Source organism: Panicum virgatum, chromosome 7K (genome assembly GCF_016808335.1).
Source record: "Panicum virgatum strain AP13 chromosome 7K, P.virgatum_v5, whole genome shotgun sequence".
NCBI classification, from domain to species: Eukaryota; Viridiplantae; Streptophyta; class Magnoliopsida; order Poales; family Poaceae; genus Panicum; species Panicum virgatum.
Window position 1 is genome coordinate 18,437,782 of NC_053142.1, and position 133,396 is coordinate 18,571,177.

Consider the following 133,396-nt stretch of genomic DNA (forward strand, 5'->3'; position numbering starts at 1 on the left):
AAAGAGAAAAAAAACTGGATCATACAAAACCAATTTGCACTCACCAGGCGGTCCGGTGAGAAGACAAACTCAGACAGCAACGGTGCACGCCCTGCAGCCAATGCACTCACCGCACGGTCTAGTGAGTACTCACCGGACGGTCCGGTGAGAAGGAATACGCTGCACACAGGGGGGAGTGCACAACTCAACGGACGGTCCGGTGAAGGTTCACAGGATGGTCCGGTGAGAAGAAGGGTTATCACTCCCAGACCAAAAATCACACAGAAAAGGCGGAGAAAAACTCCACTCACCGGACGGTCCGGTGAGTAGAAAAAGCCTGGACAAAACCCCGAAAATCCATCTTTTCAACCCCAAATCGAATCAACCCAAGTTCAATCAACTTCAAATTTTGCACAAAGGCTATGGATAGATTCACGGAGTTGTTCCAACAAGATCTATTGAAAAAGATCAAAGCAACTCCTCGAATTTGATTTTGAAGTGAAGAAATAGGGTTTGTGGGTGTAAGAGGAAGAACTTCGAATCCAGAGGGATTGAGATGAGTTCAAGGCATGGATTTGGTCCAGAAGTCAACCTCAACACTTAAATTAAGTTCTCCATGCAAAGAACCAAAGGATTGTCCAAGGGAAACCAAAATCCGAGATAAAACGTGGACAAGAGCCTCAAAAACGTGAAGAACAAGAAGGGAGGGACAGAAATATGCACAAATCACTTGATGAACTCACCATGGGATCCACGATGAATGATTAGATTGATCAAAAAAAGATCCTATACATGGTCTAGGTCATCCACACTCATCCTCCCACTTAGATGTGGCTAGATTACAAGATTAAGGTTGAGTTAAGCCCTAATCTAGCCTAAAACATGAAGCCTTTGACCTAAAGCCTATGTGAGCAAGAGAGAAATGGCCAAAGACTTGGGGAGGGCTGCTACCCTCACCCCCTTCTTATTGTCGAAGTCACCCCGGCGAAAGACTACAATACCCCTACATGACTTAAACTTAACTAGAAGGCCCGTAGGGGCAAAACCGGAAAGATACACGGACGGTCCGATGACCTGAAGCTTCCAAAGAGGTAGCGTAGATGCTATGTCTTCCTCAGATGGTCTCCACGTGTCCCGGAAGCATCCAGAATGCGGTTTTGTGAAAACTGGCAAAACTGGCCGTGGGAGCGGTTTTGGAGGGAACCACCAAGCCTCTCCGTGCGGTGATTCCGGCTCACCCGCCAAGCCTGATAACGCCACGTGTCCGACCTCCCACCAAGGCTCCTCCTCGACTCTGCCGACATCGACGCATCCCAGCCGTTGATTTTTCTAGAGATACCAACAAACTCCACGCCGTCCTGCCTTGGCGCCAGGGGTGGATCGCAACGCGGCCCAGCAGTGGCCCAAGAATCTGGGCCGCCCTTCTTCACCGCATGGTCGCCCGGCCTGGCCTCCAACGCCACCGCAAGGTCACCCGCCTCCGCGTGGTCGTCGAGCTCCCTACCACCACAACGCCACCGCGTGGTACATCGGCACGCGCCATGCTCTTATCCAAACCAACTCGCTGCCACCGCACCATATGTGTACCTGCAAACCACAGACCAAGAACCAGTGCAATATCCATAGAGTCACGACTACACTCCTGTTAGTCCACTCCACGTGTTGGCAATCACTCATCACATAGGGGAGCAGGCCTCCACTGCCTCTCAAAAACACCCGCCCAAATGGTATGTATGATCCTGGATATGGAAAATGAGAATTGCCTCAGCATGTTTTCTCTCATGTATGCTTGGTGGGAGGCACGTAATAAGGCAAATGCGGGTGAACAATGTTTGTCAGCCGAAGAGATTGCCCATAGAGCAACCGTGATGGGAGTCGAAGTGTCAAGTCCAAAACAACAAGGAGCAAAAAAGAATAATAGTCAGAAAAGAGAATGGTGTCAGCCTCCATGTGATAATTAATAATCAATTGTGATGGTGCTTATCTCCAACAGAGGGAAAAGGTGGTTGGCATTTTGTGCTAAAGAACCATGATGGCGAACTGTTCTTGCAGGTACAGGGAGCATACATGATGTTTCTGATGCTTTATGTGCTGAGGCCTATGCCTGCTTGGCGGCACTTGATGCAGCGAGGATGCACGGCATATCTCGAGTGGTGCTAGAATCAGACTCAATGTCTCTTGTGTCTGGCCTACAAACAGGGGCGTTGGATGGAGCGGCAAGTGGTGCCATCTTTCAAAGTATTAGAGATCTTATTGATGCCTTTTTCTTTGATTTTGAGCTATGTCATGTTCCTAGGAAGTGTAATGGGTGTGCACACATGTTAGCTAAGGATGGCCTCAAAAGGGACCCGGATCACCCAATGGTGTGGAGTGACCCCATCCCAGAATTTGTAATCAATTATGTGTGTGATGATCTTCTTGATCAGAGCAATATATAAATCTGGGAAGCGTGTTTTATTCAAAAAAAAAAAGAAATTATGTTCCAAACTATTCTTGAGCAATTGTACAGAGCGATTTCCAAAAGACCTGCTTATTCAACTCCTAGTATCGGATCCCAAAGGCTATAGGTTTATGTGCATGTGGGCTCTCATGATGGAGAAGTCTACAATTGCGGCTCAATAGCGAGAAGAAGAAAAATCTAAACTCTTATAGGCTTCTAATTTAGAGATTACTAACCTAAGGGCTTCTACCATATAATAGTCTATTTTTTCATGTATGGTTCTCAAAAGAGATTGGTCCAATATACCGAATGAAAATCTCCATATATCCATATCAACTAGCAATATATGACTAATTAATTATGCCCACATGTCCACTAGTGGGCTTTAAGGTAAACCCATTAGATAACATGCTAACGTGACCTTAGATAGTCGTGTGGTGAGGGTGTAGGGAGTATTTCTGACTTACTCCCTTCGTTCCAAATAGTAGATCGTTCTAGCCTTCTTTTTTCCGTCCACATTCATATACATGTTGATGAATCTAGACACGTATTTGAACCACATCCATAGAATAGTGCATGTATCTATTCAAATGCTAGAACGACTTACAAACTGGAATGGAGGGAGTAGTGGTGAAATAGTAGCTGTGTGAGGCTGAGAAGCAACATTTAGCTTTAAATATGGTTGGTGCAAGTACTATGTGGGCACCCTAGAAACTATTAAATAATTTTTTTTCATGGTACAATATGGACATGTGTGAGATGTATTATGAAGATGGTCGCCAAAATGATGAAAAACCAGGGGAGCATATGTAATCAATAAGGCTGGGAGCAATTGGATTTCTCGCGACAGTGGTGGAACACAAAGCGTGGGCGCCAATGGAGTTTGATGGCAAGAAAGGTTGAAAGGGTAGAAATTGCTACCTAATGATGTGATTATGCTTAGGAACCATGGAAAGGGTCACGGGAGAATTGATGGTGTCCAAGGAGGCGAGGAGGACTAGTAAGGACGTCTACGTCATGTTGGAGGTCTAGTCCAACTAGACTTCAAGTCCACCTCGGCATCCAGGAGCAGCGTGCACTAAATTCATCGCCCAGGATGCATATGGACTATGTTTTCGATGTTGTACATATCCACTGAAATAAATTGATAACACATATAACTACAATAAAATGCTACAACTAAAAATAATTATCACATGTATATACTAAATTAAGTGATAACTGCTTCTAAAAACCAATTGCTAAGTTATGGAGAAAAATAACTAACCTTTTTTGAAAAAAAAAACAAAAATTCGTCTCCCCTCCCCTCACTCAGCTGCCATGAACAGTGAGTTCAAGGCAGCTTGGAGGGGGGAGGGGTTGGGGTATTTATAGGCATGGCTCAAAGGCACTGGTTGGTGCTCAACAACCAGTGCCAAACAATAGGCATAGGCACAGGTTCAAGTTACGAACCGGTGCTTTTGTTGTGGGCACGTGGCGGCACCGGGTCATGGCAAAACCCGGTGCCATTGTCCGCCCTTTAGGCACTGGTTGGTGCCACCAACCGGTACCTATTCCTCCTTGTTCTTTTGGTACCAGTCGGTGGCACTAACCGGTGCCTATACTGGGGTTTTGGTACCGGGTAATGCTTTAACCCGGTACCAAACCCCTTACCTTTGATCGCCGCTGGCCAAACGTACCAGTTATTTTTGCAACCGGTACGCATCAGTACTGGTTGCAAAAACAACTGGTACCTTTGGCTAGGACCTTTGGCCTATTTTCTAGTAGTGATAGTTCCTCATAATGTATAAGGTGAATGCACTTGTTCGATTTACATTAATCTTTTTGTTTCTTTTCATTTCATGAATATAGTAAAATCATTCGCCAACTTATTTTCTGTATTTTGGTACCATTTTCGACCGTTTCCTAATGTTTTTGTCCCTAGTTGCATCAGTGGAAGAACAAGCTCCTTTCGAATAGGTATCACATTTTCAGACAAATCCCTGGTAATGAAAATATCCATGCCCAACATAGAAAATGATTAATAAAGACTTGAATGATTGGCTCAGGATAACCGAAAATGTTACTTACTCGTAACTGGAGGCTTGGTGTATTTGAACAAAATATGTTATGTGGTGCCATGTTTCGTATCTATTCATCCATATGTTTTGGCATTTATTTATTTATTTATTACTAACTACAGACACTACATAGACAGACGATTACAAACACAAATATACTTTCCCCTATTAATGCACGCAGCATACCCTTCGCCTCTAATTACCTCTTAGAGGTTGAGCCACACTGAGCCAACAAATCTTGTGATTTATGAAATTAAGGCATGTATGTCGTTGTGAAAGTACACGTCGCTTAACATCAAAAGAATGACACAGTGTAAATTCACTCCCACCGAGAGTCGAACGAACCCAAAATTAATCTAAGGTGCTACTAAGGTTGTCACACTCACTAGACTACATACCCTGTCACATGCTTTTGGTCCTTATGAACGCCATGAGAATACATTGATTCACTTCACTACTTCACCATGCTTGAACTATGCCTTTGTTTATCACGCAAATTTTGAACACTAGGTAACCCAGCTTTGCATGTCCTTTATATATATGAAGCATACGGAAATACTCCTCAGCTCCAAATTAGTATCTGTCGGTCACTGTCATATATTAGAAGCGATTCTTTGCTTTGTTCTAGTACCCAAGGTACTCTTTTCTTTTTCTTTTCCCCCTTTTTCTTTTTCTTTTTTTTCCCTTTCCCTTTCGCAGCTTTGGTGATGTCGGATTGTATATAATAAGGCTGCTGCGACGGACAATTAACATGCTCCATGCCTACCTAGCCTGTTGTGTCATTTTATATATCTGACCTGTGTTTGCAACGCCTTGCATCATCACTGGTTAATGGTTTGACAGCGTAAAGGGGTCGAATCATCACTTGTCGTCCATACTACCGGCCCTATTCAGCAGCCAGGTATATATCATGGGTATCCTTATTTCTTATGTTATTTCGTTCGTGGCTAGTAGGTTAATTACAAAATTAAGATCAAGCAATAAATCTGTACATAGCATAACATGAGTCAGATTTTATCTGTTCACCGAAAAATATAAATTGAGCCCGGAGATCCTAGAAAACAGGCTATGGGAACCGGTTGGAAAAGGCCTTAGGCACCGGTTTTCCAACCGGTTCCCGCCAACCGAGACCAATGGCCTCGTCTTAAGACACCGGGTTTTTCAACCGGTGCCTTATGCTTCCATTGATACCGGTTGGAAAGACCAACCGGTACCAAAGGGGCTGACACCTTGATACCGGTTGGTCTTTCCAACCAGTACCAATGACCTTTTCCTTTTTTTCCCAAATCCAGTTTTGTTTGTTATATTTATTACTATTTATTCTTTTATAATTGCTAAACGCACTCAAGCTCTACAGTACTATACGTTCATTAGTCGTTCGTGTTCATTTTCATAGAATATTTGAAACTAACTAAAAGTGTAATGCGAGCATATAATTAAACTAATTAGATGAACTAATATATTTACAAATTTACAAACATCAAGACATAACATTTAAAAATATTTACAAATGTACAAGTCATGTTTGGAGTCCAACTACTGGTCCCCTCAGGAGGTCGATGGAAGTCCTCTATGGATGTGACCGTCATGGCAGAACTCGCCTCTAGGATCCAAGATCTCGTTCATAATGAATCCGGCGAGCTGCTCGCACACGGCGTTGATCCGATCAGTAGAGTAACATTCATCCCCCATTTGAGACATCTATCATTTAGGAAAAAAAGGATTAACATCATGTGCGTTAGTACAATTATGAAAATGTACTAGTGAACAGTTTGGACATACTCTCGTGTCTTCATCAGTAGCCTTCCCGCATGGAGTCATGATGTGCAAGTAGTCGCATACGTAGTACCCGCACCAATGAGTTCCTTGTTGTTGTCTCGCACACTTAAGGAGAAACAAATAAATTACTCAATTTAGAATAATTTAGAATTATATACTTAACTAGACAAATCTTTATGAATCAACATAAGGGATAATCCATGTTAACGTTCAGTTCGGGCCTCTATTGACCTTGTCCTTTGTTAATTTTAACAAATTTTTTCCAAACCCTGCGCTCAAAGTTAAGTTTGATATTCAGGAATTGTTATTAACAGAAAAAAGATTTGATTGTGCAAACTGAACTTACCTGTTCAAGGGGTCTAGGATATGTTGGATTGCGGACTTTGGATTTCTCATTGAGTCAAAGACTATTAGATTGCCGGTCTCTACGGAAAGTATGAGTAAAATCCAATGATAACTGCAGATATAGATAGGATATATACATACATGCATTAGACGACTTAGTATTTATTTAGTAATATAACAGAGGATTGAGTCGACCAAGGCTTACCCAAAGTTGTATGGTATGAATATGTAGGATTTGTAATTTTGCCTAGTCAACGAACCAAGCACTTTTTGGTTGACTAGCAAAGGAGACATGAAGCCCATCTGATGGTGCCATTCATGTTTTCGGCTTCTTTGGGTCTCCTATCTAAACGATACAATAGAAATTTTATAATGCACACATATAATTATGTTCTTGTTAATAAAAAGTATTAATGTAGAGGTAAGTGATACTTACAAAACCCAAATGGTGATGATAGAGGCGTCGAGGGCTTGTCGATGGTAAATGTGATATAAATTTTCGAAGTACACCCAGAAGTCATCCTCCCCGCGGAAGAAATCATGGTCACGATAGTTGACTCCAAATATTTTCCCTTCATCATTCGACATTCGCAGGTACCATCTATGCAAATTGAACATCTGCGTGCCTAGACTTTTCTCCTCTTCCTCAGTGACAAAAGGTTTTCCATGCTGGAATGGAGTAAGAACGGGAGCGATAGGGATTTCCACCTCCACTTGCCCCGTTGCCTCCTCTAGTGGTAATCCAGTTTCAGAAAGAAATATCGCGGCCTGTAAGCCCGCCTGGAGTTGTACGTACGTCGGGTGTAGGAGTGGCAACCCTGGCACCGGATGGACTCGAGTTCTTTTTGTTGTGTGCCAAGCTGAGGAATGGTCTTGCCACATTTTTTTCTTCAGATTTTTCATCTTGTGTGCCTTTGTCAGAGTACGATCATAGTCCGAGGGTAAGCTTTTCGGTTTTGGTGGGTTGTCTAGGTTTGCGAGAAGCTTTTTCCCTAGTTCTAGAGGTACCTTTTCCCTCGACGGGGGGACTTTAGGCTTCAATTGTTCTTTTATATATCGAGCAGTCTCCTCTTCCAACTCCTCAGCGGTTTTCTCGTAGGTTAATTTTCTTTCGACCATTTTCTGCTTCTTCTTTGAGGGTCCAGCCGTTGGGAGGGATGCTGTCTTTTTCTTTCCTTTTTCTGGGGCAGGAGGAGTTGGAGTACTCGTGGCCCTTTGCGCCGGCGGAGACGGTGGTGAAGGAGGTGGTTGTGGGGACGGCGATGAGGGAGGCCGCGGAGACGGGCGATCGGTCTGCACAGGAGCCATTGTGCTTGCAGTAAGTTTGATGTCGGCCTTGCGCCATAGAACGACCCCGTGCAGTGCATCTCCTAATGTCTTCTCTTCATCCCCTCCAACGAAGTCGAGCTCAAGATCCTCATTGTTTCCAACTATCTGCTCGACTGTGACGGAGGTGCAGCCAGGGGGTATCGGCCTTCAATGAATTATAGTAGAAGGATTCAGGGGCAGGGTTGACCCATATGTGACATGAATGGATATATTTCTTGCTCGCACATGAAGCTCGCACGGTGTCGGCATGGTGACATCATCCACTGGATACCTCTGGTTATCTACCGCTGTTGGCTCAATCTGGGGTTGCTGTTCCGCTTGTATATCGGGCGCCGCCGTGGATGCACAGCTGTTGCGTCGCTGAGAGGCCGGGCTTATAACAACATCCGGGTGCGACCCAGCAGTGCCCCTTTGGCTCAGAGCTAGCTGCACTGCCTCATTAACCCCTAACGTCCATCTGAGATTCCAAGGACGCAACCTTCCTGTTCATCTCTTCTCGTATGGCACGAACTTTCTCTTCCTGTTCGGCTTTGCTCTTTCGGTGAGTCCTGTAAGAGGAATCTCTGGCCCAAGCAACTTTCCATGGGACCACGCCGATGCCGCGGGCTCGTCCAGGGTGTTCCGGATTCTTTAATGCCCTTGTCAGCTCATCATTCTCCCTTTGAGGCTGGAATGTTCCTTGTTGGGTCTCATCTATTGCAGCGACTAGATCGCGGGACACTTCTTGCATATGCTCGGGCACGACCAAACTTCCATCCAACTGGTTTAGTGTCATGCTATTAGCAAATAACCACCACTTGGATCTATTCGGCCAATCCCAAGTCGTCGGCCTGATACCTCTATCCATAAGGTCTTGCTCCATCTTCTGCTATTTTTTATCTGACTTCTTGTACCCGGCAGCCCCAAGGTGATGGATGTACTTCTTATTTGCTGCATTCACCTTGGCCTGTTTGGATTTTTCTTGGGCTTCCTCTGATAGTTTGTATTGTTTGAACTCCTCCCAGTATGGTTTAACCTGAGAAAGATCGTCCCAGTTCGGCTCCTTATCCTTCTTGATGTAATTGATGTACAACTTCTTCTTGAAAGTTGCAAAGGCAAGGGCCATCTTTTTCAAGGCACATTTCATAACAAGTTCTTGGTCAACTCCTTCAGGAAGAGTGAACATATCCTTGAGTTCTGCCCATAGCATTTCCTTCTAATGTGCAGGCATGGCGTGTTGCTGTTCTTCGGGTTTGCTCGTTTTCCATAGTCTTGTGGTGATCGGAATTCTTGCCCGAACAATAACCCCACATTGGTTGACAAAATTTGTGCTAGCAGCCTCTGGAGCACTTGGACAGCCCTCTACATCCACTTTTGTGACGACCTGTCTTCCCTCCATTTTCTTGGTTGGCCGGCGTCTCCCTTTTGACTGGCTCAACGAAGTCGATGCGGAGGTCGACTAAATTACAGAAAAGATATGTTAATCGCAAAACTAATCTACTGAAGTCACCATGCATATAGTTTTAAGATTCGTACTGGAACATGCTGCTGTTGATTGGGCGGCGGTGCAAAGTCATCATCTTCATCATCGGCATCTCCAGACATATTCAGGAACAAATCAGTTGTCCGAGCATCTTCTTCAGCGTTTGGCTGGGTGGTGTTGGTCCTCGTATCTTCATTTATTGCATCCAACATGTATTGCTTGGCGACCTCGTCATCACCGAAGGGGTCCATCCTTAACTGAAACCGTAAAAATGTGTTAGAGTATGTGTCCATCCTTAAATGAAGCAGGAGAATTCAATTCTTTGAACGAATATGCACGTTTGAGAGAGAGAGTGTGTGTGTATGTTAGAGGGACAGAGAAAGAGAGAGAGAGTTAGTGAGTGTGTGTGTGAGTCAGTGTGTGTGTGTTTGTGTGTTAGTGGGATAGAGAAAGAGAGAGAGAGAGTTAGTGTGTGTGTGAGTCAGTGTGTGAATGTGTGTGAGTCAGTGTGTGTGTGTCAAGGGTCGAGGGTCGATACTTTATATAAATGTGTTAGAGTGTGTTAGGGTGTGTTTGTGTGTGTGTTAGAGTGTGTGTGTGTGTGTCTATGTGTATGTGTGTGTTAGTGAGAGTGTGTGTGTTAGAGTGTATTAGACAGTGCGTGTGTGTATGTGTGTGTGTGTGTTAGTGGGAGTGTGTGTGTGTCATGGAACGGGGTCGAGGAACCGGGTCGAGGAACGGGGTTGAGGGTTGAGGGTCGAGGTCTAGGGTTGAGGGTCGAGAGACGGGCTTGAGAGTCGGGGTCGAGGGTCGAAGTCGAGAGTCGAGGGATAGCGAATGCGTGAGTGAGTTAGAGAGCGAATACGAACGGGTTCGAGCTCGAGAACTAATTTAAATCAATCTAAATTACAAATGCAATATATGTAATCAAGAATTGTACATAAAATTATTACTCGTCATCGTTACTCGTCATTAATTGTCGTCGTCATTACTTATTGTCGTCATCATTACTCGTCGTCGTCATTACATTATACAGTGAAATACATGTCGTCGTCTTCTAACCATTAAAAACATGATTAAATAAAATCTTTGAATGACACAATTATACACTACATAAGACATAATAATAGAAATAACTAAATTCTCTCTCTCTAAATTCTCTTCATTTCCTTCTATATATGAAACAACTAAATTCTAGATAATATCAAATAATGGCAAAAAACTAATGACTACATTCTCTCTAACTAAATTCTCTCCATTTCCTTCTCTAACTAAATTCTCTAACTAATGTATATAAATAAATTAACATGCGATATAAGTACATCTAAATTACACATGTAACGAAAAAATAATAAATTACACATATAAATACTATATACATATATAATACCAACTAAGTATACAGAAATTATTTAAATTCTATCTAGTATATACATATACATAACGAACTAATTATACTAATTATACATGAAAAAAATATAGATAAATTATATACTATCTAGTTATCACTAAACAATTAAATTTTAAACTAAATAAAACTATACTATCTAGTTGTCACAAAAACAATTAAATTTTAAACTAAATAAAACTAAACTATCTAGTAATAACTAAAACAAATAAATTTTAAAATAAATAAAACTAAACTATATACTTAACAATAAAACTAATTATTTTACCTAAATTATACTCAATTCTATACATTCTTTTTTATTATACTAAATTATTCACTACATAATTAAATAGTAGAAATAGAAATAGAAAACAGGAAAATTACACATTACATATAATAATTAATACAAAAATGAAAATGCAAGAGGCGGCAGCGGCGCCATTGTTGCTTACGTCGATGGGGAGGTCGGCGGCGCCACTGGTGGAGGGGGAGCAGCTCGGCGCGGCGCGGTGGAGGAGACGAGTCGGCGCGCGGCGTGTAAGAGGGCGCCGGCGTCGCAGTGGGGTGGCTGGCGTGCTGCAGGGTGAAGGGGCGCCGCGGTGGAGGAGGCGAGTCGGCGCGCGGCGTCGAGGAGGGCCGGCGATGGCGATCGAGGACGGCTCGACCACTGGAGAGGTCGAGGAGGTTGACGACGACGAGGTTGGCGCGTGGAGGTCGCCGGAGTCGACGTCCACGACGACCAGGTTGGTGCGGGCTAGTGCGCGTGGAGGAGGGCCACCGGCGCGGGCGGACGCCGCCGGTGGAACGCAGAGAAGAAGCGGCGGCGGCAGCGCATGACGAGGCGGCGGCGGCGGCACAATGATGCGGCGGTAGCGGCACGACGATGCGAGGGCGCGCGGCGGCGGTCGACTGGAGGAGGCGATGAGCAGTGGAGAATTGGGAGGAAGAAGCAGAGGAGACGGATTTATACCCCAGACCAATGGTACCGGGTAAAAAACACAACCGGTACCTATGTAATCCTTAGATACCGGTTGTTGACCCACCGGTACCCTTGGCAAGCCTAAGGTACCGGTTCTTGGCACACCCGGTGCCTTAGGCCCCAACGGGTGGGAAATGAAAATCACCTATGGTACCGGGTGGACTTCTGGAACCGGTATCTTAGGCCTTTTGAAGTTAACTTTTCTGTCTACTTTGACCAGATTTGAATGGAATTCTTCAGTATCCCAATGGTAACGCGATGTAATTTGGGCTCCGCGGCCACAGTTCGACTCATGCGCGATCTCCCACTTTTTTTTACCCAAATAGGCCGCTAAGGTATCCAACCGGTACCAATGGTTCTCTTTTCTTTTCGCCTTTCTTTTTCTCTTATAATTGCCTAAAAAATCATTTAGGTGCATAACTAATTATTTTAATTGCATAATAAATCATAATAAATCAAATAATTGCATAATAAATCATTTAAATCCACAATAATTTTAATTACTACATAATAAATCATTTAGGTGCATAACTAATTATTTTAATTGCATAATAAATCAAATAATTGCATAATAAATCATTTAAATGCACAATAAATCAATTCATTGCATAAGAAATCTGATAATGTTCACAGAAAATATTACAAGACATAATCATTCAACTAAGTAAATATTAACGATGGTTCGCTTTACAATCGTCCCTTCATTATGATCATGACGTGCGTACGGAGCCTCCTCTTCGGCTAAAAGAATACTTGTGTCAACCTCCACTGCGAACGGAGTCATATCTTCACCTTATTGTATTCTTCTTCATCTGTGACATCGTCGACTCCCACAATTTTCCTTTTTCCTGCCAGAACAATATGGCGCTTTGGCTCATCTCGATAACCAAGCTCTTTGAGGTCTACCGTTGTCATTCCGTACTCATCGATATCGACACCTTTTCTTGTGAGTTTAACCCATTGACAATGAAATAGAGGTATCTTCAACGGCCCATAGTCGAGTTCCCAGATCTCTTCAATGTAACCAAAATATGAGTTCGTTTGGCCACTAGAGTCGGTGGCATCTATACGGACACAACTATTTTGATTGGTGCTCTTGTTATCTTGGGCTCTTGTATAAAATGTGTAACCATTAATTTCATATCCTTGGTACATCAGTATTGAATTTGCCGGACCCCTGGCCAGCCAAGCTAGCTGCTCATGAATTTGATCGTTGGCCATGACTTCCTTCTGCAACCAAGTGGCGAATGTATTGTTATGATGTTTTGTAATCCATGTCTGAGACTTCAAAGAGTATATGCTTCACACAATTTGCATGTGCTCCTCCATGTATGGAGCCACCAAGACTGATTATTGCAGAACTGTGAGATGCGCTTTGCTCAACGTGGCATGATCTGTGGCATTTACTGATTTTCTTCCAAGCGTGCCCTTTCCAATCAGCCGCCCCTAATGACGTGATACTGGAATCCCAATTGGGCAGAGTTCTTCCACATAGTCAACACAAAACTCAATGACCTCCTCTGTGACATAACCCTTCGCAATGCTTCCTTCCGGACGAGCCCGATTACGAACGTATTTCTTTAGGACTGCAAAGTATCGTTCAAAAGGGAACATATTATGAAGGAAAACAGGATCGAGAATACCAATCTCTTTGACCAGGTGAACTAGAAGATGCGTCATAATATTGTAGAATGATGGAGAAAATATCATTTCAAAACTGACTAAACTTTGGACAACATCCTCTTGTAGCCTGCTTAAACTCGATGGATCGATTGCCTTTTGAGAAATTGTGTAGAGAAAGGTGCATAGCTTTATGATTGTTGCTCAAACATTAGCTAGTAGAATACCTCTAAGTGCAACTGGAATCAATTGCGTCATCAACACGTGACAGTCATGGGATGTTACGTGTGCGAATTTCTTCTCTTTCAAGTTCAGTAGCCTCTTTATATTCGAAGAGTAGTCTGATGGGACCTTGATACTGTTCAAATAGTCGAACATACTTTGCTTCTCTTCCTTACTAAGAGTGTAGCATGCAGGACCTAGATAATGACGTCCTTTATCCCTTTTTTCTGGATATAGTGTGGCCCGTTGTTTCATACATTGAAGATCTTGCCGCGCTTCCAATGTATCCTTTGGCTTATCGTAGACACCAAGGAAGCCTAGAAGGTTCACACAAAGATTTTTTGTTAGGTGCATCACATCAATTGCGTGGTGGACGTCTAAGACTTCCCAATAAGGTAACTCCCAAAAAATACTCTTCTTCTTCCACATAGGTGCACGTCCGTCATCACTCTGCACTGATCTACTGCCGGGTCCTTTTCCGAATACTATTTTTATATCCTTGACCATTTCAAACACTATTTTCCCACAACGGTGCCTAGGCTTGGTACGATGATCTGCCTTTCCATCGTAGTGAGCATGCCTCCTCCTTAATGGGTGCTTGATCGGAAGAAATCGACGATGACCCATATAGACGATCTTCCTACAGTGCTTGAGGTATGTGCTGTCGGTTTCTTCTAAACAATGGGTGCATGCCCTATAATCCTTATTGGATTGTCCGGAGAGGTTACTTAGTGCTGGCCAATCGTTGGTGGTTACGAAAAGCAATACACGAAGGTTAAAATGATCCTCTGCGTGCGCATCCCACATACGAACACCCTCCTCTTTCCACAACAATAGAAGATCCTCAATCAGTGGTTTCAGATACACATCTATATCGTTACCGGGTTGCTTCGGGCTGGGGATAAGCACCGGCATCATAATGAATTTCCACTTCATACACACCAGGGAGGAAGGCTGTATATACAGAGTGTCACAGGCCAGGTACTATGGCCACTGCTCTGCTCACCGAAAGGATTCATGCCATCCGTACTTAAGCCGAACCTTATATTCCTCGCATCATTTGCAAATGTTGGGAATGTTCTGTCCACTTTTCTCCACTGCGACCCATCAACGGGGTGTCTCAACATATTGTCTTGCTTACATTCTTCTTTGTGCCATCGCATCAATTTAGCATTCGTTTTGTTCATGAACAAACATTTCAGACATGGTATTAGAGGGAAATACCACATCACCTTGGCAGGCACCCTCTTCTTGACACGAATCCCCTCAACGTCGCTTGGATCATCTCGAGGGATCTTATACCGGCATGCGTTGCATACAGGGCATGAATCCAAATTTTCATACTCACCTCGATATAGGATGCAGTCATTAGGACAAGCATGTATCTTCTGTGCCTCTAATCCTAAAGGACAAACAACTTTTTTTGCCTCGTATGTTGTCGCCGGCAAGGTGTTACCCTCAGGGAGTAAGTTTTTTATAAGTTTCAGCAACTCCTCGAATCCCTTGTCAGACAAACCATTTGATGCCTTCCATTGCAATAATTCCAATGTGGTACCCAACTTCTTTTGGTCTTGTTTGCAATCAGGGTACAACAATGTTCTGTAGTCCTCCAACATATGCTTCAGATCTCTCGATTCCTTTTCTGTTTTGCAACCTACCTCATCTTCGCGCAGCATCTGACCAAGATTATATTCTACAATGTATCCTTCAGTATCTTCTTCAGGCTCACCCATTGCAGTGTCATTGAAAAAGGCATTATAATTGGCTGCAAAGTCAAGAATCCTGTCCTCTTCTTCTACATTATTATCCAGCATAATTCCTCTTTCACCATGCTTGGTCCAAACATAGTAGTTCGGCATGAAACCACTATTAAACAAGTGACTGTGGATGGTTCTTGATGATGAATAATCCTTCTCATTCTTACAGAATTTGCATGGACAACGAACGAAACCGCCATACTTGTGTTTCTCGGCCGCTTCTATGAATTCATGCACGCCATCAATGAACTCCTTTGAACGCCAGTCAGCCATGTACATCCATTGCCGACTCATCTGGGTCCACAATATATTTATATACATCATTGTAGTGTACAAATAGTTCATTCATACTACCAATTTATAACTAACATTGAATACACTATTAATAAAACTTAACTACAAAATTATAACGATGCATATGGCCTTCTGACTGCATGACTGTGTAAAAAATTTGTTTCTCTTTATGGAACTTTATATTTTTGTACAAGAAACGACGCATGTGGCCTTCTGGCCTAGCTGAGCTGCGGGTCTCGAATTGGCGCAGCATGCATCTCGAATGTGGAATCTTGTAAAGTTTTGGAATTTTGAAGGAACTAAATAAAGCACCCTTGCATATGTAATTGATAATATTTCCATACAAAATTTTAATTCAAATATATAATTGATAATGCATATAACTATAATAAATAGATACTATACACTTATCAAATAAATTGAGAAAACATATAAATACAATAATTTGATAGTATTCACATATCAAATAAATTGATAACGCATATAACTACAATAAAATGCTACAACTAAAAATAATTATCACATGTATATACTAAATTAAGTGATAACTGCTTCTAAAAACCAATTGCTAAGTTATGGAGAAAAATAACTAACCTTTTTTGAAAAAAACAAAAATTCGCCCCCCCTCCCCTCACTCTGCTGCCATGAACCGGTGCCTTTATAAGCGTGGAGTGATAACTGCCATGAACCAATTGCTAAGTTCACGGTAGCTTGGAGGGGTTGGGGTATTTATAAGCGTGGTTCAAAGGCACCGGTTGGTGCTCAACAACCGGTGCCAAACAATAGGCATAGGCACTGGTTGAAGTTACCAACCGGTGCCTTTGTTGTGGGCACGTGGCGGCACCGGGTCATGGCAAAACCCGGTGCCATTGTCCGCCCTTTTAGGCACTGGTTGGTGCCACCAACCGGAACCTATTCCTCCTTGTTCTTTTGGTACCGGTTAGTGGCACTAACCGGTGCCTATACTGGGGTTTTGGTACCGGGTAATGCTTTAACCCGGTACCAAACCCCTTACCTTTAATCGCCACTGGCAAAGGTACCAGTTGCAAAAAGCAACTGGTACTGATGCCACAATACCGGTTGCAAAAGCAACTTGTACCTTTGGCCAGGACCTTTGGCCTGTTTTCTAGTAGTGATAGTTCCTCATAATGTATAAGGTGAATGCACTTGTTCGATTTATATTAATCTTTTTGTTTCTTTTCATTTCATGAATATAGTAAAATCATTCGCCAACTTGTTTTCTGTATTTTGGTACCATTTTCGACTGTTTCCTAATGTTTTTGTCCCTAGTTGCATCAGTGGAAGAACAAGCTCCTTTTGAATAGGTATCACATTTTTAGACAAATCCCTGGTAATGAAAATATCCATGCCCAACATAGAAAATGATTAATAAAGACTTGAATGATTGACTCAGGATAACCGAAAATGTTACTTACTCGTAACTGGAGGCTTGGTGTATTTGAACAAAATATGTTATGTGGTGCCATGTTTCGTATCTATTCATCCATATGTTTTGGCATTTATTTATTACTAACTACAGACACTACATAGACAGACGATTACAAACACAAATATACTTTCCCCTATTAATGCACGCAGCATACCCTTCGCCTCTAATTACCTCTTAGAAGTTGAGCCACACTGAGCCAACAAATCTTGTGATTTATGAAATTAAGGCATGTATGTCGTTGTGAAAGTACACGTCGCTTAACATCGAAAGAATGACACAGTGAAAATTCACTCCCACCGAGAGTCGAACGAACCCAAAATTAATCTAAGGTGCTACTAAGGTTGTCACACTCACTAGACTACATACCCTGTCACATGCTTTTGGTCCTTATGAACGCCATGAGAATACATTGATTCACTTCACTACTTCACCATGCTTGAACTATGCCTTTGTTTATCACGCAAATTTTGAACACTAGGTAACCCAGCTTTGCACGTCCTTTATATATATGAAGCATACCGAAATACTCCTCAGCTCCAAATTAGAATCTGTCGGTCACTGTCATATATTAGAAGCGATTCTTTGCTTTGTTCTAGTACCCAAGGTACTCTTTCCTTTTTCTTTTCCCCCTTTTTCTTTTTCTTTTTTTTCCCTTTCCCTTTCGCAGCTTTGGTGATGTCGGATTGTATATAATAAGGCTGCTGCGACGGACAATTAACATGCTCCATGCCTACCTAGCCTGTTGTGTCATTTTATATATCTGACCTGTGTTTGCAACGCCTTGCATCATCACTGGTTAATGGTTTGACAGCGTAAAGGGGTCGAATCATCACTTGTCGTCCATACTACCGGCCCTATTCAGCAGCCAGGTATATATCATGGGTATCCTTATTTCTTATGTTATTTCGTTCGTGGCTAGTAGGTTAATTACAAAATTAAGATCAAGCAATAAATCTGTACATAGCATAACATGAGTCAGATTTTATCTGTTCTCCGAAAAATATAAATTGAGCCCGGAGAGTTCCACTCCAGAGGAGCCACCTAACGGCCTAATTGATAAGGTAAACAAAAAACTTTATAGTTACATGGAGTAACAGTCATTAGCATATTTATTCATTCCTATAAGAAAGTTATACCAAAATTCTAATTTTTTGATCTGCTATCATGAATTTCAGTTTAGTATATGTTTATTAGTTCAGATCCAAAGTATTGTTATCTTTAATGCATTCAATGTGCCAATGGCATTACCTCTATACAGATTAACAAAGTTTATGAATGGTATAAAATATTTTTTATGAAATAACTGAAAAAAATACATACTCTTGATCTACAATAGTAGTCAACAAAAAATGTATCACTAACTACTTACAGTAAAGAGGTACATACTACATGTATTTCATACCACAGTTTATTCATTTTGTCAGCTAGAAACATCAGCATAACTATCTTGCCATTAGGATATTTCCACTAATATAGCGATAGTTTGTATTATAGCATAACAAGTCATGGTTCATCGGTTTGATACATACCATGTTAGAAGGACTAGGTTCTTCCCATCATCTTTTGGCTAGCTAGGCCTTAAGAGTGTGTTTGTTGACGACCGAAATACCATTGTAAGTTTTGATTTTCCCAGTGGATGCAATAACATTGAGAGGGTCCTACAACAACACCCGTCTTTGATCATACGATGGCATGGATTACCTGGAATAGCATTTTTATGAATATTGAAATTTTTGGCATCTTATAACTCCTAGTACTACTGAATAATCGGCATTGATTATCTGCCCCGTCAAGTAATATTTTGTGCCTTAAGACACCTAAAAGTTCCTGCATGACCGGCGCCTCGTCAAAATAGTGCTTTTCTTTTCAAGCTTTCTACGAACAACTAATTATGTGACGGATTAATCGTTCTCTGTAGGGATGGCAGCCGGTACTACGTCAGGAGAAGCAACTATGGACCGACGTCTCCTGGCTGCAGCCGCATCTGGAGATGCGGCATCAATGAAGCAACTGGCTCTTGATCCAGGCGTGCTGCTGGGAACAACTCCATCGGGGAACACCTGCCTCCACGTCTCCTGCATCCTGGAGCACGAGGAATTCTGCAGGAGTATCCTGACGCTGGACCAGTCTCCAGCACTCGTCTCCGCCGTCAACAAAGATGGCGAGACGCCGCTCCTCGCCGCCGTGACAAGGGGCCATGTCTCTGTAGCTTCTATATTACTCAGGTATTGCCGTGATCAGCAGCTGAGCGAAGTAATCTTGAAGCAAGACAAGCGCGGATTCAACGCGCTGCACCACGCCATCCGCAGAGGACACACGATGCTGGCGCTTGAGCTGATAGAAGCAGAGCCGGCCTTGTCGAAAGCTGTCAACAAAAACGACGAGTCGCCCATGTTCATCGCAGCGATGAGAAACATCACAGATGTGTGTGAAAAATTGTTGGAGATTCCGTATTCAGCTCATTCGGGAACCTGTGGCCTCAATGCTCTCCATGCTGCCGTCAGAAATGGCAATGCAGGTATAAGAGTGTCCATCAGAGATGCATTTACAGAAACGTACTCTCTTCGCTCATAAATACATATCATGGTTGACGTTTTTCTACAACTTTCACCATTTGCCTTATAATAAAAAATTCATAAATCATCATTTATATATCTTGTTGTGATTTGCTTTATAATTTAAAGATAGTTTAAGCACGACTTGTGTTTTTACATGTTTGAATAATTCTTTTTTAAATAAGATGAATAACTGACGTACATTTGTGAATGAAAAAAATGGAGTATTATCTAATGCCACCATTATTAATCCTCAGTTTTTATAATTAGTTTTTGGTTGACCTTACCATTTTGATTTGCTTTCAGTGATAGCTAAAAGGATTATGGAATTACGCCCTTGGCTAGTCAGACAACAAAACGAGAATAAGTTTACTCCAATGCACCTAGCTGTGAGCGAAAAAAGGATTGACGTGCTAAAAGTATTATTGGAACATGATTCGTCATTAGGGTACCTAATCTCCCCACCTCTTCTTTGTGTCGCCGCAATTGTGGGTGATGTTGGTGTTGCTCGAGAGCTTCTTAAACATTGTCCAGATGCTCCCTACTGCGATCCAAAGGGCAGCACATGCCTTCACATAGCAGTGTTGTGTGGACATATGGAGTATGTAAAGTTTATCGTGGGGTCACAGCAACTTGGGCAACTCGTTAACATGCAAAATAGCAGAGGAGAAACTGCTCTGCATCTCGCAGCCAAATTCAAGAAGGTGGAGATGCTTTCTGCTTTAAGGCATCGCCAAGATATGGACATAACAGTGCTTAATAGCGCCGGTAAATCGGCAAACTGGGAATTACTTCATGCCACCAACCCCGCGAAGCCTTTAATCTCGGTATGTATATTGTGTCCTCATCTTACTGTTATTAATTGGAGAAAAAAATATGCTGGAGAAAAAAAAAGATAAGTCTCTATTTTGTATGAGCTAGTATTGTTACCCGACACAAACGTTAGAAAATACTCTATATCAAAATAGGAGTCTCCACACTATGAGAGTTTTCTGGTATTCCATGATGCCACGGCATCGAAATCGAAAGGCTCATCAGCCACTAAAACCCTTATTTGTTTATGACTTCCATCGATTTTGTATGGCTAACAACATTTATATACATATGCTGAGGAGAAGCCACGAAACATATACATATATTCCCTTTCGTAATTCCAGTACTTTATTTACTATTTCACACTCCAATTATGTTTCTATATAGCACATCAAAATTCATGCAGAAACACATGAAGTATCATACACACACACCAAATTATCTTCCATAATGGCATAGTGGCCATAATGGTTCCAGATGTTTCTCATTTTAATAATAGATCTAAAGGCCATAATGGTTCCAGATGTTTCTCATTTTAATAATAGATCTAAAGGCCTTCTTAATATATTGATGCGCAGCTCTCCTGCGCGTTCGAGAAAAAATAATAGATCTAAAGGCCATAATGGTTCCAGATGTTTCTCATTTTTATGAGAATATTGAAGATTATTTTTTATCTAGCATGTATCATAAGTGGTTCTTCCTCTAGAATCTTCGCTGAGTAATAGTAACATTGGAGTTGAAATCTGCTAGAGAAAAGATAAAATTGTCATAAAATGCATAAGCATCTCGCAATCAATTTGGTATATTGATACCAAAGACATTAGATATATCCTATTTTCTAAAAAATTACTAACCTCCACCTTTGTAAAAGACAATGCAAAATAATCTCTCATAAATTTTCATTAAAATTACACACATCTATCATTATGAAAGATAATCTTAAATTACGTCCAATTTGCATCTAAATTACCCACCTATGTAATTATAGAAGATAATATAAATTAACCCTATAATTTGTATATATATACCCACCTATTATGAGATATTATATATAATAACACCAAAATCTTTATTTAAATTATTTAAAACTATGAGTTATTACTAAAATTATGTAAATTATTTAAATTATTAACCAAAATCTTTATTTAAATTATTTAAATTATTAACCCTAAAATTATGTAAGTTATTCCTTTAGATAAAATACTTTGATACAAACATTATAACATATTTGTATTGATAGAGTTCATATATTATTTTATGTTGATATACTTCCACATAATTATTTGATAGAGAAAATTCAACACCTAAGCTGACATGGTCTACTGAAGCAATTGCTTATGCGACTATATTAACTAGGAGTGTAGGTTAGAGCTTAAAATCAACATTTTAATAAAACAAAATAGGAGAGTTTTCAGTAATAGATATTATAAGCACTAAAATGTTAACTTAATATGCAGATAAAAATCAGTATAAAACTAATAGAATAAAAATTCAAATACCAAAATCTAGATCCATAATGTCATAACAAATAGACCATGAGAAGACTTACATAACAAGTACCCCCACAAGTAAAGGTGTCAATTAAGCACATATTGAGAATATATGAAGGACGATGAAAAGAAAAGATAGGTTATGAATATGTATGGAAAATTATATGGAGAAATTGTTAATTTTTACAAAAATTATTACAAAGTATACTTGTGGGTGTTTTGTTAAAAAAGAACAAAGAGAGAGATAACATAAAGATAAGCTGTTGTAACTAGTTATAAGTAAAAAAAGTTAACTAGTTATAAGAAAAAAAAGTTATCTATGAATATATATTTGATAGTCTCTTAAGATTCTACCCCTTGTGGCAGTGGCACAACGAATGTATAGGCTATTACCCCATCAAATCCACTAATATATTTAATTTATATTAGTTAATTTAATGAGTGTTTCTTCCAGCAGTCTCCCCTCACAACCAATCCTGTGGCAGTCAGATGCGATATCATGGACGAATACAACTGAAGAATATTCACTGGCTATGAGATCAATATACTTTTGCCAATTCACGGCGCAGGCCCAGGTGCATAGCATGGGTTATAACTTAGGCTATCATCACTAAGACTTGCTATATGGATGGCCAAAACACTATTTTACACTGTAGATATACACTGTACATAGAGAGAAGTTTGATATAGATATTGAGAGAAACTTTGGTGAGGTGAGTCTTATAATGCTCAGAACCCATGCTAGAGCGAACGAGCTATGGGGCTCGAACACTGCGCATCGCACGGGGTTTATCCCCAGAGCCAGAGGGGACCAAGGTTGGGGTGTGTGTACTTGTGTGGAGTGTGTTAATCTTGGTAGGCATGTTTCAAGACTACTCAGGCAATCCCAACTATGTTTGAGTGTGCGGTCAGTGTGGCTAGCCATATGAGTGCTTACATGATATGCGCTCCTAACGAATTTAAAGAAACCATGCTAGAGGAGCGAGGCACTAGATGGTCCAGGCTACAAACTGTCTGGTTCGATAGGTCGTCTTAGCCCATAAGAAATTAATATTTTCTCTTATTTTCTGTATCCTGGGCTATACAGTATAGGACTTTTGGCCGAGTTGAATCATGTTTTGGGGCCTACTAATGATATTTACTTTTGCTGCAAATTATGATTATTGATTATTTCAATAAAATGAAACTAATGCATGTTCCCCCCTTATATTATTAGATTAGAATATGCTCAAGATAGGTAATAACCATCCAAATAAGACATTAGGCCTTCTGGGTAGAAACCGCCAAAAGAAATCTTGTGTTTTCTACTCTTAACTTGTTTATTTTTTGGATGTGCCATCAATATTGTGGTTTTCACATACTACATTAAAACTACAGTTTTCTTGGAAACCAAAGTCCATTTGATTTCACGGTATTTTTTATTATAAATTGACAAGAGAGGGTGGCAGGTCGGAGAGGGATCTAGAATAGAGCCGCGTGGGTCATACCACGGCAAGGGAGGCGGGGCGGTGGCCGGCAGGGCGGCACATGTTGGGCGGCCGGGAGGAGTGAAGTGGGGGTCGAGCCGCTGCGGGGCCGCCGCACGGCTGGAGCGACGAGAGAGCTGGGGCCACCATGCGTGCGGAGCAAACTGGGAGACGGGGTTGTAAGACACGGCGGTGTCTGTGCTGGCGGGGCGCGCTACCACGGAGTGTGCGTTGTGCCTCCTCCGCATGGGCAAAGCAACGCGACTCAACGCGGGAGGCCGGAGGCGAGCCAATGGTGGGGACGCGCGACCGGCGAGGAAGGTAGGGGCAAGAGGAGCGACACAGAGCCGCGTGGGAGGCCGGAAGCGACGAGGAAGGTAGGGGTGGAAAGGGGCGGCGCGAGAGGCGGTGCAACTGGGGAGGAGAGGGGCAAGTCGGCTCGGGCGGAGGAGGAAGCTCGGACGGGGGTGGCGGGGACGAGCAATGGCGTGTGGCCCATTCGGCCGAGCGGACCTAGCCCCTGGGCGGGCAACGCATCTCGGCACGGGCCCGGGTGGCTTCCACCACCTGCTCATCGTCCTGCTACAGCGGGAGGCGCCGCACGGGAGGGAGGTGCGCAAGCGGTTGAGAATGCTAGTGGAGCGGAGTGGCCGAGAGGTGGGGGCGGAAGAGCTGCGCAGGATATGGGGAGGCGAGGGAGGAACGGCGCTAGATAGTCGGGGGTGGGGGCGGCGGAGCGGCGCGGGATATAGGGCGGCACGGAAGGAGTGGGGCGGGACATGGGGCGGCAAGGGAGGAGCGGCGCTGCACATGAGGCGAGAGGCGGGAGACAAAAGTGGACGTTTGGTGGAGAAAACTTTGGTCCCGAGTGGAGTTTGCTGGATAATTACCGACTCTTGCTTGCTTTTGCAATAGTAGTAGGAGCACTAGCTCCCCTTTTTACCATGCCTGTCCTTTTTGTTCGGACGGCTGATGTAGTGGTAGCAGTTGCCGGCATGGCAACAGTAGGAGCAATAGTAGCGGTAGTAGTTGCAGCATGGCTGCAGTGTAAAGTAGCAATAGCAACTGTAGCGCCATGCCTTCGGTGTCGGTTGGTTGCGTATATAGGAACGAGTAGTTGCGGCTCTGAGACTTGAAGCAGCACCAATTTCTCTGTTTTCCTCTCTGCTTCCACCTTCGGTGTTCATCTTCTAGAGCGTGTGTGTGTGCGCGTGAGCCTATGGGGGTCGGCTGAGTGGTACACCATGGTCGGGCCACTCGATCTTGGGGGTCGGCTTGAACAAGGCCGGCTAACAGAGTTTTCAATACCCCTAAAATACTGTGGTATTGAGGAAACTGTGCTTTTAGAAACTCTGTGTTGGAAAGACCAACCAAACAGCTTTTGGGTCAAAATACCATGGTATTTCCATATACTTCAAAACTGTAGAATTACAGTGATTCCAAACATGCCCTAAACTCTCTCTCCTCTCTCCCAAGAGCTCCTCTCTTTCCTCTCCCCTGCTCACACCAAATGCACCAAATTATACCAAAAGACTATCGTTATCGACTAGACCTAGTCTAAAAATAGATTGTATGATGTTTGGCTTTAATTTGTTGTTTGAATTTCTAAGATATTGTACTTTTTTTAGTGCGTCGTTGGAAAAATTACATAGAGGCTAAAAAAGGGAGTAGTAGTGTCTAATTAGTAATTATTATTATTATTATTATTATTATTATTATTATTATTATAAGATACTAATTTCGAACGACAACTAAATTTGTTTGTCCTATATATCAACAGTTGTGAGTAAACAATACTAGTTGTTGTATTACAGATGGCAGACGATATATCTTCCCCGCCAGAACCATCAGGGGCTACCCCGTCACCAGGAAACCCTCTGATGGACCTACGTCTACTAAAAGCAGCAGCGTCTGGTCATGCTGCAGAAATGAAGCACATGGCTGTGCATGTCCCTGGCGTCCTGCATGGGACAACCCCGCAAGGGAACACCTGCCTCCACATCGCCTCCATCCATGGGCACGAGGAGTTCTGCAAGGATGTCATGTCGCTCAGCCAGTCTCTGCCTCTCCTGGCCGCCACCAATGCCGACGGCGAGACGCCGCTGGTCGCAGCCGTAGCAAGTGGCCATACATCTTTGGCTTCATCTATTCTCAGGTGCTGCATTGCTCAGCAGTTGAGCGACGCAATCCTAATGCAAGACAAGAACGGATGCAATCCGCTGCACCATGCCATCCGCAGCGGCCACAGGGACCTCGCGCTGGAGCTGATAGAGGCCGAGCCTTCACTGTCGCGTGCTGTAAACCAATACGGCGAGTCGCCCATGTTCATCGCGGTGATGAGAAATCACGCGGATGTCTTCGAGAAGCTGTTGGAGATCCCTGATTCTGCTCACGGGGGAGCGTATGGTTACAATGTTCTGCATGCTGCTGTGAGAAGTGGCAATACAGGTGGTGCATGCTTAGTGTGTGTGGATTGTGTATGAAATTTAATTTTCGAGCAGGAGTAGTAAATTAATTTATTAATTTGGTTTCAGCCATCGCAAAAAGGATTATGGAGACACGTCCCGGGCTGGCCAGAGAAGAAGACAAACATAAGGCTACTCCAATGCACCTGGCTGCGCACTGGGACAAGGTTGAGGTCCTGAGAGTGCTGCTCGAACATGACTGGTCCTTAGGGTACGCAGTATCCTCTAAGGGATCCCCTGTTCTTATTTCTGCGGCAGCGTCACGGGGATATGTTGGTATTGCCAAAGAGCTTCTTAAGCATTGTCCGGATGCTCCCTGTCGCGTTGCAAACGACGAGACGACATCGACATGTCTTCAGCAAGCTGTAATGCTTGGTCGTATGGAGCTTCTAGAATTCTTCCTTGATTCAAAGTATACTCGGAAACTAGTCAACGTGCGAGACGAAAATGAAGAGACTCCTTTGCATAACGCGGTAAGAAAGTGTGATCCAAAGATAGTCCATGCTTTGCTACGATGCCCGGACATTGATGTTACAGTGCTCAACAAAGTGGGTAACCCAGCATCCTGGTTACTAGGTACTACCGCCCACCACGCCAAGACATTAAACTGGGTACGTACGTATGTTTGTTGTCCAAATGCCTCAGCCCTTGTATCAATGCAGTGCAAAGCAATATAAATAACAACCATTTTGGTCATAATCTAAAATAAATAATACTATAATTCCTCATTAGTTATGTGCTACAATACAATGGCACGAGGATTCCTCACACAACAGGAATCCAATTAATTTTCATTATATTAATTAATTCCCTTGAGTACTAGTATATATATTAAATACTGCAAACTCCATTTATTTATTTGCACATTTGTTTGAATTTTATGCAGAATGAAGTGTCAATGCTTATGTTGAAAGCTGATCCTCTACACGCACCTTCTATTGGTAATCTCCATGAGCAAGTCAAGAATAAAGTGACAGCCTCATCAAGGAAGGATATTAAGTCACTGACTCAAACATACACTGGCAACACTTCCCTAGTTGCCATCCTCCTTGCCACTATTACCTTTGCTGCTGCTTTCACTCTGCCTGGAGGATATAGCAGTGACTCCGGAAACGAGGGGCTTCCCATCATGGCAAGGAAGTTTGCTTTCCAGGCATTCTTGCTCGCAGACACCTTGGCAATGTGCTCCTCACTTGTTGTTGCCTTTGTGTGCATCATAGCAAGGTGGGAGGATCTTGAGTTCTTACTTTACTACAGATCTTTTACGAAGAAGCTTATGTGGTTTGCATACATGGCTACCACCACAGCCTTCGCAACTGGTCTATTCACTGTGCTTGCTCCTCATCTCCTATGGCTGGCCGTTACAATCTGTGTTCTAACATCTTTATTGCCCATTCTTACCAAGCTACTAGGAGAATGGCCCATCTTGGAACTGAGATTCCGGTTGGGTCGGAATTTCAAGTCTGAGCTCCTTAGTATGATCTAGCTTCATCAGCTTCAATTGTTGGGCCCAGCTGCTTTTCTATATTTTAATACTCGAACATATTGTATCTCTATGTTGGGATAATGACATTTTATTTGGGCAATTTGGAATTCTATGTAAAACCTGCACTATGTACTTTGAACACTGATTGCACCATGTTTGTGCAGATGAGTGGTACTGTTTTGTTTCCAGATTGGACATCTTACAAATTTCCTTTGTTGATGAGGGATATATTAGCTCCATAGTAGGGGTTTTGAAAATCCAGCAAAATTATGAGCAGCGATGGCATGATACAAGTTATAGTTTTTCAAAGCTATTGTACAGCGTTTATAACAAAACTTACGGAGAACTGTATTCTATGTCGTGAGGAAACATCAGTGTTGTGGCTTACAATCAAAAGGATGCATATCTCTATCTGTAAGGCTAAATATTATTCTTTAGGGATGGACATGTGTGTTCAACAAACTTAACAAACTAAAACAGCACCAGAGAGAATACACAAAGAACCAGCCAGGTACTAGCCACCATGCCCCTGATTTTGGTGACACGAGAGGAATTTTTTCAATCTCAGAACACAACGTTTGAAATTTGTATGAAAAACATAAATGGAAATGCTTAATTAAAGCACAGAAAGAGTTGCCGAAGCACTGGTCCTCTTTCGGACCTTGTATGTATTTATAGAACAAATGTACAACGATCAATTACATGGATCCATGATCCGGTTATCAAGGCGCAGCCTGTGGTCACGACGTCGCAGCAACGTTGTGGCTAACGTTCTGCAGTAAACACGGTCTATGACGCGAGGGACGCAGGAAGCTTATCCTAGCCTAACTGACTAACAACTTTGACATGCCCCTCAATCACAACGTGCTATCATGTTGAGATTGGATCGATTCTTTGTGAAAGGCGCTCTGGAGAGTGGCTTTGTCTGTACATCTGCCAGTTGATCCTTGGAGGAGATAAACCTCACTTCTAGTGCTTTGCGGGCTACTTGTTCTCGAACGAATTGGAAATCCACTTCTATATGTTTTGTCCTGGCATGGAACATTGGATTAGTCGTCAGGTAGGTAGCCCCAAGATTATCACACCAAATCAACGGTGCCTTGTGTTGGAACACCCCTAATTCCTTTAGTAGTGACTGCACCCAGATTATTTCAGTTGTCATGTTGGCAATAGCCTTGTACTCTGCTTCGGTACTCGATCTTGACACTACGGCCTGTTTTCTTGAGCTCCAGAACACCAGGTTTGTTCCAAGGAATACTGCAAAGCCTGACGTGAATCGGCGATCATCAGGGCATCCAGCCACGTCTGCATCAGAGAAGCCCGACAGTGTTGTATGTGCTGATCTCTAAATCTTCAGTCCAAAACCACTGTACCTTTGACATACCTCAGTATGAGTTTTACTGCACTCTAGGGTATATCAGTGGGATTTTGTATGAACTGACTCACTCGATTTACTGCAAACGCAAAGTCATGCCTTGTCATTGTCAAATACTGTAGTCCTCCAACCGTGCTTCTGTATCTAAACTGCTCTTCATTGTTCAGTGAATGGCCTTGTTCTCTAGACAGTCTCTCAGTTGTTGCCATGGATGCGGAAATTGCTCTGCATTTTTCCATACATGCTATTTTCAGCAGATCAAGAGCATAGTGCTTCTGAGATAATATTAGACCATCTCTTTGTTGCTTAACTTCAATGCCCAGGAAATAGTTTAGTGTACCCAGATCCTTGATTGCAAACTCTCCTATGAGCTGCTGCATCAACTTGTTGACTGTACTATCCGAATAATTGGCAATGATGATGTGGTCAACATATATTAACATAGAAACGGTGACCTCTCTATTTCTGAATATGAATAGAGATGCATCTGCTCTCAAGATTTGAAGCCCAGCTCCTGTAATTTCCCTGTAAGCCTTGAATGCCATGCTCCGGGTGCCTGTTCTAGGCCATACAGTGCTATTCTGAATCGACATATGAGATCTGGTAGCTTGTTAGGATCTTGATAGCCTGGAGGTTGCTTCATATACACTTCTTCTTGAAGCAACCCATGAAGAAAGGCATTTTGTATATCTACCTGTCTTAGAGCCCAACCCTTCGAAACTGCCAGAGATAAAATTATTGGGGCAGTGGATGGTTTAACCACTGGGCTGTAAGTATCTAGGTAGTCTACTCCATGTCTTTGTTTAAAACCCTTGGCTATCAGCATGGCCTTGAACGTTTCTATTGAACCATCAGCTTTTTTCTTGATTTTGTAGACCCACTTGCTATCTATGAGATTTATCCCTCTCCTCCGTGGAACTAGTTCCCAGGTCTGTGTTGTGTACTTGTGTTAGAGATTAGCCCCCAGCGACGAGCTGGCTTGCTAATCTTCCCCAGCGGAAACGATGATTAGATCTATCTGAGACGAACATGCACGATCACAGACGACACCGGAGGCACGATATTTGTTAACAAGGTTCAGTTAAAGTCTACATCTCCGGGCATGACTACGGGTGCTCCTCCCCGTATCAATAGCTATGCCAGCATCTGGGCACACCGCGGCAGTGCCACACACCCAAGCCAAGCTATCTTGTCGTCTTACGGTTACAATAGGGTTGGCCTCATATTTATGGCCCCCTAGATTAGAGTACGACTAGAACTCTATCCTAGACCCTAATACAATGGTCAAACTTTCATTTTAAAGACTATTCTAGAAATTTATATGCCTTATATTATGGGATGGAGTGAGTAATATTTTAGTTTTATTTGAATTTAAGCTTGGTACGCTTACCGCTTTTATGATAGACTTAGGATCCCACTCGAATATACATATCACCCCATTTACATTTTCATCCTCGCTTTAGATGTTTACCGCTTTTACGGCAGACAAATACAAAGGATATGCCCTTGTTTATATGGTCATACCATTTCTCCTTGACAGGCTCCACATACTGCTTTTCCGCAGCAATAGTATTGGCTCTGAACTACATATTATATCACTTTACTTATACTTTCATCCTCACTTTGGAGGCCACCCCACAGCCATATCATGTCTACCACTTTCATAGTTAACACATACTTACTCCCTTCGTTACGTGCCACGACCATATCATGTCCCCTAGAGCCACAGCTATATCAAAGGCCACCTACCCCACTTTCATCCTTACTCACAGCTGATAAATACTTAGACACATATGCACACGTGTTGTGAGGGTATTTGGTCTCCCACTACAAAATTTGTCTACGGCCGAACCCTTCCGAGGGGCCAACCCGCATATGTGTATCATCTTGTTTACAATTCTGTTCTCGCTTCATGTAAAAGGGTTAACCTGGAGGTAATATATTTGAAACATGAGGTCCTATAAGCTGGTCCAAACGTAAAAAGTCAACCACGGTGTGACTAATTCCACCCAAAGCACACATTATCCACAACGGGCTAAAAATAGGACACTAATGGACCAGGGTATTTACAATTTTAATAACCACTATTTAAAATAATATATAATGGACCTCTTTCTTTTAAAAAAGGGAATCAAATTTTATTTTATATTTGATGTAAAAAAATTTAAGTTAATTTAGATCATTGATAATCTAACAACCTAGCATATTTTTTATAATTTTTTGTCAAATATTCATGAATTATAATGAAACCATATTTAAATTTAATGTGATAATTCTGGCTCACGGGTACATATGCGCCTGTTATCGCAAGAACGAATCTCTCATAGAGTGGTGTTGTAATCTTAATAGTTTGTCGTAAAAAAGAGACAACATAAAATGGTGCTCCAAGAGTACCTATATTTTTTAAAAAGAAAACCTAATGTGTTAGTAGCTAATGGGGCAGCTCCTTCGTGTAAGAAAACTAAACAAAATTTACCCTACTGTATATATGCTCTTGGTGGAAGGACACTGGCCACTACAGGAAATCTGAAAACTTTCGGCGGCCTAAGTGTAGCCCCCAAAAATAGTAGAAAATTTTGGGCGGCCAGATTGCGGCCACCGAAAATAACTAATTTTCAGCGGTCATGGAAACAGACGCCGAAAATTAAGTAATTTTCGGTGGCTTCAGAGTCCAGCCCTCGAAAGCTAATTAATTTTCGGCAACCAGACCTTGTAGCCGCCGAAAATTAGGTAGGTAATTTTGGGCGGCTAGACACTGTAGCCATCGAAAATTGTGCCCACCTTATCTCTTTCTTCCCCATCTGGCTTCTTTCCTCAACCAGCCCGCCACCCGCCCGCCCAAGCCGCTGCGCCGCCGCGCTCGCCCACCCGCCCCGCGCCTTGGCGCCGCCGAGCTCCGCGCTCGCCCCAGCCCGCCCGCACGCCAGCCCCGCCACGCATGCGCCCCCGCGTGGGCTGTGCCGCACGCCCCGCCCACGCTCGGCCCGCACCCACGTCGCCCTGTGCCTGCGCGCACCAGCGCCACCCGTGCCCACGTGCCCGCGCCGCGCCGAGCCTGTCGTCCAGGTAATTTTTTTATTTCTTTATTAAATAGTTAATTTTCTGCGGTTTTGTATATTTGGCCGCCGAAAATAGCGATTAGAAGTTTATTAGTATGTATTAGAAATTAATTTTTCAAATGTTAGGTAGTTATTAATTATTGTTCATAATACTTTCTTAAATAATTAATGAATTTTACATGCTAATTTAGTTTAGACCTTTTGTAATAGTGGAAGTTAAATTAAAAATAATAATAATTAGATAATAATTTTTTTAAAAATGTCTAATAATTAGTCAATAAGCCGAGTTTAGTTTAGTTTAGTCTATTTGAATACGTAAATCCGCAGTGGATGAGGTTTCCGTAATATAGTTTTGTTAATATTATCTGGCCTTGGAAATACAATAGTAAAAATGAGATTATCAAACAATAATTTATTTTACTGTTTGAACTTGCACATAACAGTAGAGTTACGAAAACTATGCGTCACCCATTTTGGACCGGCACATTTCACGTGCCTTGCGCATGTGAGATGTGCCGGTCTGGAATTGTCCTTTTTTGGACAGCCTCGGAGTAACCGATACAGTGTGGTATTTTTTATGGTGCTGCACAAATAGGAATATAATTGTGATATCTGTGAGAGCATCTCATTGGGTTCAAATAGGTATATTCAATATGATATGATGCTTATATACAAAATATAAAGTCTACCTCCCCCGCTGTGTATAGAACGTCGTCCACATCTTACCTTGGACTATAAAATCATATGTTTTGCACCTCAAAGTATCGAAAACCATTTCGCAAAAAAAGTATCAAAAAATAGGCAAATAATATATTTTGTGGAATGACCTAATATATCATGCCAAAGCGGTATCTCTTATACAAGATATAGTTTCTTGTGTCTATTATTAAATGCTTTTCCACATGATAAAAAAACCCTAATTAATGAGTATAACATTACCTATTCGGAGTATCCTTTTTAAGCAACAATATTTTGGTTTAGACTGATATGAAGGGTCAAGCACTTTAGTTGCCCAGATTCATTGAAGGCCGGTACATACAAGCGAAGTTGAAGGTACATACAGCTTTTGACCTAAAAAACAAAAGAAACAGCGATCGATCGTGAAGTCATCTTCTAACATGTTGCAACCAAGGAAGATGCAATTTCTAGATCTAGTCTAACCACCTTGCAATATTTTAGGAGGGCCTAGCTAGGACTCCTAGATAGGTTGACCTGTTGGCTATAAAAAGACCCAATAATGACCCATCCACACAATCACCAACTGAGCTAGCTTCCCGCCGCCTATCTTCTCCCTTTTCCATTTCGTCATAATCACAATCAGGCAAGCAATAAGGTAGCTGATCCACTGGTAGCTAGCTAGCTAGCTAGAGGGAGCATAGCTGGCAGTACTCGTGCTGCATTTAAGGGGCCTTGCTTATCGCCGTATGGATCGTGCTACTCCATTCATCGATGGCTCAGCCGCCGCAGTCGCCGGCACCAGCATCATCGCCATCGCTAGGGCCGTAACTGAGATTCCGAGGCCCCTGTGTGAAACAAAACTTGAGGCCCTACATTAAAAGGAAATGACTAAAATTTTATAATAAAAGAACTTTTTTACAAAGAAATAAAGCACAAAATGTTTCATACCCATATCTAACCAATCTTCGACTAAAAAGTACCAATCGCCTCATATTCTTGGAAATAAAATCATCAATTATGTCTTCATATTTGATATTCTCCAAAATATCGCTTTCAAGTGCTATTGTCGCTAATCCATTGAGTCTTTCTTGTGTCATGGTGCTGCGCAAGTATGACTTTAACAGCTTCAATTTTGAAAAGCTCCGTTCAGCGGATGCAACAATCACAGGCACAGTCAACAAAATTCTATATGCAACAAAGGCATTTGGAAAACATCCCATTTGTTTCACAAACTTCAGAATAGCAGCAGCTCCAATTTATTCCTTTGGGATGAAATCTTGAAGCAATTTCAACTCCATAAATAATTCTTTGCCATCAATATCAGAATCTTCACCATTTTTAAGTGCAGCCGTAAGGTTACCACAAGCAGAGAACAGACTTTTGTCATTTAAAGAGCACAACTTTTGCAAAGTGATTAAGAAACCAAAAATACTTTCAAATCCCTTGTACTGTTCAAACCGTCTAATAAGTGAAGCAATGGTTTGATCAACAATTGGTATGAAGTAGTTAATTCTGATCGACTCTTCTACAGATTGTACAACAACAGATGCATCATCAGGGGTCTCATCGAATTGCCTTTTCCTTTTGCTATTACGTCTAGTGGGAAATGTTTGTTCTATATCCATTTTCTGTGCTATTTCTTTTGCTGATTCCAAAGCATTTGAAAAACCAATTTCTCTATACTTTTTAAAGTGCGAAACCAACCCTTCCACTTTCTCAATAGCAACATCAATAAGCATATCCTTTTCTTGCAACTGCTTGCTGACCAAATTAATAGCAAATAGTATTTCATACCATAAAACAATTCCCACTAAAAATTCATAGTCACCAAGTTCATTCGTTGCTAAGGAATAAGCTTCACTGCATATATTATCTTCATTATCAGTTTTAGATACATGGAGCAAAGCCTCTCGTATGTCATCCATTTGAAATCTTATAGCCTTAACACTATTGACATGACTCTCCCAGCGAGTAGATGATAATGATTTTAGAGTCAATCCCGATATATTATCTTTCAATATCTGACATCTCTTGGTGAATTTAGCAAATATTGTATAGATCCGTTGTATGATTCCAAAAAAGGAATTTGCTTTAGTACAAGACTTTGCCATGTCACATGAAGTTAGATTAAGACTATGACAAGCACAAGAAGAATAAAAGGCCCTAGGATTATTGATGTCCAAAAGTTTCTTTTGTACCCGTTGGTTTTTCCCTTTCATATTTGATCCATTATCATATTGTTGTCCTCTCACATTATCAATATCAAGGCCAAGATTCTCTAATTCATTTTGCAAGACATCAAACAATCCTTGTCCAGTAGTATCTTTCACATCTAAAAAACCCAAGAAGATTCCTCAATGCAAACAGAATTGGAAGATGTATCAACATACCTTATGATCAAAAATAATTGTTCTTGATGGCTAGTGTCTGGAGTACAATCAAGAATAACCGAAAAATACCTTGATTTCTTTATCTTCTTAATTAATTCACACCTGATGACAGCAGCTGGCAGATTTATTATTTCATTCTGGATGCCATGACCAAGATAATGTATACGTGTTTCATCATTGGTAATGTGTTGAACATGCTCTTGCATAACAGGGTCAAATTCAGCAATTGCCTCGACCATGCCCATAAAATTCCTTTTGTTGTCCTGGTACAACTTACTATTACAGCCTCTAAATGCTAAACTATGTTTAGCAAGGAATTTCACAATCAAAATAATTCTCAGTAAATCTTTCCTCCAATGATCCTTTTGTTTCTCAATTTCTCGCTGAGCAACTTTATCAATTGTTTGATTTTTATCAAATCTGAGACGCAAGTTGTACCAATTGGCCATACTCATGATATGTTCTGCACTAGTTTCATGCTCTTTAAGCCTGTTGCTAAGATGTGACCAATCAGAGAAACCCTCATTTGATAATTGACCTTTTGTTTGCCCTTTTTTTAAAAACTTGCAACAAAAATAGAATACTTTATCCAGCTCTTTACAATACACCAACCATTCTCTGTCGCGCTTCTCTCCATTTCTTAAAATTCTAGTGTAATGTGCAGCGGAGAACTTTCTATTAAATCGGTCTTTAGGGCCTTTTTGAATAGATAGGTCTCTTTTAGGACCCTTTTGAAGCAAAATGTCAAGCATTGTTTTATCAAGTGAATCCCAATATATTGGATCAAATATATCAGGCTGAACAGGCACACCAAAATCATTGTTTCTTTCTGAACTAGCTGATCCATTGAGGGTACCATCAACACCATTGGCATCCTCTTGAATTTCATTAGTATCTGAAGTGTGAAGCTTAGCATTCTTAGGATTAACTACTGGATCAATTTCTAAAGCGTGAGCATATCCACTATTACCACTAGAACCTCCAGTACCAGCAGCTTCAACATTACTTGCAGTATGATTTTCTGTAACTACTTGACCTTCTTTAACAACAAACCTATCAAGGGCACCCTTTTGTCTTTGAGCAAGCAATTCAAGTCTTTTTTTCTTCTTGCGTTTTTCACAACCAGAATCATATTTTCTAACTCTAGAATACATGATAGATAAAAAGGCTCCCTGATTTATAAAAAAAATGAAGACCTAGTTACGTATATGTCATGTGAAGCAATGTAAAAGGGGCTGGTAAATGGGAAAATCAGTTTATGAGATTGAGATTACCTTAACGTGAATACGTGATTGAATATTAGATGAAGCAAAGATGGCCAACAGCAGCACGGGAGGATTGAAGATTTGAGGAATAAACAAACGGATGACCCACGGCCACGGCACCGACAGGATCGATCTTGGTGAAGGTGGCTTCTCAAATGGTGGCCGGCACTGCCGCACTGGCAGGATGGCGGCGGCAGCGTGGAAGTCTGGAAGGCTAGAAGTCTAGAAGACAATCAGTAGAATTCGGAACGATCGTCCATGCTAGCAGCAGGTCATAGGGAGAAAACCGATATGCGCTAACAGGCCTGTGCTCTAATGCCTAATGGGCTACTTGTGTGGTTTTCGTTGCTTCTTATTGAGCGCGATTTTTTCTTTTTTATATTTAAAAAAAATCAAAATTTTAAAAATATATGTTCGTTTTGAAAAATTTCAAAAATATACCCCGGTCGCCCTATGGGGGGCGACATGCCCTAAATGTAATTTTTTTCTTCAAATTTGCAACGAGGTCCCTGGCCGGGGGCGCGCGGGTGCAAGGGGGGCCGGGTCTTACCCCGCATTCTACCCCCATTCCCTCCTCATTTGAGGCCGAAAATTCCACAAAAAATCCAGAAAAAAAAAGAGGGGTGAGTAGAAGGGAAGCGGCGAAGCCCTGCCGGATTGCGCACTTGTGATCTGCAGGTTAGTACATTTAGCTTATATATATTTCCATTGGTATTGTAGAGTAATTTAATTTAATTAGTGCTATAGTAGAACCATTTAAGTCGGAGTTTAATGATACTTTAGTTACGTAGTAGTAAATTAGTTTAGAAAATTAGTACTACGCGTTTATTATTATAATTGTAGTACTATTAGAGACGTGTTTATAAATTAATTACGATTTAGAATAGAGTTTCGCATATGCAGTATAGAATTTGAGTGTCATCACGTAGTTATGAATACTTATATGTTGTAGTTGAAATTCATACTTAGTTTTTATGGATTATTGAATAAGATAGTGAAGTAAAGAGTATAACTCGATAAGTATTCTGTGATATACAGATATGTCGAGCAAGATGCAGTTTCAAGTATTTTATGGTGACTACAATGTTTTGTATGGGCCAAATACAGTAGACCTTTCTGCCTTTAAGTGCACATCTAGCGCCATAGATAAACCTCTGGAAATGAGTTTTGGTTCCATATGTAAGTGGCTGCGGCGTGGGTTCCATGTTGATCCGTTGACACATGTGATGACCGTCCAGTCTTTTGTTTAATTGGGAGGTAGAAAGTGATTTATGGAAATTGATGATAATACACAGCACTGATGACTGGTAGAAGTACATGCAAGCAGCTCTAGAGCGTGGGTGGCCTCTGGCCATTCTTGTTCAAATCCGGGAGAAGACACAAAATGAAATCCAACATGGTGCAGATCAAGCAACTTCGAGTATTCGAAGAGAGACCAACTATGTTGAGCAAGATGAGTCAGAAGAGATAGAGAACCAAAACATCGGACCACAGGGCCTTGCTGATGAGGGAGAGAGGATACATAGCATTGTGGACGAGATGGAGGCAGAAGACCAAACCGCAATAGAGATGGAAGAATATGATGGCTCATCTGATGACGAGCAGTACTCATTGCCAAAAGAGTGGAAGGAGCATGGTTTTGGCAATCATGTCGCAGAAGACGTACGAAATCAGGAGTGGGAGTACAGAGGGAATGAGGTAGTGCAAGGTGCAACATATCCAAACATTGAAGTCGTAAAAGATGCTGTGAGACTATGGGCAATATCATTGAAACGAGAATTTAGAGTCGTAAAGTCTGGCAGTAAAGAATATGAGGTGAAGTGTGTGAATGATGGATGTCCATGGCGAGTACATGCATTCAAGGGAAAATGAAAGTCGAACTGGAAATGTTCCATTGTGATAGAGCACACTTGTTTGCTGTCAGAAGTTCTTCCCTCGCATCGCAATATATCATGCGACTTCGTTGCAAAGAAAATATTTGGGTTGGTTATGGACAACCTAAATATGTGCCAAAAATGATTGTTCGACACATTGAGTAGACTTACCAGTACACCATTAGTTATTTGAAGGCATGGCGGGCTAAACAAAGGGTGTTCGAGATATGGTTTGGCACATACGAGGCATCATATGATAACCTACCTCGTATGTTATCACAGGTTGCTGCTAGAAATCCTGGAAGCTTTTATGACTCATACCTCGTACCAGCCGTGACTAGGGGGCAAAGCATTCTACAACAAGCCTTCTTTTGACTAGGTGCCTGTGTTAGGGCATTTCAGTGTTGTCTTCCGGTGATCTGCATTGATGGCACATTTCTGACTGGAAGGTATAAATGTCAGATACTCACCGCAATCGGGGTAGATTGCAACAACCAAATAGTTCCGCTCGCATTTGCATTTGTTGAGAATGAGAACTTAGACAGTTGGTATTGGTTCCTTGAATGAGTGAAGGTTCATGTTGTTGCTGCACGTCCAAATGTGTGCCTTATTAGTGATAGGCATGCAGGTCTGGTGCAATCAATACTGAAATTGCAACGTGGAACTGCAACAACGCCTCTATTGTGGCCCGATGTCCAAAACAGGTGGTGCATTAGGCATATGTGTAGCGAAAATGGCCTCTCATGCCATATTTCAATATATTGTTTTGGCGATTGATGACACACACAACACTTGGACTAATATGATTGTTAAGATAATCATTCTCAGGCTTTTAGGTTCAAGTGACGCCATGGTATTTTGGTGCAGAAGGGAGTCAAAGCCAAGTCAGCTTATAGGCACCGGATGAACCGATGGTTCAAAAAGGGGCATCAGTGCATTGGGCGTACTGTGTTCCAGAGACGATGCAAGTCGCACAAGAGCCATGCCTTCAGCACCGGTTGAACCGGTGAAGCATCGGTGCATACCATCGGTGTAATGACGTTAGGTGTCAGGAGTTCAACGGCTACTTCGGGTTATGAGTGACCGGATGAACCGACGCTACCCCAGCCAGAGGTATCGGTTCATCCGATGATACGCAGATTTTCTGCTGATCGTTGGAGCAACAGCTACAAGACTTGGTGGCCTATATATACACCTCACCCCGGCCATTTGAAGCTTGCTGGAGTTGCTGAACATCCCACACACACCCAAGAACATCTCCAAGTCATACAAGAGCATCAAGATCATATCCTTAGCTTTTAGCACTAGCTTATAAAGTGTGAGTGCTAGAATAGCTCTTAGTGAGTGAGATTGCAAGGCCTTGAGCCTTTGTGCTGTGGTTCTCTAGTGAACCAAACAAGAGCTTGGTGCGCCGGCCTCCTTGGAGCTGCGAAGCTCGCCGGTAACGTCATCGACCCTGCGACTTGGTGTGGAGCGGCGACGACATCTTTGTGCGGCGGACGTGGAGACCCCCATCCTTTGTGGAGAAGCTCCTTAGTGGAACCCGGGGGCCAAGGTGACCGTGATTGTGTTCACGGAAAAGACTTGGTGGCCGAGTAGCAATACTCTTAGTGAGTGCTACAACAACGTGGATGTAGGCGTGCCTTTGTGGCTAACTGAACCACGGGATAAACATCCGCGTCAAGAGTTTGTTATCTCCTATCCCGCTCTTTAAGCTTCCGCATTTAATACTTGCAACCTTTGTGCCTTTACTTTCATAGAATAGTTTCTTATTAGGGAAGGCTATATGGTGCATAACTCTTTTGGGATAGGGGTTTCACACTAGGACAACCTAGTTGCACATCTAGATAGCTTGAATTAGTTTAAGTTTTGTGCAAACTAGTTGGAGCCATAGGTCAAGTTTTTTATTAGTACCTAATTCACCCCCTCCCCCTCTTAGGTTAGAGCACCCGATCACTTTCAATATGGGTGCAAACTTCTATGACCACTTCAAGAACAAGGATCTTAAGAACATGTTTAAGAGGTTGTGCACCCAAAATCAACAGAGAAAATTCAATGCATTATGGCAGATGCTTGATCAATTGACTGTAGAGCTAGTGAAGGTAAGGGCATCAGGAGCAAGCACAATTCAGGCTGCAGAGGCTAGGGATTCAATTGAGAAGCCATTTTCACACTGGATTCGAGGTGCACATAAGGAGAAATGGTCATTCCTTTATGATACCAACGGAATACGGTATGGTATTCAGACAACGAACCATGCAGAGTGTTTCAATATGGTTATGCGTTCTTGTCGTGCATTTCCTCTTGTGGGAATTATTGAGTTCATCATGTATGGGTGCATGAAGTATTTTAGAGAGCGTTACATGGCTGCAAGCATAAACATCAGCAACCCCCAAATTCAGTTTTGCACAAGAGTGACACAATATATACAACAGAAGATTGAAAAGGCCAAACTGCACCGCGTCATATCGACAGGTACAATGGAGCATAGATTTGAGGTTCCATGCAAGGATAGAACTGGTCGTGGTATCCGTAGAGATAGGGTGGTACATGAGAGTTTGATTACAGTAGATGGCAAAGCCTTCAGCTCCTGCATGAAGCCTAAGTTATTGCATTTGCCATGCTCGCATCTCATTGCGGCATGTGCAGAGTCTGGGTTGCAGCCAGGAGTATTTGTTTCACCTTACTTCAGCAAGGAAGCAGCTGTATCCACCTGGGGACATGAGGTATACGGGATTGGAATAGTGGGACCTTTCATTCAGGATAATGAGAATAAGATGTTTATTTCTGATCCAGCCACTAAGAAAGGCAAAGGCCGCCATCAGACACGTCGTATTCGGAATGGTATGGACGAGTCCGAAGCAAGCAAGGCACAAAAGCGTTGCAGCCAATGTGGAGGATTGGGTCACAAATACAAAAAGTGTCCTCAGAATGCACTTCACGATGCTGCTGACATCGGTCCTTCCGGAAATCCCAGAGATGGAGCACCTCCTACGTTCAGACGACCATAGGCGAGAATTGCTCGTGGAAGGCACTCGGTGTCATGATCCACAATTGTATCGAACATATCTGTAATATGTAGTAATCGTGCGTCTAGTTTGTATGGAACATATCTGTAATGTATAAATATCGTGCGTGGAGTTTGTATCGAACATATCTGTAATATGTAGTAATCGTGCGTCCAGTTTGTATGGAACATATCTGTAATGTATAAATATTGTGCGTGGAGTTTGTATCGAAGCTATTTGTAATATGTAGTAATCGTGCGTGGAGTTTCTATCGAACCTATCTGTAATGTATAAATATTACGCGTCTAGTTTGTATGAAACATATATGTACCTATGTGTTCTCATATATTTTTGAATGCAGGTATGGAGATGGACTCCTTGCTAGACCCAGTTATCGACTCGAGCCACCGGTCTTACTTTGCAGCAGTTGAGCACCGAGCCCTAGAGGTGCTACGTCCTCGTCCACCCGGGGAGGCGATCTCTATACACCACGATTGGGTTGACATGTATGTAATGAAATATTATTGTTTGTCACTTATGTATTCGTCGGTATTCCTTTGTTTCGACAATTTTGTTTATTGCAGGTTACGTGAGTCCGGTCTATTGACTCTGGGCCGTCTTGTCGAGGGTTGGCCTATTCAGCTCGACCGATCCCTCCTGACGGCGCTCGTTGACAGATGGAGGCCGGAGACACACGTTACATTTTCTTGTGTTCCTCGATATATGGGTCAACCAAGGATGATTGTTGAAGAACCATATAATGCGCTTTCTTGAATGAGAAATCATTTGCGCAGACATAAGATTTCTTTCCTAATGTACCCTTTCCAGTTAGTCTCCCCTCATATCGCGATTCAGGGACTCCAATCAGTTTAAGGTCATCAATAAAGTCAACACAAAAGTCAATGACCTCCTCAGTTCCGTAGGCACTGGCGATGCTTCCTTCTGGACGAGCTCGATTACGAACACATTTCTTGAGTACCCCCATGAACCTTTCGAATGGGAACATGTTGTGTAGAAATACTGGTCCGAAGATATCAATCTCTTTGACAAGGTGCACTAGAAGATGTGTCATGATGTTGAAGAAAGATGGTGGAAATATCAGCTCAAAGCCAACAAGACATTGCACCACATTATTTTGCAGCTTTATCAAATTCTCCGGGTCAATTATCTTCTGAGAAACTGCGTTGAGGAAGGCACATAGCTTCATGATGGTTAACCGGACGTTATCAGGCAGAATCCCCCGCAGCACAACCGGAAGAAGTTCGGTCATAAGCACATGGCAGTCATGGGACTTGAGATTTGTAAATTTCTTCTCTGCAAAATTTAAGATTCCTTTTATATTGGATGAGTATCCAGATGGAACCTTTATACTGCTCAAGCAGTCAAACATGGTTTGTTTCTCTTCCTTGCTAAGAGTATAGCTGGCAGGACTTAAGTATTGTCGTCCATTATCTCGCTGTTGTGGATGTAAGGCATCTCGTTCTTCCATACATTGCAATTCTTGACGTCCTTCTACTGTATCTTTTGTCTTTCCGTACACTCCCAAGAATGCTATCAGGTTGATGCAAAAATTCTTCGTGAGGTGCATCACATCAATTGCATGACGAACATCTAAGACTTCCCAATATGGTAGCTCCCAAAATATAGATTTCTTCTTCCACATGGGCGCCATTCCGTTTTCATTCGGAATTGGTTTGCTACCAGATCCCTTTCCAAAAATAACTTCTAGATCTTTTACCATGTTGAAGACGTCTTTACCACTATAGTGCATCGGTTTTGTTCGGTGGTCCGCTTGGCCTTTGAAATGCTTGCCCTTCTTTCGTACCGCATGCCTGATGGGAAGAAACCGACGATGACCCATGTATACAACCTTCTTACAGTGAGTCAACCATATATTATCGGTATCATCTAAACAGTGTGTGCATGCTTTGTATCCCTTGTTCGAATGTCCTGACAAGTTACTAAGAGCAGGCCAGTCATTGATCGTTACGAACAGCAATGCTCGTAGGTTGAAGTTTTCCTGTTTGTATTCATCCCACATCCGTACACCTTCATCGCCCCAGAGCAATAAGAGTTCTTCGACCAATGGTCTTAGATACACATCAATGTCATTTCCGGGCTGCTTTGGATCCGGGATAAGCACTGGCATCATGATGAACTTTCGATTCATGCAGAGCCATGGTGGAAGATTGTACATACAAAGAGTCACAGGCCAAGTGCTATGACCACTGCTCATCTCACCAAAAGGATTCATGCCATCCGTACTCAAACCGAACCTTATGTTTCTCGAATCCAACTCAAATTCAGGGTACGTTCTATCTATTTTTCTCCACAGCGACCCATCAGCGTGGTGTCTCAACATCGAGTCTTTCTTGCGTTCCTCTTTGTGCCATCGCATCAACTTAGCATTATCTTTATTTCTAAACAGACGCTTCAAACGTGGTATTATAGGCGAATACCACATGACCTTCGCAGGAACTCTCTTCCGGGGAGTCTCCCCTCGACATCTCCAGGATCATCTTTTCTAATCTTGTAACGCAATGCACTGCATACGGGACATGCATCCAAATTCTCGTACTCGCCTCGGTAGAGGATGCAGTCGTTGGGGCATGCATGTATCTTTTGCACTTCCAATCCTAAAGGGCAAACAAGTTGTTTGGCTTCATACATTGTGGCAGGCAATTCTTTGTCCTTAGGAAGCATTTTTTTAACAAGTTTGAGTAATTCACCAAATCCCTTGTCGGATACACCATTTGTCGCCTTCCATTGCAGCAACTCCAAGGTGGTGCCAAGTTTCTTCAATCCATTTTGACAATCTAGGTACAACAACTTACGGTGGTCCTCTAACAACTTCTGGAACTCCAATCTCTCCGTTTCACTCTCACAGTCTGCTGCACATTGTGCAATGCCTGCCCCAGATCGTCGCTGGGATCATTTTCTGCTACATCTACTTCGGGCTCTTCCATGGGAATATTGTCATCGAATGCACCGATTCCAGCATTCCCGGGAAAGTGGTCGTCAAAATCTTCTTCTTCATTGTCTTCCATGGTAACCCCCTGTTCTCCATGCTTCATCCAACAAACATACTTCTCCATGAAACCATTTGCGAAAATGTGGCTGTGTAGGATTCTTGAAGATGAGTAATCCTTGTTATTGTTGCAATGAACACACGGGCAGCACATAAAACCATTCTGCTTGTTTGCCTCAGCCACAGACAAAAAATAATGCAGGCCATCAATGAATTCTTTCGAATGTCGGTCAGTATTGTACATCCATTGCTGGTCCATCTATATTTTAAATAAATCGATTTGAATTCTTTACACGTATCGAATAAATAAAATATATCAAACCTAAATTAAACTAAATGTAACATAACATGAATAATTAAAAGATATGCAATATCCATCATACATCTTGGTTAATTAAAAGGAGTACTTAATCCATTACAGAACTTAACAAAGGAGTACTATACATGAAACTTAAAAATTCGGACAACAACACATAGGTTTTCAACCGTCCTTGCGTTGGGACGCAGAATGCTCTAACGGATTTCTTGCTGGCGCAGAAGAAGATGGCGGAGCTGAAACCTCCGAGTTTGGTGGTGACGAACCGTAACGCCGCAATAAATCCTCAAGATCAAACGGAGGTTCCTCGCCCCTTGTCATGCATTCTCTAAATTTTTTTTCCAAATAACGGAGCGCTGCCCTATGAAAAGCACTAGGTTTTTTGGACCGACAACCTACTCGAGTTGTGCCCTTCTCTCCATAAGGACAACGATCACCCCCACCGGCGCCACTCCCTCCAGCTGCTGAAGCCATATTTTTCTGAAAAATACCTTTATTTTCCACAAAATTATAAATTCTTACCATTTCAATGCAAAAATTATTTACTAGTACAATTACAATGATCAGATTAATAACTCTTGCAAATAACAATGAAATCATACATATAAAAAAGACGAAATGTATTATTAATCCTCAAGAAATCTCTAATTAATTGAAAGAAATCTCTATAACTTCTAATTACTTTGACACCATTCAGTTCCAGGAGTACACTCTTTTCAATATCTAGAAACCCTCTAGAAGAAAAATAAATCTTTATTTCTGAAAATGTATATGTCAGTAACCTCAACCCTGCGGTGATGACACTGCCTTTCGGGGGGACACTTTGCGAAACAAGGATATCACCAATCGGCCAGTCGCAGCACCAACATTTACGATTAATAGGCACAGCACTTGGCACAGGCAGCGTGCTCGTTGATATGCTCTCAGTACAACAACGGCCATGCTGACTGCGTCAAATGCTGTCTTCTTATCAATCAGAAGTGATGGTGATGCGACCAACCGATTCGCGACGTCCTTATAGCGCATCGTGTATCCCCGAAAGGTAGTGCCATCACCGTTGGATGGAGATTAACAATGTATACTTGTTTCGAAATAAAGATTTTTTTAGCTTCTAGATGGTTTCAATGTGAGACTGAATAAATACATCACTAGAGTGTCAAAATAATCCATTCATAATACAAAAAATTCTAATATACTCATTTCATTAATTTATTCATGAATACAAAAATCAACTATCCACAATATAGTCATATATACAAGTACATCACATGAAGTGTCTACACTCATTCTAAAAATTTCTACTATCCACGTACTCATCTAAATCTAAAAGAAAATCACACCTACATATGCAATCTAGCTAAATGTCCAAGAAGTGAGCTAGCTACACATTTTCTCTATTTCTAAAGCATGAAATGAGCTATACAAGCCAAGGAAGAAGAGAAAAACAAGCCCCAAACCTTTAGCGCCGATGGATGGACAGGGAATCAAAGATCTTCACAAATGTGGTGTAGAAATGAGCAAGAACTCCTCTCTCCCGAGCCAAGAACAGCAAGAAACAAGTGAGCTGAATGGCTCGGGCGGGGGGAGAGGGAAGGGGATAAGGGGGCCAAGGCCTTTTGTCCCGGTTGGAGCCACCAACCGGGACAAAAGGCTACGCCGGCCTTTTGTCCCGGTTAGGGCCACCAACCAGGATAAAATGCCGCCCTTTTGTCCCAGTTGATGCCTCCAACCGGGACAAAAGGCCCCTGTCCCCCCCGCTAGCCCGGCTAGCCGTTGGACCCGGGACAAAAGCCACCTATTGTCCCGGGCCCAAAGGCTGCCGGGACAAATGGCCTAGAACAAAGGCCTATTCTGTAGTAGTGTAACTCTAACGCAGTTGCATCTCTCCATCCTTTTGCAGTCCTTCTCGTCAATGGTATCCACTGCTGCAAAAAGGATTTTCATGAGCGCCCCCTCCCCCTACCACACTCATTTTTTGTACAAGGGACTTGGGCATCTGAAATTGATTTCCAAAGATGGACTAGTTTATGGATCACCCCTAGAGATAACCTTTTTAATTTTCAGGACTGTTAAATAAAATCGACTACCTCCGGTAACAGGTACCTCTAGGGACAGCCTACGTTGCAGTCTGCCCGTAAAAGTAGAGGTATTTCTAGTAGCATATAATAGTACATACCACACTTTGAATGATAATTTGTAGGGGCGGTTTATGTCACCATCTGCACCTAAAATCCCCTACCCCATTTTCAATGCGTGTGGCACTCTCCAACCTCCTCTATCTTTCCTCCTACCCCTCTCTCTCTTATCTCTTGAAAAAGTACAATACCGGTTCTCTCTACCACCTATCCCTCTCTCAAACACTTATCTCTTCTCCCACTTCATTCCCTTCATTGTGTGGGTAGCAATTTGTGTGAGTTGGTGCAGTTAAGATAAATGGTTAACTAAAGGAACAACAAGATGCATGTTGGTGATTTACTCTTAGAGATGGTGCTCATCAAATTTCCTTCGTGTGAAATATCCAGGTGATTTTGAATTAACATGTGCGATTGTGTTCGGTAGATGTCCACTTTGTCTTGATTATAAGAACTGAATTGTTGTTACGTCGTCTACAAAACCTGTTATAGTTATAAGTTCTTCTAACTTCTAGGTAAGATGCCAAACATGTTAATTAATGACTAGATCTTGACCTGCCGACGTCTGTCAACTCTTAGATGTCAAACTTTAATCAGGAACAATATTGTAATCAAACTACGGGTCTTTTTAAGTATTTACACACGCTCCAGTCATGTAAACGTTTAGAGTATTGTAAACCCATATTATTGCGATAGCAAAAGTTATGTGGCAATATAAACCTATCGTGTGTGTAATATATTCTCACCATATATAGTAATTTTTTTCATGTCGCTGCTTTTCGAAAAAAGAAATTTCATATTGCTCATGTGAAACCTTTTGTTCTTCCATATATATCTTGTTGAGATATACCAATCCATGAACTGTCCCCCCCCCCCCCCCCCACCATGCTAGAATTTCAGAATGAAGGCTACATAATGGTTGCTGTCTACAATATTTTAGAAAACGAAATATAACGATGAAATAGTTGATATTGTGAATGATGTCTACAAGTGTACTTAACTGATGGCGGGATGTTTCTAGTTTCTTTTTTTCAGAACTTTAAAGAAGTATACTTTTTTGAGAAACAGAACAACACTGCGAAAAAGAGTTGCCCAGCTAGTCGGCTACACCCAATAAGCCTTCATTCACTTGGATGAAGGCAGCCAGGCATGCATGCATATGTCTAATGTCTTGCTGCTGCTTCTCGTTCCTTCTAGCTTAGTTCCCTTTCAAAGCAAATAATGACCTACCGGCCGGCCATTCTACTGCTCTGTTGCTTTGTTAAAATCAATATATATCGTCACTTTAATTTGTTTTCAGTTACTCATTACGAGAGCTTGCATGTAGGTTGTCATGTACTAGTGATTTTTTTTCTGTACTGACGAGCAGCTTGTATATTGGGAATGTAACAATTCCTTTGGGGACTGTTGGCCGGTCTTCCCTTTTCGTCAAGGATTTGGGTGAGGTGCTGAGTTTCTCTGCTTTGTTTTTGGGTGCAAGAACATGTGGAAGAACCTCTTGGTCTGCCTTCTCTAGGAGCACCGAAATATTGCAAGGAAGTTCTGCATGTTCTTAAGAAAGGTTCTTCCTTATAGGGATTTTGATCCCCTAAAAAAAAGGTGAAATCATTATCTTTTTTTCTCGATATCTTGTCGGAGTTCGTTAAGAGTTGTCAGAACAAGCATGCCAAGATGAATAAGTGGATATATCTAAGCGCCTAGCCCCCGGTTCTTCTTTGTGCTGCACAGCTTGTCCCCCAGGCCTGTCAATGCATATTGTTTTGTTTGTCTTATTCAGACCATCAACAACGGTACACCATAGACTCATGTCATCAAAAAGGCCTTTAGTGAGATCAAAGCAGGACATCACTTACGGTGATGACATAGCTTATCAGCTTGTGCAATTGCCTTCACATGCACTAATTTCCCTGTCTCAAAATGTAACACTTGTTCCCTCACCAAGCACTACTATTGAAGGCCTATTATACAAGAGCGGCCTTGATAAACGTCTCCACTTCAAATCAGCAATAGCCCGATCTAGCCTTTCTCTGATGTAACGATCCAAGTGAAAGCATAACTGTCTAAACCCAAATCGTCCAACATAGTAAAATACACTCCAACACCTCCCTAAGCTTATCCATGAACCCATGTTTTTGGTAAACCTTCCTCCTCTGTAACACCCTAAAATTTGAAGTTAGGATCCCATTTAAATTTGTTTAAATTTTGCGCAACGTTAAGGTTTAATTTGGTTTGAATTTGAATTTTAGAGCAACTTCGCAAATTAAATAAATTAATTAGCCTTTAAAATAAATATAAGGAAAAATAGGTTTGATGCATTCATGCTGCCTTGCATTTTTTTTGTGGTTCAAATTGAATTCAAATTCTCAAATTTGAATTTGATTTGGATTTGTTTGAGTGTTTTTTGTAAAAAGAAAAAGAAAAACCAGCTTTCGGCCCAAAACCCCGAGTCGGCCCAGCCCTTCCCCCTCTTCCCGCAGCCCAACTCCCGCGCGCGCTTCAGCTCTCCCGCCGACAGGTGGACCCCACCTGTCGGGGCCCTTCTTCCTCCTCCCGCCGCACCACGCCACTGCTGCTGGACCTGCGCCGCGCCACGCCGCTGCCCCGTGGGCCCCTCCCGAGCCAACCCGCACGTTGCGGCCCTCCTGCGACCCTCCCTGCGCGCTCGCCGGGCCGGATTTCGCGCCCTGGCGAGTAACCGCACCGGACTCGAATCCGAGTCCAGCCATGGCACGCCTCCCGTGTCTTGGGCCCGCACGTCGAGGCACGACCCCGGGACCTCTATAAAAGCGTAGCTCCCTTGCCCTGGAATCCCATAGAGCCGCAGCCGCCTCGCCCGTGCCGCCTAAAACCCTAGCCGCGCTCCAAGCTCGCCGCCGCCGCGCTGCCGCTCCGCTGCCTCCGCGCCGTCCCCAGCTAGCCCAGGAGATTCGCCGTGAGGTAACGAGCCACGCCGTTCCCTTTTCCCCCCGCTTTCTCGCCTCTGCGCGCGCCGCGTCGCTCCCCGGGGATGTGCTCAGTTGATCAACGCCGTTCTCGCCATCCTCCGTTCTCGCCATCCCCTGCAAAGCCTGTAGATGTGTTTCCCGCATCGCGCGCAACCGCCCCGATCAAATCCCGTGCTGAACCACACCCAGAAATGCGAGATCGCGTAAGTCCGGCAGCCCCGCCGCCGATCGCTGCTTTGCGCCGCCGCTCGCCGGCACCCGAGCCGCCGCATTGCACCCCCGCTGTTCGATCGAGATCGGATGAACCAGATCCTTTTCAACCGAGTCAAACCCGAGTCAGATACCGGTCAACCCTTGCCATTTTGCAAAAAAGCCCTTTGGTTTTTCGAAAATCAACCCGTCGTCGATCCTTATTCAAAAGAAATTGCAGATCGGCCTAGGTTTTTACGCCTAAGCCCCAGAGCTTCCCGAAAATCGAACCCGCAGTCCGCAGCCGAGCTTTTTACATGCTAACCCCTGGAGTTTAGGTTTAATTAGGTTTTAGCCCCTATTTTCTTCATCCAGGCCCCTGATTTTTCCAAAAATTTTATAGTTTAGCCCCTGGAACCTTATTTTAGCCCTAGTTTCTTCGTTTTAGCTCCGATTTCATCGATTCTTGCGCCCACGCGATCCATGCGACGTCCACAACAGTTTTAAAGTGTTGTTTTGCTCTGTTTTCAATGTTTGGTGTAATGTTTCTTATCTTTTGCATAAGTTTGCTTGTATGTGCTCGTGTGTGCGTTAGACGGTGCGTCGTTCGAGCAGCAGTAGGTGCAAGGTTTCGAGGAGCCCGAGCAGCAGCAGCAGTGCTTTTACGAAGGCAAGTGGCCCTTAATCATATTCCAGTCCCAATGATGACACCATAATACACACTTTTACTATTTATGCATGCATGTGTCTATAATTTGATGGGAACCCTATTTAAGGATATGCCTAGTTTTAATTATCCTTCCTTGATTAAACTTGGGTTATTTAATTAATTGTTGTGTAGTATTACTAGATGCTCATACTCTTAAGCTATGTTGGTTTAATTCAAGACAATTTCTATACATGTTTTACTTCATGTTCATGATGATTTAATGTTGTTAAACATGATCATATGTTTAATTGGAACATAGAGAACCACCCAGGAAAACAGTACAACCACAATATTATAATGGCTCTTGTCTTGGCTAATTAATTAGAAACTCTAGCTTATGACAATCTTACTAAAAGGGCAAGTGGGGATGCATTGACGGGGTATAGCTCGGTCCTCTTGAGGTGTGCATATAAGTCCTAGGTAGGGCATTCTCTTCATTAGAAAATGTTATGACCGTTTTGGCTTGAGACCTTAGAGGACTGTCATAGGTTAGGGAATCTATGTAAAGGCCTCCTTGAATTTCTCATCGATCTTATACCTGGTACTGCACCTATTAGAGGAACTTAAGAAACAACTGAAAGAATTACTAGATAAGCAGTTCATTCGTCCTAGTTCTTCACCTTGGGGAGCACCTGTGATCTTTGTTGAGAATAAGGATGGTACACAGAGAATGTGTGTGGATTATAGATCCTTGAATGAGGTTACTATCAAGAATAAGTATCTGTTGGCTCATATAGAAGACTTGTTCGATCAGCTGAGAGGAGCCAGAGTATTCTCTAAGATTGACTTGAGATTGGGATATCATTAGTTGAGGATACGACCCTCGGATATTGCCAAGACTACTTTCACTACAAGATATGTGTTGTACGAGTATACAGTGATGCCATTCGGGTTGTCCAATGCCCCAGCCTACTTCATGTACCTGATGAATAAAGTATTCATAGAATATCTCGACAAGTTTGTGGTAGTGTTCATTGATGACATTCTGGTATATTCCAAAACAGAAGAAGAGCATGAGGAGCACTTGAGGCTTGTTCTGCAGAAACTCAGAGAGAACCAGTTGTATGCCAAGCTCAGTAAGTGTGAATTTTGGTTGAGTGAAGTCTCATTCTTGGGTCATGTGATCATAGATGGAGGTATCGCAGTGGATCCAGGAATGGTCAAGGATGTCTTGAAGTGGGAACCGCCAAAGATAGATTCGGAGATCTGAAGTTTTCTAGGACTCGCAGGATATTACAGAAGATTCATAGAAGGCTTCTCTAAGATAGTGAAACCTCTTACCTCACTTCTAGAGAAGGATAGAAAGTTCGTATGGTCAGAGGCATGTTAGAACAGCTTTGATGAGTTGAAGAAGAGGTTGACTACCGCACCCGTGTTGATTGTGGCTGATATTTATAAGAGCTTCGATATCTATTGTGATGCTTCGAAACAAGGTCTTGGTTGTGTATTGATGCAAGAGGGACTTGTGATTGCATATGCATCTCGTCAGTTGAGAAAACATGAGCAAAACTACCCCACACATGATCTATAATTAGCTGCAGTGGTACACACTCTGAAGATATGGGGACAATATTTGTTGGGTCACAAATGTCAGATATACACCGATCACAAGAGTTTAAATTACATTTTCACTCAGAATGACCTCAACCTGAGACAACGACAATGGCTAGACTTTATAAAGGACTACGACCTAGAGATACATTATCATCCAGGGAAGGCGAATGTGGTTGCCGATGCCTTGAGTCGCAAGAGCTGTGTGAATGCGATTATGACTAGCCAAATGCCTTGGGAATTGTACGAGGAGTTTGAATGACTCAATTTTGGATTCATCGCCCATACAAAAGGAATCACCATAGAAGTGGAGCTGACTCTAGAATAGGAGATACAGAAAGGTCAACTTAAAGATCCTAAGATTCAGGAGACAAAGGAGATGATGGAAGCAGGTAAGGCACCTGATTTCACTGAAGATGAACATGGAATCGTGTGGTTTCGGAAGAGAATATGTGTGCCCGATGTGGATGACCTTCGCGAGAAGATTTTGCAAGCAGCTCCTGACTCACCTTATTCTATCCATCCTGGCAGTACCAAGATGTATCAAGATTTGAAAGAGAGATATTGGTGGTATGGCATGAAGCGTGAAGTTGCAGCTCATGTAGCAATATGTGATGTGCGTTAGAGATTCAAGGCAGAACATTAGAGACCAGACGGATTGTTACAACCATTGAAAGTGCCAGAATGGAAGTGGGAAGAAATCGGTATGGATTTCATCATGGGATTGCCACGCACACGAGATGGTTATGATTCTATATGGGTCATAGTGGATCGTCTGACCAAAGTAGCTCATTTCATTCCCGTGAAGACTACCTACACAGGAGCACGACTGGCAGAGCTATATATCTCTCGGATTGTGTGTTTACACGGAGTGCCTAGGAAGATAGTGTCAGATAGAGATACCCAGTTCACGTCTCAATTTTGGCAGAAGTTACATGAGTCAATTGACACGAAGTTGAACTTCAGCTCCGCTTATCATCCACAGATTAATGGTCAGACAGAAAGGACAAATCAGGTATTGGAGGATATGCTTAGGGCTTGTGCACTGAAGTATGGAGGTAGTTGGGACAAGAGTTTGCCGTTTGCAGAATTCTCATACAACAATAGTTATCAGGCTAGTTTGAAGATGTCACCGTTTGAGGCATTGTATGGAAGAAAGTGCAGAACACAGTTGTATTGGAGTGAAACCAGTGAAAGTCAGTTGTTTGGACCCGGGATCATTAAAGAGGCTGAACGACAAGTGCAGGTTGTTCGTGAGAATATGAAACTAGCTCAGTCCAAACAGAAGAGTTACGCAAACACTCGAAGACGAGACTTGACTTTTGAAGAAGGAGAATTTGTGTATCTGAAAGTGTCACCTATCAGAGGTTTACGCCAATTCATGGTCAAGGGGAAGTTGTCACCTCGTTACATTGGCCCGTTTAGGATCTTGGAATGGAAAGGCGAAGTAGCTTACCAACTAGAGCTGCCTGCGCGACTGTCAGATGTGCATAATGTGTTCCACATATCGCAGTTGAAGAAGTGTTTGAGGGTGCCAGAGGAACAGTTGCCACTAGAGGAATTGGATGTGCAGGATGATTTGACTTACACAGAGTACCCGGTCAAAATTCTGGACACACTGTAGAGAATCACCCGAAGTAAGAAAATTCGGATGTGCAAAGTTCAATGGAGTCACCATGCAGAGGATGAGGCCACATGGGAACGAGAAGATGAGTTACAAGCAGAATTTCCCCAGCTCTTTGCTAGCCCAGCCAAATCTCGAGGACGAGATTCATTTTAAGGGGGGTAGGTTTGTAACACCCTAAAATTTAAAGTTAGGATCCCATTTAAATTTGTTTAAAATTTGCGCAACATTAAGGTTTAATTTGGTTTGAATTTGAATTTAGAGCAACTTCGCAAATTAAATAAATTAATTAGCCTTTAAAATAAATATAAGGAAAAATAGGTTTGATGCATTCATGCTGCCTTGCATTTGTTTTTTTTGTTTGTGGTTCAAATTGAATTCAAATTCTCAAATTTGAATTTGATTTGGATTTGTTTGAGTGTTTTTTGGAAAAAGAAAAAGGAAAACAAGCTTTCGGCCCAAAACCCCGAGTCGGCCCAGCCCTTCCCCCTCTTCCTACGGCCCACCTCCGCGCGCCCGTAGCCCAGCAATCCGCGCCAGCCCAACTTCCGCGCGTGCCTCCGCTCTCCCGCCGATAGGTGGACCCTACATGTCGGGGCCCTTCTTCCTCCTCCCGCCGCATCGCGCTGCAGCAGCTAGACTTGCGCCGCACCCCGTGGGCCCCTCCCGAGCCTACCCGCATGCCGAGGCCCTCCTGCGACCCTCCCCTCGCGCTCGCCGGGCTAGATTTCGTGCCGCGGCGCGTAACCGCATAGGACTCAAATCCGAGTCCGGCCATGGCACGCCTCCCGTGTCCTGGGCCCGCACGTCGAGGCACGGCCCCGGGACCTCTATAAAACCGCAGCTCCCTTGCCCTGGAACCCCATAGATCCGCAGCCGCCTCGCCCGTGCTGCCTAAACCATAGCCGCGCCCCAAGCTCGCCGCCGCCGCCGCGCCGGAGTTTGCCGCTCCGCTGCCTCCGCGCCGTCCCCAGCTAGCTAGGAGCTTCGCCGTGAGGTAACGAGCCACGTCGGATGGAGATTAACAACGCATACTTGTTTCGAAAAAAAGATTTTTTTAGCTTCTAGATGGTTTCAATGTGAGCCTGATTAAATACATCACTAGAGTGTCAAAATAATCCATTCATAATACAAAAAATTCTATAATATACTCATTTCATTAATTCATTCATGAATAAAAAAATCAACTATCCACAATATGGTCATATATACAAGTACATCACATGAAGTATCTACACTCATTCTAAAAATTTCTACTATCCATATACTCATCTAAATCTAAAAGAAAATTACACCTACATATGCAATCTAGCTAGCTAAATGTCCAAGAAATGAGCTAGCTACACATTTTCTCTATTTCTAAAGTATGAAATGAGCTATACAAGCCAAGGAAGAAGAGAAAAACAAGCCCCAAACCTTTAGAGCAGATGGATGGACGGGGAATCAAAGATCTTCACAAATGTGGTGAAGAAATGAGCAAGAACTCCTCTATCCCGAGCCAAGAACAGCAAGAAAACAAGTGAGCTGAATGGCTCGGGTGGGGGGAGAGGGAAGGGGATAAGGGGCGCAAGGCCTTTTGTCCCGGTTGGAGGCACCAACCGGGACAAAAGGGGGGACTTTTGTCCCGGTTGGTGGTTCCAACCGGGACAAAAGGCTACGCGGGCCTTTTGTCCCGGTTGGAACCACCAACCGGGACAAAAGTCCCCCCTTTTGTCCCGGTTGGTGTCTCAAACCGGGACAAAAGGCCCCCGTCCCCCCGCTGGCCCGGCTAGCCGTTGGACCCGGGACAAAAGCCACCTATTGTCCCGGGCCCAAAGGCTGCCGGGACAAATGGCCAGGAACAAAGGCCTGTTTTGTAGTAGTGGAATTCCATCCATATCTAATAATCTTCATTTTGACCCAGAGTTGTTCTGATAGCCCAGCATCATTTTTCTTCATCTCAACTCCCCCTTCCAACCTCAAATTCTTGCCCTCTCCTTTAACATCTAGATTGTTATGTTCATTATGATGGAACACCTGGGTTCAAGTAATAATGGTATTGCATTTTCCTGGATTTATCCCAGAAACCGGTGCTCATAAGGGTATCATGTATTCATGTGCATACGTGCGTTCATATGACCAAGTGAATGTTGTTAGGAATAAACATGTCGTCGCGTGTGTGTTGCGTTGCGCAGGCGTGTGTCTGTGTTGTGCTGCGGTGCATCTTTGTCGCATGGAGTTGCTCGACGTCATGCGTGCCGGGTCCGTATATGCGGTCCAGATCGTGTACGTGTATGTGTGCGTCACGTACAGGAGTTCAGGAGTTCAGTTGTTGTACGTGTGTGTGTCACGGACGGGTCTAGGAAGGTTGAGCCAAGGTGCACGGGCGTATTGCACGTGTACGTGTCCATGCATTGCAGAATAGCTGCAGCATCAGTTGGAGTTTGTTAGTCTATTTGGCAGTTAGGAGGTACTAGTGTGCGTGGTGCCGATCTGCATGTAGGAAGCCGAGTCGTCCGGGCAAGTGAGTGGCTCACGGCGTCGTCGAGTAGGTCATGCGGATCATGGCTGTAAGGCCGGACGTGGAGGCGTGCTCCTGACAAGTCCGTGGCCTATATGTAGCCCTTTGCTCCTCTGTATTCGTTTGCCGAGTCCATCTTAATCAATAGAAAGCCAAGATACAGGAGCAGCGGCTCCGCGGCGTTCGTCACGGGCAAAAACTCCAGTGCTTGTGTCTCCCTCGCTGATTCTATGTTCGTGAGCGTGAGTGAAAGCTAGGGGCTAGGCCAACAAATGTGCATATTTGTGAACGTCTCCATCTCGACCATGTGATTTGGAAAAAAACAAACATCTAGAGTCCGTTGCTAGCCTATATATATATATATATATATATATATGTGTGTGTGTGTGTGTGTGTGTGTGTGTGTGTGTGTGTGGACCTTGATAGGAGTAGGAAAAAAAGCCATGATAGCAACCGTTTGAATTTGGACCACAACATTACCAAGCATGCGTGTGTCAAACACGGAGAACATGTAGTCATGTACCCAACGATTTTGACCATGCGTCAACGCTGAAACGTACTTTCACCGCATGCTGGAATGTCGTGCGGTGCAGGTGCAGCACATAACGACGATGCCTAAGCTAGTAGTTGATATGAACCATATCAAAATATGTGATATGAACCATATCCGTGTGTGTAGTGCTCTTGCAAGTTGCATATTCAGACAATATAAAAGCTACCTCGCCCCATGGCAGCATGCAATGCAAACCATCATGGCGCCTCCACCATCTTCAGCTCATCACACATGGTCCTGCTACTCCTCTTCCTAGTCGTCGTACGTCGTCCTCGCCGGACAACAAGCAGCAACCGCGAAGCCGACCGGCGAGGTGGTCGTCTTCAGGGGCCGGAACAAGGCCGAGGGCAGCCTGAGGAAGACCTGCGACAGGGGCTGCTACACCACCGTCATCATCTCCTTCTTCAGCGTCTTCGGCCACGGCAAGTACTGGACCGACCTCTCCGGCCACCAGCTCCACGGCGTCGGCGCTGACATCAAGCACTGCCAATCCAAGGGCTGTCAGCGAAATAACAGGCAAAACCAAGATGATCAACCAAAGAACACAGACCACGACACGCAGATTTTTACATGGAAAATCCTCCAAAACGATGGGAAAAACCACGGGCACCAGCCAGTCACAATCTCACTATTTCTTGAGTGTTTACAGGAACGCCACGCTGCGGCGGCGGCTTACAATATGATAATAGATCAATCCGAAACCCTAATCACAGTACTATAACATGTACCGTACACTCCGGCCCAAGCCTCTAGCGACGGGCCTTCGCTTCACTCCCAACCTGGCCATCTCAAACAGGATTTGGATCACAACTTAACAATCTCCACCTTGAGACAAATCCATCTTGTAGCAGTAGTACGTAATCATCCTCCTGAAAAATAAAATCAAACTGTCAGTGCCAGCATAGTCACTAGGGCAGCATCTAAGCTTGAGCAAAGCTCAAACTTAGCAACAGGAACAGGCTTAGTCATCATATCTGCTGGATTATCATGAGTACTTATCCTGCATACCTTCAATCTGCCCTCTGCAACAACTTCACGGACATAATGGTATTTGACATCAATGTGTTTTGTTCTATCATGAAACATTTGATCTTTTATAAGGTGAATAACACTTTGACTGTCACAAAATAAATCAATGCAAGATGTATCTCTAGAAAATTCAGCATACAAACCTTTCAACCAGATAGCTTCTTTGCAAGCATCACAAACTGCAATAAACTCAGCCTCAGTGGTAGATAAAGCAACTGTAGGTTGTAGACAAGCCCTCCAACTGACAACGCATCCTCCAACTGTGAACACATAACCTGTCAGTGATCTTCTCTTGTCTAAATCAGCAGCGTAATCTGAATCGACATAGCCCACAAGTCCCTCTATACTTCTGCCAAACTGCAAGCAAGCATCAGACATACCCTCAAGTATCTGAAAATCCACTTCACAGCATTCCAATGTTCTTTACCAGGATTAGCCATGTATCTACTGACCAAACTCGTAGCATAAGACAAATCTGGACGTGAACAAACCATGGCATACATCAAAGAACTAACTGCACTAGAATATGGAACTTTTGACATGTAATCAAAATCTGAATCTGTGCTAGGACACTGAGAAGATGACAACTTGAAGTGAGATGCAATGGGAGTACTTACTGGCTTCGAATCATGCATATTAAAGCGACGAAGGAGTTTTCTGAATGTAACTGTGCTGACTAATAAATAGCAAACCAGATTTTCTGTCTCTACTAATCTCCATACCAAGAATTTTTTTAGCAGCACCAAGGTCCTTCATCTCAAACTCGCTACTTAACTGTCTCTTTAAGTTAGCGATATCAACCTTGCTCTTGGCAGCAATCAACATGTCATAAATTTATAATAGCAAGTATATAGGTGACCCATCAACAAATTTAATGTAGACATAGCTATCATATTGGGATCTTTTAAAACCATTAGCAATCATGAAGGAATCAAATTTCTTATACCACTGTCTAGGTGACTACTTCAAACCATACAGTGACTTCTTCAATTTGCATACAAAATTTTCCTTACCAGGCACAATGAAACCCTCAGGCTGATCTATGTAAATTTTCTCCTCCAAATCACCATGCAAGAAAGCAGTTTTCACATCTAACTGCTCGAGCTCAAAATTATGCATAGCAACAATACCAAGCAAATCGCGAATTGAACTATGCTTTACAACTGGAGAGAACACATCATTGTAGTCAATACCTGGTATTTGACTGAAACCCTTGGCAACCAACCTTGCCTTATATCTGGTAGCCTCGCTAGGAGAAGAACCTTCCTTTCTTTTGAAGATCCATTTGCACTGTAATGCCTTCTTCCCTATAGGCAAGCGAACAATGCCCCATGAGCCATTTTTCTCAAGTGACTGCATCTCCTCTTGCATAGCAAACATCCTTCTTCCCTACAGGCAAGTGAACAATGTCCCATGTGCCATTTTTCTCAAGTGACTGCATCTCCTCTTGCATAGCAAACATCCACTTCTCACGATCACCTGAAATCATAGCTTCAGTGTAGGTGGACGGCTCAGCACTGCAATCAATCTCCTCAGCTCAACTGAAAGCAAAACTGACATTGCATTCTTCAATTAATCTTCTCACTGGCTTCCGAACCCTCACGGGCCTATCAATTGCCATAGGCTGCAAAGACTGCAAATCAAGAGAGTGCTCAACAGTAGGTGAATCATAATCAACAATCTATCTATCCTGGGCGCCAATATCATCATGAGTTACATAATCGCCCTCATCAGAGATCTCCACTTGCACACTGACTTTCTGAGGCACATCATCATGAGCATTAGTATCATGGTTAGCATAATACATTTCAGATTCATTGAAAACCACGCTTCTACTCAACATGCTCTTTTTTGTTTTAGGGTTCCACAATTTATATCCTTTTACCCCTTCACCATAACCTAGAAAAACACACTTTGCTGCTCTAGGTTCTAATTTACCATTGTCCACATGTGCATATGCAGTACAACCAAAAGCTTTCATCTGAGAATAATCTAAGGGACTACCAGACCATACCTCCGTAGGTATTTTCTTATCAATGGCAATGGAAGGTGACCGATTTATCAAATAACATGATGTGTTAGCAGCCTCAGCCCAAAATTATCTGCCCATACACTACAACACAAACCACCCTCTGGCAACGGATAGCTCGGAACGGAACACTATAGCGTTGCAAGCCCTTTGCCGTAGCAACGCTAAACCACGATGCCCCTTGACCACGTCAGAGAAAAAAAAAATCGGGGCTAAATTCTGGCCCACACATCGTCCTTTGTATTTTTTATTTATTTTCTAAATCTGTTCAGTAGGTTCCTATCTCTATATGTACCATATGCGGCAACCACCACTGCTCCAAAATAGATCGAAGGGGCGGACTGCCTAGGGTTGCGCTGTAGTAGATCAACACTGCGATTGCGCCGCCGTCCATGTTGAGGCCGCTCCCCTAGCGTGAGTTTTCCGTCCAGTCTGATATGTGGTGCTCCATTATGGTATGGTTGCTCATCTACGTCATGGCCTGTTGATTTCCCCTGATCTCCCATGTCTCTCTCACCGCTTGGTTCCTGGTGATTAAAGGATTGCATCAACACAACAGCATTGATTCACGGAAATTAACCATGTGCGATGGCTTTAGATGGTAAAATTTTGTGTTCTTTTCCTTAATTTATTTTGATCGCACCACAACTCCGGTCTGATCTACACTGCTTTGATTAGATCCAATAGAGCAGTCGTGCAACTGTGGTGCCAAGGTGGAGTTGTTGATTTTGACGAGGATGATGCCTGCTGCTTTAATCATCCCATATTTGTCTTTCTCCCCTTGCCCTCTCGGATCATCCCAATATGTTGACGGCAACCTCTTAATGTTGCAGCTTCTGCTATCATTTCTTCTTTTAAAATTTTGACCTTAACTTGGATAGGAGTGGATAGTTGGAGTCGCTTTATCTCCTGTGCAAGATATCCACCGTGGTGGTGTCCCTGACAGATTCTCAGCCTTTGCTTTTTTTTTTCTCAGGTAATTACGTACACACATCCTGGTATGATTGTTTAGAATATTCAATCCCTCAAGCACTGAAGAATATTTTTTACAAAAAAATTGCTTGATTCGTCTTGGCAAATATCAGTATTTTTCTAAGAGTCCTCTAATTATGATTTCTTTGTTATGTAAATCTGGAATTCAGACTCTTGCAAGATCAATATGACTATCAGAAACAAGAATGATCGATATGTCTGACAAACAACATCAGATATCTATAACCATCTTACTTCTTTGCAAATATTTATTTTTCAGAAATCTCGTGAGTCGTTGGTATCAGTTATTCTTGAAAGGCAGATCAAGCAAGGTAAATTAATTTTGATCAAGTAGTTAGAAGATTGATCTATCCCTAGTCTTGTCCCAAAAATACTAGAACATAATTACCCTGTACAGTACAGTACAATTTAAATAACCTGATACAAATTTGTTGGCATATTTTCAGAACTAGTTTTTACCCAATTGCTTATATTCGCGTACTATTTTTTCCATACAGGATTGATCAAGTGGATATATCTTCTATTCTTGCTGAGTTCCTGGTTTATATTGAAGGTCAAGATGGTTTCACTTGAAGTTTTGAAGGTGCTGGAGCGTAGGAAATTCAATCATGCTTGTAGGAAAAAAGCACATTGCAAGGGATATTAGATATTACGCATGTGTTTGTCATGCTATTGAGATTAGGAAAATAGTGGACGATCCAAGCGAGCGCATTCCATGATAAATTAGTCATATACATTTGATTTTTGTTTTTTCTGTTTGATAAATTAGTCATAGATGATCCTTGTAACTGAAATTATATGTATCTAATAAGATTATTTCAATTTCAATGGACATGTTCAATGTTTTATAATTTTGGAATGAATACACTATTTAGGATTGTCTTGTTCCTGTGGAAAAAGCTATGGTGTATATGAAAACTCTGGTTTTTTAGTCACCAACGCATAAGATGTGTTGCAAATATGTGTTGTAAAGCTTGCAACACTTTTTAGCACTAGTTACCAACACATGTGTATATGTTGCCATAGACCCTTGCAACGCCACCTATTGCAACGCATATATAATGCGTTGGTACAGACCTTTGCAACATTTATTTTTAGTTCTAGCAACACATATATGCGTTGCTAAAGGGGTGTTTCTCTTGTAGTGATACTAGCATTAGACATCATACAACGCGCCTTTGAGATAATGATCCTATTCATTCTTTCTGCAACACTGTTCTGTTGTGGAGTATGCGGAATGGTGTGGTGCCTGACAATGCCCTCTTTTCTGTAGAAAATGTTAAATTTATAGGAACAAAATTCCATACCATTATCTGTACGCAAAATCTTTACCTTCCTCTCGGTTTGCTTTTCTACCATAACCTTCCAAGCTTTAAAGGCATCAAATGCATCAGATTTATATTTCAGAAAATAAGGGAACACCCTTCTGGAGTAATCATCAATAATAGTAAGCATGTAACGACAACCACGAAGTGAATGCTTTCGAGAAGGCCTCCACAAATCAGCATGCACATAATCTAATATGCCTTCGGTTGTATGAACAACAGTATTGAATTTTACTCGCTTATGCTTACCAAAAATACAATGTTCACAGAACTCCATCTCATCATTGTTGTATCCCTTCAGTAGCCCTCTCATGCTCAACTCTGCCAAACCAAGCTGACTCATGTGTCCAAGGCGCATGTGCCAAAGCTTAGACTCACTGCACTTATCAGATGTAACAGCAGAAACAGCGGAAGTAACAGCAGCAGTCCTAGTGATAGTATCACCATAAAGAGCATATAAATTTGCAGATTTCATAACTCCTTTGATGACAATGAGAGAACCTTTAGATACCTTCAAAACTCCACCTCCAGCGGAGTACTTGTACCCCTTATTATCAAGAGTACTCAAAGAGATGAGATTTTTGAACATATTTGGAACGTGCCTCACATCTGTTAATGTCCGTGTCATTCCATCATGCATCCTGATCTTAACTGATCCAATGCTGACGACTTCACATGGAGCATTGTTTCCTATCCGCAGCAAACCACCATTCTACATAGGCTCATAGGTGCTAAACCATTCTTTGTTAATGCAAACATGATATGAGCAAGCAGAATCAAGTATCCATTCAGAATTCATTGAGGTACAACCAGCAAAAGCAATGAGGACATCATCGTTATCAGAATTTTCACTAGCTGCAACAGAAGCCTTACCATCGGATTTATGTTTCATACCAATCCTTTTCTCCTTGTTCTGCAGCTTCCAAAAAATCTTCAATAAAATGAGATTTCTTCCTACAGTACTTGCAGAACTTCTTGGGTCTGGACTTCGAATGACCTCTACCATCTAGGCTCTTCTCACGTTCATTGCTATCATTGTAGGTCTTATGCTCAGTTCTGCCTCTAACATGCAATGCTTCGCCCTTGGAAGATGACCCGTCAGACTGCACCATGCCTTTCATCTTCTCCCTGGACTGGAGTGCCTCATAAACTTTCGATAGGGTTAGTTCATCACGGCTTAAAAGTATGGTGTCACGAAAATTCGCATAAGAACTGGGCAGTGAAAATAACAAGAGAAGACCTAAATCCTCATCAACAAAGTGCACCTCCATCGATACTAGGTCAGCAACGATCTCCTTGAAGATCGATATGTGGTTCAACACTGAACCACCCTCCTGCAACTTCTGCGAGAATAACTTCATCTTAATGTGCATCTTACTGGTTAGATCTTTGGACATGCAAATCAATTCCAGTTTGAGCCAAAGTTCTGTAGCACTCTTTTTCCTACAACATTTCTTGCAAGATATCATTAGATAGATGAAGTTGAATTATCAAGAGAGCCTTACGATCCTTCCGCCTTTCCTCAGCGGTCCACTCATCCTTTCTTCCCGAAACAACGCCTCATCAAGATCCTAGGATTGCGCCAGGACTGCCCGCATCTTGCCTTGCCACTAGGAAATCCTCGTCTTGTAGTCCAACCTCGGTAGATCATACTTCATCGATGCCACCGCGGAGCCCAAATCTAAAACCCGCTCTGGTACCACTTGTCAGCCAAACAACAGGCAAAACAAAGATGATCAAACAAAGAACACAGACCACAACACGCAGATTTTTACGTGGAAAACCCTCCAAAGCGAAGGGAAAAACCACGGGCACCAGCCAGTCACAATCTCACTATTTCTGGAGTGTTTACAGGAATGCCACGCTATGGCAGCGGCTTACAAGATGATAATAGATCAATCCAAAACCCTAATCACGGTATTATAACATGTACCGTGCACTCCGGCCCAAGCTTCCGGCGACGGGCCTCTGCTACACTCCCAACCTGGCCATCAAATGGGATTTGGATCACAACTCAACAAGGGCATCCCGGTGTTCACTCCATCAGCGGCGGCGGGAAGAACTACTCCCTCCTGTCCTCCGCGTCACTGGAGGCCGTCGCGAACCACCTCCGGAATGTGTACCTCGGCGGCGGCAGCAGCGACGTGTTCTGCCCCTTCGGCGATGCGGTGGTCGACGGCATCGACTTCTACATTGACCACGGTGCACCCTCTAAGCCCTATGACGAGCTCGCGCGGCGCCTCAACTACTTCAATAGCATGTGTCGGTACCCTGCGACCGGGGTACCCCTCCTACTGTGTCTGGACGAAATACACAGGTGGTTATTCGTAACTATACCTTAAAATGCTTGCTTCTCAGCTTACCTCATATATATATAATTTCATGGTCAAATTCATCTTACTCTAGAAGTTACAAAAAAGACAAATTTGAGATGCATTTGAACCATTACCGTTGTTAGAAAATTTGTCTTTTTTAACTTTTAGAGTAAGATGAATTTGACCATGAAATTTTATATATAGATGAGGTAAGCTGAGAAACACATTCATAATTTTTTTCAGAATTTTTTGAAATTTTTTTAGTAGGTTTGCACAGATTTGCACGAGGTCCTTGGTTTCACCAGATACGTTCCCAAGCAATTGGGCCCAAGGGTCCAGACCCAACCAACGGGGCAAAAGGCCCCGAACCTACTCCCCACTTGGGGATAGGTCCGGCATCGCCACCTATCCCTAGGGAGGAACGCTCAGCACCAGCAGCCGGAGGCCAGGACCCCACGGGCGGGTCCGGGACCTCCACGTGCCCATCCAGACCCTTGAATGCACAGAGCCCAGCTCTCCACCAGGGGAGGTCCGGGGCTGCCACATGTCCCGCTTCACGGGCGCGAGCCTTCCACTAAAAGCTTGCCCACCTACCGCATTAAATGCAGGTGGTCAAGGCGTGCCCCGGCGCTGCTGCGCACGGGGCAGCTTTTGCCAGATGACACTGTCGCTCACCAGTTACCGAGGTAGGCTCGAATGACCACATAGCGGGTTGCGAGTTGCCGAGGCACATAGTGTGACAGTCCCCATTAAGTTTAAAACTTTAAGTCGGGAGAACGGCTTAAAAATTCAAACCACAACTCCAAATCGGTTGAAACTTCCCAAACATGTCCTAAAAATGTGGCAAAACTCAGTCATAACAAAAGCATGGGGAGAAGTGAAGTTATACACATGAAATGACAGTGTAAACCAATCCAAGATTCCAATCCTGAATTTTAGAAAAATACACCTAAAAGGGGTAAAAAGTCAACTCCCACAACTTAGCTCAAATGAAATTTTGCAAAAAACAAAAGTTGTAGAGTTTAGTAAGACAAACAACTTTCATGTTCAAAGTTTTTCAAGTTAGCACACAAAATTTGGAGAAAAACCCTAAAAAACAGCAAGCATAGGGTAATTTCATTTAAGTTTGAATTTGAATTTCTAACTTTCAAACCGAGTTTCAAATGGGAAAATGCCTGAAACCAAAGTTGTTGATCTTGACACAAGCTACAACTTTGGTATTCAAAATTTATTGAGCTTATTTCAAAATATTTGAGAAATTTTGAAGTCAAAACCGCTGGCCAGAGTTGACTACGCCTCTCTCTCCCTCTCCCGCGAGCACCTTTCCTCCCACACTGTGTGCGTCGAGGCAGCGATCACCGGCCGCATGGCTGGCGATGCCTGCGCCCACGCGTGCTCGCCCGCACACGCACCAGTGCGATCCCGCCCGTGCCCGACCACGTCCTGACCGGCGTCGCCCCGTCCCATAGGGCTTGCCACGCACACGCCATGCCACCATGCCCAGGCGGCCTCGCCGCGGCCGCGGTCGGCCATCAACGCCGGTGACACGTTACTCCATCCCCCGTGCACGGTCCCGGCTCTTTCCACCCTCCATTCCCATTTGCAACCCTCGCCCTCGCTCTCCGCTCCTTTCCCATGCCGCCGCCCAGAGCTTAGCGCCTGGCGCCCAGAGCCGCCGCTGCTCACCCTCGCCGTCGTAGAGCCCCGCCTGTGCTAGCCCCAAACCACCCGGACCATCCGCGCACTCGCGCGCTACGCACGCCACTCACCCGCTTAGCACGCCCACAGCCGCGCCGAGCCTCGCCAGACTCTAGCGAGCTCGCGCCACCACTCCTCTACACGCCGCACCCCACCACACCGCGGAGCACCCTCCGCCGGTCACGCCCGAGCTCCTCCAACCCTCCAAATGAGTTCCTCATCCCTCCCCGCAGCTCCACGAACCGAGGAAACCCCCACATTCCGCAAGAATCGAGCCCAGAACAGGACTTTGCAAGCCGCCGCCGTAATCTTGCCGGTGAGCCCACTAAACCCCTACCTCCGGCCCTCCTCCCTACCATCCGACTCATCCTCGAGCTTCACCTCACCCTCTTGCAGATCCCAAGCCCGGACCTCACTGCTGAACGCCGCCACTGCCGTAGAGACCTCGCCGCCGCCCCTGTCCACTGTCGACCCGCCACCACAGGCCACCTCAGCTCGCGACCCAACCACCGGAAGGTAGCTCTCGAGGCCCTGAAACTGTTAGGCTAGAGCCCCGCCACCGGCGAGCCTCCCCTCGCCGGGAATCAGCCAAAGCACCACCGCGCAGTGTCTGTTCGCGGCCAAGGATGACATTGCGAGTTTTCAAATCTTTCCAGGGGGTTATACGCAAGAACCGAGGGCCTAAACGCAAATCCATAACTCAAGTTTTAAATCCAAACTAGGGAACTTCAAAAATCGGTATAAAATTGTAGAAATATTGGAAAAATGCAAATCCAAATGTTTTGGGTTCCTACTGCACAGATCTACAACTTTTGTTACATGAAGTATATCAATTGATCAATGTATCTTACTCTAGATTAAATACAAGTTAAATATGAGTTTAATTAGATCTCAAGTTATAGAGCTTTGCTGGCCTTCATATTTTACCAGTGGGTTACAAATCTACAGTTAGGAATCCTGTAAAAATTTGAGGCCCAGAACTGCTAATTAGCCTTAGGTTTATTTTAACTCTTTTTTTATGCCTAGTTTAATGAAACTATTTATATATTTGTTTCTACTGCACGTATACACTTGAAACTTTTATTTCATGTCTATTTTGTTGCACTTAGTCAACAGAAAAAGTTTGGTAATTTTTGGGTGTAGTAAAATGGTCCAACTCATATTGAGCTTGGACAAACACACAAAATCAAAATAAATAGTTTAAGCACATAGAAAAATGTGAGTTTGTTTCTGGAGACTGGAAAAAGTTGAACTGCTAAAACTCACCACGGCTCTCTGTGGAAATTAGTATATCTATATGCTTATTTTAATTGTGTAATTTTTCATGCCCAGTAGAAAAGTCATTTAATGCTGAAATTTTTATTGTATCCTGGGTACACGGTTTGACACGTCTAGTAAATTTTTTAAGGCATATACTTAAGTTAAACTCTCTGTATGATTTTAGTTTGTTTTAATAGGCTGCAGTTTTGTTTTATTTTTAATAATTAATTCTGATTGCACCTTGTGTTAAATTTTCATAACCAGCAAAGATGCAGAAGTCAAGTTTCACTTTTAACCAAATCAATGCAATAGAAAATGAATAATAACCACTATAAGTAATTAAAGAGTTTTTAGAAAACTAACCCAGCTCATTTCGTGAGTTAAATCATAATTAAAAATACCCTATAAATGATTGCCCAGTAAACAAAAGAAAAGAGATAACTCACTCTCAGTTAAGGGTACGCCTAATCACTTGTTAGGGAAGGGTCAATTGCTAAAAACATCGCAATAACACACGCATCTGCATTCATGTAGAACCGACCGGCCTCGCTAACGGTAACTACGAGCTGGTGCCGGCAAGTGGAGAGGAGAACCGCGAAGCACAAGTTGTGTGGACGGAATCGACCAAAGACCCGGGCCAACGTCCGGAAGCCCCTGCTCAAGAACCCGAGCAAGAAGGCAAGCCCCAGAGCATAACCCTTACTAACTAGTTATTATATTAGGCAATTTATGTTGTATTAATGTTTGCGCATTAAGTTGTTAGGCTTGATTGGAAACTTAGTTGCATAATCTAGCTTCCCATTGAAATGCTTACTAGTGGTTAAGATCGTTAGATGGCTAAGCTTATTCTCAGTAGAAGTCGAGTGATTTCCAGTCACTCGCGAATATTATAGGAGTTGTGTGTTTACTACATGCTGCAATCATAAGGTTTACGGATGGAGAAATATAATTGTAGATGTCCCGTCTGTTTAGAGAAAATGATTAAGGCCGTAGTGTATGGTAGTGGTTGTTAAGCATTTGAACGTACTAGCCACATGCCGAGAAATATGGTAATCGGTAAGCATAAGTACCTAATCCGACTAGCGAGTGGACATAACTCCCACCGTCACTTGAAATTAGTTCTCATGCCGGCCACATGCGGTTTCAGGAGTCGCCATGACTCGGGGGCGGTGGCCCTGATCCACGGACCGGGAAGAAAGGAGAAATGTTGCACGTGTAACTCTTTGAGTAACCACGTGATGTGTGAGTTTGGTCTGCCTTGCAATATTAAGAAACTAAATTCGAATCGTTCGCTTCTCGCGGTCAATGAGACTGCTTAACACTTTTGCCACATAGAGTAAGAAGTGGAAGATGATGAGGATTAACTTGTGGAATGATGAAAGATAATTGTTTGTACCACCATGGATGCTTATCTAGATGCTAACCTAGAATGGTTAAGTGATAATTTAAATTGAAGGCTAAAAGATGAAAGTAAGGATCTACTTTTAGGTGCTTTTCGGCAGAACAAACCCCTCAAGCCAAAAGTCATGCATGTCTAGTTAGATGGGCTAAGTATACCCATTAGTCGGGTAAGCCTTGCTAAGTATTAGTATACTCAGCCTTGCTTGTGGATAAATTTTCTGTACATGAATGTTTGAGGAGTAGATTGCCGGGTTAACCTGGCCGTGTCAGTTGCCTCCTGGATGGTCCGTCGAGTGGCACCCGTCTCCTGCTGATGGTGATGCTGCGAAGTGAGTTCGCGTACGGGCTTCATCGCGAACCACTTTATTTTATTGTCGTTAGAATTTCGCTCCTTTTGATCAAAACCTTTCGCTGCAGTAAACTCTGATTTATGTTTAAGATGTTGAACTTAAGTACTTTATTTCAAACTGGCCTGTAATAACTATTTAAGTTTGAACTCTGTGATGTAAAACTTGTGCGTGAATGTTGTAACTCTAGGCTCGCCTTTGTGAGAGTATTTGCTGTGTTACTTCGATCTGAGTTTCAGTGGTTAAATCAGGAGGTTATCCGACGGAAGCTTCGGATTACTCCGTTTGAAGTGCGTTGTAGCCGGGATTACCCTCCGGGTAATGGTTATCACACTTGAGCCGGATTAATTTGGGGTGAACTGCCACAGCCGGTACCAGAGCAGAAAAACACACACCAGAGGGACCAACACTCTCGAAAAATAGGGTTTCTAAAAACTTAACCACTAGAAAAATAAGTTTAAAAAACTTCGCATTGGAACGTTAAGGAATGTGCTAGATCGTAAAGCCCTACGGTTATTACGCGCTTATGGGTAATGGTGGCTAAGTATTTGACTATGGTCTATATGTAACTTACTGACTTCTAGCACATTACTTTCAGTAATTTACATTCAGTAATTATATTATGTAATGACGCACCTACGATAAGGTAAGACGGTAAGGATTCTCAGTCAACTGAGAGAACTTGACCTTCCCATCGGTGATGCGAACCGAACGCTGCCCTCAAGCAGTGGCCTACTTGAGCTGCTGCCAATATACCAATCTCGGTTGATTATATTGGGAGTAAATGAACTCAGTCAACTGAGAGAGCTTGACCTTCCAGTCGGTGATGCGAGCCGAACGCTGCCATCAAGCAGTGGCCTACTTGAGGTGCTGCCAATATATCAATCTCGGTTGATTATATTAGAAGTAAAGTGAACTCGATACACTTTATATTGTCAATCTTCTGCAGGTACACTAACCGCGATACACGTAAGAAATAAAAATGCTTAGAACTCGATTAGTTCTATATATGTAGGAAGAGCCGTTTATATGCGCCAAGCCAACGGTGCTAATTCCGTAAGCCCAACGATAGTTGGTAGTTGTTTTATTCTAAGAGGGCAAATAGGATCGTTATGCATCTTTCCATTCCGAAAAACAACAAAAACTCGAACGGGAATCGGGAACGCTAGGTTTATTGGAGTATGGCTATTGACCGTTAAGGAAATTCTAGAAATCTATCCATTTCTGCTGTTCTCTGTTAGAGGAATTTATTAGCCTAGCCGATGACCTTATCTGTAGACGTGTCTGTGGAGAGTTTTGCTCCACCACTTGTTTCCTAGCTCCTGGAAAAATTTCAGAATTTTTGAGCTAGTGCACAAGTAGAAACACTCGAGTTTTTCACCTCTCTATTTTTCTGCCAGTTTTGAGCACTTCTGTTGCACGTATTTTTAGCCCATCTTAGAGATGTTTCATGGGAAAGAGCTCAAAAGGAAAGTTGTAGAAAATTACTCCATCTAACCACTGTTAAATTTTGGGAATTTTTTTCCCAGTCGTTTTTCCTCAGTATCTGATACATTGGCTCCCTGTCTGCTGAAAACTGCAAGTGGACAGACACTGAGAAACCTAAGGATAAACACTTCTTACAGTCTGAATTGGCCCAGGTATTGACTAGCAAAGTTGTGCCTAAATACCTTAGGAATGTTTTGGTTTAATTTGGGAAATTTTGGTGTACTACTTTTTGAGTTATGCATTTATTAGTACACTATCCAGAATCTGTTTTTCTTTTGATTATCCCTCACTCGTATACCCTTTTTGTTCAGATGGCGGCTCCAGCTCTCAGGTAGTTTGATGAGGACGGACGTGCGCACTCTCAGTGCATTCACTAGGAGGGATTCCCTTCCATTCTTTGGGAGGTGATGTGAGACGTGGGATACCCGGTCCTCGTGGGTGAGGAGTTCCACGAGATGGGAGTCGCGCGCTGTCGCGTGCGGATGACCCACGCTCCCCACCTGGTCCCAGCCCTTTGGTCTTCAGTGGAGCTGGAGGTTGTGGGGCACAGGTTGCTGAACACCTGGGAGTTCGCCGCTATGAGGGTGCTCACCAGGTTTTCCTCTCTCCACTACAAGGCGGTCACCCCTGGCGCCGATCGGCCTCTTTCCAGCAGAGCAGCCGGACGACCCCAGGTGGCTCAGTCGGGCCCCTCACACGGAGTACCTTCAGAGGCATGCCCCCGCGGAGACGATCAGGATGACGGTGAGGTGCATGAATGCCCTCTACCATTGGCAGGCACTCCAGGGTAGGGTCATGCGCCAGGTCATCGACAATGCTCAAAATGAGCATGGGATCGGCAGGGTCAGGGATGAGCAGATCGCGGACCTCAACACTCAGATTGGCTAGTTGGAGGAGCAGGATGAGGGGCGTGACACCCTTCTGGGGGAGAGTCATGCACAGATCATACTCTTGGAGCAGCAGTTCAACAACCTTCCCATGGCGGAACTACCCAAATAAACTGGGCCCGGGTGCACGATCCAATGTTGCGAAGCAACGATGTCACATAAAAGGGCACTCACCGGTAGTTCCTCGAGTGAAGCCTCGATGAAAGCCACGCTCAACAGGATCGTACAGACAACACTCACATGAAGGTGAGCCCAGAGATTACAACACTGAACATTTCATACATCTCAGAGTTTAGTAGCGGAAATTTATTTATTACAAACCAAGTTCTGAAAGTGGGAAAATATCACAGAGTCTTAGACTACACCAATTATTCAAATCTCATTGTTGCAGCGGAAGGATAAAACAACAGATAACTAAACGATGATGCCTCAATAAGCCCATACAAGACATCACTCCGAAGGAGGAACATCAGCACCCGCTGAGGAACCATCACCCTTGACAGACCAATCCGTAGGCAGAGAACACGGTCAAGCAAGACTCGCAACCGACTCTTCAAAGTTAGTACCTGAAAAATAGTGCCACAAGCAAGGCTGGGTATTCTAATACTCAGCAAGGCTTACCCGTCATCGGATATATCTTAGTCCGTTAACTAGACATGCAAGGCTTTTTGGCTGAAGGGGTTTGTTTTGCCGAAAAAGCTACTAATAGTAGGTCCTTAATTTCAGTTTTAGCTTTCATATTTCAAGTTCAATTAACCATTCTAAGTAAGCATCTATCTCTAAGCATCTATGTTAGAGAACAATTACACATCCAACAATTTTCATCATCATCATGTTCCAGTTGTTACTCTATGTGACAGAAATTGTTAAGCAGTCTCAGATCGTGAGAGGTGGATGATTCGAATTGGTTTTTTTAACCTGGCCAGGGGAAACCTAACGCACACGCATGGGGAACGACATCGCCCATGCAACTTTTCCCATTTCTTCTTAGTTCGTGGATACGGGGCACTTTCCTCGACTACAGAGTCCGACCACTCTGCACCCGCATGTTGGCCGCATGAGAATGATGTGGAATGTTCAAAGAGAGTGCAAGGTCGTTCCACTTGTTGGTCCAATCAGATACTTAAGCTTACCGATTACCATATTTCTCGGCATGTGGCTAGTACTTTCAAAATCTTAACGAAATGTGCCACACACCGCGACCTTAGCTAATTTCAACTATTCCAACGGGGTATCACTTCTACACAACCCCGTCCATGATCCTTATATTTCAACGGTAAGTAAAGCCAGTCAACTCATATAAGCTCGCGAGAGGCAGGAAACCACTTGACTTCTACCGTACCTAGTTAGCGGGGCACCTAATCGAGAGAAGAACCGGGTAACACCACATAGGTATCTAGGAGCATGTAACTACGGTTTCAATCAACTCCTAAGAACTTAAATGCGCAAAAGAAATTAATACAACAGATATATAATACATGATTGAATTCATGCGCGAAAATAATGGGAGAATGCACCGGGGCTTGCCTTCTTGGGCACTATTAAAAACAGCCTTGGGCTCTTCCGGACATTGGTCCGGGTCTTGGTTAACTTCAGTTAGATTCACTCGAGCTTTACGTCGTTCATTCTCATACTTCGGCACCTGCTCGTACGTTCCGTCTGAAAGTTGGGTGGCGTCTATATGAATGCAAGGGACGTTTTATTACTAAAAAGATTTGAGTATGGCCTTCCTTCACTATAAAGTTGCAATCCAAACTTATAGTTTGATCGATGAATTTCTTTTTATCTTAAGTTTACTGGGCAATCATTTATAGAGTAGCTTTTAATTAAACTTATTTTCACAAATGTGCTTGGTTGGGTTTTGCCTTTAAGTGATTATTATTCATAAAGGAGTTTGATCTTTTTGTTTTCTGAGTTATGTGCATGTTACTTAGAGAACGATTTATTCTTTCTTTCATTATAGAGTTATGGCGCTAGTTTTATTATGAAGTTTCCTAATTATATTTTCTGGGGCAATCGTTCATAGAGTAGTTCATGTATTTACTTTACTTCATAAAATGATCTGGGTGACTGTTTTTATTTCTCGTTAAAGTGCATGAGGATATTTGACGAAATTCATTGCATAGGTTAGGAAAAGTTTCTGGTGTTGGGAAAAATCTACTCAAAGCAGAAAATTCACTTAAGCATTTATGACCAAAATTTCAGCCAAAGCAGTAACCTAGCAAGCATGGGAAAAAAATTAAGTCTAGTATGCTAATATCAACCATAACTTATAGATGATGTTCTTGAAGGTTTCTGTAGCTCACAATTTTACAGTAACTATTACAAGTGATACTCTTGCTACTGAAATTTTTCTAGAATTTAATTAAGCATAAAACAGTAGCAGAAAAATTAACAAAATAGGCATGTGCATAACTAAGTTAATTTCTAAAGGTAGTTTACTCTATGCCAAATCATAGTCCACTAAAAATATCAGCATTTATTTCCCTGTATAAAACAAGATTAGTATTTATTCATTTAATAGCGTGTATAATTATTCAACCTAGATGTTGTTTAGAACTCAAGCTCCAAATTTTTGTACAAGTTCCTTAACCAAATGGTAAGACTCTGTGTGATTTTCAGGGTCAAAAATGTATCTTAGCTATTATTAAGAAATCTACCATTAAATCAATGTGAGAGCAAAAGTAGGCCATTTCTAAATTTATGTTTAAGATCTGGTTCCCAAACTTTTCATACACGATTATATACTTAAAAACAAGCTTTGGCATAAATTTCATATTTTTCTAGCTATGCTAACTATATTTCCCGAATTATGGCTATATAAGGAGGATTAAAAGTAGTAAATAGCTAACCAGCTCCAAAATTAACCAAAATTTTACATTGGGAGTTCATTTAGTGTTCTAATATCATGAAAAACGTTTCATGCAAAGAACTATAATAGAACATCCAAAAATAAAAAAATAAAAATCTACACTAGATCTAGTAGGAGGTAGGATTTCATCTAGTTAGAAATGTGTACTGGTGCTCAAATTTTTAGACAAGCCTACTCATAGCATGGATCAACACATATCCAAAAATCAGCCCTAATTACTAAGTAGAACTCCTAGAACAAATATAACCTGTTTAATGTAATCTTTTTACTAGATTAAAATGTGGACAGAATCTAAAGATGTGTATGTAACAAAACTTGTAGATTTTGTTACAAGGATTCCAAAATAGTTTATTTTGCATTTTTACAATTTTTCTACAATTTGTTATGCATTTTCAAAATTCACTGATTTGAATTTAGGGATTCATGTAACATTTGCGATTTAAACCCTGGAATCAAGTTTTTCCTTTGCAATTGGGTCCTTCGCCGGGAAACCAAACTGGGCGCTCGGTTTTTGGCCGGATTCCGGCGACGGTAGTGGCCGGTGGCGAGAGGGAAGATGGGGAAAAGGAAGAGGGGCTCGCGCCACACCTGTTGGTGCCCTCGGTTCGCGGGGAGATGCTCCGATGCTGCTCCTCCATGGAAGCCGTGATGGCGGCGGTGGTGGCGAGCTGCGGCGATGGCGCTTCGGCGAGGGAGGAGGAGCAAGGTCATGCCCGTGAGGTTCAGGGCGATGAGAGGAAGTGGTGGTGGCGAGCTGCGGCGATGGTGCTTCGGCGAGGGAGGAGGAGCAAGGTCATGTGGCCGGGGTGGCTCGGCGGCTGTCGGCGACGGCGCGAGCGGCGTGGCGAGCAGAGAAGCTAGCAGGGGCGCGTGGCACTAGCATGAGGCGCCAAGGAGGAGCGGTTTGGGCGAACCCGCGGGCGCAAGGGCGTGGTTTGGCTGAGGGCACGACGCGTGGACACCCAGGTGGCAACGGCGCTGGCGTACGGGGTCTCGGTAGGCAGGACGCAGGGAGGAGAAGAGAGGTGGAAGATGAAGTCGGGGATAAAAATGTAAATAGAGAAAAGTTGTAGGGGCTCCGATGTAAACTGAGATTTTGTCATTATTACCGATGTCAAATTAAAAACTTTTGAATACCAAACTTGTTCAAAATTTTGAGATCTACAAGTTTTGTTTCAGGCACTTTTTCATTTGAGCAATGGTTTGAAAGTTATTTAATTATTTCAAAAACTGCAATTTAAGGGACTTGTCATTTCATGCGAAAATTTTCATTTTCTCTTTTAGGCTTCAACTAGACTTTTGTTATTCTTGTCATTGCGGACATGCCCATAAGATTTCATGAACTTTGGTGAAACCGTTTGAAAGTTATTTTAAATCCAGGATAAAATGATTTTAGGCTAGTTATCATTTCATGTGACAGTGTTTGGATTTTGAATTGATTTGCATAGAAAGTTTTATGAGGCATTAAACAAGGTATGTTTTGGTGCATTGTTACCATGTATGCGAAATCAAGTTTTGAAACCTCCAAGTTATTATTTAGCAAGCCCAAGGCACTCAAATTCACACCTACATCTACACATGGATTAAAGAAGCAAAAAGGAGCTTCTTGCTTAAGTTTTTCTTCACTTAATTATGTATGATGTTATGCTAATTATATCGCTTTGGCTAATTTGACACCTGAGGTGTCACAGCCTACCCCCTTAAAAAGAATCTTGTCCCGAGATTGGATACTGAATTGTGGCAGGATAAAGGTGCCTGTGTAGATTTGAGAAAGCCAGGATAATGTCCATGGAAGTATTATTCGGTCTCCAGGTGGCTTCTTCTTTAGTGTGATAATTCCACCGAATTTGATACATTTTAACCACCTTTCGACGTGTACCTCTTTCTTTTTAACATGAATTTTGATAGGATGTGTATCATAGGAGAAATCAGGTGCTATGATGATTTCATTTTGATCAATACTGTCTTTAGGAACTCGGACACATTTCTTTAGTTGAGATGCGTGAAACTCATTGTGAGGGAAGTCACAATTGGTACGCCATGGTCCACATGTTTCAATGATTTCATGAAGTCCAAAGTAGTGAAGAGCTAATTGGCCTTTGATTCAAACACGTTGGACACCTTTGGTTGGGTATAACCCGTCGATATACGTGGTCACCAACAACAAAGTGCAAAGGCTTCCTTCTTTTATCAAAGTAGCTTTTGTGTCTAGAGTTTGTGGCTCAGGGATTTTTCTTGTATACCCTTTAGCTTTCCTTTCGTTTCAACTACCAAGTCTGGTCCAATTATTTTGGGATTCGCCCGTTTGTGATGAACTCAGAGAAGTTCGACGCATTTGACCATACCAGATCTGGATTGATATTACTTTCAGACCGGCTTGATAGCTATATGAGGACTCTGCTAAAATAAGCATTTGTCCCAATTCTTGTCATAATGACTGATGCAAAATTCTCAGCATGTCTTCTAAGATTTGGTTCACTCTTGCAGTGTCACCGTCGGTTTAAGGATAACAAGCTTATCCTTGAAATGGGTTTGGTACCCGGAGAGGATTGCAATTGTTTGCCAAAACCATGCTAAAACTCGAGTACCATTATTGAAATCTTTTGGTTGTGGTAAGATATGTAGCCAAACAATGCGACCAAGATAAGTCTTGGCACACTTCGTGGCAGTATAGGTAGTATACACTGGAAGAAAAGTGTGTCGTCTTTGTGAGTCTATCGACACTAGTTCCTAGGAATCATGCTTTTAAGAGCTGCTTGGCAACCCAACAATGAAACCCATATTTATGTCTTTATATTACTATGGTGGTGTAAGCAAAGCTAAGCTGGAAGATATCAACTACTTGCAACTGGCTGGCCTTCTATCTTGACACGTATCGTATTTTGGGATACATGAATTGAATCTCTTGTCATTTCAGTCTACTAGAAATTTTGCCTGAGGTCTTGATACATTTGGCTATAATCTGGGGAAAGGAGAACTGGAAAGACATGTTTTGTCAAGAATTGTTCCGAGGCTCATGATTCATCGGATCCACTATGGAGATTTGAACCATAAAACTCCATCCTTGTCGCAGCAAAATATTTAAGCTTCTCTTGTTCTTTTAAGTGAGCTTGTGATTGCAGTTTTTGACACCTTTAGCATGTGATGATTTGGTCATGATGCATTGGTTTAACAGATATGTAAACCAAGTGTCTTGGACATCATCTTTGGTTCAACTTTTCGCATTTCCGATCGTGATATTTTATTAGATAGTTTTTGGGATACACAATTGCGACTGAGATTAGCGGCTGAATGCATTTGCAACCTCATGGGTCTTGCCCGTGTTTAAGATCATATGTTGGATGTTTTTGCTGATGAAACCAGAAGATTCATAAAGCATGAGCAATGGCTCGATATGTTTGTGGGAGCGACTTAATCCATCCCAGTGCCATAGGCATCGCGTATTCGTCGAATGGCTTGGGGTCGTCTGGTGGAGTGAGGCTGCAATTATGGTCCTTGTTTCCAGAAAAGGTGGAAAGCATATTCACATTTCTTACCCACATGACTTCACACCTTTCTTTATTAGTTTAGTCATCGGGTTAGTAATTCTGGAGGAGTCCAGAAAGATAACGACGATAATCAAGGCTAAACTGAGAAAGCGGCGAATCTGATGAATGGAGATGGGAATTTTCCAATCCATCTTTTCTAACATTTTGCTAGGATTACCAACTATGTCTTTGCTAAAGAATTTAGCGTAGCCCAAAAATAGAATTCCTTCTTGGGAAGTTTAGCATAGAGCTGATGGTTTCCAAATTGCGGGAGAACAACGCGTGTGTCCTTAGCATGATCTTACTTATTCTTTGTGTAATTAGGGATATCATCAGTGAAAACCACGATGAATTTGTCAAGCTCAGGCATGACATCCAATTCATGGAACACATGAGGTAGGCAGAGAGTTTGCGAGTTCAAAGACATGAATAGGTATTCATAGAGCCCGTGTATTGCGAAGGAGGTGGTATTAGAAATATCAGATGGATGACTCGTGGTTTGTTGATAATTAGAGCAAAGATCAACCTTTGGAAAGGTCCTTGCCCCAACTAATTTCTCAAAAGAACATCAAAGCCGGAGGTTTGTATTATCCTTTGTTGGTTACCGATATGAGAGGTCGGTAATCCGTACATACCTCAAACTTATATTCTAGTTCTTCTCCACCAGAGAAGGGCAACTTATTTAGGATTTGATAGTATCTCACTTAACAGTCCAAAGATGTGGGAATCAGTAATAGGAGGTACTAGAAGGAATAATTGCTGGCACATGCGTAGCATGGAAAATGATAGGATTAGCTCTACCATTTAAGGTACTTGCGATCTTATCCTTTGGCATATCAAAGTTTTCTCAAGACACCTTTGCTCAAGGTTCTTTTATTTGACGGAGTTGATACTGATTTTGTGAGAAATGCATGCTGGTCCAAAGCCATGATGTATTGCGGAAATGCCAACATGTCATGAATTTGATTTTACAGTTGGCAACTGAAAGTGCAAGGATGTGGTTGACTGAGTTAAAATAACCATGGGATATAGGTTCGTGTGGATGCAATATATGGGTACAACGATCCATACTTCCATAGAATGAGGCACACTGCTTGTGCAGGGTCCTACGGTAGGCTAGTAGATGTGCGAGTAGGGTGTATAAGTGATGGTGCCCATGGTTTAGACGCATGATGTGGTATATACATATATACGGTTGGGTGATCATACACGTGGGCAGTTGGTGCACAGTTTCAACACAGGTTAGTGACCTAGAAAGTTGTGCAAGCACTCTTTATTTCTATTGACCCAAATTTAGACTCGAATCGACACATTATGCTACTCACCATTGATATGCCAACTAGGGAGCCAGGTGAGTTGGGAATAGAGAAGGTTTGTCGGTACCTTTAGGAAGTTCTACAGGAGTGGTGAATTTGGTTCTTTCTTGTTTGTCCTGAGTTCTGTCGTTTGCGCTCATCTCACCTTCTTTTCCTTTGCCTTTTGTGTTTGTTCCTTTTGGTTTGGCTAGAACCTTGGCCCTGATTTTGTTGTCTCGTCTGTGGGCATTCTCGAGCGAAGTGGGTAGGACTCTCATAGATGAAGCATCTCTTGGTGTTGCTCGGGCCGTTGGGATGTTCATTTGGTAATGGTGTCACTATCGGCATACCTAGTGAGCCTTTCTCAGGGGTACTGTATTCGGCAGGGTTCGTCTTTCCCGGAATAGGTGAGTGAGTTGTTGCGCTTAGGGCTGTGTTGGCACTAATAGTACTGCTGGTTTTCATTCTGCATGGAACAAATTCTGTGCATATAATTTCCCATCCAGTCAAGTCTATGTCACTTGGGCCATGCTTGAGACTTCGACTATTTACTTGGTCCTCTTTGAGTTTCATTGGAAGTTGCGATGGAGGCATTAGGGAGTCCGAGTGAACATCCCTTACTCCATGTGTATCCTTATTAAGCTCTTGATAGCCCGCAACCGGAGGTTGGTGGACATTGCGCCCATCCGGTTGAAAGTGTTGTTGCTGCAGGAAATGAGTAATCGCTTGCTGTCCCCGAAAAAGCTGTTGGAGCAACTCATTTTGGGTGGCAAGTAATTCCTCGAAGCTGGATGGCGTAAATGGCGGTAGCGGCGGTTCACTGCCGCTGGCTGCAAAACCACCTGGGGTTTCACGTGCAGTTCCCACTATCTGAAACACGGTAGTTCCGGCATCAGGGATATGATCCATAAATTCTTCCCATGATACCAAGAACAAGCGATCCACAAAATAGGGTCTAAAAAGGCTTGTTTAAACAGATTATGCAGGAAGCTGCGGATTACGATAAAATTCATAACTCACATTCTGTTCATCCAAACACCTTGAAATTTTTGACAGGAGTTAGATAATTTCATGTACTACAACTTTGGTATTCATCTCAGAGGCCAACTCCCTGAGTATGATAGTCGAAAAATTCCACTACTACCCTCGGGGTTTTCTGTTTCGCAGAAAATAGAGCCTCTGTATTTAGTGCATAACTCCTGTTATTTACATCCAACTAGTAAGTTGGCCCGTGCTAACGCTACGGGTTAAAAAATAAACAAATTTAAGTGCAGCATCATATAATTATACTCAGAAAGAATGCATACAGGGCTGTGATGGTCAGGAGTCTAACTTCCAAAAAAAATAATTATACTCGAGCAAATAGGTTGCATCTCTTCTCTTAAAAATCCATCTATACAATTCCACATATTGAATGTGTTTTAATTTAGATGTCAATGGGATTTGTTGATAAATTAAATAGAACTAACATCACATGCATGGAAGAAATATGCAGAAACAAAAAAAATATTGTCAGTGCTGACCAATATGGAACTAACCTCTGCATGTTTTTTCTTGCGATGGAGAGCTGACCAACAGTAATGTACCTCCAGCCCTGACAGTGCCATCAGTAAAGTTTCATATCAAAATGTAGACAAAATTAGCAATCAGAGCGAATAAAAATATTGTCAATGAGATTAGGGTCTTTCATTATGACAACTGAGCTGTGCCGCTGTGCAAGAGAGCACCAAATAAATGGCGATTCAGTGATTACCAATACAATGCACCTCATATCTATTAAGGATGTTCCGTTGAGTATAGATAATTTCAGCTCACCCTTTAGAATGGAGCTTCTCAAGAATGGAAGACACTTACGCCTACCCCATTGAATTCCACATGTCCCAAAGGCTGGGACCAAGCACTCACATGCATTCTATAATCTGCCATTCAGTAATTCTGCAATCCTCAGAGCATGTTATTTGATCATGTGTATAGGACTTAAGAAACAAAAAGAAAATTCAAATACAGAAGAATAGGAGGGAAATATGCTAACCTGCATTGCCACAGGAGCTTGAAATTTTGAGCCATGGCTTCTGTCAACTCCAAAAACCAAAAATGACACTCAGCATAATTCTTTGTAATGGCCACTGGAACAGGCAAACAGCTAGGTGAAGAAGCCATTACAAACACAATCAGATATCTGAAACAAGCATCTATCAGTCCATCAGCTAATCTTATCCAATCAGCAAGCTTATCTCTGTTCAAAGAGCATTTGCTCACAGAGCATTAAAAAAATAGCACAATATAGAAGTTATCTTACCGCAAAACAAGATCCCTTCACAATGGACCATATGTTTATCAAGTTCACCTGGGACCTAAAAAGCAAAGATTAGCTGGTTAATACATGCAGTTATCCAGTTTCAAGAATTAAGCATGTCTTGATCACTGCAAAATGAAAGAACCACTATATATCTGCAAAATGCAAGAAAAATATATGCAGGAATTAATTTTCTTACCAGTAAAAGATTGGACTCAATCCACCTGTTCCTGATGGAGGGTGACTGATCTATCAAAGCTGAAAGAATAAAGTAGAATAGAACTGTTCAAACTAAAAAACTATAAGTGCTATATGAAGATGCGCTAACTCTGCACATATCATGCATCCGCTTGGTCCTGTCAATAAAAAAAGCAGGCATAAGATGGTACATGAAAGTTGTGATTGAGACAAGGAACAGGTAGAACATAATGTTTCAGAAATTTTATGAGTCATCATATGATCATAAACTTGGAGCATCACGGCATGGTAGGAAGTCCAGTAAAGAGGAAAAAAGGACCATGCCTAGTACCTCACAAGATATTTGATCATCAGAGCATATCCACCATGACTTGTTAACATAACAAGACAAAGAAGAGGTCTTAGGGGTCTCAGAAAAATATTATCATCATTTGATCATGATGTTGGAGCCTAAGGGCACAAAGAGAGTGAAAAAGTTAGAATAATCGGCGCCCAGTACCTCACAACATCTTTTTCATCAGTTCATATACCTTGTAAGGTAAGGATCTGGAACAAAACTATCACACAGAAAAGAAGATGGCACAACAAAAAGGCAACAACTTAGATGTACAGTTGTACATTTTCATCATAGGCATAAGATGGTACATGAAAGTTGAGATTGAGACAAGGAACAGGTAGAACATCATGTTTCAGAAATTTTATGAGTCATCATATGATCGTAAACTTGGAGCATCACGACATGGTAGGAAGTCCAGTAAAGAGAAAAAAGGACCATGCCTAGTACCTCACAAGATATTTGATCATCAGAGCAAATCCAGTTATCCACCATGTCTTGTTAACATAACAAGACAAAGAACAGGTCTTAGGGGTCTCACAAAAATATTATCATCATTTGATTGAACCATGAAACCATCAGTCCACTGATTTAATCATCACTGCATATGGCCACTAAAGATTGAGTCATGCTTAGAAACAAACAAGCATGACAACTTACACTAATCAGATTGACATCAAATCAAAAGAAAGGGAAAGAGATGAGGTGAAATCACCTGCTATGTTCATTTAACAATAATATCACAAGAATTTGCCTGCCATCTAAGAGAAGTACAGTCTTGAGTCCACCCAATAAGAGAATACAAACATCAGCTGCTATTTTTAGTTGTAGAAACTAAATTGCTCGAGTTATGCAAATACAAAGCAACATCCATATGCTTTTCCCCCACAAAGATCAGGACTATATACGTCAAGCACCAGATATAGTTAACTCAAACAAAATTATTAAGAACTCCAGCTATGTGGTTGGTGGCATGGGGACCATAAAGAACTCATCTGACACTTTCGAGAAGAGGTGCAGTAAATTTCCTAACAAAAATTATTCATCTGAACAACTGATCAAGTGCATCCACAAATTTTAATGACCAGAGCTATTGCAAAAGTTGACGGAGCCATTATCCAAAAGCCAGGATACTCTAATATTGACAGAGTCATTATGCAAAAGCTAAGATATTATAATATTGCAGAGCCATCATCCAAAAGCCAAGATACAGGAGCTCACCCGTCACCATACAATCTTCAAAGCATCACACCAGGAAGTCATCCATCTGCAGTGATAGCAGAGACAAACCAAAGGCAATTGCAAGAAAGCGAGCCCACAGATGAAACATGGAAAATATAAGAGAAGCATACGGTGGCCCCGCGCGGCCTCGCCCACCAGCGACGGCGGCCTCTGCCGCCGGCTTCGCGCCCCGCCCACAGCAGCCTCGGCCACCAGTGCGGGTGGCACAGGGCGGCAGCCCACGCCGGCCGCGGGGCACGCACGCGCGCCCCGCCGGCACGGCCGGACGTCGGTGTTCCCGGCGGGCGCAGGAGCCCCTTGAGCCGCCCCCGACGGCGGCGTGTCCGGCGGTCGGAGGCCGGCCCTTACGGCGGTGTGGCCGGCCGGCGGTGGAGGAGGCGGCGGGGGACCAAAGGAGGCGGCGGCGTCGGAGTAGATCCACTCTGCACCGAGGTCGGAGAAGGCTGCGCCGGCGTGGATCCAGCCGACAAGCATGGCGCTAGTGCGGAGGTGGCGCCTAGGGTTAGGGTCGGGAGGAGCTCGAGAGAGGCGTCGCGAGCGTGGACGGGGTGGCCCCCACCCCTTTCCCTCGCCGGATCTGGAGGGGGAGGAGGGAAGGAGGTGGCCGGAGGCCGGAGCTGAGGAGGGCGAGGGCGCGGCGGCGGGGGGAGAGAGTGGGGGGGGGGGGGCAGACGCGAGAGGGAGGGAGAGGGGAGCACGGGGGGGGGTGGCGGTGGGGGCGGGGCGGGGTGTGGGGGGTGGGGTGCGCCGGTGGGGGGGCCCGGCAGGGACGGACGCGCGGGTGGCGGGGTGAAGCGGTGCGTTGAAGCCGCGGATCCATATAACATCAGCCGCTCGATCACGTTGAAATCGGGTAGGAGAAGATCTCCGCCGTACATTTCAATGGAGTTACTTTTTCTGGGTATATTTGGATGGGTGGACAACAGTTAGAGCATCTCAGCGGGGGTAGATTTAGTGGGTGGCCGTAGCAAAGAAAACTTCATGCTTTAATGGATAGATAAGGCTGAAAATTCGTGGGAACGTAGCTTGGAAAGTTTGGAACAACTTCGGTATTCAACCCCAATGCTAAATTGATGATTAAGATGGTCGAAAGATTCAACCTTTGTTTCTCTGTGTTGGCTGTTTTTCAGGAGGCCAGCTATAGTGTTTTTCCTATAGCTCTGAGTACAATAGGACCCTTAAGCTGAAAATTTGTGAGAACCTAGATCATGAAATTCATGTAAATTTTGATGTTCAACACACAGCCTAGAAAGGTTATCTTCAAAGGGTAAAAATTCTAGCGATATACTGCTGTAGGATATGAACTGGACAATGGAAGTCCAATATTTCCGGAAGGAAATTTAGAATTTCCAAGCTTCCAAATTGAGTAGACCAAAAATTCTCAAATTTTTCTTGGGCATCCCTAAGATGACTGTGCACAATGTTCTTAGTCATGTCCAGGTCTAGATCAGAGCCTAACAAGGTGAAATCCTTAAGTGTTTGAAGTGCGGTTGACTCAGGAGACAGTTTATCCAGAGAGCATGTAAATTGAGCGCAGATTTGACCAAAAATTTTCAACATTTTACAGTAGCTTTATTATCAAGTTACCTACAACTTTCATGTTGGATGATTTTTCAGTTGATCAACTTAAGGTGGTCGAAAAATTTCATTTATCCAGACTGCTCCCTCTTAGCAGATTTGCAGGGTTTTAAGTATTAATCGAAAACACCAAGATAGGGAACTCTAAAAATTCTCAAATTTTTACATCAGACAGAACTTTTATGCCTTTACATTTCATTCCACTAACTCGACTTGAGGTGACATGATATTCTCATTTTAAAAATTTGAGGAACCCATACTTTTCTGTTTTCTGCAGGGTTTCTAGATAATCCTTAGAGATATGCTTCGATTTTTCGGTAGCGATTTTTATTAACCATTTCTTTGAAAGACAAGTTTTAGGGATGAATGTAGATCATATCCGTCCTCACCAAAAAAAATAATGGCCAAAATAACTTTTGGCCTAACATAGTTAGTTTCGGTGACATACATAATATATCTCTCGCTATATAACTAATCGATAGACTACAAGTCCTAAGATGCGGTTTTGAGTTAGTGTACCTGCAGAAGATTTGCAATATAAAATAAACCTTTCGAGCCAGCACTCCCGAAATCGTTTCCATGCATTACCGATCACTATAGAACGGGCATCCATACAATTCCCGCCGTATGGACAACGTTAAACATATGCCATCAAGATAGCGTATTGACCGTGTACCGTCATAGACGGGAAATTGAATTCCAATTTCGAACCATTACTCCCCATATAGTCAACTCATGGTTGGTATATGGGTAGCAGCTCAAGTAGGTCACTACTTGAGCGTAGCGTTCGGCTCGCATCACCGACGGGAAAGTCAAACTATCTCAGCTGACTGAGCAACCATACCTCTGTGGTGACGTGTCGGTACCAGATTTAAATATAGAATTTAAATGCAAAAAAGTAATGTGCTGGAAGTTAGCCATATTCATAAGCCACCTGATCATACCCATAACATCCCTTAGGGCTTTAGTCCTAAAGTTGTCCTTAGACATTTTTCAAAGCTTCAGGAATTTTGAAGTCAATTTTTATGGTTTGTTGTTTAGAAAACAGAAGTTGCATTCTCCACTAAGCTGTCTGTAAGCTCTGATACCAGCTGTGACGGAATTACCCAAATAAACTGGGCCCGGGTGCACGATCCAAAGTTGCGAAGCAACAATGTCACATAAAAGGGCACTCACCGGTAGTTCCTCGAGTGAAGCCTCGATGAAAGCCACACTCAACAGGATCGTACAGACAACACATAATATTTTATACATCTCAGAGTTTAGCAGCAGAAATTTATTTATTACAAACCAAGTTCTGAAAGTGGGAAAGTATCACAGAGTCTTAGACTACACCAATTATTCAAATCTCATTGTTGCAGCGGAAGGATAAAATGACAGATAAATAAATGATGATGCCTCGATAAGCCCATACGAGACATCACTCCGAAGGAGGAACGTCAGCACCCGCTGAGGAACCATCCCCCTTGACAGACCAATCCGTAGGCAGAGAACACAGTCTAGCAAGACTCGCAACCGACTCTTCAAAGTTAGTACCTGAAAAATAGTGCCACAAGCAAGGCTGAGTATTCTAATACTCAGCAAGGCTTACCCGTCATCGGATATGCCTTAGTCCGTTAACTAGACATGCAAGGCTTTTTGGCTGGAGGGGTTTGTTTTGCCGAAAAAGCTACTAATAGTAGGTCCTTACTTTCAGTTTTTAGCTTTCATATTTCTAGTTCAATTAACTGTTCTAAGTAAGCATCTATCTCTAAGCATCCATGTTGGAGAACAATTACACATCCATCAATTTTGATCATCATCATGTTCCACTTGTTACTCTCTGTGACAGAAATTGTTAAGCAGTCTCAGACCGTGAGAGGCGGATGATTCGAATCGGTTTTTTTAACCAGGCCAGGGGAAACCTAACACACACGCATGGGGAACGACATCGCCAATGCAACTTTTCCCCTTTCTTCTCAGTCTGTGGATCCGGGGCACTTTCCTCGACTACAGAGTCCGACCACTCTGCACCCGCATGTTGGCGCATGAGAATGATGTGCAATGTTCAAAGAGAGTGCAAGGTCGTTCCACTCGCTGGTCCAATCAGGTACTTAAGCTTACTGATTACCATATTTCTCGGCATGTTGCTAGTACTTTCAAAAACTTAACGAAATGTGCCACACACCGCGACCTTAGCCAATTTCAACTATTCCAACAGGGTATCACTTCTACACAACCCCGTCCGTTGTCCTTATATTTCAATGATAAGTAAAGCCAGTCAACTCATATAAGCTCATGAGAGGCAGGAAACCACTCGGCTTCTACCGTACCTAGTTAGCGGGGCAACTAATCGAGAGAAGAACCGGGTAACACCACATAGGTATCTAGGAGCATGTGACTACGATTTCAATCAACTCCTAAGAATTTAAATGTGCAAAAGAAATTATACAACAGATATATAATACATGATTGTATTTATGCAAGAAAATAATGGGAGAATGCACCGGGGCATGCCTTCTTGGGCACTATTAAAAACAGCCTTGGGCTCTTCCGGATGTTGGTCCGGGTCTTGGTTAACTTCAGTTAGATTTACTCGAGCTTTACGTCGTTCATTCTCGTAATTCGGCACCTGCTCTTGTAAGTTCCATCCGAAAGTTGGGTGGTGTCTATATGAATGCAAGGGACGTTTTATTACTAAAAAGATTTGAGTATAGCTTTCCTTCACTATAAAGTTGCAATTCAAACTTAGAGTTTGATCGATGAATTTCTTTTTATCTTAAGTTTACTGGGCAATCATTTATAGAGTGGCTTTTAATTAAACTTATTTTCACAAATGTGCTTGGTTGGGTTTTGCCTTTAAGTGATTATTATTCATAAAGGAGTTCAATCTTTTTGTTTTCTGAGTTATGTGCATGTTACTTAGAGAACGATTTATTCTTTCTTTCATTATAGAGTTATGGCGCCAGTTTTATTATGAAGTTTCCTAATTATATTTTCTGGGGCAATCGTTCATAGAGTAGTTCATGTATTTACTTTACTTCATTAAATGATCTGGGTGACTGTTTTTATTTCTCGTTAAGGTGCACGAGGATATTTGACGAAATTCATTGCATAGGTTAGGAAAAGTTTCTGGAGTTGGGAAAAATCTACTCAAAGCAGAAAATTCACTTAAGCATTTATGACCAAAATTTCAGCCAAATCAGTAACCTAGCAAGCATGGGGAAAAAATTAAGTCTAGTATGCTAATATCAACCATAACTTATAGATGATGTTCTTGAAGGTTTCTGTAGCTCACAATTTTACAGTAACTATTACAAGTGATACTCTTGCTACTGAAATTTTTCTAGAATTTAATTAAGCATAAAACAGTAGCAGAAAAATTAACAAAATAGGCATGTGCATAACTAAGTTAATTGCTAAAGGTAGTTTACTCTATGCCAAATCATAGTCCACTAAAAATATCAGCATTTATTTCCCTGTATAAAACAAGATTAGTATTTATTCATTTAATAGCGTGTATAATTATTCAACCTAGATGTTGTTCAGAACTCAAGCTCCAAATTTTTGTACAAGCTCCTTAACCAAATGCTAAGACTCTGTGTAATTTTCAGGGTCAAAAATGTATCTTAGCTATTATTAAGAAATCTACCATTAAATCAATGTCAGAGCAAAAGTAGGCCATTTCTAAAGTTATGTTTAGGATCTCGTTCCCAAACTTTTCAGACATGATTATATACTTAAAAAAAGCTTTGGAATAAATTTCATATTTTTCTAGCTATGCTAACTATATTTCCCGAATTATGGCTATATAAGGAGGATTAAAATTAGTAAATAGCTAACCAGCTCCAAAATTAACCAAACTTTTACATTGGGGTTCATTTAGTGTTCTAAGATCATGAAAAACGTTTCATGCAAAGAACTATAATAGAACATCCAGAAATAAAAAAATGAAAATCTACGCTAGATCTAGTAGGAGGTAGGATTTCATCTAATTAGAAATGTGTACTAGTGTTCAAATTTTTACACAAGCCTACTCATAGCATGGATCAACACATATCAGAAAATCAGCCCTAGTTACTGAGTAGAACTCCTAGAAAAAATATAACCTATTTATTCTAATCTTTTTACTAGATTAAAATGTGGACAGAATCTAAAGATGTGTATGTAACAAAACTTGTAGATTTTGTTACAAGGATTCCAAAACAGTTAATTTTGCATTTTTACAATTTTTCTAGGATTTGTTATGCATTTTCAAAGTTCACTGATTTGAATTTAGGGATTCAAGTAACATTTGCGATTTAAACCCTGGAATCAAGTTTTTCCTTTGCAATTAGGTCCTTCACCGGGAAACCAAACTGGGCGCTCGGTTTTTGGCTGGATTCCGGCGAGGGTAGTGGCCGGCGGCAAGAGGGAAGATGGGGAAAAGGAAGAGGGGCTCGCGCCGCACCTGTTGGTGCCCTCGGTTCGTGGGGAGATGCTCCGAGGCTGCTCCTCCACGGAAGCTGTGATGGCGGTGGTGGTGGCGAGCTGCGGCGATGGCGCTCCGGCGAGGGAGGAGGAGCAAGGTTGTGCTCGTGTGGGTCAGATCGATGAGAGGAAGCTTTTGGTGTGGTCAATTCAGACAGAAGAGGGGCGGTGATGGGGGTTCGGCGTGCAGCTGGGGGCGGTGCAGGGAGGGAGGAGTCGGGCCAGGAAGGTTCAGCTTGAGGGGAAAAGCTGGTGGGCTACCTGGATTGGGGAATTGCGAGCAAGAGGGTGGAGCTCCATGGTGAGCTCGAGCTCACCGGAGCAAGAGCAGAGGCGACGATCGTTTGGGCGCGCGCAGAGGCTTGGCTCGGTCTTTTATTGGTGAGCATCAAGGAGGAGGGGGCTCTAAGAACGAAATGCGATGCCTGGGAGGGTCATGTGGTCTGGGTGGCTCGGCGGCCGTCGGCGACGGCGCGAGCGGCGTGGCAAGCAGAGAAGCTAGCATGGGCGCGTAGCAGTGGCGTGAGGCGCCAAGGAGGAGCGGTTTGGGCGAACCCGGGGGTGCAAGGGCGTGGTTTGGCTGAGGGCACAGCGCATGGATGCCCAGGTGGCAACGGCGTCGGCGTACGGGGTCGCGGTAGGCAGGACGTAGGGAGGAGAAGATAGGAGGAAGATGAAGTTGGGGGTTAAAATGTAAATAGAGAAAAGTTGCAGGGGCTCCGATGTAAACTGAGATTTTCTCACTGTTCCCGAGGTCAAATGAAAAACTTTTGAATACCAAACTTGTTCAAAATTTTGAGATCGACAAGTTTTGTTTCAGGCACTTTTTCATTTGAGTAATGGTTTGGAAGTTATTTAATTATTTCAAAAACTGCAATTTAAGGGACTTGTTATTTCATGTGAAAATTTTCATTTTCTCTTTTAGGCTTGTTATTCTTGTCATTGTGGACATGCCCATAAGATTTCATGAACTTTGGCGAAACCGTTTGAAAGTTATTTTAATTCCAGGATAAAATGATTTCAGGTTGGTTATCATTTCATGTGACAGTGTTTGGATTTTGAATTGATTTGCATAGAAAGTTTTATGAGGCATTAAACAAGGTATGTTTTGGTGTATTGTTACCATGTATGCCAAATCAAGTTTTGAAACCTCTAAGTTATTATTTAGCAAGCCCAAGGCACTCAAATTCACACCTACATTTGCACATGCATTAAAGAAGCAAAAAAGAGGTTCTTGCTTAAGTTTTTCTTCACTTAATTATGTATGATGTTATGCTAATTATATCACTTTGGCTAATTTGACAACTGAGGTGTCACACTTCAGGTGCAGGTGGACGATGCGTTGGACCACACGAGCACCTCGAGGGACTGCAGGCGCCACCCGAGCCCAAGGAGGAGGAGGAGGAGCAGGAGCCCCCGATGGTCCAGGGCGTTTCAGGACTTGACACAGTGTCGGGATTCCCACTGCCCCCACCTCAGGAAGCCCACTCCCCAGCTAGGAGCGAGTCGTCGATCAACAACCTAGATGACTTCTAGATGTTGAGATAGTTGTATTTTGTTGTACTCCTCGATAGGCTAGCCTTGCTCTTGGACGTGTTGTAATAGGCTAACTACAAGTTGAGCACCTATCATTTGCGTCGAGTGCCACTCCTTTGTATTAAACTCTGATCGTGTAGACCAAGTTTAGAAACTTGGTGAATGGTTGTTAACGTTGGCGCGCAGCCAAAACGTTGATTGCAGTAGTTGTCGAAAATTTTATATCTGTTTCCTTTTATTTTTGGGCTATACGTTGAATATCAAAGTCGTCACAAATATCGTGACCTAGGTGCCTGCAAAATTTCAGAATCATTAGACCTATGTACTAAAAGTTACGAGCCGATCATTACAGCTCGGTCCGCTGAAAAACAGCCAAGACAGAGAGGCACAAACTGAATTTTTCGACCATCATAAACACGAAATTTGATCCTAAGTTGAATACCAAAGTGGTAGCTCTATAAATTTTCTAACCGCTGGTGAAAATGATGGCATTTGAAGTAACGTACTGAAAGTTATGAATTTTCTCGTAACGGACAGCATTCTGTCCAACCTCTTAGTCCTTATGCTGCTTTACATTTTTTTGTTCCACAACCAATCTTATGCACCCGAGCAGTGGGTATGTACTGTGGTAACGATGGGTTTTGCATATTCCAGATGGTGGGACCACCCCGTGGACACCCTGAGGGGTATGACCACGCAAGCAGCAGCGGAGCACCACAACAACCACCACCCCCGCCACCAAACTTCGGCAAGTTCGTCGCGGCACAGACGGAGTTACTCCGTCAGCTTGTGCAAAGGCAATAACAACAACATCGGGGTGGGCAGGCTCCACATGCAGCGGGTTACTCAGACTTCCTGAGAACCCAGCCCCCTCTATTCACCAAGGCGGAGGAGCCACTGGACGCCGACGCTTGGATTCGCACCATCGAATCCAAGTTCGCGTTGCTGACAGTGCCATGCACTGAGGCGAGCAAGGCCCTATTCGCTTCTCAACAACTTCGAGGGCCCGCATGACTACGGTGGGATCACTATGCCTCCATGCTGGAGCAGGACCACGTCGTGATGTGGAAGAAATTCTGGACTGCATTTTGGGCGCATCATATCCTGGTAGGACTCCTGGACTGCAAGCTAAATGAGTTCCTGGCTCTCACCCAGGGCACTCAAACCGTGCTCCGGTACGCCCAGGCTTTCAACAGCCTCTGCCAATATGCCAATTACCAAGCTCAAAGAGCGCCTCAACCTCGTTCGGGTGGAATCCTACAATGAGCTAGTCAACATGGCCATCACCCAGGAAGACAGCATCATGGCCCACCGGCCCGAGAAGAGGAAGAAGGCACCGTCAGGACCCTCCAATGCCCCTCCCCAGAAATACAGGCTTGTGCACAATGCGGTACCCCAGGCTTCCCAGAGGCCACCGCAGCATGGACGGTGGGTGGCTAGGCCACCACCGCAGCAGGGAGCACTCTTCTACCCCCAGCAGCAGCCAACAGGCCCTAGGCTCAACGCACCACCGCAGTCAGCTCAGCCAGGCCCGGCCAACCGGTGCTTCAACTGTGGGAGTACGGCACACTTCCCCAGTTACTGCACCCAAGCAAAGCAGCAGAACCAAGGCCAGGGTGCTGGCCAGCAAAACAAGGGCAAGGGCAAGAAGCAGATGGTGCAGGTCCGGCAAGGACGTATCAACTACACCACCCTCACTGACCTACCGGAAGGAGCTCCAGTCATGAAGGGTACTTTCTCTATCTACAACAAGCCTGCAGTTATATTGTTTGATTCTGGAGCATCACATAGTTGTATAAGCAGGAAATTTGGTGCAAATGTGGGTCTAGAATTCTGCCACATAAAGGGTTCTTACATGATATCCACACTGGGTGGTAAAATAGCATCACATCAAATCATCTTGCAGGTACCGATCAAGTTGGGTAGTAAGATTATCAAAACCGACTTAATACTACTTCCACTTGAAGGCAAGGATATAATTTTGGGGATGAACTGGATGACACAACACGGTGTAGTTCTAGGCATCTCCACCAAAGCTGTAGAAATCAATTCACAAACACACGGGGCATCCACACTCTACCTTCCAATCCATGAGTGCAGAAATTCCTGCGCCTATGCCGCCGAAGCCATGGAACTAGAATCTATTCTAGTGGTATGCGAGTATGCCGATGTTTTTCCGGATGACTTGCCGGGAATGCCACCTGACAGGGATATTGAATTCGTCATTGAGTTACAACCAGGAACCGCACCTATTTCAAAAAGGCCATATAGAATGCCACCTAAGGAATTGGCAGAATTGAAAATCCAACTCCAAGAACTGCTGGACAAGGGTATTATTCGTCCTAGTGCTTCACCATGGGATTGTCCAGCCTTGTTCGTAAAGAAGAAAGATGATAGTCTGAGGTTGTGTGTGGACTACCGGCCTCTCAATGCGGTCACTGTCAAAAACAAATATCCACTCCCCCGAATCGATGTCTTGTTTGATCAGTTAACAGGAGCAAGGGTGTTCTCGAAGATTGATCTTCATTCTGGCTATCATCAGATCAAGATTCGCCCATGTGACATTCCTAAAACAGCATTCTCCACATGGTATGGGCTATATGAATTCTTGGTCATGTCTTTCGGCCTTACCAATGCACCGGCCTACTTCATGTTTCTCATGAATTCAGTCTTCATGCCCGAGCTCGATAAGTTCGTTGTGGTATTCATCGACGACATCCTCGTCTATTCCAAGAATGAGGAGGAACATGCTAGTCATCTGCACATTGTTCTTCAGCGTCTCCGAGACCATCAACTATATAACAAATTCTCCAAGTGTGAATTTTGGCTAGACACGGTAAAATTCTTAGGTCTCACCATCTCCAGCGAAGGTATCATTGTGGACCGAAGCAAAGTGCAAGAGGTGATGGAATGGAAACCTCCAACCTCGGTCCATCAGATTCGCAGCTTCCTAGGCTTAGAAGAATATTATCGTAGATTTATTTCGGACTTCTCCAGAATTGCCAAGCTAATGACAGAGCTGCTAAAAAAGGGAGCAAAATTCGTGTTGGATGACAAATGTGAGAAAGCTTTCCACACTCTGAGAGCACAGTTAACTACAGCGCCAGTCGTAGCTCAACCCGACAACACCAAACCTTTCGACGTGTATTGTGACGCATCAGGAATTGGTCTTGGTTGTGTGCTTATGCAAGATAATAGGTCATTGCTTATGCTTCCCGAGCACTCCGACCCCATGAGAAGAACTATCCTACTCATGATCTAGAGCTAGCAGCGGTTGTTCACGCCCTAAAGATATGGAGGCACTATCTTTTGGGTACTCAATGCCATATCTACATAGATCACAAAAGTCTCAAGTACATCTTCACGCAAGCTGACTTGAATATGAGGCAGCGAAGATGGTTAGAGTTAATCAAGGACTATGACCTTGAAGTGCACTATCATCTGGGCAAGGCAAATGTAGTCGCGGACGCACTGAGCCGTAAAGCTCATTGCCATTGCTTGTCTGTCAAGTCATACAGCGACACCCTCTGCAATGAGATGAGGAAGCTCAACTTGGAGATCATTCCTCAGGGTGCTCTGAACCACATCTCCATTGAACCCACCCTTCACGATCAAGTTGTAATGGCACAAGCTCATGATAAATGCATCAACATCATCAAACAAAAACTTGCACAAGGGGTTAATAAATATAAATGCTTCTGACAAGATCACCAAGGGATCTTATGGTTTGAAAGTTGCTTGGTCATTCCGAAGAACCATGAGCTCCGAAAACAAATCCTAGATGAGGCACATCTATCAAAATTTTCGATCCACCCAGGTAGCAACAAAATGTACCAAGATCTGAAACAAAACTTCTGGTGGACTCGAATGAAAAGAGAAATCGCCAAGTATGTTTCAGAATGTGACACATGTCAAAGGGTGAAAGCCACTCATTTGAAAGTGTCAGGTAAGCTTCAGCCTTTACCTATACCATCATGGAAGTGGGAGGGTATCAGCATTGACTTTATCATCAGATTGACGAACACCGCCTAGAAACATGATTCCATTTGGGTTGTAGTAGACAGACTCACAAAGACAGCACACTTCATTCCAATGCACACAACCCACACAACTAAGAAATATGCTGAGATCTACATTGAGCGCATCGTCTGTCTACATGGAGTACCGAGGACCATTGTATCCGATCGCGGTGCATAGCTCGTTGCACGCTTCTGGGAACCATTACAAGAGTCCCTAGGCACCAAGCTTATCAGAAGTTCAGCGTATCATCCTCAAACTAATGACCAAACCGAAAGGGTAAACCAAATCTTAGAGGATATGCTGAGAGCATGTGTCGTTCACTATGGCAAAAGTTGGCATAAGTGTTTAGCTCTAGCAGAGTTCTCATATAACAACAGCTATCATGCGAGTCTGAAAATGGCACCGTTCGAGGCCTTGTATGGTCGCAGGTGTCGAACTCCATTAAGCTGGTCACAAGTCAGAGAACGAGTCATATTCGGACCCGAACTTATATCAGAAGCGGAAGAGAAGGTGAGAGTGATTCAAGACAATCTGAAAGCCGCTCAGTCGAGACAAAAGAGCTACTTCGATAAAAGGCGAAAGTCATTATAGTTTGAAGTTGGCGATCACGTCTATTTACGGGTTTCACCAACTAGGGGTATACAATGGTTTGGAGTGAAAGGAAAATTAGCTCCTCATTACATCAGCCCCGATGAAATTGTTGACAAATGCGGACCCATGGCCTACAGAGTGCAACTTCCTTCGCATCTGGCAGGCATACACAATGTATTCCATGCATCCCAGCTCAAGAAGTGCGTCAGAGTTCCAAGTGAGGCAATTGATCAGCACAAGATCTCAGTAGAACCCGACCTCTCTTACGTCGAACAACCTCTCAAGGTCCTTGATCAAAAGGAGAGGAAAACTCGACATGCAACCGTCAAGATGTACAAGGTAGAATGGGCTCGTCACACCGAGGAAGAAGCCACGTGGGAAACTAAGCACTACCTCAACCACAACTTCCCGGGTTACCTAAACTCCACGTCAGGTACACACACCGTCCACACTCACACCTTGTCCGAATCTCGGGATGAGATTCTTGTTAAGGGGGTAGGCTGTGACAGTCCCCGTTAAGTTTAAAACTTTAAGTCGGGAGAACGTCGTAAAAATTCAAACCACAACTCCAATTCGGTTGAAACTTCCCAAACATGTCCTAAAAGTGTGGCAAAACTCAGTCATAACAAAAGCATGGGGAGAAGTGAAGTTATACACATGAAATGACAGTGTAAACCAACCCAAAATTCGAATCCTGAATTTCAGAAAAATACACCTAAAAGGGGTAAAAAGTCAACTTCACAACTTAGCTCAAATGAAATTTTGCCCAAAACAAAAGTTGTATAGTTTAGCAAGACAAACAACTTTCATATTCAAAGTTTTTCAAGTCACCACATAAAAACAGCAAGTATAGCGTAATTTCATTTAAGTTTGTATTTGAATTTCTAACTTTCAAACCGAGCCTCAAATGGGAAAATGCTGAAACCAAAGTTTTAGATCTTGACACGAGCTACAACTTTGGTATTCAAAATTTTTCTAGCTTAGTTCAAAATTTTGGAGAAATTTTGATGTCAAAACCACTTACCAGAGTTGACCACACCTCTATCTCTCTCTCCCCCGAGCACCTTCCCTCCCACACTGTGCGCGTCGCGGCAGCGATCGCCGGCCGCGTGGCCGGCGATGCCTGCGCCCATGCGATCCCGCCTGTGCCCGACCACATCCCGACCGGCATCGTCCCGTCCCATCGGGCTTGCCATGCGCGTGCCATGCCACCACGCCTTGGCGGCCTCGCCGTGGCCGCGGTCGACCATTAACGCCGGCACCGTGATACTCCATCCCCCGCACGCGGTCCCGGCTCTTTCCACCCTCCATTCCCATTCGCACACCCTCGCCCTCGCTCCCCGCTCCTCTCCCACGCCGCCGCCCAGAGCTTAGCGCCCGGTGCCCAGAGCCGCCGCTGCTCACCCTCGCCGCCATAGCACCCTGCCTGTGCTACTCCCTAACCACCCACACCCTCCGCGCACCCGCACACTCCGCACGCCACTCACCCGCTTAGCATGTCCACAGCCGCGTCGAGCCTCGCCAGACTCCGGCGAGCTCGCGTCACCACTCCTCTGCATGTCGCGCCCCACCTCACCGCGGAGCACCCTCCGCCGGTCACGCCCGAGCCCCTCCAACCCTCCAAATCAGTTCCCCACCCCTCCCCGCAGCTCCACGAACCGAGAAAACCCCCACATTCCGCCGGAATCGAGCTAACCACCGGACTTCGCACGCCGCGTTGTAACCTCGGCGGTGAGCCCGCTGAACCCCAACCTCCGGCCCTCCTCCCTACCATACGACTCATCCTCGAGCTTCACCTCACCCTCTTGCAGCTACCGTCGTCGGAACACCGCCGCCGCCCCTGTCCACCATCGACTCGCCACCACAGGTCACCTCAGCTCGCGCCCCGACCACCGGAAGGTGGCTCTCGAGGCCCTGAACCTGTTAGGATAGAGCCCCACCGCCGGCGAGCCTCCCCTCGCCGAGAATCGGCCGGAGCACCGCTGCGCGGTGTTAGTTCACGGGCAAGGACGACATTGCGAGTTTTCAAATCTTTCCAGGGGGTTATATGCAAGAACCGAGGGCCTAAATGCAAATCCATAACTCAAGTTTTAAATCCAGACTAGGGAAATTCAAAAATTGGTATAAAATTGTAGAAAAATCGGAAAAATGCAAATCCAAATGTTTTGGGTTCCTACTGCACAGATCTACAACTTTTGTTACATGAAATATATCATTTGATCACTGTATCTTACTCTAGATTAAATACAAGTTATATATGAGTTTAATTAGATCTCAAGTTATAGAGCTTTACTGGCCTTCATATTTTACCAGTGGGTTACAGTTCTAGAGTTAGGACTCATGTAAAAATTTGAGGCCCTGAACTGCTAATTAGCCTTAGTTTTATTTTAACTCTTTTTTATACATGAAACTATTTATATCTCTGTTTATACTACACATATACACTTGAAACTTTTATTACATGTCTATATTGTTGCACTAAGGCTACAGAAAAATTTTGGTAATTTTTTGGTGTAGTAAACTGGTCCAACTCATTTTGAGCTTGGACAAAATAAATAGTTGAAGCACTTAGAAAAATAGGATTTTATTTCTAGAGACTGTAATTAGTGTTGTAAACACACTGGGAAAGTTGAACTGCTAAACTCACCATGGCTCTATGTGGAAATTAGTTTATCTACATGCTTATTTAACTTGTGCAATTTTTCTTGCCCAGTAGAAAAGTCATTTAATGCTGAAATTTTTACTATAGCCTGGGCACATAGTTTCACACATCCAGTAAAATTTTTAAGGCAAATACTTAAGTTGAACTCTCTATATGATTTTAGTTTATTTTAATAGGCTGCAGTTTTGTTTTATTTTTCATAATTAATATGCTGCACAAATGGGTTAAAATTTTCACAGTAAATCCATGGTTGAATATTGCACCTTGTGTTAAATTTTCATGACTAGCAAAGGTGCAGAAGTTAAGTTTCAGTTTTAACCAAATCAATGCAATAGAAAATCAATAATAACCACTATAAGTAATTAAAGAGTTTTTAGAAAACCAACCCAGCTCATTTCGTGAGTTAAATCAGAATTAAAAATACCCTATAAACGATTGCCCTGTAAGGTAAAGAAAAGAGATAACTCACTCTCAGTTAAGGGTACGCCTAATCACTTGTTAGGGAATGGTCAATTGCTAAAAACGTCGCAATAACACACGCATCTGCATTCATGTAGAACCGACCGGCCTCGCTGACGGTCGCTACGAGCTGGTGCCGGCAAGCGGAGAGGAGAACCGCGAAGCACAAGTTGCATGGACGGAAGCGACCGAAGACCCGGGCCAACGTCCGGAAGCCCCCACTCAAGAACCCGAGCAAGAAGGCAAGCCCCGGAGCATAACCCTTACTAACTAGTTATTATATTAGGCAATTTATGTTGTATTAATGTTTGCGCATTAAGTTGTTAGACTTGATTGGAAACTTAGTTGCATAATCTTAGCTTCCTATTGAAATGCTTACCAGAGGTTAAGATCGTTAGATGGCTAAGCTTATTCTCGGTAGAAGTCGAGTGATTTCCTATCACTCGCGATCATTATAGGAGTTGTGTGTTTACTACATGCTGCAATTATAAGGTCTACGGATGGGGAAATGTAATTGTAGATTCCCCGTCTATTTAGAGAAAATGATTAAGGCCGCAGTGTGGGGTAATGGTTGTTAAGCGTTTGAATGTACTAGCCACATGCCGAGAAATATGGTAATCGGTAAGCATAAATATCTAATCCTACCGGCGAGTGGACATACCTCCCACCGTCACTTGAAATTAGTTCTCATGCCGGCCACATGCGGTTTCAGGAGTCGCCACGACTCGGTGTTGACCGAGTGTTGGACCTTTGTCACTAAGGGGCGGTGGCCCTGAACCACGGACCGGGAAGAAAGGGGAAGTGTTGCACGTGTGACTCTTTGAGTAGGCACGTGACGTGTGAGTTATGTCTGCCTTGCAAGGTTAAGAAACTCAATTCGAATCGTCCGCTTCTCGCGGTCAATGAGACTGCTTAACACTTTTGCCACATAGAGTAAGAAGTGGAAGATGATGAGGATGAACTTGTGGAATGATGAAAGAAAATTGTTTGTACCACCATGGATGCTTAGCTACGTGCTAACCTAGAATGGTTAAGTGATAATTTTAATTGAAGGCTAAAAGATGAAAGTATACCCATTAGTCGGGTAAGCCTTGCTGAGTATTAGCATACTCAGCCTTGCTTGTGGATAAATTTTCTGTACAGGTACGTTTGAGGAGCAGATTGCCGGGTTAACCTGGCTATGTCAGCTGCCTCCTAGATGGTCCATCGAGTGGCACCCATCTCCTGCTGATGGTGATGCTGCGAAGTGAGTTCGCGTACGGGCTTCATCGCGAACCACTTTATTTTATCGTCGTTAGAATTCCGCTGCTTTTGATCAAAAACTTCCGCTGCAATAAACTCTGATTTATGTTTAAAATGTTCAACTTAAGTATTTTATTTCGAACTGGTCTGTAATAACTATTTAAGTTTGAACTTTGTGATGTAAAACTTGTGCATGAATATTGTAACTCTAGGCTCGCCTTCGTGCGAGTATTTGTTGTGTTACTTCGATCCGTGTTCCAGTGGTTAAATCGGGAGGTTACCCGATGGAAGCTTCGGATTACTCCATTTGAAGTGCGTTGTAGCCGGGATTATCCTCCGGGTGATGGTTAGCGCACTTGAGCCGGATTAATTCGGGGTGAACTGCCACTCATAATACAGCTGCAGGCGCCACGCGCGTGCCTATCCACCACATTAAATGGAGGCAACGGCACGGCTCACACCATCATGTCGCCTACGCCGCAAGCTACGCGGCCGGTTTGGTATGTGTGCCGCAGCCGACCCCGCTAGCTACAGGCATCGCGCCGATAAGATGGGATGAGCATGCCAGTCTGAAGATCCGCCCGGGTCAGAGAATCCACGATGGCAGCGCAGGGAATCCTGGGACGAGATCTCCATCGATAGCGCCATAATGCCCTGTGTGATATGTTATTTAATACATTCACACTAGGCCCACCTGTCTAGGTCCCTACGGCCATGTACGTGCCTCTCTTGAACTATAAAAGGGAGAGCACACGCTAAGACTAGGACTCTCTTTGGAAATTCTCCGGTGAACAACACTCATACACAGAACTTCTTCCCAACACAAGCAATACAACACACAAGTAGACGTAGGGTATTACGCTCCAGTGGACCGAACCACTCTAAACTCTCGTGTGTTCATCGTGTTCTCGCTACCTTACTCAGGTGAAACCTTTAGCTACCCCCGAGTTCCTCACCCTCAGGGCTAGGCGAGAGCACTATACCACCCGGCTGGAGTTTTCCTCTGACATTTGGTGTGCCAGGTAGGGGGATTTAGGTAAGGTTTTTTGCCTGACTTTCTTTTTGAATATTGGCAGGTAGTTGAACATTTCCTCCGCAACAATGTGCCGACATTCGGTGCTCCTGGGAGGGTGTGGCATCGTCCGCACCGCAGGCCTCTCATCATCTAGCACCTGGGGCTACAGCACCCGCTGCGCGGCAGCACATGTCAGGGCGGGCATCCAGGGACCCCTCACAGGCTGCTTGTAGTGGGTCGCTGACGGCGGCTAGCTCCACAACCCCCCAGCCGTTGCTGCCTCACCTGACATGATGAGGCAGTGGAGGGACGACGTCGACCGTCTCCTCGACCTGGCTCAGGCCACCCCTGGCTCAGACCACCTTCGTAAGTTTAATCCTTAGGCAGGACCGGAAATGAACTTTTTCCTTTATAATGAGGTAGCACCTACGTGCAGCCCAGAGTGGTGGAGGTCCGCCCTCATAAACCCGGCCTCTGGCGCTCGTTGCACAACCTGTGGTGCAGACCGGTGAGGTCAGCCCTCATAAACCCGGCCTCTGGCGTTCATCGCACGGCTAATGTGTATCGATTTATAAAGGAAAGGGTTACCCCCGGTTCTGTCTTTGTGTTAATTTCATCCAACATCAACTTATGAACTTTTTTCCTAACCCTCATGTGGATCCCTCCTCTTGTTGCTATGATCCGAATTGAGTTAACTGGCTTGTCGTTCAGGATGGGACCTCCATTGCTGCTGGAAGGGGGTCCGGACCCCTAGGGACCTGCTTTAGAGAAGAGGCGCTTGTTTCCTAGAGTGGTATGGAGTCCTGTGTAGCCGCTTAGCCTGGTTTTGTACCCTAAGCCTACGCACTCCACCACTCTATAACAAGTGCTCTAGTACTCGGAGCGGCGTATCTAGAGGCCCGGACCTCATTCTAGCGCAATGGGTGGTCTCCTAAGCTCTGTTCGACACGTCTGGTTGTATATCTCAAAGGATCGCATGTAACAAAATGACCCCTTCGCTGCTGGAGAGGGGTCTGGATCTTTAGGAACCATGTCCGGGGAAGAGGTACCTATTTTTTGGGGTGGTCCGGAGTCCTATGTAGTCGCTTAGCCTGGTTCCGTACCCTAAGCCTACACACTTCACCACCTTGTAACACGTAGCCTAGTACCGGGACTCGCGAGCCTAGAGGTCCGGACCTCTAGGCTCGCGAGTCCCAGTACTAGGCTACGTGTTACAAACAAGGGCCGGCTCGGAAAGGGTCCCGCGGGTACGCTACTAAGCTTTGTCTTTGAGTGGTATGCAGGTTAAGCCTCAACTGGTGGTAGCCAGCCTCAAACAATTGAGCCTAACTACTAGGGGGCCAGGGCATCTGCTTCAAGGCTTCATGCAGGTTGAGATCCAGACTCGGTGGTAGACAGACTCAAGCACTTGAGCCTGTCTCCCAAGTGGGCCGGAGTGTCCGCTTTAAGCTATGTACCAAGGATCCACACTGCATGCGTCAAACAGCTAAGTTGCAGTATCATTACTACCATACCAGCGAGTTTGATTTTTACCTCTGTAGCCATTCTGGTATTCAGGGAACAAGTCGCCCAGCACATTATTATGTCCTTTTCAATGAAAATGTTCTATCTTTAGACTTACAATTTGTGCTACACCTAAGCCCGGAACACCCATTCAGATCTACAGGATGGGACCTTCCCACTCCTAGAAAGGGGTTTGGGTCACTAGGAGCCTGGTCCGGGGAAGTGGTACTTGTCCCCTGGGGTGGTCTAAAGCCCTGTGTAGCCGCTTAGCCTGGTTTCGTACCCTAAGCCTACGCACTTCACCACCCCGCGACAAGTGCTCTAATACTTGGACCGTGCCACTAGGGGTTCGGACCTCATTATGTGGGAAGGGCTGGCTCCCTAAACCTTGGAAGATAGGTCCGGTTACATGTCTCGTCGGACTGGGTGTGGCAAGGTAGGTTTTATGGGTGCAATGCTTAAATCTGCTCTAAACTGTACGCAGAACATATCTGGCTCGATGGTAGCCAGACTCAAAACACTTGAGTCTGCCTACCAGGAGGCCCAAAGCATCTGCTTTCAGTTGTATGCAGGCCAAGTCCGGCTAGGGTGGTAGTCAACATCAAACAATTGAGCCTACCTACTAGGGGGTCAAGGTGCCGAGATGCAGCATACGTCAAGATCGGAGCAAATGATAAACAGCTAAGTCGCAGTTTCATTTCTAAATTTCATTGTTCATAAGTACAATGTTTTTTCTCTGCGACGGCCCGGCAGGTCCCCTGTCTTCTTGCAGGTCCACCTCTTAAGCATCCACAGGGGTCTGCTGGAAACGATGGCGCTAAAAGGAGCAGCACCGGGGCGTGTCCGCCCCCAACAGCAGCTACAACAACACCCACACCAAGCCCCATGATAAGAGGGCTTGGACCCACTAGTCATGTAAGGGGAGTAGCAGGCGAAGGTGTGAAAAAGCGGGATCTGGACTGTCACAAGCGTATGGCTCGCAGGCAATGCCTATTTTTCGGGAACTACGCTGGTGGTAAAAACCCCATTTACCCCTGCCACATTACTGCTAAACATTATACGCATGGCTAGGTGTACCACCACGCGTGGGGGCCATGGGTCAGTAAGCCGTAGGGGCGTGATGAGGCAGTGACCTGATTGATGGGAAACACGGGACAAGACTCCCGCTTCGCATGCCGCCGTGCGCCCATTGCAACCAAGTTTCACAAAACCACATCGCGATAGTGGCCCCACTTGCAGGTTCGTACCTCTCCCTAGGTGGGCCCGGGGCCACTATCGGTATCCCACGACCGGGGTACTCCCTCCTACTATGCGGGGTACCCCCTCCTACTATGTCTGGACGAAAGACACGGGTGGTTATCCATAACTATACCTTAAAAAGCTGAGCAACTGGGCCCAAGGGTCCAGACCCAACCAACAGAGCAAACGGCCTTGAACCTGCTCCGCACTTGGGGACAGGTCTGCCGTCGCCACGTGTCTCTAGGGAGGAACGCTCAGCACCAGCAGCCGGAGGCTAGGACCCCGCGAGCGGGTCCGGAACCTCCACATGCCTATCCGAACCCCTGAATGCGCGGAGCCCAGCTCTTTGTCAGGGGAGGTCTGGGGCCGCCACATGTCCCGCATCGCGGGCCCAGGCGCGGGCGCGAGCCTTCCATTAAAAGCTCGCCCACCTACCGCATTAAATGCAGGTAGTTAAGGCATGCCCCGGCACCGCTGTGTGCGGGGCAGCTTTTGCCAGATGACACTGTCGCTCACCAGTTACCGAGGTAGGCTCGAATGACCACACAGCGGGTTACGAGTTACCGAGGCACACAGTGCAGCTACAGGCGCCGTGTGCACTCGCCTATCCACCACATTAAATGGAGGCGACAGCACGGCTCGCACCATCATGTCGCCTATGCCACAAACTACACGGCCGGTTTGGTATGCGTGCCGCAGCCTACCCCACTAGCTACAGGCATCGCGCCGACAAGACGGGATGAGCACGTCGGTCTGAAGATTCGCCCGGGTCAGAGAATCCACGACGGCAGCGTACGGAATCCCAGGATGACATCTCCATCGACCATAGCGCCATAATGCTCTGTGCGATATGTTATTTAATACATCCACGCTGGGTCCACCTGTCAGGGTTCCAACAGCCATGTACGTGACTCTCTTGGACTATAAAAGGGAGAGCACACGCTAAGACTAGGACTCTATTCGGACACTCTCCAGCGGACAACGCTCATACACAGAACTTCTTCCCAACACAAGCAATACAACACACAAGTGGACGTAGGGTATTATGCTCCAGCGGCCCAAACCACTCTAAACTCTCGCGTGTTCATCGTGTTCTCGCTACCTTACTTAGGCGAAACCTTTAGCTACCTCCAGTTCCTCACCCTCAAGACTAGGCGGGTGCACTACGCCACACGGCTGTAGTTTTACTACGACAGCATGTACTACCACGCAACCACCAAGCACGTGCGGCAGACGGCGACGCCGCGATGCGTGTTCCCGGACCGCCGCGTGGAGAAGGCGCTGGCGACGGGGCTGTTCGAGCGCTCCACGTGCGGTTCTACGGCGACGACCGGTGCTCCTACAACCACGCCAGCCTGCGCGGGGTGATGGACGAGTGGGGCTGGTGGACGTCGACGTACCCGAGGAGCAAGGTGTTCCTCAGCCTGGTTGGCGCCAACGTCACGGAGGCGGGGACGACGGGTGGCGGCGACGACATGGTGGGCGTCAGGGCGCTCTACTACGACTTGCTGCCCGCTGTGCAGAAGGCGGCCAACTACGGCGGCATCATGCTCTGGGATAGCCAGGTACCGTACCTGGACGAGCAGACGTACTACGGCCAGTACCTCAAGGCCTGGGCCTGATGCATTTGTTCATGCACGGACCTCGCCGGAACTTATCCGGTTGATCCCTTACAAAACTAAGTAATGTCTATGTTGCAACGTTTCTTGAAATTAATACATCTTTCTAATTCGGAAAAGAAAACAATGTATATGTTGTCATGCTCGATATGTCTCTTATTATTTCTGTTTTGCGACAAAGAAAGCGCCATGGTCCTCTCTCCAATACACCACCGAATCAACTCCTGGAGGTGGAAATCAGAGGCAAAACCAGCAAGAACAGATACCAGTATCAATATGGCAGAGGAATGTTCAGATACAGCTGAGACAAGGAAACAGAAACACAGGGCAGAGAGACAGAGCCAGAGAATTAAGAAAGGATCAAGACACCAAAGTATTCATACAATCTTTCGAGGGACTCGATAGGAACTAGAGTAGAGAGAGCAGGCAACAAAGGTAGAAAGAACAGCAAGGGGATCAAGAACAGACGTTGAAGACGACTGAGAGGTACAGTAGAAGACGAGTCCAGGTTCTGATCGTTTTCCCCTCTCCCTAGTCCCTCCTGCTGTTTGTTGCTTCCTTTATGTATCCACCAAGCCCATGACGAGCCGGCCCATGAATCACAGCCCAGACCAGGTAGAGTACATGACAGAAAGGATGTTTGTTTTTCTTGAAACAGGGCTGTTGTAACACAATAACCTCCCTAATCACAAACACACAGGGTATCACAGTATATAGGTCATCCACAAGATCCATGACAATCATGAAAATGTGAGAAGGTGCTGATGGTCCATACTTTTAACATGTATGATTGGGCTGCTCGTTTTGCTATCATCAGCTTGACGAGTTGTTTTTTTTATGGAAATCATCTGGGTTAGTTACACTACAAGAAATCTACCATTCTCTGACGCTTTTCCCAAGATCTCAACCGAACATCCTTATACTAACCCTTTTTTTATGACATATTCGTAGGGCTACATAGTAACAAAAATGAGATGTGAGTCACCAATAATAGCTGGAAATCGTCTAAACTAGTCTAGTATCAAGTTGTGATGATTATTCTATTGTCATGGTATCAGAGACGAAACATCAAACCATCAAACATCATGAGATTATGACAGAAACCTGCCGTTCCCATTAACAGCATTCCCGCCTACTAGCATGGGTCCTGCAACCAATTTGTTAACTTATTGGCTGCACATGTCAAAAGAGTTTTTCCCTATTTACAGCTCTACTATTCAAATTTAAGGGCAAATTATAAATCTGAAAATTTTCTATAGAGTGCACACAAATATAGCTAATCAAAAATTATTTTAAATAAATAAGAAACTAAAATAAATCTATTAAAATTGGGCTGATTTTGTCCCTTTTTAGAAAATTTGCTGAAATTGGCCTTTGTAGCGAAAAGTCGATTTTATTTCCTTGAAGTATCCCTCGACCCTCAAAATCTTTTTAATTACCCCCTTACTGAGGTTAAAAGTATTATCAAATTGGTTTTACATCATATGATATTTTTAGTTAAAAAAAGTATGGAACAACCATATAAGGGTTTGAAACATAAAATATCAATCTTCTAAAAATTATTATCTGTAACAAGTGTCATGGGTACTTTAGTACATATTTGATGCATCATTATAGATTGACACATAGATCTGGGACATAAAAGCATTTTATATCTAGTGTAATGTATGAAACCCAGGCATTTGACTGAAGAGAGGAATGGGTTGATTTGGGCAGACAACTACTGACCATGGGCTTCAACAGACTTGTCACAGCCTACCTTCTATTATTTTCAGGATGGTTTATCTACTACAATATCGGACCCCGTTTTCGAGATCCACTGTGCTTACCGTATCAGTCTCTAGATCAGTAGCTGATACGCACAGATAAACAGAAATGGTACAAAAGCCTGACATCGCATATAATACATAACACAGAGTCTTACACAAACCTTCATAAGGTACTTATATATCAGCCCACAGGCCATAAACTTTATTACACGGCGGAAGCACTACGCGATTACCCAAAACCACAGGCAAAAATTTGGGTGTAGGCGAAACTCTATCTACGCGTCTTCATCTACGTCGAAGTCGCCTTCTGCATCTTCTGCTGAAAAACACGATATCGGATGGGGTGAGTACATAATGTACTCAGCAAGCCCTATCTTTGACACAAAGGTTATTTAGATGCAAAGGGTAAGGCAAGGAAAGACTTGGGTTTAGTTTTGCGGAAAAGTTATTTTTAATGCATGTACGTAATTTGCAATATTTCTTTGGAAAACAAGAGATACGAAGAGAGTATGTATTTCATCATAAAGGGTTTTGGCCCTGGGGGAGATACTTCAATCCCGCCAGTTCCCGTGCTTAGAAGCATACTGCCACTCTTTGGCATTTCCACACAGCCTTGCCCGACATCTTGGTACTCGAGTTCGGGAATCTTTTCCAACTAAACACACACACCAAACTCTTAAAAAAATCACTGTGACTCCACCATAGCATGCCTGAGACCGCAGGTACGGCTATCCGGATAGATTTTAACTCTACAGTGTTTGTACACTTTCCCCACATGATGTACTTGAGTTGCGTCAAGCACAACTTGATCCCGTACACGCATAGGATATATAGCCCACAACCAGCACGGAACAACCAGGGGCCCGATAGCACACTGCTAAAGGATATATAATTCAGTTCACGACACGGTACACCACACAGGTCCCGTGCCGGGGCCAGACTCCGGTACGCCACACAGGTCCCGGGTCCGCTCCTGGTGTCCGTTGCACCCTGCCTCCAGGTGAATTGCGGCTCTAAGCCTATGGGTTCGTGACCAAGTCCGTCCTAGGTCAGACATGTGGTTGCACGTATGAAATGCTAGGTGATAACCAGAACGACAATCCTTATGTGCTAGGGCAGACTCTCCGTAGCATATGTACAAAGCGGGTACATAGCCATGTCTTTCCCAGCTCAAAATAGTTTTTAAACCATTCATGAACCAACAAGAGAAAATGTTGTTTTAAAAGTTTTGCAGTAGAGAAGCATCTAGCCTAAGCATTTGAAATAAAGTTTTTGGCCTAGGGTTATCAAGGAATCAGGGTGTTCAAAGCTCAAGGATTGGTTTAATTAGCAAATTGGGTAATCACTATCCCCAAGAAAAATGTTTGAAAAATCACATCATGCATAAAATAAAAGTCTGGTTTAAATGTTGATCATATTTTATGTTTTGCAAAAATTCTGGGTTCAATATGATCAAGGAGGGGCGATAGGACTTGCCTTCAAGCTCGTTGATGGGTTCTTCCTCATAATCCGGGTCTTCGGGGTCGTCATCGAACGCGACGTCATTCGAACCTACGCACGTACGTCGAAAGCGTCACTACCGGCTCGGATGATCGCGCTCAAACACAACAATCAAACAAACAACATTTGGAAATAAGCTTTGATTTGAGTAAATTTGGTATGGTTGTGTAGATCTTGAGTTTAGAAAATTTTAGGAACAAGAATCATTGAATTTGGATGAAAAATGAGAAAGTTATGGCTTGTGGAAGTTTTAAATCCTAGAAAAGGTGAAACTAGGGAATGTTCCATAGAATATCCTCGGTCCAGGGGTCTTTTTGCAAAAACCAGGGACTAAAACATGATAAAACTAAACTTCTAGGGGTCTACTTGTGAAAACTTACCCCAAAGACGGTGGGTTCTATATTTTAAAACTACAGGGTTTAATCCGTAAAGTCAGGGGCTGATTCATAATTATTTTTGAACTACGTTGGACTGCGGGTTGATTTCTAAAAGCTCAGGGGCTCTTTAGCAAATTTGCTTGCGAACCATTACGCTGGTTCTAATCGCGTGCGTCCGCTCTGGATCGGACGGCTGGGATCAGTTCTGGGCGCGAGGGCGGCGGCGCTCGGTCGCTGGGGTTCTTTTCCGCGGCGGCGCGCGGTGGGGGCTCGCCGAAGTTCACCAATCTCGGTGCTCCAGGGGTCGAATCGGCTCGGGCTTGGGTCTGGGATGAAGTACGCGACACGCGTAATCTACCTAGGGCCTTAGCTGAGGGCTGCAGGGTGCGTAGCGATGGGCGATGCAGCGGGGGCGGCGCTGCGGTCTCAGCACTCGCCAACGTGTGCGTTCGGGCTACGCCGGGGCTTGGCACTGGGGTTAAATAGGTCGGGGTGCTAGCGCGGGGTAGCAGCAAGCCTAGGCAAGGCCTGCGCGGGGTCCTACTGTGCAGCAGCGACCTCGCCATGGCGAGACCTCGGCTGCGCGCGGCGGCATTACGCCAGCATTTGTGTTCCGGTGTGGGGAGGGCCTTAGGCGGCTCTGGGTCTAGCCTAGAAGCAAGAGGAGGGCTCGGTGAAGGTCACCTGCAGGCTAGGCTGGGTAGTACGGGGTCAACGGCGGCTAATTGCACGGCGGCACAGAGGTGGCCGGAGAGCGGGAAGGCGCTGGCGTGTGCGATTGAGTTCGACAGGAGGCGGTTTAGTGGCTTGGCTGTGGCGAAAAGGAGCTCCGGATCACTGGGGTCCTATTTATCGGCAAGGGATGGTCGGTTCGGGCGGGGAAACTCGGGAAGCTTCTCTGGTCATCAATGGCGGTGGCGTGGGGGCCGGGCATAGGGCAGAGAAGGAGAAAGAGGGGTGCGCGATTTGAGCAAGGTAGGGGCCAAGAGTACATGTGGGGGCCGAGCGAGGAGAGGGCGGGGCGAGCTCGCGCACGGCGGCCACGTGGCTCGGGCAAGGGTAGGGGTCGTTCTGTAGGAAGAAGAAGGGAGAGGAGGGTGCGTCTGGGCGCGGGGGCGTGAGTGCGCGGGCGAAGGCGGAACGGGGAGCGGCGGAGACGGCTTCGGGCGCGCGGGCCGGCGGGGGCACTCTCGCACGCGTGGGGTGGGCTGCGCGGCGCCGAGCGGCCCAAGGGGAAAGGGGAAGCGGCGGGTCGGGCTGGGCCGTGCGAAGGAGAAAGCAAAAGGGCGGCACAGTTCAGGGTTTAGAGGTCTAAACTTTTTCAAATGGTTTTGGGTTCAAATTTTAATGGATTTTGAAATGTTTGGGGCACAAACATGAACCACAAAATTTATTCAAACCACTACAACCTAGAGAGGCACTCAAAAGCTTTTGGAAACCTTTTGAAAAGTTTTTGTTTCAAAAGGAAAATCAAAACCACCTGCAGTTTTAACAAAATTTATGTGAACTTTGAAAATTCAAAATTTTATTTCGTAAATTTTGAAAAGGAGGCGGTAATAGGGTGTTACAAAACCTACCCCCCTTAAAAGAATCTCGTCCTCGATATTCCGGCTAATTCTCTAATAGGTAGGGGAACTCTTTCTTCAAATCATCTTCTTGTTCCCAAGTTGCTTCGGCTTCCGTGTTGTTGCTCCATTGTACTCAGCAAAACCTTATGACAGTTCATCTTGTTTGCCGAGTGGCTATGTCCAAGATCTTAATAGGTCTCTCTTGATATTGTAGGTCTGGTTGTGGGTCCATGACATCCGTCGAAACTTGTTCCTCGGGCACTCTCAGGCACTTTTTCAGTTGCGACACCTGAAAGACATTGTGTATATCTGACATTTCCTCCGGTAGTTCCAAACGATATGCCACAGCTCCTACTTTCTTTATTATTTTGAAGGGTCCGATATACCTAGGTGCTAGCTTTCCTCGGACTTGGAATCTTCGGGTCCCTCTTATCGGTGACACCTTTAGGTACACGTGGTCTCCTTCAGCAAATTCTAGGTCGCGTCTGTGGGTGTCTGCATAGCTCTTCTGCCTGCTCTGTGCAGCTTTCAAATTTTCCCGAATCTTAGCTACTTGCTCTTCGGCTTCTTGAATGCACTTAGGTCCAAAGTATGACCTTTCGCCGACTTCGGACCACATGAGTGGCGTTCTACATTTTCTCCTGTAAAGGGCTTCGAAAGGTGACATTTTCAAGCTGGCTTGGTAGCTATTGTTGTAGGAGAATTCCACAAAAGATAGACTCTTCTCCCAGTTGCTTCCATAGGTGAGCACGCAAGCTCTTAGCATATCTTCCAATATCTGATTCACCCTTTCGGTTTGACCGTCTGTTTTTGGGTGATAAGCCGAAATAAAATCCAACTTATTTCCCAAGGCTTCATGCAATTTCTTCCAGAATCTTGAAGTGAATTTGGTGTCATGATCGGACACGATCCTACTTGGCACTCCATGCAATTTGACAATCCGGTCAATGTATAACTGAGCTAACTTATCTCCGGTATAGGTAGTGTTGACTGGTATGAAATGGGCCACCTTGGTGAGCCGGTCAACTACTACCCATATAGCGTTATGGTCACTTGGGGAGCGAGGTAGTCCAACGACAAAGTCCATTCCTACTTCATCAAATTTCTGTATGGGGATATGTAAGGGTTGCAGGAGTCCTGCAGGCCTTTGATGTTTTGCCTTGACTCTCCTGCATACGTCGCGCTTGGCGACGAACTCTGCGATGTCTCTTTTCATTCCACGCCACCAATATTTATTTCTCAAATCCATAAACATTTTTGTGGCTCTTGGGTGAATGGAGTATGCAGAGTTGTGTGACTATTTGCAGGTTGAGGTGCTTTATCTCTCGGGCTAGCTCTGGTTGGTGTGATTTCAACCTAAGGGCATTACAGTGGGCTTTGCGACTCAAAGGGTCCGCCACCACATTTGCCTTTCCTGGATGGTACTGGAGGTCTAGGTTGTAATCTTTTATCAACTCCAACCATCTCCTTTGCCTTAGGTTCAAGTCTGATTGGGTGAAGATATATTTCAGACTTTTATGGTCTTTGTATATCTCGCACTTATTCCCAATCAAGTAATGCCTCCAAATTTTGAGTGCATGAACTACCACGGCTAACTCTAAGTCATGCGTGGGGTAGTTTGTCTCATGTACCTTAAGTTGTCTCGATGCGTACGCTACCACTCTTTCATCTTGCATCAGTACACATCCTAAACCTTGTCGAGAGGCATCACAAAACACCACAAAGTCCTTGTGGATGTCCGGCAGTGTCAGCACTGGGGCTGTAGTCAATCTTTTCTTTAACTCTTGAAAACTCTTCTCACATGCCTTTGTCCACACAAACTTCTTGTCCTTCTTGGTCAACTCCGTCATGGGTCTGGCTATTTTTGAAAATCCTTCGATAAACCTGTGGTAATATCCTGCTAGACCCAAGAAGCTACGGACTTCCGTTACTGTCATCGGTTGTTTCCAATTGGTGACAGCCTCTACATTTGCTGGATCCACGGCTACTCCTTCCTCGGATAATATATGGCCGAGAAAGGCAATTTTCGTAAGCCAAAATTCACATTTGCTGAACTTGACGTATAGTTCATGGGCTCTCAATCTTTCCAATACTATCCTCAGGTGTTGTTCGTGCTCTTCGGCACTCTTAGAGTAGATAAGTATGTCGTCAATAAATACTACGATGAACTTATCCAACTCTTCCATGAACACTTTGTTCATAAGTTTCATGAAATATGCCGGGGCATTGGTTAACCCAAATGGCATCACGGTGAACTCGTACTGACCATAACGAGTCACGAATGCCATTTTCGGCACATCACTTGGTCTTATTTTCAGCTGATAGTACCCTGACCTTAGGTCTATCTTGGAAAAATACTTGGCTCCTTGCAGCTGGTCAAATAGGTCATCTATTCTGGGCAGAGGGTACTTATTTTTTATGGTAACCTCATTCAGCAATCTGTAGTCTATGCACATCCTGAGACTACCATCCTTCTTCCTTACGAATAAAACTGGTGATCCCCAGGGTGACGAGCTTGGTCTTATATATCCTTTCTCTTGTAGTTCTTGGAGTTGTTCCTTCAATTCCTTCAACTCATTGATCGCCATCCTATAGGGTCTCTTTGCTATAGGTCCAGTTCCGGGTAAGAGGTCGATAATAAACTCTATGTCCCTGTTGGGTGGCATTCCCAGCAATTCTTCTGAGAACACATCAGGGTATTCGCACTCTATGGGCACATCTTCTCGGGTTGTGGTCTCCATGTTGCATACCATAGGTTTGGGTTTTGGTCCCTGTGGCTGGCAGGTCACTTGTTTCCCTTTGTGGTTAACCAAGGTTACGGTTCGGTCACCACAGGATATGGTGCCTTTGTGTTTGCCCAACCAGTCCATTCCAAGGATCACATCGATTCCTTCAGACTAGAGGACTACTAAGTTTGCTAGGAACTCTATCCCCTTTATCATAATTCTAAATCGGGGACATCCCAAGAAGCATTTAATACTTGCTCCAGGTGAGTTGGTGACTAAGGGTTTTTTAGCAAAACCGTAGGGATCTTGTGCTTGGCAACAAATCTTGATGCAATGAAAGAATGGGACACTCCAGAGCCGAACAGAACTGTCGCAAGGATGGAGTGGATGAGGAACTCACCGAGTACCATGTCCGGTGCCTCTTGTGCTTCCTGAGCATCGATGTGATTGATGCGGCCTCGTCCAAAAGACTGCGCCAATTTCTACTGCGGTCCCGACGCTTGCGGTCCACCACGTCCTGCTCCTGAGGCGGCAGTCCTTATGCTCCCGCTGGAGTTCCCTTGGGCTGGAGCCCGATTCTGATTCTGCTTGTAGGGGCAGTTGGCGGCATAATGGCCCAGCTCTCGGTAGTTGAAACAGGTCCGGTCATTGCTCACCACTTTACTTGACCTACCATTGTTGTCCTTTTGCTGGTTCACAGAACCCTAGCTTTGGAAAGTCGGGGCTTGTTGGTTTGGTTTAGATTCGGAGGCTTTGAATTGTAATGTGGGCTGGAACCTCAACTTCTGCTGGTAGTAGCCAAAGCGGGGCCTCTGGATCCTTTCCTGCTGTTTCTGTCTCTGTGCATTGAACTTGCGCTTGCGATCTATGGCGGAACCGCTTAAAATAGCACGGCTCAGATGCGCTAATCATTGTTGCATGGCAACTCTGATCCAACTCGCATCAGACCCTGCAGTCCCTTGAGTAAACTGTCGATTAAAGGCACTGTCCACCAGGATCTAGCAAGCAATTACTCACACGAAGGTGAGCTCCAGAGAATACATCAACCCACATTTCATACATTCAGAGTAGCAGCGGAAATTAAATTACTACAAACCATTCTGAAGACAAGGCAGGTTTACAGAAGTTCTTCATGATTATAGTTTATTTCAAGTTCAGAGTTCAGTGGAAGCAGAAAAATATACAACTAGTGATAACTAGATATCTCGATAAAGCCCATACGAGATATCATTCTCGAGGATCGGTGTCAGCACCAGCTGAAGGTCCATCCCACAACATAGCCCATCCCGGAGGCACAGAACAAGGCCAAGCCAACCCAACAAACATATCTTCAAAAGTAACACCTAAAAACAAAGCCACAAGCAAAGTTGAGTATACTAATACTTAGCAAGGCTTACCCATCACCAGATATAACTTAGTCAGTTTAACTAGACATGCAAGGCTCTTCGACTTGAGGGGTTTGTTTTGCCGAAAAAGCGACTAATAGTAGATCCTTACTTCCAACTTTTAGCTTTCATCATTCTAGTTCAATTAACCATTCTAAATGAGCATCTATCTCTAATCATCCATGTTGGAGAATTAATTAAACATCCATCAGTATTCATTATCATCATGTTCCACTTGTTACTCTATGTAGCAGAAATATTAAGCAGTCTCATTGACCGTGAGCGGCGGTCGATTCGAATTGAGTTCTTAACCTTGTAAGGGAAACCTAATCCACACGCATGGGGAACGACATCGCCCACACAACAGTTCCCACCGCCCTCGACAATAGAGTACGAGGACTTTGCACCCGCGCATTAGCTAGATGGAACCGAAGTAAAGACGGTGGGGAGGTATGTCCCAGTCACGATCCAATCAGGTACTTAAGCTTACCGATTACCATATTTCTCGGCATGTGGTTAGTATGTTCAAATGCTTAACAGATGTACCACACACTGTGGCCCTAGTCCATTTTCACTAAACAGATAGGGTCTCCACCAATAAATACCACCATTGACCCTGCCCGTAAACCTTATGATTGCAGTATGTGGTAAAGTAAACAGAACCTATGATCTCGCGAGTAGCAGGAAACTACTCGACTTCTACCGGCCCTAATTAGCGAAGCATCTAGTTGAGCGTTATCGTGGTAATCAGTACATGGGAACTTAGGATCATGCATCTAAGGTCTCAGATAACTCCTAGAACATAAATGCGCAGATAATTAAATTACAACATGAATATCATATAATCAAAAATAAAGGATGTTTAAATGCATCGGGGCTTGCCTTCTATGGCATTGTCAAAAGTTAGCTCTTCCGAACTTTGGTTCGGGTCTTGAATGAGTTCACTTGCGTTCAGCTGCAATTCCGCAGACGTACTCTCGTTCGTCGACACCAATCCGTACGTTTCGTCTTCTATCGGGGTGTTTTCTATATGAATGCAAGAGAGGTTGTATTATGATTTGTTTAAAGTATAGCTTTCCTTTACTATAGAGTTGAAACTAAACTTAGAGTTTTGATGGGTAAACTTCTTTTAGTTTAAGTTCACTGGGCAATCATTTATAGAGTAGTTTTAAATTAAACTTAATTTCGCAATTGGGCTTGGTTGGGTTTTGCCTTTAAGTGCTTATTATCCATCAAGAAGTTTTGATCTTTTTATTTCATGAGTTATGTTCATGTTCTGGTGCTACAAAAATTTGCACAAGGGAGAAAACTAAGACATGAGCTTATAGCAAAATTTTCAGCAAAAACCAGCAAGATGTTTTCTCATGAAAAATACTGAAAACCATTCATAGCAATATCAAGATGAATTTGTACAGAAAGATTTATAGAAGTTACGAAGCTCAAAATTTAATGGCGTGTTCTAAAACTGATTATCATCCTTTCATAAAATTTTCAGATTTTTCCTACGCATAAAACTGTGATAAAAAAATTTGACAAGCATTTAATCAACATAACAAAATTAAATTTTTATGAGAGTTCTGTGATGTTTATGGGTTTCAAATTTTTACCAGAGCCAACTTTTTGTGTCTTGGTGCTGTAGTAAAGTTTTAATAATTTTTCGACATAAATATATTTAGTTTTGCATTTATTCTATTTTAAAAATGCATAAATATTCAGGGTAGATTGTCTTAAGAAAACATGTTCAACCTTTTTTTGCAGTATCTATGTGTCACTAGAAGGCTTGGGTGTGATTTTCAGAAATAAAAACTCATACAAACTACCAGGAGAAAATAAACAAAATAAACTTGTGATTTCATGATTAAATCATATCTTCTGTTATACTCAAGATCTAGTTTCCAAACTTTGGATGCAAGTTTTTTTAGCCAAGGACACCCTTATAAAAAAGTTTCAAATTTTTCTAGTTGCAACAACTATATTTCATGATTTATGGCTATTAAAGGAGGATTAAATGACATATATAGTTAAAAAGCTCAAAAATTAACCAAACTTGGAAGGTGGGTTATTTTAGTGTTCTAAGATCATGTAAAAAGTTTCATACATAGAAATTTATCAGATCATCCAGAAATAAAAAGTGAAGACACACTAGATCTAGTTGGGATTAGGATTTCATCTAGTTAGAGATGTGCACTAGTGGTCAAAATTTTACACAAGCCTACTTATAGCATGAAGTAATACATACCAAAAAATCAGCCCTAGTTATTGAGTAGAACTCCTAGAACAATGATATCTTAATTATTCTAATCTTTTTGTTAGATTAAAATATGATCAGAAACTGAAGATGCTGTTGTAACAAAACTTGTACATTTTGTTGTAGGAATTCCAAAACAGTTGAATTTGTATTTTTCCAATTTTTCTATGATTTGTTATGAATTTTTAAAGTTCATTGATTTGAATTCAAGTGTTCATGCACTTTTTGTATTTAGGCCCCTGGAAAGAATTCAATTCTTCGCAATTGGGTCCCTAGGCCGTTGGGGACGAACAGGGGGAGCTCGGCGGCCGGATTCCGGCGAGGGCGGGCCATGGCGGCGAGGGCAAGCTGGGGAAGAAGTGAGAGGGGGTCGGGCCGCACCTATCGGTGGTCTCAGTTGGGGCAGAGGTGGACTGTGGCGGCGGCACCATGGGAGCAGTGGGGCGGCGGCGTGGAGGTGGCTCGCCGGCTGCGGTCCGGTGAGTTGGGGAGGGAGTGGCCGGGCTGGTGGACTTTTGTGAGTGTTGGAGGATCTCGCAGGTAGGTCAATTTGGGCGGAGTTAGGCCAAAGGTGGCGGCTCCGCGTGAGCAGGCGGCCGGCGGCAGCTCTGTTCACCAGCGATGGCAATGGGGGTGCTCTGATGAGGGAGAGGGCCAATGGCTGGGCATGGGAGCTTTACTGGGGCGAGGTGGAGCTAATGGCGGGGCTTGCTCTGGCACAAGAGGGCCGGGGGTGGGCGCTCAGCGGGGAGACGAGCTCGCCGGAGCAATGGCGGACAGTTCGGGCGGTCTGGGCGCGCGCGCATGGGTGCTGCCCTTTTTATAGGCGCGATGTAGTGCAGCGATGGACTGATGAGATGGGGCGGGCTGCTTGGGGGAGGTGCAGCCTGGGCGAAGGTCTGGGGCACGGCACGGCACTGGCGCACGGCGATGACGGCGTGTCGCGCAGGGGAGAGCGGGGGTGCGTGTCGAGCTGGTGGCGCGCCAAGGAGGAGCGGGCTTAGGGAAACCGGGGGCATGCAATCGGTTTGGGTCCGGGGCGCGACGCGTGGCCGAGCCCAAGTGGCCGGCGCCGGCGTACGGCGCCGCCAGTAGGCGTGGCACAACGAGCAGTGGGAGGAGGGAGAAGAAACACAGGGGCAGAATCGTAATAAAAGGAAAAGTGAAATGGCTCCAAATTGGAATGAACTTTTCTCACTGATCCCGAGGTCAAATGTAAAACTTGTGAATACCAAACTTGCTCAAAATTTCGAGATCAACAAGTTTGGTTTTAGGCACTTTTCATTTGAGCTACGGTTTGAAAGTTATTTAATTAATTCAAAAACTGCAATTTAAGGAACTTATCATTTTATGTGAAAATTTTCATTTTCTTTCTTAGGCTTCAACTAGAGTTTTGTTAATCTTGTCATTGCGGACATGCCCATAAAGTTTCAGGAACATTGGTGAAACCATTTGAAAGTTATTATGAAACCATGATAAAATGATTTGAAAAGGGTTATCATTTTATGTGACAGCGTTTGAATTTTGATTCAATTTGCATAGAAGTTTATGAGGAATTAAGCAAGGTGGGTTTTAGTGCATGGATACCATTTATGCCAGCTCAAGTTTGAACACATAAAATTTTGTTATGTTTCAAGCACAAGCACTTCAAATTCACACCTATATGTGCATACGAAATTAAAGAAACATAACTGAAGGTTCTTGTTTGAGTTTTGCTTCGCGGAATTATGTAGGATGATGTGCTAAAGGTCTTGCTTTGGCTAAACTGACACCTGAGGTGTCACACGATCATTCTCTAGTTCCGAATGGGCGTTTTCTAGAAGGATCGCCTTGTTCATAAGGGTGTTGAAATCTGGGTAGATGTGAGTGACTAACTGGGTCCTCAGTGCCGGACTCAATCCTCTCCTGAAGCGGTCCTGCTTGTTCTTGTTGGTGTCGACGTCATCCAGTGCGTAGCGGGACAGCTTCATGAATTTCCGAATATATTGGGTGACCGTCATGGCACCCTACTTCAGATTGCGGAACTCTTCCGCCTTCATTTCCATTATCCCCTCCGGGATATGGTATTCAAAGAATGCCTCCTGAAATTCCTCCCAGGTGATGTTCTCGGGATTCTCTGAGGCATTGCTGTAGTTATCGCACCACTCTCCAGTTGTTCCAATGAGTTGGTGGGCTGCCAGGAGAACTCGGTCTCTTCCTCTGGCATGGATAATGTCCAACCTCTTATTGATCTTACGAAGCCAATCGTCGGCCTCGAGAGGGTCTTCGGCGTGGTCAAAGGTGGGAGGTCTAAACTTCATGAATTCTGAAAGTCTTGCCTCTGGTCCGCGGGCGTTCTTGCGGTGTCCTTGTCGGTCCTGGAGGAGGGCTTCCAGCAACCGAGTCTGCTGAGCCATAATGGCTACCAGATCATTCATCGGAGGCTCGGGCAACTCCTGCTCTTCATCCTCCGGTTCCATTTCAACTTGTTCACTTTCTTCCTCTTCCTCAGCTACATAATCTTCATCCAACTCCTCATCATTGTAGTTGGCTCCTTCCTCATTAGCCAACTCTTGCTGAACTTCCTCTTCTTCCTCTTGACGACGATTCGCTAGTGCGGGGACAGGTAACGGATTCATTCGGTTAACCTGTCTAGCACGATTTGGTCGTGCCACTTGCCTTCTAGCTGCTTCCTCATTGCCCTGAGTGGCACGCTCACGGTGGGCTTGAATGCGGGCGGAGGGAGCACACGGCATCTGCGTCCGGTGATAGCATGGGGTAAGAAAAGAGTTCTATGGGGGGATTTAGCTAAGGAAGATTTTTAGGCAAAACAAAGCAAGGCACACAAGGCAAACATACACACAAACAACACTTCATTACAACTCAAGCACAAACACATACATCATTTTTCTTACATGCGACCCACGGATCGCATACATACATAACTAGAACATAGCTTTGCGTCATCTAAGATACGCATAGACATGGCTTAGGGGGTCACTAACTATCTAATAGACGCAGTTGTTCAAGGCGATGCCACACTCGCCACTGACTTAACCTAGACTCTACTACTGGTCAACTCAGGCATCGTCATCGAAGTCCTCGAAGTCCGCAAGCCTAAGGTCAGGGTCGTGCTCTCCAAGGGACTCGGCGGTGTCGTCGCTGTTGTAGTAGATCCGAATCTCTGGGTCCTCCTCCTCCTCCTCAGGTGCTGGCTGGGGTGGAGGTGGAACCTTGGCGTCGATGTCTCTAGGTGCACAGCTGATCTTCTTCACCTTACCGCCCCACGGGTAAGTGAAAAGCCTCTTGCGAGCTACGTAGCAGCGTCGTGGTCCTCCATGAGCATGGTAGCAGTCCTGGTAGACCTGGTCGAGGATCTTGGCGAGGCTCTCCTCGGACTTCTCCCATGCCTCCTGGATGGTGCGAATCCAGTCCTCTGCTGCTGCGAGCTGAGCTCTGATCTGCTCCAACTCAAACCATAGTGCTCGCTCTCTGTCCTCGGCACCTACGGCTCTCTGGACAGCCTCTGACAGCACCGCAGAGAGGGATCCTAGGCTAGGGAAGGGAGAGGTCATCTTGTCATCGTATCCTGCCATCTGCGAAAATTTTGAAAAAGATGAGTCAGTAGAGATAAAACATTTTTTATAAAGTAGAGGACAAGAAAAGGCTATAAGCATTTTTTGAAATTAGTTTTTAGTAAATTAGATCCTCTATAGCGGTCAATCCTAGGGTCTCGTCCTACGGCCAAACTTCGGCTCTGATACCACCTCTGTCGGACCCCGTTTCCGAGATCCACTGTGCTTACCGTATAAGTCCCTGGATCAGTAGATGATATGCATAGATAAACAGAAATGGTACAAAAGCCTGACATCGCATACAATACATAATACAGAGTCTTACACAAACCTTCATAAGGTTCTTACATATCGGCTCACGGGCTGTAAGCTTTATTACACGGCGGAAGTACTACGCGATCACCCAAAACCACAGGCAAAAGTTTGGGTGTAGGCGAAATCCTATCTACGCGTCTTCGTCTGCGTCGAAGTCGCCTTCTACATCTTCGGATGGGGTGAGTACGTAATGTACTCAGCAAGTCCTATGTTTGACACAAAGGTTATTTAGATGCAAAGGGTAAGGCAAGGAAAGGCTTGGGTTTAGTTTTGTAGAAAAGCTGTTTTTAATGCATGTGTGTAATTTGCAATATTTCTTTGGAAAAGAATAGATACGAAGAGAGTATGTATTTCATCATAAAGGGTTTTGGCCCTGGGGGAGATACTTCAATCCCGCCAGCTCCCGTGCTTAGAAGCATACTGCCACTCTTTGGCATTTCCACACAGCCTTGCCCGACATCTTGGTACTCGAGTTCGGGAATCTTTTCCAACTAAACACACACACCAAACTCTTAAAAAAATCACTGTGACTCCACCATAGCATGCCTGAGACCGCAGGTACGGCTATCCCGATAGATTTTAACTCTACAGTGTTTGTACACTTTCCCCACATGATGTACTTGAGTTGCGTCAAGCACAACTTGATCCCGTACACGCATAGGATATATAGCCCACAACCAGCACGGAACAACCAGGGGCCCGATAGCACATTGCTAAAGGATATATAATTCAGTTCATGACACGGTACACCACACAGGTTCCGGGTCCGCTCCTGGTGTCCGTTGCACCATGCCTCCAGGTGAATTGCGGCTCTAAGCCTATGGGTTCGTGACCAAGTCCGTCCTAGGTCGGACATGAGGCTGCACGTATGAAATGCTAGGTGATAACCACAATGACAATCCTTATGCGCTAGGGCAGACTCTCCGTAGCATATGTACAAAGTAGGTACATAGCCATGTCATTCCCAGCTCAAAATACTTTTTAAACCATTCATGAACCAACACGAGAAAATGTTGTTTTAAAAGTTTTGCAGTAGAGAAGCGTCTAGCCTAAGCATTTGAAATAAAGTTTTTGACCTAGGGTTATCAAGGAATCAGGGTGTTCAAAGCTCAAGGATTGGTTTAATTAGGAAATTGGGTAATCACTATCCCCAAGAAAAATGTTTGAAAAATCACATCATGCATAAAATAAAAGTTTAGTTTAAATGTTGGTCTTATTTTATGTTTTGCAAAAATTCTGGGTTCAATATGATCAAGGAGGGGCGATAGGACTTGCCTTCAAGCTCGTCGATGGGTTCTTCCTCGTAATCCGGGTCTTCAGGGTCATCATCGAACGCAACATCGTTCGAACCTACGCACGTACGTTGAAAGCGTCACTACCGTCTCGAACGATCGAGCTCAAACACAACAATCAAACAAGCAACATTTGGAAATAAGCTTTGATTTGAGTAAATTTGTTATGGTTGTGTAGATCTTGATTTTAGAAAATTTTAGGAACAAGAATTATTGAATTTGGATGAAAAATGAGAAAGTTATGGCTTGTGGAAGTTTTAAATCCTAGGAAAGGTGAAACCAGGGAATATTCCATAGAATATCCTCGGTCCAGGGATCTTTTTGCAAAAATCAGGGACTATAATGTGATAAAACTAAACTTTCGGGGGTCTACTGGTGAAAACTTACCCCAGGGACGGTGGGTTCTATATTTTAAAACTACAGGGTTGAAACCATAAAGTCAGGGGCTTATTCATAATTATTTTTGAACTATGTTGGACTGTGGGTTGATTTCTAAAAGCTTAGGGGCTCTTTAGCAAAGTTGCATGCGAACCGTTACGCTGGTTCTAATCGCGTGCATCCGCTCTGGATCGGATGGCTGGGATCGGTTCTGGGCACGAGGGCGGCGACGCTCGGTCGCCGAGGTTCTTTTCTGCAACGGTGCGCGGCGGGGGCTCGCCGGAGTTCACCAATCTCAGTGCTCTAGGGGTCGAATCGGCTCGGGCTTGGGTCTGGGATGAAGTACGCGACAAGCGTAATCTACCTAGGGCCTTAGCTGAGAGCTGCAAGGTGCGTAGCAATGGGCGCAGTAGTGGGGGCGGCGCTGCGGTGGCGACGCTCGCTGGCATGCGCGTTCGGGCTACGCCGGGGCTTGGCACTGGGGTTAAACGGGTCGGGGTAGCAGCAAGCCTTGGCAAGTCCTGCACGGGGGTCCTACTATGCAGCAGTGAGCTCGCCACGGCGAGACCTCGGCTACGCGGCGGTATTACACTGGCGTTAGTGTTCCGGTGTGGGGAGGGCCTTAGGCGTCTCTTGGTCTAGCCTAGAAGCAACAGGAGGGCTCGGTGAAGCTCACCTGCAGGTTGGGCAGGGCAGTGCGGGGTCAACGGCAGCTAATTGCACGGCTCGCAGAGGCGGCCGGAGAGCAGGAAGGCAGTGGCGCGTGTGATTGAGCTCGACAGGAGGCGGTGAAGTGGCTTGGCTGTGGCGAAAAGGAGCTCCGAGTCGCTGGGGTCCAATTTATAGGCGAGGGAAGGTCGGTTTGTGCGGGGAAACTCGGGAAGCTTCTCTGGTCATTAACGACGGTGGCATGGGGCTGGGCGCGGGGCAGAGAAGGAGACAGAGGGGTGCACGGTTCGAGAAAGGTAGGGTCCGGGAGAGGAATGTGGGGGCCGAGCGAGGAGAGGGCGGGGCGAGCTAGCGCACGACGGCCACGTGGCTCAGGCGAGGGTAGGTGCCGGTCGGGAGGAAGAAGAAGGGAGAGGAGGGAGTGTCCGGGCGCGGGGGCATGAGCGGGCGGGCGAAGGCGGAACTGGGCCGGCAGGGGCGCGCGCGCGTGGGGTGGGCCGCGCGGCGCCGAGCGGCCCAGGGGGAAGGTGGAAGCGGCGGGTCGGGCTGGGCCGCGCGGAGGAGAAAGGAAAAGGGCGGCCCAGTTCAGGGTTTAAAGGTTTAAATATTTTTCAAATGGTTTTGGGTTCAAATTTGAATGGAATTTGAAATGTTTGGGGCACAAACATGAACCACAAAATTTATTCAAACCACTACAACCTAGAGAGGCACTCAAAAGCTTTTTGAAACCTTTTGAAAAGTTTTTGTTTCAAAAGGAAAATCAAAACCACCTGCAAAAGTTTAATTTATGTAAACTTTGAAAATTCAAAATTTTATTTCGCAAATTTTGAAAAGTAGGTGGAAATAGGGTGTTACATACATTCTCAACTTCCTAAAAGACTTGCAATGTAGAGTCTTCGTATAAAAGGCAGCCTTATTAACTACTCTAGGAAAGTAAAGACGACACACAAAACAAGTATAGGTAGAAGCTTAAATGCGAATAGTAAACAAGAGCGCATGGGAATGTAAATTAAACTCCCGTAAGGTTTGTCATGTTGTACAGGTAGTTAAAATACTACTCTATGCATGTTAGCTTTCCCTCGAGAATAAAGAGCCAAACATTAATATAAGTATGCTCTAATTACTATCTTGCACTAACTACCAAGACTTTAAGGCAAGTAAAGGCTAGGTGTCATGGGCGGGCAATACTTTCAACTACTTTAATCTAATTTCATTATGACTGATGATTTGTTTATTTTCATTAAGATGTGAACAGGAGAGGATATTGGATTCCATTGATAAGATGGATCCACCTAGGTCGAGAGCGGCTGCCAGTACAATAGATAGCGCCGCAAAATGGATGACAGCTAGCCCACTGTCGCATATATAACCATTGTTTAGTTCCCGATGTAAATTTTTTGAAATGGAATCTTTTCATATTTAAAGTATTAAATATAGTTTAATTATAAAATTAATTACAGAACTCGTCTGTAAACTTCGAGATAAATTTATTAAGACTAATTAATCCGTCATTAGAATGTGGTTACTATAGCAATTACTGTTGCAATTTAATGTCTAATCATGGTCTAATTAGGCTCATTAGATTCGTCTCGTGATTTACAAGCAAACTATGCAATTAGTTTTTTATTTCATCTAGATTTAATATTTCATGCATATAATATTCCCGTTCGATGTGATAGATTTTGAATTTTGTAACTTGTTAACAAGGGGATAGTTGAATGCTACCGAAAAGGACATGAGGGAAGTCAGGAAGAGGAAAGCAGGAAACCGGACACTGCCAACCAACATTGACCAACCGAAACGATTAACGGAATGTGGACCAGCTCAATTCTCCACTTCTACTCCACTTTCTTGTTCTTCCCGGAATGTGGGCCATCGACTACTAATTTTATATCAGAAACGTAAGTGTTTACACAGACAACAGTAACAATAGCCACTCACATCTATGCACGTCTACTAAAAAGTTGCAAATAATTACACTTCCCTCACATATCTTATTGAGCCACATGGTACGCTACAGTGACAGCAGATTTTTATGGTGGCTGAAAACCAACAAAATTTAAAAGTTCAGTAGAAGTTAGGTAATATTCGTCAAAAAAACCAAGGAAATTAAGCTAACAAAGTAAACCTTGATAAAGTTAACAAATAAATTTATAAGCATAGAAATACTCCCTCTATTCACTTTTGATAGCTATATTTCAAAAACTCAAATGTTCATAAATAATAGCTATACTCCCTCCATTCACTTTTGATAGCTATATTTCATCTTGACACAATGACTAAGAAAAATAACCTTACTTATCATATAATAAATGCAACACATATTTTTTTTGTTGGTCCTCCGATGCTTTAACTGGAAACTCCTCGTTATTAGTGCTATTTATTGCCACAGCCCATGCCAATAGCAAATATAGCTATCATTTATGAAGATTTGAGTTTTTGAAATATAGCTATCAAAAGTGAATGGAGGGAGTATTTGCTATTGGCATGCTGTGTGTGCGCCGTCGCATTGCCCAAACCATAACAGAATGGGAGAGGGAGTGAGTGAGAAGGGAGAGGAAGAAGATGAGCCCCTTTGGCATCTATCACGCATTGAACCAGCTTCGAACCAACGGGAGATGAGCAGCAGCTCGTCTGGAAAAGGGAGAGAGGAGAAAAGAGAGGCCCAGGAGATAGGAAGAGCGTGCGAGAGAGAGCGGAGGGGAAGTGGCAGCGGCGGCGCTAGAGGGATGTCAAAGGGGAGAACCCTATAGCAGGTAGATGTCAAAGGGGAGCAGCCTAGAGAGTTGTGTAACGCGAACATGCTCGATGTTTGTACTCTGGATCTACTCTCAAGATAGGCCTACATGCGGACCTTCCTGTAAGCATAGTCTGTAGGGGCTAAAGCACTTCAAATTTGGAGGAGAGATTCACCAATATATCATGGAGAAGTTCCCTGAAGATCCCCTAGGGAAGATCCAGGATCCATAAGTATTTTGAGAGATTGTGGTTAAGGGAACGAAAAATGCATGCACACAAGGACAGCAAATCGAGATAGCTCATTGTCGAGGAAAAGTTGTGGCTTGCAACGGGGCATTCACCACGTCATAGCTACTCAAAAACACTAGAAGGGCAGCACTCTAGCCCCGTGGACGAAGCACCAACAAAATCCATGGGTTAGAGCCCAAGAACTTCAAATAGCAAGAGAGGGGGGAAGGGGATTTCAGAAATCAATCACTCAAGGGACACAAGAACTTGACAAATCCACCATGAACGATTGATAAATCACGAAGAATTTGTTTCTAAGTACTTGAACTAGGCTTGACTCCCTTCATCGTACCCTTTTTGATGTGGAGGATGCTAAACTAGAATGCTCAAATATCTAGCCTAAACTCTCTCTTAGCAACTAGCACTTAACCTAGATTTAAAACATGTCAGAATGGCTAAGAAAGAGAGGGGGGTGTTGTCCTCTCCCAATTTATTGCCCCTGCACCTTTTACACTTAACCCCCTAATACTAAAATTAAGTTAAAAACATTTGTAGGAGCCAAAACGTAAAAGATACATGGAGATCCCGATTCAGTGGTCATGACTCTTCAATTGCTTTGCTTCGACTTGACGCAAACTCCCGGATATAGACACTTCTCATTTTGGTTTCTCTGCCCACCGTAGTTTTTGGGAAACTGCTGAACCCTCAATGGAGGCGGTTTTGGAGGAGTCTGCCAATACTTCTCGTGTGATGTTTTTGGCACACCTGCCAAGCCATCTCCGATGCATGTCCAGCCTCTGCCAGCTCCTCCCGACTTGACTGTCACTGTCTTCACCCCCGTTCACATGCCTATGGCCCTAGGGGTGGATCACCTGCGCCCCCGCGACTTCCATGGCCCAAGCTCCTGGGCCGGTTTTCACCGTCGCGTGACTCCCAGCTGCTGGCATGACCGCTCGCCTATCTGAACCCATGCCACCGACCACCACGCCATCCATATATACCTACACCACCACAGACCAAGCATAACACAATCTCCTCTTAGTCGCGATATTAGTCCACTCCACGTGGTGAGACCGTCAAAACAGACTGTGTTGGCAATCACTCATCAAACTGAGAAGACAATGTCAGCCATGACATCTCAAATATAATAGAACAATAGTGATTCCGGCGTTGGTTGATCTCGCGCGTGAGACTCGGTCAGAGACCGAGTCCGCTGCCTCTACGCGCCCTGATCGGGGGACGCAACAACCTTTTGGTTGCAGCCCCCCTTCCACACGTGCTAAATAAATAGGGGGTGAGGGCTGGCACGCGAACCAACGTTCGCCGTACTCACCTCACCCCACAATCCCGGTACCCGATCTAGCCCTAGCGCGTAGTGGAGGGAAGGGCCGCCGCCACCGCGCTGTCACCTCTGCTTCGACCACATCGACCACACCGGCGACCCCGAGCTGTAGCTGAGCACATCTACGACACAAGGACACCGGTACTCGCCACTACACCATGTCGTCGAGCCAGCAAACCAAAGGTATTCAATCTAATCCTAGTCGTTCTAGTGGTTTAGGGAAAGGGGAAGATCCTAAAAGACCTAACAATGGTACCAGAGCTAAGTTTTAGAACCCTAATCCTAACCCTAGAACCCTAAAACCTTTCGGTTTTGGCCAACCCGAGCCCTACACCCACAAATCTCGGGCTAATCCAAGTCGTGCAGCAAGTAGAAGGAGGTGAATCTGTCGATTTACTTCAAGTCTTAAGAAATCCCCATACCCAGAAACCCTAGATCTAAGCAATCCCGGTCAAATCGAAGAAAAAAACCCGCGCAAACAAGATTGGACGCCCTTTTAGAAATACCTGGTCGTCGTCGACGACGGTGGCCATGGGAAGGGGCGGCGAAGTCATCTGGGCACGTGCAGAAGCGCACACAAGGGCCCTCAAGGCGCCACGGCGGGGCCATTCGACGGCGGCGCGCTCACCCGCGGGCGAGCGCGTGACCGGCGAAGGGCCGCACGGCGGCGCCATGGACTCCAGCGAGGAGGAAGCAGTGGCGCGGGGGGAGAAAAGTGAGAGAAAGAGCTCGCGGCCAGGAGAATGGGGAGAAATGACCTAGGGTTCCGACGCACGCCGTGATTTTCGGATTTTTATACATAGGCGCGTTGATTTCTGGCCATTTGATCCGATCGTGCGGCCGGGATCGTGCCAGGGAAGGATGGGCCGGTTTGAGCCCAGGCGGGTGAGCGGTTTCGCGGCCCAGGCCCAGGTTGCGGCCTGGGTCGCGGGGGTAGGAGTTTGCGGAGCAGGCCTTGGGCCGTTTTGGGCCGGTTTCAGCTGGTGAACAGTGCAGCACAGTAGCTGTTTTTCTTTTTCAGAAGTATTTTCCAATATTATATATTTTGTTTTATACGTGTATAATTTTTTGTCACTGTTAAAGTATTATACTTGCTGCATGATTAAGTTAAGATTAAGTTTCTGAGTTAAATTTTTATGCACTGAGTTTAAGTTTTGAGCATTATTTTCATATTTCCGCTGCTAAGTTTATTCCTCTATTTAAATTGAAACCAACGTGGATATTTATCTAGAGAGTAAAGGTTTAAGTTTTATGCAATAAGAATTTTTTTTATGATGTATATGAGCTGGTATTGATCTTCTGACAAACGTTGATGATATTTTTCCATGTTCATTAAGTTTAATGAAGTTTTGTTCATTTCTATCTCTGCCCAATGGTGATTTAGAAATAGAGCATTCATTGTTTATTAAGAGCATTTTAATTTTATTCAGTTTACTAATTAAGCTATTATTTTTTTCTGAAGCTTCACCATCTAAGATTGCCAATGCTCTAAGTGTGATCAATGGACTGGAACCATTGAATGGCTCGAATTATCCCTCTTGGAGGGAGAAGTTGATGATGGCTCTCACGATGGCTGATATTGACTATGCCATTTAGAATCCTCGCCCTATGGAGCCTGTGATGGCTGGGGATGATTCTCCTGATGCCGCCAACAATCCAGCAAGGCAGATGATATATGATCTTGAGAAGACTATGTGGGAGAACTCCAATAAGAAATGTTTGATGGTCATAAGAAGCACGATCGTTGAGTCGATCAGAAGTGCCATCCCTGAGTGCAGATCTGCCACTGAGTATCTGCAGAAGATTAAGGACCAGTTCACTGGTTCTACTAAGGCCTATGTAGGGGCACTCATTAAGAAGTTTGCGAACGCTGAGTATGATGGCAGTGGCATAAGGGAGTACATTCTGAGGATGACCAACATGGCAGCACAGCTTAAGTCCTATGACATGGAGCAGAAGGATGACTTCGTTGTCCACCGTGTTTTGAACTCCTTGCTAAAGGAGTTTGAGACTTTTGTTGTGAATTACAACATCAGTCCGGAGAAGTGGTCCATAGAGAAGTGCATTGCCATGTGTGTGCAAGAAGAAGAAAGGATTAAAGCTCAGAGAGGTCACCCTACTGGTAATGTCTACCATCTGAAGGGTGAACAGAAGAAGAATAACTTCTTTAATAAACCAAGCAAGTCTTTCTTCAAGAAGACCAACTTTCAGGGTAGGCATCATAAGTTAGAGCGTGGTCAGAGTTCCAGCCAGGGCGCTAATCAAGGTACAAGTCAGAGAGATGGTGACAGGCCCCCGCGCAGAAGCGGGCTTATTCCTCTGGACCAGGTGGCGCCAGATCAGTGCCGTTGCTGCGGCAAGAAGGGTCACCACACAAACAACTGTGTGGACTTCCTGAAGTGGCTGAATAAAACAACTAAGGATAAAGTTACATTCATAGATGAATCTCTTTATTTAGATTTACCCACCAATACTTGGTGGATTGATTCAGGAGCAACTATTCATGTTGCTAATTCTTTGCAGAGATTCCATATGAAGAGGATCCTTCCAAGAGGGAAAAGAAGCATTAGAGTCACCAATGGACTCGAAGTTGGAGTTGACGCAATCGGAGATCTTGCTTTAGAATTAGATGGCGGATTTATTTTGTATTTGAGAAATATTTTATTTGTGCCTTCCATGAGAAGGAATTTGATTTCTGTATCCTGTTGGGATGATGAGAACATTCACTATCATTTGGGGATGGAAAGTGTGTAATTCAGTATAATAATGAGAATGTTGGTCTTGCCATCCGACAAGACGAACTTTATTTACTTTCCCATTGTGAGTCTGTGAATGATATGAGTACCTCTTCTGCTATGAATGTATGTGATGTAAGTACTAAGCGAAAGCGAAGTGATAATGAATCGTCGTCGAAATTATGGCATCATCGTTTAGGCCATATTTCGAGGGGGGGATTGAACAATTAATTAAAGAAGAAATTCTCCACCCATTAGACTTTTCAGATAGTGAATATTGCACTAATTGCATTAAAGGAAAGTATATTAAGCAAATTAAGAAAGATGCCAAGGAAGCACAGGAATTTTAGAAATAATTCATATGGACATTTGTGGTCCTTTTCCTGTGAAGACAGTAGATGATTTTGATTCGTTTATTACATTTACTGATGATTTCTCTCGCTATGGCTGTATTTATCCAATTAAGCATAGATCAAAAGCATTGGAAAAGTTTAAGATATTTAAAGCTGAAGTTGAAAATCAACATGACTTAAAGATTAAAGTTGTAAGATCAGACCGTGGTGGTGAATACTACGGGAAGCATACCCCATATGGCCAAGTTTCTGGACCTTTTGCAAGGTACCTACAGGAAAATGGCATAGTCACCCAGTATTCTACACCGGGTGAACCTCAGCAAAATGGAGTGGCTGAAAGGCGCAATCGCACCTTAATGGATATGGTCAGAAGTATGATAAGTTACACCACTCTACCGATTGAGTTATGGATGGAGGCTTTAAAAACCGCCGTCCATATTTTAAACAGAGTTCCTAGTAAGTTGGTGCCTAAAACACCGTATGAGATGTGGACTGGAAAGAAGCCCACACTGAATTATTTTCATGTGTGGGGCTGTCCAGCTGATGCTAAATTATTTAATCCAAATATTGGAAAATTGGAACCTAAGACAGTGAGTTGCCATTTTATTGGCTACCCTGAAAGATCAAGAGGATATCATTTCTACTGCCTAGACAGACATACTATGTTTGTAGAAACAAGACACGCTGTGTTTTTGGAAGATGAGATGATCAGCTGGAGCATGTACCCCGAGAGATAAGCCTGGATAAGAAGCAGGTTTGTGCCCCCAACTCCTATGATTCAGGAGCCTTTCTTCTCGATACCTGCTGTTGTTGCGACTCCAGTTGTTGCAGCACCTGTTGGTGGTACTCCGAGTGCAGTTGTCAGTGAGCCTGAGGTCCCCGCTGTTGCAGTGGCTGTGACACCCGGCCCATTTTGTTTCGGCCCAGTAGTGGCCCATGAGCGAGTTTAGTACCACATTGCTAGTTGAGCAAGGGTGGTGTCAATTTATAAGCTTTTGTCCCCCAGCCATAGCACCTTCGGGTTAACCCTTTTACACGAAGCGAGGACGAAAGTGTAAGCAGGGTGCTATGTGTACGCGTGCCCGTCCCTCAGAAGGGCTGGACAGTGCGGCTTTGGGGGACGGGGTGTTACAAGTGGTATCAGAGCCGACCCTCGCGGTTGCGCATACGGGTCAGTGTGCGGGCATATGGTGCATGGCGCGTGTGGCTTCGGATGGGACACACGGCATGGCATATGGCGCCGGCACTGGACGTGCGTGCACCAAGAGGGGGCAGTCCTGGACATTTGCCCGTGTGGGTGAGTTGTACTGACGAGGACGTCGGGTTCTTTGAGGGGGTGTGTGTGTGACACCCGGCCCATTTTGTTTCGGCCCAGTAGTGGCCCATGAGCGAGTTTAGTACCACATTACTAGTTGAGCAAGGGTGGTGTCAATTTATAAGTCTTTGTCCCCGAGCCATAGCACCTTCAGGTTAACCCTTTTACACGAAGCAAGGACGAAAGTGTAAGTATGGTGCCATGTGTACGCGTGCCCATCCCTCGGAAGGGCTGGACAGTGCGGCTTTGGAGGACGGGGTGTTACAGTGGCGCCTGAAGTTCCTACTGCTGCACATGAGAAGCCAGAACAGCCTCCTGAAGCAGAGAGCAGTGCCAGTGAGCCTGCTCAAGAACCTCTTAGAAGGTCACAGCGAAACAGAAAATCAGCTATCCCTGCTAATTATGAAGTTTATATAAGTGAGGATGCGGACACGGAAGGTGATCCCATAAGAAGCCGTTATTCATCTAAGTGGCAGGCTGCCATGGAGGATGAAATGAGATCAATGAGTTCCAATAAAGTTTGGGACTTAAAAGAAATTCCTAAAGGAGCCAAAATAGTAGGCTGTAAATGAGTCTACAAAACTAAGCGTGACTTCAAAGGGAATATTGAAAGATATAAAGAAAGGCTTGTAGCCAAAGGCTTCACTCAAAGAGAAGGAATCAATTATACTGAAACCTTCTCACCTATTTCGTCAAAGGATTCTTTCAGGATAGTCATGGCACTCGTTGCGCACTATGACTTAGAGTTACATCAGATGGATGTTAAGACGACATTCCTAAATGGATATTTATATGAGAATGTTTTCATGGCTCAGCCCAAAGGCTTTGTCATGGAAGGAAAAGAAAATTTAGGGTGTCACCTAAAGAAATCCATTTATGGATTAAAGCAAGCATCAAGACAGTGGTACTTTAAGTTTGATGAAACTGTAAGATCATTTGGTTTCGAAGAAAATGTTGAGGACAACTGCATTTATGCGAAGTTTAAGAATGAGAAATTTATTTTCCTTGTGCTGTATGTCGATGACATACTGTTATCAAGCAGTGACATGAGTATGTTGCTGGAGACTAAAAGTTTTCTGTCCTCAAATTTTGATATGAAAGATCTCGGAGAGGTGTCATACGTTCTTGGAATTGAAATCCACCGAGATAGAAAGAAAGGGGTATTAGACTTATCACAAAAGACATACATTGAGAATGTTTTGAGAAGATATAGTATGCATGAATGTGGTATATCGCCTGCCCCAATAATTAAGGGCGACGTGTTAGGGAATTTTCAGTGTCCTAAGACTAAGTATGAGATCGATAGAATGAAGTCAGTCCCGTACACTTCAGCTGTCGGATGTATTATGTATGCTCAAGTTTGCACATGCCCTGACTTAGCATTTACAACTGGGATGCTTGGTAGATATCAGAAAAATCTAGGTATAGAATACTGGAAAGCAGTTAAGAAAGCCTTACGGTATTTGCAAGGAACAAAGAGCCTCATGTTATCATATAGAAAGTCAGATGCCCATAAGATAGTCGGCTATTCAGATGCCGACTGGGCAGGATGTAAAGATACAAGAAGATCCACGTTAGGATATATATTTACCCTTGCTGGAGGAGCAATTTCATGGAGAAGCCTAAAGCAAACAATTGTTGCATCGTCAACAATGTATGCTGAGTTTATAGCATGTTATGAGGTAACCGGACAATCACTGTGGCTAAAGAAATTCATTCTCGGATTAAAAGTGGTAGACAGCATTGAAAAACCACTAAAGTTATATTGTGATAATGAGCCAGCAATATCTTACTCCTACAACAACAGGTCAGGTGGTGCTACCAAACACATTGACATTAAGTATTATGTTGTGAAGGAGAAAGTCCAGGATCAGACG

At 44.0% G+C, this 133,396-nt stretch overlaps 1 protein-coding gene, 2 long non-coding RNA genes and 2 pseudogenes across 3 annotated transcripts; 3 read left to right on the forward strand and 2 right to left on the reverse strand.

Annotated features, from left to right (window-relative positions):
• The first annotated feature begins 17,832 nt into the window (after positions 1-17,832).
• On the forward strand, positions 17,833-27,578 carry LOC120640422 (protein ACCELERATED CELL DEATH 6-like). The gene is made up of 6 exons (XM_039916243.1): positions 17,833-17,975; positions 19,025-19,624; positions 19,968-20,488; positions 25,245-25,878; positions 25,965-26,506; positions 26,782-27,578. The coding sequence occupies exons 2-6, from the start codon at positions 19,027-19,029 to the stop codon at positions 27,379-27,381; spliced, it is 2,895 nt and encodes a 964-aa protein (XP_039772177.1). The 5' UTR covers positions 17,833-17,975; positions 19,025-19,026; the 3' UTR covers positions 27,382-27,578.
• A 5,691-nt stretch (positions 27,579-33,269) lies between these two features.
• On the reverse strand, positions 33,270-36,037 carry LOC120639976 (annotated as a pseudogene).
• Positions 36,038-55,736: 19,699 nt separating this feature from the next.
• On the forward strand, positions 55,737-105,029 carry LOC120639977 (annotated as a pseudogene).
• Positions 60,086-60,561, forward strand: LOC120640424. The gene is made up of 2 exons (XR_005661779.1): positions 60,086-60,236; positions 60,314-60,561. It is a non-coding gene; the product is annotated as an uncharacterized LOC120640424 (long non-coding RNA).
• LOC120640423 lies at positions 80,893-81,631 on the reverse strand. Its single transcript, XR_005661778.1, has 4 exons — positions 81,539-81,631; positions 81,343-81,397; positions 81,076-81,222; positions 80,893-80,978 (listed from the first exon to the last, which is right to left on the reverse strand). It is a non-coding gene; the product is annotated as an uncharacterized LOC120640423 (long non-coding RNA).
• Positions 105,030-133,396: the final 28,367 nt, after the last annotated feature.

Bases quoted from the DNA above. Each gene is read 5' to 3' on its own strand.
- LOC120640422 (XM_039916243.1), top strand. From the start codon at position 19,027: ATGGCAGCCGGTACTACGTCAGGAGAAGCAACTATGGACCGACGTCTC. The intron at 25,879-25,964 runs GTGGTGCATGCT...ATTTGGTTTCAG, and splicing joins TGTGAGAAGTGGCAATACAG to CCATCGCAAAAAGGATTATG. The intron at 26,507-26,781 runs GTACGTACGTAT...AATTTTATGCAG, and splicing joins ACGCCAAGACATTAAACTGG to AATGAAGTGTCAATGCTTAT.